Source organism: Centrocercus urophasianus, unplaced genomic scaffold, assembly GCF_019232065.1.
Source record: "Centrocercus urophasianus isolate 14NV4802_14NV808 unplaced genomic scaffold, USGS_Curo_1.0 seq_73, whole genome shotgun sequence".
Lineage (NCBI taxonomy): Eukaryota > Metazoa > Chordata > Aves > Galliformes > Phasianidae > Centrocercus > Centrocercus urophasianus.
Window position 1 is genome coordinate 1479841 of NW_024885344.1, and position 141886 is coordinate 1621726.

The 141886-nt window shown below is 47.0% G+C and overlaps 5 protein-coding genes across 14 annotated transcripts; 4 read left to right on the forward strand and 1 right to left on the reverse strand.

Annotated features, from left to right (window-relative positions):
• Nucleotides 1-21678: 21678 nt before the first annotated feature.
• ELFN2 (extracellular leucine rich repeat and fibronectin type III domain containing 2) lies at nt 21679-24105 on the forward strand. Its single transcript, XM_042837974.1, has one exon. The coding sequence runs from the start codon at nt 21679-21681 to the stop codon at nt 24103-24105; it is 2427 nt and encodes an 808-aa protein (XP_042693908.1).
• Nucleotides 24106-30844: 6739 nt separating this feature from the next.
• CYTH4 (cytohesin 4) lies at nt 30845-90953 on the reverse strand. 8 transcript variants are annotated; one of them, XR_006171808.1, is made up of 17 exons: nt 90838-90953; nt 86026-86108; nt 83747-83847; nt 83438-83504; nt 80297-80415; nt 79842-79922; nt 79072-79184; nt 78361-78509; nt 76812-76923; nt 76221-76297; nt 75808-75879; nt 74843-74997; nt 74099-74538; nt 69554-69616; nt 61873-61907; nt 60237-60383; nt 51388-51966 (listed from the first exon to the last, which is right to left on the reverse strand). XR_006171808.1 is itself a non-coding variant. In XM_042837624.1 (13 exons), the coding sequence occupies exons 1-13, from the start codon at nt 90854-90856 to the stop codon at nt 74466-74468; spliced, it is 1221 nt and encodes a 406-aa protein (XP_042693558.1). In that variant the 5' UTR covers nt 90857-90953; the 3' UTR covers nt 73461-74465. The 8 variants fall into 8 exon arrangements, 4 of the variants coding, with proteins under 4 accessions (XP_042693558.1, XP_042693560.1, XP_042693561.1 ...); XR_006171810.1 differs by lacking the exons at nt 51388-51966; nt 60237-60383 and adding an exon at nt 30845-32076; XR_006171807.1 differs by lacking the exon at nt 51388-51966 and having other exon boundaries at nt 60133-60383.
• A 9863-nt stretch (nt 90954-100816) lies between these two features.
• RAC2 (Rac family small GTPase 2) lies at nt 100817-109943 on the forward strand. Of its 2 annotated transcripts, XM_042837970.1 has the most exons (7): nt 100825-101023; nt 103543-103614; nt 105151-105268; nt 106650-106712; nt 107429-107588; nt 108763-108897; nt 109695-109943. In XM_042837970.1, exons 1-6 carry the CDS (start codon nt 100989-100991, stop codon nt 108891-108893), a joined length of 579 nt encoding a protein of 192 aa, XP_042693904.1. In that variant the 5' UTR covers nt 100825-100988; the 3' UTR covers nt 108894-108897; nt 109695-109943. The 2 variants fall into 2 exon arrangements, with proteins under 2 accessions (XP_042693906.1, XP_042693904.1); XM_042837972.1 differs by lacking the exon at nt 109695-109943 and having other exon boundaries at nt 100817-101023; nt 107429-107592; nt 108763-108823.
• A 6429-nt stretch (nt 109944-116372) lies between these two features.
• Nucleotides 116373-117581, forward strand: SSTR3 (somatostatin receptor 3). Its single transcript, XM_042837904.1, has one exon. It carries the CDS (start codon nt 116373-116375, stop codon nt 117579-117581), a length of 1209 nt encoding a protein of 402 aa, XP_042693838.1.
• Nucleotides 117582-124595: 7014 nt separating this feature from the next.
• Nucleotides 124596-133004, forward strand: C1QTNF6 (C1q and TNF related 6). Of its 2 annotated transcripts, XM_042837792.1 has the most exons (4): nt 124596-124714; nt 127633-127828; nt 128556-128793; nt 129952-133004. In XM_042837792.1, the coding sequence occupies exons 3-4, from the start codon at nt 128562-128564 to the stop codon at nt 130497-130499; spliced, it is 780 nt and encodes a 259-aa protein (XP_042693726.1). In that variant the 5' UTR covers nt 124596-124714; nt 127633-127828; nt 128556-128561; the 3' UTR covers nt 130500-133004. The 2 variants fall into 2 exon arrangements, with proteins under 2 accessions (XP_042693726.1, XP_042693727.1); XM_042837793.1 differs by lacking the exon at nt 127633-127828.
• Nucleotides 133005-141886: the final 8882 nt, after the last annotated feature.

Sequence of the window (141886 nt, forward strand, 5' to 3'; positions counted from 1 at the left end):
GGGCAAGAACTAGAGCTATCTCTGGAATTCCTGGCGTATTCTTTAGTGGGGAAGCAAGTAAGTCTGTTAGCCAGTCCCGGAAGGTACGTGATCTGGCCCTGCCAAGGTTGTGTTTGTCCTGCATCTGAGCTGCTGGGCTTGCAGGCTCCTGCCTTTGGATGGCTACACAGCCTGCTTGGGACACATTTCTGTGCAGCATGCATTGACAGTGACAGAAGCTGTGTGTCTCAGTAAAGGGAGATACTCCAGAAATGACTCTGCAACCAGCACTACAAAACCCTTTTTGTCCTTCCTGCACCTGGGGTAAGAGAGTTTCCATACCATCACTGTCCTTCTTGAGGCACCTCACTTTCTGTCTGCCACCAACACAAGGAGAATGTGAGTGAAGGTGCCTTCACTCCTGGCTGTTGTAACAGGCAGGCAGGATTTGTCCTCCCCCCTCCCTGCCCCATAAACAGCGGGCACTGTATATTCCCAGGCAGAACACTGCTTCTGGAGGACATCTAGCACAACTAACTCATCATGACAACCAGCAGCAACTTGAGGCTGCATTCACAGAGCTGTTTGTAGAATCACGCCAGCCCTTCAGCACAAGATGTACAAGTGCAGTAAGCCCTGCCACCATAGCAAAAGCTACCTGAGGGCTTTCAATTGAATAGACCTCACCTATGGCTCCCATCTTCCTATTGAGACTGACTAGCAGAGATTCAAAGTCCTCTCACTCACATGATTAGCAGTGTTCATAGTTATCTGACTGTCCTGTGCATGGAACTGTATCTTCAGTTGAAGACAGTTGCGTGGAGATTGGAGGCCAAGTGCATCTTTAATGAAAGAGGGGAGATTTAAACTGGTTAAAACGAAGGAATTTTTTATTACAGGAGTGGTGAGGCATCAGAACAGGTCACCCAGAGAGGTGGTGGCTGCTCCATCCTGGAGACATCTAAGGTCAGGCTGGAGGGGCTCTGAGTACCCTAATCTAGCTCTGGGGGCGTGCTGTTTATTGCAAGGAAGTTGGACCAGACATTTTAGGGTCCCTTCCAATTCAAATGATTCTATGATTTTATGGTTATGATGCCTGCAAATCCATGTGGATGCCAGCATAATTTGTATTACCTGCACCATGGTGGCCTTTTATACTCTAATAACACAAGAAAGGATGATCAGGGGCTGATTTTTCATGGGGAGCTGCCTTTGGGCACCACTATTTTTGCTTCGTCTTTGGAGTTGGTGAGCCTGGTTGTGTTGCAGAGTGACATGCATGAGGAAAACAGCCACTGAGCTGGAGGACCCATGAGGCTGTATCATGATGTAGTCAACAAAGTGAGCTGCTTGTTGTTGCTTTGAAGTAATCATATGACAGTTCGATGCTTTATTTAAAGCACTGGGTACAACTTCCTTAGTCTTCTTTCCCAAGCACTTCGAGGCCAACCAATGTATTAATAAATTAGAGGGATTAAAATAAACAGTGCTTTGAAAATCATTAGGCATCCCAAATGCCTGGAAACAAACAGCAGTTGAAATAAAAATATAAAATGCAAATAGGCTAAGAATTGGGCCATAAAATGTTGTAGCCTAGACCTGGGGTAGCTTTGGGAATGAAAAATGTGCTTATTCCCTTGATTCTCTGGGTTGGGACAGAAGTAACACTGTGGTACAGTGAACAGGGAACGGTGCCTGCCCCTGTTCCAACAGTGGTATAGAGCCAGCCCCACCAGTGCCTTTACTGGCTTCAGAATACGGTTGTGGGGAGATGAGACCATGAGCACCAGCCACAGGGCTGGAGCTGAGGCAAGATCTGAAGGCTGCAGACTGGAGACCATCTGGGTGAGCAGCTGTCCTAGGCAGATCCTTCTGCTACTCTTGGTCCTGACCCTCACCCTCCAGGCACTGCATACCCAATTCTCTCCTCCTCACAGCTCACTGCTTTTCCCACTCCAAGTCCTGCTCCTCCTTCCCTCTCTGGAGATCCAGGGGCTGACACAGCCAATTTGCACAGCATCCATTTCATTTTCTCTCAGTGCTACCAAACTGGTCTCCCAAGTGCTCAGTGGCCACATCAGCAAAGATGCTGCCAGGACCATGAGAGAACATGTTCCCTAGTCAACTTTCTTCTTTCTGAATCCTTCATTGCTGTGACCTGCCTTTTGTTGTCAGCCAGTTCAGAGACACACCATAATGGCACTGTCCCAGAGACATCTTGTGGAGTATGATCAGTAGATGAGAGTGTGCTGGTGACCTGATGGTTTGGGTGGTGTTTATAGCAGGGCTACCTGAAGCAGAGACGTTTGGGAACTGCATTAGGGTAACACACACCTTCAGCGTGTTTAAAAACTGGTGAAGTCCTGCTTAAGAAGTGAAAGCAATCAATCTTGATCACGAGGCATTGGCACAGGCTGCCCAGGGAGGTGGTGGAGTCACTGCCCTTGGAGGTGTTCCAGAACTGCATAGATGTGGCACTGAGGGCCGTGGTTACTGGGCAGCATTGGCGGTAGGTGGATGGTCAGACTGGATGATCTTGGTGGTCTTTTCCAACTTTAACAATTCTATGATTCTATGTGGCTGTAGGATGATTTTAGACCAGAGAAGCACAAAAGAATCACAACTGGCCAGTGCTCCCAGCCCAGCAGGGAAGGCGGATATCCTGTTTTCCATGCAGTTGTTAGAGATCCTGTGTTCATGCAGGAGGTATTCACCGCCTGCTGACTGAGCATCCTGTCGGCACTTGGAGAAGATTGTGTACTGCTGAGGAGAAGGAGGAGGGGAGCATCCATGAGAAGCCTGCCTGATTCAGGAATTGCCCGGACCATCTTGAGTTCCTCTTGCGTGACAGACTTATCAAGCATCACTGGCCAGGGAAAAAGCCATCAGACAAAAGGAGAAAGCTGGCTTAGGAAAAGGTAGAGCATGGCTGATAATTGAATATCTTTCCTGCCTGGCCAGCATGCTGTGAGTGGAAGGCATTGTGAGGCCAAGTGCCTGCCACTGCCAAGGGACTTTTCCCCTCTATGCAGCCACTGGGATTTCTAATCCAGGCTGGGTAGGACAATGCTGTCATGTTAGTAATGGTATAACTCTCTTAGCAGTCTACCGGTGTGACAGAGCCACAAAGAGAACAGTGTAGGCTGAATATGCACTCATGCTTGCTAAGCCTGTAATCCCAGCTTTGATTCTCTCTCCCTCCCTTTTGATTTTTTTCTTTTTTTTTTTTTTTTCTCTATGATAATCAGTTCAAACTTATTAAGAGTGATTCACCAGTTGTCTGTTTATCTTTCCTCAGTGTGGCATCCAATTTGGATTGTACAGAGGAGGAAGGTGAGGGAGAAGGAAGAAATGAGAGAGGAAAGGGGAGCCTGGAGGGTGTCCTTGTTTCCGCTCTCCATGGAAACTAAGGCTGCTATATTTCTGTGAACCTGAAAATTCTTGCTGTTATTTCAACCCATGGTCAGAAGAGATTGGTGATCAGCCCCGTCCCCCTGTTTGATTTAGACTTTCTGTGGCTTTCTTACTGAAGGTTCAGCAGTTGTTGGCATCTGATAGGAAGCATTTGGTGGTCTGTGGGATGGAAGGAGGCCAGGCACATGAGTTCCCATGACCTTACTAGATTATGCTGCGACTGATGCATTCACATGAGACAAGGCAGTGATGGGGCTAAGCCCCTCCAAAGCTGTATCTGGTAATTTCACCTGAGACTATGTCTGCACTTCCAGAAAACTGATTCCTTAGCAGATCCCAGCAGACCCCAGGATGTTCTCCAACCCAGGCAGCTGCAAAGACCTGTTCTTGGCCCAATTCCAGTACATCTTTCTCTGCATCCAAACCCTTTCGACTTTGTATGCTTAGAAATCTGAGAATCTCTTCTCAGAAGTCGCTTGGGCAGGGCAGTAGGACTCACAGCTGGGCCACGCAAGGCAAGTAGAGAGAATTGCTGGATATTCACGTGAAGTCTTCTGCTGTCTTTGCCATGGGCATTCGCTGGCCAGAGTCACATCTCTGCCAGCCACAACACAGGTGCTTCTCTGGAGCCTCCTCCCTTCTTGTCTCCAGGGGTTGGCACAGCTCTGCCCTTTTGCTCTGTGCTGCTGGCAGCTGTGCTTTTGGCCGGGTGACACTGAATGCTGTAGACATGGAGCAGGTCACTTGGAATAAGCATTTAAGTGTTGGTTGGTGCATGGGAGGATAGTGAACAGGAGAAGGCAGAAAGGTCAGATAAACTACAGGCCTACAGGACAAACTACAGGACAATTATGGAGGAGCACTGAAGGACTAGCCTTTTCCTTAATCTCATCTAAATATCATGTACCTATGGCTCACTGGGGCAAAACTGTCCTGAGCCCCAGACAGCTGTGTCCAGGTGACACAGCCCCATACGTGCTGAGGCAGCTCAGTATGGAGGAGGCAGCTCCCAATGGATCTGTGGGTCAAGGCAGTATGTGTGTTACTCTCTAAAGGGATGAGTGATGGTCAAAGCATGATGCAATGCAAGACCAATGAAGTACTGCTCATCTTTCAAGCTGTGTTCTTCTGCTGTTCTCTGTGTGCCTCTTCTCAGTTCTTACTCTTTCTCATGTGCTCATATCACCTCTCTTTCCCTCACATTTGTGCTTCATGCACAGTTCAGTGAAAATAATCCATACATAACCCTCCATTCTCTTTTCTCTTTCTCACTCATTCTTTCTTCCCGTCTCTCACCAGCTCTCTGTTGCTCTCTCTGCCAATTTATTCTTCTCTTTCCTCCCACACTCTGTCCTCGTTTAATCAATCTTAGCATAGGCCTGTTTTCCACCAGAGTTGCTGTTTCATGCTTACTCTCATGGAGGGAGGGTGGGCAGGCATGTGGTTAAGGTTCCAGGTAGGGGATGGAGAGCTAGGCCACGACTTCTCGGTGATGGGCATGGCTGAGTCATGTCTCTCAGTCCATGGTTTGTCTCCCTCTTTCCAACACAGCAATATAGAAGCTATAATTGAGTCTACTGTACCTAGATGTTGTAGGACAGAGGTCTGTGAAACTTCTGAAAGTGAGCTAGAGCTCTTTGGATAGAAAGCTGGTTTGCCTTTGGTGTCCAACTAAGCCCAGAGACCTGTGCCCAGACTGACACATTGAAAGCCCATTTTCTGCCCTTCCCATTGTCCTATTTAAAAATTTTGCACCATCCTGCTTGTGATGAGAAGTTACTGCAGGGGAAATGACTGACACGAGTCAGCCATGGTGTGTTCTGTGGTGATCCAGGTCTTTATTCCCTGAGCATCCCCGGAGAATAAAGACAACTCTTGTTCCAATGGATACTACCATTGCCAACCAATGACACCAACTCTATTCCCTTCCAACTCCTTTTTACTCCTTTTCTTGTTCTACCTATGGCTTTCTTTGGGTCTTTGCGGTTTTTTTTTTTTTTTTTTTTTTTTTTTTTTTTTTTTTTTTTTCAGTGTGCTATTCCCCATTCCCTCTGGGAGCACAACACCAGGGCCTGCCTTGCTTGCTGGCTGTGGAGGGCTGGCCTGAAGGTGCCAGATGCTCGCACCTCCTCGGTTCTCCTGGGCAGAAGTTGCCATGGGAGACAGGGAGAAAAGAAAAGTGCCTTCCCCAGCTAGAAGCCTTCTATTGAGTGGAGAACACCCCCTTCTTGTGTTCCTTCCTCCCCCAGCCCCCCTTCAGAGAGTGCTCTGCAGAAAGCTGCCTTTGAAGCCCCTTAATTAGTGTCCTGCGTGTCCTGAACGGAGCCCTTCATTACCACCAGCACGAGGCACAAATTGGCATGTGTTTCAGGTTTGGGCTCAGCGCCAGTATTTTGTTCCACTCCCCTCCCTCCAAACCTCTCCAGCTCCCCTCCTCTTTGACACACACGCATGCACACACTCACACTCTCACAGAAAAAAATACATATACATGCCAAATATGCCAAAAAAGAGACACCCTGCCTTTCCAGCATCCCAGATTTGTTGGGAAAAAGAACAAAAACAAATGGAAAAGGTCACCACTCTCCTGCCTCTTCTTGGCTTGCTTTTGCTCTCCTGGCCCTCCAGCATATGCAACTGCAGGTTGGGGGTCATTATCAGCCCCAGAGTATCTCTCACAGCCTGTGGATGTGCTCCAAGGGTGCTAATTAGTGAGAGAAGGGCTGATTAGGTTAGAAATTAAGTGCTTATTTTTTCTCTCTCGCTCTCCCTTTTTGTTTTCTTTTTTTTTTTTTTTTCTTTTCTTTTTTTTTTTTTTTTTTGGTGTGTGTGTGTGTATGTGTAAAAAATAATGGAAACAGATGGAGCCTCAGGAATGATGGGGGAAAAGGCAGCCAGGAGTCAACTGATGCCCACTTCACCCCTCCACACATGGGCTGTGGGTACCCAGTTGTTTTGCAAGCTCACAGACCTCCTGTAGCACATATAACAACACTACACATGCCCTGTGGCTGTCTGATCCTCTTTGGGACTGAGGAGATCCTCCTTGCTCTCCAAGCTCATCCCTAACCCCTTTGTATTCTTCTGTTGGTTTTTATTTTATTTTATTTTATTTGCATGTTTTGATTTGCTTTTTCACCTCAGTGTATTTCAAGCAGCAGTATTTACGTTGTGGACATCATGATGTTTCACTGCTTCCCCTTGTCTTTGTAATATTTTAGACCCCATGTTCATTGACCCCCCCTAGAGGCATTCTACCTCAGAGGATCTCATATAAAACTCTTCTGCGTCTCCAGCTCTCCAGCAACCAGCTCAGAGGTGGTGAGGGACAACAGATAAATAATTTTCCTCATGATCAGAAGGAGATCTCTAAGGCCAGTGTTTTGGATGCACTGGACACTGAACCATTATCCAAAGGCCACAGGTTTCAGTTGGGAACAGTCAGGTTCCGTCAGGCTGGAGGGAAGAGAATGAAGGAAGCAATACTTAATACTGCTCCACAGCTTCCTTTCTGGGGTAGTAAATGTGCTGTCAGACCCACAAGATGGTGCCATCACAGCGGTTGGTGCTATCTGCAGTAGACCCATGTATGTGACCCAAGGCCTTACTCCAATGCTGGGAGTGGAGTTCATCTCTCCTAGCTAGAGACATCACTGATGAGACAAAGCTGAGTTTGTTTTTGCAGTGAAGCATATTTGCTCAGCAGCCAGTGCTGCTTGTGACCCCCCTTAGCATCACAGCTAACTAAGGTGTGTGGATCAAAAGGTAGAGGAAAGCCTCTTACTGATGCAAGTTGATAGGCCCAAGACTGTTGTGCTTCAGAGCCCTGCTAGAAAGTGTGTGATGCACATGGGCTTTGTAACTACAAAACAAGAAATCTGACTTCTTGGAAGAGCAGCCAGAAGACCCCCATGTATGTGTGGTGGAAGGAGAGCACATGGGTATGTGCTCACATTCCTTGGGCTGTGTGCCATGAGTATGAGTGCAGGAACGACTGTTTTGGTGCTACACAATGGGAGGGCGTTTTCGTCTGAGTACAATTCAGGCCCCATTCTCTTTCCATCTTGATGGTGCTTTTTTGCCATGTGGCTCCAGCAAGCAGCCGAACAAACAAACAAACACATGGGAACCCAAACTCCCTATTACCACCACATTGCAGATGCAGCCTAGTTTGGCCTGTATTTCTCCTGTTGCCACAGCAACGCTAAGCCAGGGAGTAAATCAAAATATCCTCTCCGGTGCTCAACACCCCCATATGGCAAAATAATAGTGACAGTGTAGAAAACCTGTTCTTCCTCCCTTGCCTCTTCTCTCCAACCTCATTTCAGCCAAGCCACTCCAGAGACTCGTCGCAGAGCCCTAAGGAGATGATAAGCCTCCTCTATGGGGAGTGAGTGAACACTACCTTTGCTGTGACCAGTATTCACCCTTACTCCTTTCCTTTGTTGCAGTTTCTCTCACAGGGGTTGTTTAGGTCTGATCAGTGTTTGTGATCTCAGCTCAGCTGGCTTTTAACAAGATGAGTCCCCTCAGTTCCACTAGAGACAGAACAGCATCCAAACTGGGCTTAGCAACCTTCTTGCTTCAGCAAACTCTGCTTACAGCTGGGAGAGACAGATCCTTTAGAGAGGAGCAAAGCAATCAAAGCACATTTAGGACCAGGACTCCTGTCCAGCTGAGCTCAGAAATATGCTCGCTGGGACAACTGCCAAAAGGTCTCCACCAGCTATGCTTTGTGCTGGCCTTGGGCACTTCCAAAGTCAGTGATGTGCTTAGGAGAGAGATCTGTCTGCCTAGAAAGAAGAGTCTTTGGGAAACGAGGAAGGTCTGCTGCCCCTGGAATGGGTGTGGGGCAGCCTCATGGAAGCAGGGAGAAGCCAGATTTGCATTTACTGCAGCAGCACTGCTTATGGACATCCTACATCTGGATGCTATTACAGCCCTGGAGGATGACCTGCATCCCCTTTTCTGGCGATTGTGCTGGATCCATCACTTCTGCCTCCCCCAGCTCTGGCCGCCAGCAGCTTCATTAGGAATCTCAGTGTGTTCTTTGGTTGGATTTCCCCTGAGAATCCGATTTTAAGGCTCCCCAGTGATTGCTAATGTGTAAATACAGTGTGCTTCAGCATGGTGATGTGATTGCCCGAGTGGATTGGAGCTGTTAACTCTTCAGCATCTAAAAGGGCCTCCCTACCTCTCTCTGTTCTGATAACCACTGTCTTGAACAAGGAGGTGGCTAGTGGGAGCTTACAGCCCTGAGTGGATGCATGGAACCAGGAGTCCCCTCCTTTTGCTGCGGAGGGGAGGAGAAGAGTGGCCCTGGAGTAGGCAAAAAGGGACATTTGATGATTAAATGCTGGAGCACAGCAGCAGTGTAAAAATATACATATATCACAAGCTTTAATTAACACAAGCAAAGGGAAAAGCAGGAGAAAAAAAGCCACTTTTTAAAGGTTTCATAGAGACTATAAACTGGCAGCGGAGAAAAAAAAAGTAATACATGCAAATTAATGGCATAAATTTAAGGTTACTTAACTTCACAAATGTTAACAAGCTCATAAAAAAAAAAAAGTTATTCTTTCCCAGTTTCCTGTTGCTGTTTGTTTAATACTCTCCCTTTTTTTTTGTTTCCCCCATTGAGAAGATTATATTTTCAGTATTCCTCCTAAATTAATTCTGGCTCTCTGTCTTCCTTCTCCCTCCCTCCTTCATCTCTGTCTCTCTCACAGTGTCTGCCTCCGTCTGTTTGCCTTCCTTTCCTGCCTATCTGTCATATTCTTAATGTCCCCATCATCATAGTATCTAGCCTTGGATACAATACCCTCTCATTTCTCTTCCTTTCTTCTTCCCTGGCTCTTACACCCCCCTTCTTCTCCCCTGCTCACAATCTTCTCCCCTTTTCTCCTATTTTTTTTTAATTTTTTTCTACAGCAGTCAGTATAACTCCAGCCCGGTAATGCTACACGCAGCACCGCCAATTTCCAAACATGCATTGTTCCCTGCCTCTGGCAGACAAAAGAAGGCAAGGAGCAAATTAAGCGGTCTCTGGCTGAACTGCTCGTTTATCAGCCACCCGAATGGCTGCCTGCCGCTGCGGGCTGGGGAGTTATCGACATAGGTGAGGGTGCGTGGGCAGGCTGTGTCAGAACGCCGCGGTCCCGCTTTGAAACAGCTGTCTCTGTTCCCCCTGCACCGTCCCCATTGTGGATAACAAAGGGCATGGCTGCTCCTTGCTGAGCCCAGGAAGTCACAAGCCCCCGAGGTCATAGTGTCTCTGCGTCCCGCTTTGCTTACAGATAAAACCAAGTTTCAGAAACCCGGGCGATTGCCTGTTTAGCTTTGCCTAAACTCGTTTCTCTGGAAAGAGGACATGTGCCTTTTGTTCTGCGTCTTTTAAAACCACCAAGGACACCCCAAGATGCATTATCCGTGACGTAACTTGTCCTATCCACGATGCTACAGCACTCTGTTCTCAGGCTCTTGTTTTCATTGCTTGAAGGGAGTTGGTTTTTTTCTTTTTTTTCTTTTTTTTTTTTTTTTTTTGCTGGTTAAAAAAAAAAATCTCATTTTGACTTATGGTCCAGACTGAGTCATAGGAAGACATCATTAAAGAAAAAAAAAAAAGAAGAGGGGGTGGATATCATCATTTTTGGCCACAAGCCATCCCTGGAGCTTTCAAAGTAGCCTGTGAACATTGCTGCCGGCTCTGTGTCAGTACCACAGACAGCAGCCCTGGCCAATCGCTGCTCTCCTCAATGGCCCATTCGGCATTTTGAAATACTGGAGAGCAGCTGAGGAAGTCAGCCTTTTATTCGGCACGGCAATCTTGGGGAAAGGGAGATGAAATTACAAGCTGGAGTCCCTGGGCAGCAGGGAAAACAAGAAAATCCAATCAAGGAAAAAAAAGAAAAAGAGAAAAAAAAAAAAAAAAAAAAGGAAAAAAATCTCAGTTTCTTGAAGTGAGAGGAAGGATGTCAGTGGGTGGGTAACAAAGAGGCGAGGGAAAGGAAGAACAGAAGGAGAATCTGTTATGTTTGGAAGATGTGGGAATCATCAACACAGATGTTGCAGAAGAAAGAGATTGAGAAGCTGAATGGGACTTGCAGAGGTTCACTGTTGGGTACATGCTTAAGGACATCACTAGATGGAAATCTGGATGTGGGAGCGAGAAATAACCATGCGGGATCCCCAGGCAGCATCAGTTTCTGTCCAGACTGACATCACAGGCTTTTCCATTGAACAAAATCACTGCTTTTCCTGGGTAGGAAATGAGTCAGGGTAACTTCAGATCTTAGCGTTTGGCCTATGCAGATTAAGAGTAGTAGTAAGGAATAAATAAAACATGGCATACTCAAGGGTGACTAAGGGCTGGAAGAGAAGCAGAGAACAGTGTGAGGGAAGGAAAAAGGACTATGGTGAATGGTGAGGGGGGGCTCCAGATGAATTGCTTACTAGGGATGTCTGATGAAGCCCTTTGAGAGACATTTAGGGGGATACAGCTTCATGCCTGGTCACAGAGCATGCATTTACTGGGATAGAGGACAAGGCATTCCCATGCCCATGGTAACTGAGTGATAGTGCTTTTTTTTTCTTTCTTTCTTTTTCTTTTTCTTCTATCCTTCCAGCTTGTATACAGTCTGGAACAAAGTGTGTTTCTCACTGAGCATACTGACAGCACCTAGCAAACCAGATGCCCAGTACCAATTGCAGACTCCATACACTCTGCTACTACTGATCAGAAGTGAAAGAGGCAGAGCAGTGAATGAGGTGAAAAAAGAAAAAGATTGAAATCTGGACTGAGTAAGAACAAAGGAAAGGGTGGGATGCTTTGAAAATCAAATTGTCCCCTACTTTTGATTGCTTCATACCTTGTTTTAGCTTTGGCCTACATAACTAAAATGAAGAATGACAAGGTGCCAGCAGAGACAGGTATTTTTTGGGTCATTTGCAGGGATCATCCATTTGTTGCATGGCTGCTGTAGGAAATGCAACACCACAAGCCAACATATATAATTGTAGAGGGGGGGGGATGAATAAACGTGTTTCAAAGAACAAGGAGAATTTTAAATGTCAGCAAGGGGGTATATGACTCACTCATTGGGAAAATACTATTATTGGATACATAAGTAGGACTGTACAAAGCACTAAGAGGAGAGATGCTACTAGAAAAAAGGAGAATTAATAAGTATAGGTAGCATTTAGATAAGTGACAGTGAATGAATGAGGAGATGCAACACCAGCCAACACAGGGCCTAGAGTGAAAGCAAAGGGAGAATGCAGGATAAGAGTGGTGAAGGATGAAAAGAAAGCGATCATGGAAGACAAGGAGGAGCCCCGAGCACAAATATTTTTAAGAGTGTTTAATTATAATAATTGGTGCCAATGGTTGAAATGAACAATGAAGGGTAAAGGAATTTTGCATGAGTCCAAGCAAGGTACTGAGAATAATTGACTTATGCCCCTACTACCTTCACTGGCAATGTTGCAGGTTTCTTGAATCCGGAACACATCTAACTTGAAACTTATAGATTGCCTAATGCAGGGCACCATCCCAAAAGGCCTATCCCATAGGTTTAACTAGTCATTCCAGCAGTCTGAAATGCTACCTGCTAGCATGTCCTCCTAAGCAGAGCCCGAGAAGTGCATCCACTTCGTTGGTTGGTTCTATGTGGTTTGCATCAGAGGCAAAGAGAATGGCAGTCCTGGAGGAGGAGGTCTCAAGAGGCTTGGGTCCAGCTGGGAGCAGCGCCAATTGTATTACTGATTGTGAAACCCCAAATTTCCAATGAGCTGCTTTTCTGGCTGGATTGAGTTGATGGAGTCTGTAGAGAGACAGACGTAGGTGGATAATGGTGAGAGGGGGTGGTGAGTAGCATAGCTACTGCCTCAGTGAGAGGGAAAGATGCCATGTAAGTACTGCCAGTTCCCATTCAGTGAGCAAGTGGTGAGTCAGGGGCAGATACTGACTCAGCAAGAAGGCGGCAGGCTGGGTTGGTGGCTAAAGCATCCTGGCCGGCTCAGCACACACCACTTGGCCACACTGCTGCACTCAGCTCCCCATGGGAAAGGTGCTCCCACTTCTTTGTTTGTCCCCTGCCTGTGAAATCCCAGTGGCTGGGGCTTTGGAGAGGGCCTCTTGCCATGATTTCTGGTGGGATGAAGCAAAGAACATTTTTTCCTGGTATGTTTGCTTGGCAATGATGCCTCTCTACAAGGGTTTATAGTAAGAGGGGAAGAATAAAAACAATTGATGGAGGTGGAGAGAGCCCTTCAGCCTGCCTCATCCCAAAGAAATCATTCGTGTAGGCAGGAAGTTGGTGAAAGGTGGGAGGAGGGAGAGAGAAAAGAAAGAAAGGAAAAAAGAAATGAGGTAGAAACGAGTGTGAGAGAGAAAATATTTGAGAGATGAAAAGAAATTACCATACGGCAGGATCCTGTTATTCAACCTAATTTTCAAAGGACCGCAGCTGTCGCACTGAGATAATCTGTTAATTATAACAGTCATTGTGTTTTGGCAATGGAATAAAAAAAATAAAATGATTCTAAACAAGGCAAGGTAGTGGAGAACAGGGAGGGAAGGCGTGGCTGTGTCAAAATGCATGTCAGATGTTAGCTTGAAATATAGGTGGGTGAGCTGGCCAGGAAGAGGGTCTCTCCCAGTGGGGCTGAGGATGGAGGGGAGATGGAAGCAGCCATGTGGAAATGTAACATCCTGCCTAGTGTGGTGCTACTAGCTCTAGGCATGCACTGACCAGAGGAAGAGCTAGAGGTTCTGCATAGTCCATTAGCACGTGCTGCCACAGCTTATCGCTCTTGGGTTATCAGAAAGATTCTCCATGTCCTCCCACACCTTTTCTTCTGCTTCTGCTTCATGTCAGAAGAGAGGAGAGAGGTGTCACTGCTGGTGAGGGAACTTCTATCAGACCCTTGTTCAGGGGGAGGGTGGCCGGATGCTAAAAGCGTATTGAAGGATGCTAGAATGCCTATCACCAGCAAGAATCTGCTGGTGTGGAGGTATTCACTGGATGTCTGGCTGCTAGTGCAACCTGTGAAGTGATTTCAGCCAGCCCAGGACTTTTGTGATACTTATGCTCTGAGCCTCTTCCTAACTTCCAGGTTTGTTGGGGACATATTTAGTATTCAGAAATACCAGGCAGTTGTTTGACTTGAGTGGGGGCATCTCTCAAATTACTTGTGGGCCAACCATTCACAGCCAGCCCAGTGAAAACCAAGAGCTGCTTTTCTGTGATACAGGGCTGAAGAGTCAGCACAGGACAGCCGAGGAGCCATGGTGACCCTGAGGGGGTAGAGGGTCTTCACAAGAACATGACATGCAGCTGTGAATTTCTCCTGGCCTCATGCAGGACATGCTGCCCTCCCCTGCAGCCATGACTGGTACATGCCAATGCTCATAGCCTGCTCCCTACAGCAGGCAGCCTCTCATGTACACAGGCGCAGCACCCTGCTCCCTGCAGGGATTCACATCAGGACACAAATGCAAGATCTGTGCTTCCCTCATTTCCCACAGCACTTCTTGCATCCACACACACTCACAACCACAGCCATCTCCTGTTATCCACACACACCCACAGACATCCCACACTCCTGCCCCACTCCCTGCGGCGTTTCACGCACAGCCAGCACTCCCACCCCATTTTTGATTCAGGCAAACACATGCACATGTACAGGCACTCCTGAGCAGCACTTTCCCCAGATTCCTATCACAATTCTTCCTCCCAGGAGTGACCACTCACTCTGCTTCATAGAGAGATTGCCCCTATCTTCTCCCTCCTGGCTTGCACACCCACCTGAGCACCTGCAGCAATTCCTCCACATGCAGCCCACCTCCACTTGCAGCTTGGCGCCAACACTGCTACCCCATCCTTTGCAGTGACTCATGCACACACACATGGATGCACAAGCACACACACGCAGATGCACACGCAGAGCACACCTTGCTGCTGCCCTCCCCATGGTGGGTCTCCACGGACAGACACATGGAGCCCACGCTCCCTCCCTATAGCCAGAAGGAATTATTCCTCCACCCTTCCACTGCCAATGTCTGAGCTCATTGGGTGACAGCAAGGAAAGTGATGTTTCCCAGGCCCTTCTTTCCCCTGAGGCGAGAGCGATGAAGGCGGCTTTATCACTGCTAATATTTTTATGGGACCTGTAATCTCCTCACACCCTCTTCTTCTTGGAGAATGCTGTTCCCCAAGCCTAACCCCCCTGCACACGCTTTCGCAAGCTGTTGCTGTTGGCTGTCTGGGTGGTGCTGGCTCAATGCAAATACCCCTTAATCTTCAATAATCATATTAATATAAAAGGTAACCATCTCACTTTGGAAAAACAAAAGTGGCTCTCCGGCCTGCCAGGGAAGCCATGGCATATGAAAGACCTTTCTGTCAGTGTTTATTGCTTTAAAATGATTTACGTTTCTAAAGCTCTCTCTTTCCTTTCATGCTTCTGAGCTGCTTCATTTTCCTCCCCTGAGCTTTCTCATTCTCTCTTTCTTGCTGCCTAACAAATTAGGCATCTAATCGCAGTTGGGGAGGCACGATGGGAGGGCGGGGGGGATGGGAGGGGTATCTACAGCACTGTGCTGTTTTGTTCATGGTTAGACTTTGAGCTGTTCAGCCTTGCAAAGATTTGGATTCAGTGTCTGTGGATTTGCTTGAACTTGGGTGCACGAGTATGATGGATGTAGCTCTAGGTCACCTCAACTCTTCTCATGCCCCAGACAGGACAAGGATCAGCAGGGATGGACAGCATGGCCTGGGCAGTCCCGCGCCAATCCTTTGTGATAGGACTAGGGGAAATGGTTTCAAAATAGACAAGGGGAGATTTAGATTGGAAATAAGGAAAAATCTTTTTACAGCAAGGGTGGTGAGGCACTGGCACAGGCTGCCCAGAAAGGTGGTGGTTGCCCCATCCCTGTAGACATCCAAGGTCAGGAAGGAGGGGCTTTGAGAACCCTGATCTAGCTGTAGGTGTCCCTGTTCATTGCAAGGGGGTTGGACTAGATGAAGATTAAAGGTCCCTTCCAACTCAAATGATTCTATGATTCCTTGTGCAAGACACGGTTGGCCCCAGCTGGTGTTTGAGCTCTGCGAGCTCCCTTGCAGCATTTCCCTGTGAGAAACAGCTGAGATGGTGTGTTGGTTTCATAGGCTTCCTCACCACTTTGTCCTTCTGGTGTGCCAGAGCTTTGGGCTTCCTTACATCATGGGGACAGCTGGAGTCTGGGTACTTTCTCTCTGCTCATGACTTCCAGAGCAGCAGAGCTGTGGATTTGTATGGTGAAATGAACCAGTCCAGAGTTGAACCACAGGATTTCTATTGCAGCAGAGCTCTGCCAAAACTCACAGAGCCTCTGGCACTGAGCAGCCAACATTCAGCAGGACTCATTGATAGCAATCCAGACCATGTAAGGGATGAAGGCTTTGACTGCTCAGTGACATGAAAACAGCTTTTACTATATGAGATTCCATGGTGGTTCTGTAGATAGTTGATTGTTGTTTTTTTTTTCTTTGTTCTTTTTACGCTTTTGCCTAAAGCAGCTTGTCTGTCCTCTAGACTTTTTGAGCCTAGAGGGCAAATTTCAAACAAATGTGATGAAGATCTCGGAGATGCTGAGAACTCTTTGTTTTTATGTATTTTTATTTTTTATTCTTTTGCGGAAATAGTGGGATAAAATGGATAAAAGAGAAAGCTTTTCTTCCTTTCTCTTCATAGGTCATGTCAGATTGGGCTTTGGGCAACCTGGTCCACTGGAATGTGCAGTGGGAACTGTATGATCTTTATGGGGCCTCCAACCCATACCATTCTATGATTCTATGATTCTATTAGGTAATAAAGAAACCTTCAAAGACCCCATTAAAAAAAGAGTTCTGCATGAGCTCAACCTTTAGTGGGCATCAGAAAAGCCAGAATGGAGGACATTTTCTCTCTCCCTGTTTTTCTCTTATGCAAGTGGCTTCCACATCACAAATCCTCAGGTATCAGGTTTTCTGTTGTCACTTCTTTTTTGTCTCAATCATCTTGGGGTTTCTTAGATGCCACTGGGCCCAGCCACAGCTTCTTTACTGTGCAACATGATGTTAACATGATGTTAAATGGGAGCATCCCCAGAGGCAGTGGGGTGAGAGAGAAGGGGCTGCTGTTGGGTAGTGGCACACCTATGCTGCGTGTTTCTTCCATGGCACTGTACTTTCACCAAAGCCAAGGGCAAAAGCAAGGACCATCTCTGGCCATCCTGGTGGGAAGATGGAAGCACAGATATCTGAAGCAGCCAGAGATGCCAAAAGAGCATCGTGTATCACAGCAATTATCAAGCAGGCATGGATAGTACTAACCCCCAGTTCCAAGCCCCACTGGGAAAGGCAGCTCCCCTTTTTCTGGAAAGCTGTTAGAGAAATCTTGGAAGGACTTTGAAGCCAAGACAGCTAAGCATTTTAATGGTGGCGTTTGCACCCTGAGGCCTCCTGGCAGCATGCTGAGCTGGGAGGAGTGCAGATTCCCAGCCTCAGCACAAAGTAGAAGAAAGCAGCAGGAGCCTTGGCCTGGTTTCGGGGTGTCCCCAGAGGAGGCAAGAGTGTTTGACGGTTTTTTAATGCATGCATTTCTAATGTAAGGCTCTTAGCACCGTTTAAGGAATGGTAGAACTAAGTGCTGGCTTTTTCAATGCACTGGGCCCCAGGAGGACAAAGCTGACAAGGTCAAGATTGCAGGCCCAAACTGCTGCTGTATGTGGCTTTTCTGGTTGTGTTTTCATGCCTTGCCCCCTAGATCTTGTATCCTCCCTCAGCCATGGTCCATCTACCTCCCAAACCCTCATGTGACCTCCATTCACTACATGGAATTATAGAATTATATAATCATATAATGGCTTAGGTTGGAAGGGACATTAAAGATCAATGAGCCCCAAGCCCCTGCTGTAGGTAGGACTGCCAACTACCAACTCAGGCTGCCCAGGGCCCCATTGAACCTGGCCTTGAGCACCTCCAGGGATGGGGCACCCACAGCTTCTCTGGGCAGCCTGTGCCATGTGAGGTGAGGCACTGGAACAGCCTGCCCAGAGAAGTGGTGGAAGCCCCATTCCTGGAGGCATTCAAGGCCAGGCCCACATCATTCCTGTCCATAATTTCAGTATTTGGGTTTGAACCCATCCTCATACCTAGCTATCTAACTAATGACTGTATTCTTGTGTGACCTGCTGTGCCACTTCGATCTCTGAATCAAAGGGCTGTTCATGGCTGTCAGGATACCTATCTCCTGACTCAAATTCAGGACTTCCCCTACCACATCTTTTCCTAAACCTCCCTGTCCTCTCCTCTTCTGAACAGATGAAACATTCTTCTGGCCTTCATCTGTTCCTGAAACACTCCAGAGCAATGGAACACCAATAACCACTGAGGCATCTATTGATAGAGCATAAACCAGAGATGAATCACTGGGAGTTTTGAGCTGATGGGTTGACTTTATGCCAGCCACGGGAGGGTGCAGCCATTCATGGGCACAATGCAACCTCTATTCCTTGATGCTCCCACATCCATGAGGTTTGACAGAAGCCAAGGCAAGCTGTAGGAGCTATCTAGTGTTACAATGAAAAGTTCTGGAACTTGACAGCCAGGTGAACCCAATAAACAGTGGTGGTATCCTTGCATTTACCTTATAAAACAGGTCCCGTGTCTCACTTTTTCATTTCATCTGTATATACAGCTTCCATCCAAGCAAGGCTCTCCACAACTCATGCCTACTCCTTCTTCAACTGATACCTAAGCTGTAGTTGCTTACCTCTGCTCTCCCTGCCCACCTCCATCCCAGTGATATCTTACTGTGTTGCCTGGGAAGCAAAGGATAGAAATAGCCAACTCTGCTGTCAGCACCTTTTGGGCCAGCAGTAAGGACATAGTGTTGCTTCCTTGTACTGCTGGTCTGTGACACTGTCTGATTGATGTTCATTTGGCTCTGAACAGCTGAGGGAGGGTATGGTGCTGATCTTCTGTCCCTGGTCTTCCCTTTTTTATGTCAGGGAGCACTGAAGTCTTCATGAAAGGCAAAGCAGGGAGGGCTGTGGTGGAGTTGGAGACTGGCACATCTATGGCTTTGCTGAGACAGGGACTGATGGTCCCAATCTGAGATGAAATAGAGTTCTTGGCCACGAGCAGGTGTGGTGAGGTTGCAGTTTGGGCTGCCCCTGGGGCCATTGAGATCAGTGAGACAGTGAGGATACAGGAGTTGTTGAGGAAAGAATGGAAGAGGTTTGCATATTTCTTGAATTACAGCCATCATGGGGACTCAAGGAAACCAATAAATCTGGCTTAAGGAATGATTTGGGCCCTTCTTTGGCCTCCAGCTGAAGCAAGGTTGCAGAGGTTGGAGGTGGACGGAAAGTAGGTCTTCTCTGCATGGCCCCTGTGTTTTCAACACGTACCAGGAATAAATATCTTCATTTCCTTCCACTGCCTAACCCAGCCACCTCTTTCCTTTCCAGGCTGCTAGAACATCTCCCCCTCCAAGCCCTCTTTGTGTTGCCTGAGCGGAATGAGGATGGGTCTCAGCAATTGGTGGGGCTGCTGAAGGGGAATGCATTCATGGTCCCAGTGTTGCTCTCTGTGCACCATGGACAAGCCACAGCAGGCAATGACTACTTTAGCACAGCACTTGGAACAGCCTGTGCTGTTCCAGAAGGCAACAGAGCAAAGGGGCTGAGGGAACAAGACAGGGTACTGGACTGAGGGGAAAGCAGAGGTTTGTGGGTACCAATCTATGGAGAGCCAGATGTGCCTCCTCTCTGATGCATTTGGGGCAGCAGTATCAGGAAATGAATTCTCATTGGATTATAAGGCTGAGAAACAAAGCAACAGACTGCAAAAACCCCTGCCTTCTGCATCAGTGCTGGCTGATGCAAAGCAAAGAACACGAGGCAGGAGCTGGAGGCCATCATATGACAACCACAAATGACTCAAGTTTAGCAGTCTCAGCTGTGGGGTACAAAGATTTTATCTTTTCTTTCAGTCTAGCTGTTCTTCCCCCTCCTGTTCTCCATCTTGGCTTTCCTTTTTGGATTACTGAATATTTAAGTGTTTCTCCGTGACACTATCTCTGATCCCTTAATCCAGCTGGCCTGGTAATTCCACAGACCCAAATCAGCTCAGATTTCTCCACAGACGTAAGCCTTGTTCCTCAAGGGTTCACTCCTCCTCCATTTATCTTCCTTCATTTTTCTTCTGCCCTCTGTGGCTCTATGCTAGAAATTGATTCAGCTTTTGCAACAAAACCTTAAGTATTTTAAGTGAGCAACCTTCCCCCAAAATAAAACAGTTGAGAGGGAATCTTTATTCTTCACTAAGAATCTTTTATTTTCTTTTCTCTATTGTTTTGTTCCTGCTCCCCTCTCCTCCTTAGTTAAAAATAAAGCCCAGTGCCCACATTTTCTCTGCTGTATGAAATGATTTCTTCTGCACTGCCTGAGGGCACTCCTTCCAGGCTCCTTTTTCAGCACAGTGGGAGAAGGGCTGAAACCATGGCTGGAGGGAAGGTTTTACTCAAAGAGCTGGTGGATCCCCTGTCCCTAGAAACATCCAACTCAGGCTGGAGGGGCTCTGAGCACCCTGATCGAGCTGTAGGTGTCCCTGTTCATTGCAGTGGAGTTGGACCGGATGGCCGTTAAGTGCCCCTTCCAGCTCAAATGATTCTTTGATTCCAGGCTGCCCTTCCTAGTCAGGATCAAGAGCTTGCCCAGATCCCACATATACATTAGGACAAATGTCACTTTGTCCTTGATTCCTAGAAGGTGTCTGTTCCTGCAGCATTCATAGATAGGGTGGGCACAGCAGGAGGGTGGAGGCTGTATACCTTTCTTTGGTGGGTGGGGTGGATGAATGATGTCCTTTAACAATACTGCTAGCATTGTTGGTGGGAGACTGGAGGCTAGTATTTGACATGCTGCTTACATCTAGCTCCTCTGCATGCTCCAGCTGGGCTGGCTTACCTCAACAGCCTTGTCCCTGCACCAAAAGACAGGAAAATTTTTTAGAGCACAAGTGGTTACAAGTGCTTTGAATTATTTATCCCTCCTGCAGTAAGGAAGGGAGGAAACAAAAAAGTATTTTTTGTTTGTTTGTTTATTTGTTTTAATTTTGTTCTAGGGGTTGTATTCATTTTTATTGCTTCATGCATTCTGTGTACATGGTTTCCAGGCAGCTGAAAACAGTTGGCTTTAGCTGTGCTTGGGGCTCGCCTTTGTTTACACTAGGAGTTCTAAGCGAATTGCAATAGCAGCCGTATGTTTCCCAGCCTCCCTCCCCTTCCCCTTCTCCCTCCACTCCGCTGCCTTCCCCCACGTCCCTGGCTGTGATTACATTGCATAACAGAGCCTGGGTACCCTTCTGCATACCCTTGATATAAGATTATATGTCGTGAGGGTTCCCTTCTCAAAGGCTTATCAGCAAGGCAGGAGGTCCCATTCCCCCCTTGTGAGCACTCCCTGCAACTCTATCTTTTCCCCATCTCCCTCTTCTCATGAAATCACATCCTCTAAATTCTTATTGCAAAGACCCCCTCCAACTGATGCCTCTTCTTGTCTCCTGTGTGCTTTCTTTTCCAGATTCCAGTGACAGATGGATCTCTCTCATGTGCACTTGCTCTTTCCCTCTCTGTATTTTTGTTTTCAACATGTTTGATCTGAAGCTCTGAAGCTTCTCAGAAGGAACCTGGGAGAAAAGAAAAAGGAGGAGGAACTGAAGGGAGTGTGAGCGACAGAGGAGGCAGCCTTGCCTATTCTTCCAAATCACACCGTGGAGGGGCGGGGGAAGACCCGAGGGGGGAGGGCTTGGGTTTATTTTGGGGTGGGTTCGGTGTGCGGGGCAGGTGGGTGGGAAGACATTGGAAAAGGCGAGAAAGTTGCTCATGAACATCGAAGATTTGTTTTCCTCCATCTGAACTTTTGTTTAGAAAAGAAGCACAAGGTAGTGCTCTCCCGTACTGTTCATCCTTGGTCACAGTTGTTGGGTGTGCTGGAAGTAAATTGCATGTATACTCCCTGCTCCATGCTCCTGGCTTGACCCAGAGGGCAAGAAGAAATGATGATGATGGCACCCAATAGGACTGGGGTGCTCATGCACTTCCATTGCTAAGCCCCTAGTAATTGCCCCTTTCACCTTCCTGTGCCTCTTACTTTCCTTTTGCTGTGGTCCTGAAATTTGAATTTTTTGTTGTCTTTTTTTCTTTCTTTCTTTCTTTTTCTTTTTTTTTTTTCTTTTTTAACCTTTTTTTGGTCTGATGAAGGCACCACTGAAGACCATGATGTGCCTGGGGTTTTGGGCAGCTGCTCTGCTCTGCTTGTTTTCCCCTGGCACCGTGCGGGGTGACTGCTGGCTGATTGAGGGGGACAAAGGCTATGTGTGGTTGGCCATCTGCAGCCAGAACCAGCCCCCATATGAAACCATCCCCCAGCACATCAACAGCACGGTGCATGACCTGCGTTTGAATGAGAATAAGCTCAAAGTGGTGCTGTACTCCTCCCTCAACCGCTTCGGCAACTTGACTGATCTGAACCTGACCAAGAACGAGATCTCTTATATTGAGGATGGGGCTTTCATGGGCCAGACAAACCTCCAGGTCTTACAGCTGGGCTACAACAAACTTACAAACCTGACAGAGGGCATGTTGAGGGGCATGGCCCGGCTCCAGTTTCTATTTGTGCAGCACAACCTGATTGAGCTGGTCACCCCTACTGCCTTCTCTGAGTGTCCCAGCCTGATTAGCATTGACCTGTCCTCAAACCGTCTCAGCCGTCTGGAGGGGAACACCTTCACCAGCTTGAGCAATCTTATGGTGTGTGAGCTGGCAGGTAACCCCTTCAACTGTGACTGTAGCCTTTACAGCTTTCTTAACTGGTTGGCGCTCTTCAACAATGTCACCAAGAACTACGACCGGCTCCAGTGTGAAACTCCACGAGAGTTTGCTGGGTACCCGCTCCTGGTACCTCGGCCTCACCACAACCGCAATGCCATCACCATCTTCCAGTCTATGTGCAGAGGTGGCACCATCCCCTCTCTCTCCAGGGTCAACCCCACTCCTTATACCCCTGACTCCCAGCGAGACCTGGACGAGGGTTCAGCCATCAGTCCTGGAGACTTCCTCTCTGTCAAGCCTCCAGCTTCTTCCACCACTGACTCCTCCTTCAGTCCCAGCATCAAGCTCCATGATGTCACCATCACTTCAGCCATCCTGATGGTAACCATCCCCATGCCCTACAGTAAGATGTATGTGCTGGTTCAATACAACAACAGCTATGTTTCTGACATTGCAACACTGAAGAGCAAGAAGGAATATGTCACTGTCAACAAACTGAAGGCCCACACTGATTACACTTTCTGTGTGGCCTCCATCCGCAACAACAGACGCTATAACCACACTTGCTTGACCTTTGCAACCAGAAGCAAAGGCAGGGAAGACCCTATTTCCAGTACTTCCACCACCACGCACTACATTATGACCACCCTGGGTTGTCTCTTCGGGATGGTCATTGTCCTTGGGGTGGTATACTACTGCCTGCGAAAGCGAAGGATGCAGGAGGAAAAACAGAAGTCCCTCAATGTAAAAAAGACAATCCTAGAAATGCGTTATGGATCAGATATTGATACCAGTACCATGGTCCATCCTTCCCAGAAACTGGGTGAGCCACCAGTCATCCCTGTCTCACGCATGTCCTCTATCCCTTCCATGATTGGGGAGAAGTTGCCCCCACCAAAGTCAATGGAGACTGGGATGGAGACCCCCAAAGTCACCACAAAAGGCAACTACATTGAGGTGCGGACTGGTGGTGGGGATGGGCTGGAACGGACCCCACGGGATGAGGACCTGAGGGAGCTTGACAATGGGCAAGGCTCAGCTGCTGAGATCTCAACTATTGCCAAGGAGGTAGACAAAGTCAACCAGATCATCAACAACTGCATTGATGCCCTCAAGCTGGACACAGCCTCTTTCCTGGGGGGTGGAACTGGCGTTGACTCAGACATGGCCTTTGAGTGCCAGTCCATACCTGCCAGTTCTTCGGGTGGGCTAGAGCGACCCAGCTTTCTTTCCCCACCCTACAAGGAAAGCTCCCACCACCCTTTGCAGCGCCAGCTCAGTGCTGATGCTGCTGTGGCCAGAAAGACCTGCAGTGTTTCCTCTAGTGGCTCCATCAAGAGCGCCAAGGTTTTCAGCTTGGATGTGCCTGACCACCCACCGCTGAGCAAATCTGACTCCAAATACATTGAGAAGGGCAGCCCACTCAACAGCCCTTTGGATCGTCTTCCCTTGGTGTCCCCGGGCGCCATCCACCACTTGGAAGTCAAGCCCTCCTACCACTGCAGTGAGCACCGACACTCCTTCCCGGCCCTGTACTATGAGGAAAGCGCAGACACCTTGAGCCAGCGGGTGTCATTCCTCAAGCCGCTCTCCCGCTCGAAGCGAGACTCCACATACTCCCAGCTCTCCCCCAGACACTACTTCTCGGGTTACTCCTCCAGCCCTGAGTACTCATCGGAGAGCACCCACAAGATCTGGGAGCGATTCCGGCCTTACAAGAAGCATCATAGGGAGGAGGTTTACATGGCAGCTGGACATGCCCTGCGGAAGAAAGTTCAGTTTGCCAAGGATGAGGATCTGCATGACATCCTGGATTACTGGAAGGGAGTCTCTGCTCAGCAGAAGCTGTGACTCTTCCCTACTCTTTCCAAGAAAACAATACAAAACAAGACCCCCTTCCCCAACAACCAGAAAAAAAAAAAAAAAAATGCCACTTGACTGTGAAAAATAAATCAACATCAAAATACTCCGACAAATACAAAACTGACAGAATCTTTTCTTAAAGTTTACAACAACAGAAAACTCTCTCTCTCACACACACACACACACACACACACACACAGACACACACACACAAGCCGAATTGTCTCTACTGTGTTACGGGGACCATTGTTCTGCCTGCAGATGACTGAGAGGAAAGTCCTGCTCTGACACTGTGGTAACAACACTGGAGTGTGTGTAGGTGGGACTGGCCTAGGAGGAGGTGGCAGTGGTGACCAGGGTGAGGCAGGGATGGACACTCACTGGGAATGGAACTGAGCTATGAATTACTGCTCTTTCTGTTTCTCTTTGCTGACTGAAAGCTGATTTTTCTTTTCGGTGGGAGGGGAGGACTTCGGTTTAGAAAGCTGCTCTGCCCACTTGATACATCTACTGTTCCAAATCTTTCATCACACTAGTTTTCCCCCATTTCCTTTGGCAGTGGAAGCGTTTCCTTCTCACCCCTCACGTTCCAAGACAGGTAGGATTTGTTGGAAGAAGCTCTCTCCTTTTCCTTTTCCTCTTCCCTGTCCATCTCTGGTAGGGCTCCTTTGCACTTTTTAAATAAATACTGCATGAACTTCCATCCTCCTTGGAAGAAGGAGAGTGTGAAAGACAGAAGAAGGAAGACCTGACATGCAACAGGCTCTGTCCCTGTGCAGTTCTTCCCACTTCCCTTCTCCTACCATGTTGGTGATGAACACCAGTGATTCTGGAGTGACAGGCCTGCTCAGAGCCAGTTATATGCCTATCACTGAAGGGGTATGGATGTACTCTTTTGCACATCAAGTCAGTTCCTCAAGGAATGGTGGACAAGGAGGTAAGAAGGTCCAGTCTCTTAGAGGTGTAAAGGATTCTCATCTCCCCATGAGCGTCACAGGTCAGAGGTCCTTTCCATCACACAAATCCATGACCTGGTCAGTAGGGTGGCACACTCTTCTGCCCCTCTTACTATGAATAAGGGACCTGGAGAAGAGTTAAATAGAACAACTTCTGCACGAAGCTTCTGCAGCTCTTCCCAAGTGACTTGCATCACACTGGGAGCGGGGTAGAAGAGCATCAGCCATTCTCCTCTCTTGATTAAGGAGGGGTAGAGTAGGGGTATGTGAAGAATAGAATTTCTGATGTTCAGAAGTCTACTCCTCACTGAATTGACAGGAAAGCCACAAAGTTTCTTCCACTTGAATAGCCCATGGGCACTTCAGCATAGGTAGGAGACAGCCTAGAGTGGAGGAAGGAGTACAGAAGAAATGTGAGAACGGGTGTGGGACTAGTCCAGTTAAGGACAGATTCAGGAGGAGCTCCCTTTGTGTTCATCTCATGTGCTGGGATAGGGAAGGTACCAGCCTCTGGATAGCAAAGTTTTTCTGAATACCAAGAGGCCCTCATGAGAGTCAGAGCAACTTATCACCTCCTAAGCCCTTCACCTCCTCACAGTTAGCTGTGACAGACTTCTCATTGGAATTCTTCAATTTCCTGGCAAAAAAATGAGTTTCCTTTACTAGCTCCCAGACTCTGACCTTTGGATAGAAGATCTGCCACAGAGTTAGGAATGAGCCTATTGCCCTGTATACTTCATCCTGTTAATAAGCAGCCCAACAAAGCACAATCTTGGCACTCCTTCCTCTTCATTTTCCTTGTCAGGCAGGTGTAGCTGCCTGCAGAGTGCATCTTTATACAGCACATTGGGCCTCCCCACCACGAGCTGCACATCCCAACTGTTTTTGAGAATTGTTCACTTGTATCAGGATGAGAGTGGGGGCCTGTGTTGTGTTGGTTTTTCCCAAGTGCCTATTTCCTTTCTGAGGCACTCTTCAGAATCCTCAATGTGTTCGGGGGCCCTGGGAGAAGGATGAAGGTTTAGGAGATTCTCTGGGAGCTATTTATGTGCTGCCTGCAGACAACCATCCCATTATCTGTCAGATTGTTGCACAGCCAGCTGTGGCAGCTGATTTCAGGTGATATAGCTTCTTCTTCTGAAAGTGAGGAGCAGCAGTAGACATAGCCTGGTGTGCAAAAATCATTGGAGATCCCCAAGGTCTAAGCCTGTGAAAATCCTTGGGGTCCCTTCCTTGTAGGGATGCTGCTGGCAACAATTCTAAGACAGTTCTGAATCCTGTTGCCTCCGTCTCCTTCACTGTCAGCCATACCTTCCCTTAGTCAGAGCATCATTTTGCCTTGAGCCCGGAAGTATTCATGGAATTGACTCCACTGTGTAAGAGCCAGAGAAACCCCAAAGGGGTTTGTGTGTTTGCATGTGTTCAGAACGATGAAATACATCTCTGCTGCCAAGTGTCCCTCCATGCTGGGACAACACAGCAAACCAAAACAGGTCAATGCTGTGAGAGGTGCACAGGCACAGCAGAGACCTCTCCAGCTATCACACAGAGCAGGCCCAGCAGTCTTCCAGCCTGGCAACGATCCAAGCAGGATAGGCTAATAACTGGGGCACAGAATGGGACAGGAAAAGGAGGATGACAGACACAGGGGGATGGAGTCCTGTTCCTCTCCCCACCTCTTCTCTCCCTGTGCTTCTCCTCTCCTGTATGGTCTTGTAATAAGTTCTGCTCAGTTTATAGTATTAGGGGGAAGACTTAAAAAACTGCAATGCTTTCTGCTCTCTCCCCACATCACCTAAGCAAGGTAGAAAAGAAAGGTCAGGAATACAACTGTCATCAGGCCCTTTTTTTGCCTGTTGTAGGGGTAAGGCTGGGTAGGGGGGGGAAAGCCATTTCTCTCTCCACCGTAGCCCCCATTCCAAGCCAGTGGATGAAGTTTGCACAAGATGGACTGTTCCGTGGGAGGAAGAGGGCAAGAAAGGGGAATGAAGTGTCCTGCCTTCCTTCCTCCTCCCCTCTTCCTTGTCCTGCTCCCTTCCCAGGGATGAGGGCTTGCAAAGTGATGCCAGCCCTTTTGGAGGAAGGCGGATTTAACGTTCTATTTGCATGATGATTTTATTGTATTTTTCTGAGCAAACATCTGTTGTGTATGTGCCAGTTTGTTGGAATTTAACTTCCTCCCCAAAGTCTCTCCCATCCTTATCCCCATTTTTCCTGTTCCTTTCCATCATCTCTGATATAATTTTATGAGAGATTGCTACAAGTTTGAGAGGGAAAGCACCCCAAAGAGAGCCCAACGTAATCAACCCAACAAAAATCTTCCACTCCTCTTTCCAGTATCCACTCCCCTTGCCCCAAATATGGTCTCTTAGCTGCTTTTCAGGGTGTGTGTGAAGGGGAATGTGTTATATGCCAAAGTCCTGCTCTTCCAAGTGCTCATAATTTCTCCTAATTATTTAGAAATAGGAGAGAGGCCCATCGAGATAGGTCTCATAAGAGAAATGGTTACTACCATCCCCCTGCCCTGGTTTCACCTTCCCCAGATCTACAGGCAACGCCATTCTTGGGGGAGCCAGGAGTGCCTCACCTGCAGGGAAACGTGATGCAGGAAGAACTTGATCTGGAGCTGGTTGCAAGCACTGTAAGACCCACTACCACCTTCCTCTCACTGACTGCAGATGGCTTTGCAGTAGGCCTATCCTAACCCTTTCCTGTGGGTGGCCCTAGCAGAGAGCATGGCACGATGACGCCTGTAAGACCTTCCTGGTGGAAAAAGGCCCCAAGAGAATGCCCAGAACTTCTAAGCCCTCTACAGGTTGGTTTTGGTGATAGCTCCTCATCCTTGCCTTCTTCCAGGGCAAAGTAGATTCGTGGGGCAGAACAAGGACTATCCCCCTTCACACATTATTTCTGTGTTGGTGACTACTGGCAGGGAACATGTAGTTTTAGTTCACCTCATTGGAAAGAGTGGAGAATGCAAAATGAGAGGGAGTTCTGATCTGCCCTCTCCTCAAGAATAGACTGAGGGGGAGCTGGGTTGGATTCCTGCATCCAGAAAAGTAAAAACAAGACCCCAGGTGTGATGTTGGTTTCCTGTGGGACAGAGCCTTCCCCTTCCCCACACCTGTAGGTGATGACTGACCCCAGCTCATGCTCCAGTGCCACATTCCCACTCCCCACTCTTCCATGCTGAATAAATCCCTCCTGAGGCAGGTGTGAAATATTCATGACTGACAAATGAAGATTTATGTCGGGCTGAGGAGGTCTCTGTGCGTTTGCAATGCTAATCAGCCTGTCTTCCTGGAGGAGGTTCTGCCAGGCAGGCTTGGGGGAAGGAGGGGGAGATATGCATAAGGGAAGCAGGAAAGGGAACTGAGGAAGGGAGAGGAGGGGTTAGGGATGAGGATGATCTATACTGGAGAGATGGAGGGATGGGGAGGGAGAAAGTAGGAAACAGGCAGAGGGAAATGAAGAGGGACAGGCTGGAAGGAAGAGGGGAAAAGATGGCTGTACAGGAAAGAATGGGATATAAAGGGTGAAAAGGCTGAGTGCAGGTGTGGAGGCTCCCTGAGAAGAAATGGGGAATAGTCAGCAGTGTCTGAAGAGAAAAGCTGGATGGGCTTCATGATGAGTTGTGGTCCCTCTCCGTAGGGCAGAGCTCAGCATAACAGGACGGGCAGCTGCCATGTGGGCAGGAGCTGCTGGAGCCAGGGCCCTGAAAACACATTTGCCATGCTTCTTGCTCATCAGAAAGCTCGACTGAATCTGGAAGCACACAGCCTCTGGGAACCTGGAGAAAAGTCCTCTTCCTCCGCCACCACCTCCTTCGGCTGCACAAAAGAGGAGCCTCATGGAGCCATCTCCTGTCGCTGGAGCCAGCCTGCTGAACGTCCCACCACCTGAGCAGCCTCAGGGTGGCTTTGAGTGGGAAAGACACTGAATGCCACCCTTCGCTGGGCCATGGGGCTCTCCCATAGAGCCGGAGGAGCCTGGTCCACTTCATCTGCCCCCTGAAGGCAGATGTTTCGGGATGTCCCCAAGGGGCAGATGGGGTGTCTGTTGTTCCCCCTTCTCCCCCCCCCCCAGACACGCACCCTGTCCCTCCAGCTGCTTTGGCCTTGTACTATGAGGGGCTCTCTTGGTCTGCCTCCCCTTTTCTTCCCCTGCCTTGAGCCACAGTGAGCTGTCTCTATACCTCTCCCCATGAAGTCAGCTCTCAACCCACCCCTCTTCAACCCTTCCCCCCTTTCCCCATCTCATGGGTCCCCCTCCGTCTGCCCCATCCCCATGCGTTTGGCTTGGCCTTTGCCTCTCTGTTACCACCACCGCCACTGTGAGGCCTTGCTCTTTGGTGGCCCGCTCCCACCGCCCATTGTCCCCTTGTCCCCAGGGAGAAAGGGCTGGCTGGGTCAGGTGAGGTCCACCAGGGCTGGTACCACTGGTCCATCCACAAGCACAGCACTCGGGGTGAGGGGATGGGAAGGGGTGGGCAGATGCCAGGAGAAGAGCTGGGGAGGTTTCCCCTTGAATGTAAAGAAGGGCCTTGGAGGCAGCTGTTGGGACTGGCTCCTTGTGTCCTCTTGGTGTTCCTCTTTCCACAACAGCCCTGTGACCCCCCTGGTTGTGTATGGATACATTTGAGTTGGAGTTATGTTGTTTTTTTCTGTTCTTTCTTTCTTTCTTTCTTTCTTTCTTTCTTTCTTTCTTTCTTTCTTTCTTTTTCCTTAGCTTTCAGATTTCTCTTTCTTTTCTTTTTTTCTTTCTCTCTCTCTCTCTCTTTTTTAATTTTCATGTTTTGAAAATGAATGGCACGAAATTATTTTTCCTCAACTCGGAGATTCCTGTATGGAGAAATTCAATTTCTATATTTGCAATAAATTTCTTATTTAAAAAAAAAAAAAAAAAAAGAAAAAAACAACAACAACAAAAAAAAAAAAACCAAAAAAAACCAACAAACAAAAAAGTGAAAAGCTGCTTCTGAGTCTGTTTGTCTCAGCTTTGTTTTGCACAAGAGGTGATATAGATTGGGAGGGAATGGGGGGAAACCAGAAAAGCTGGGTGGGATGGTGGGAGAAGGATTCCAGATTCTCCCAGGCACTCAGTGCCCATCTGCTCCTCACTAACACACTATTTCTCTGCTCTTAGATGTTGACTTATTCATAGAATCATAGAGTCATTTGAGTTGGAAAGCATCCTTAAAAGTCATCTGGTCTAACTCCCCTGCATTGAACAGGGACACCTATGGATAGATCAGGGTGCTCAGAGCCTTTCCAGCTTGACCTTGTGTGTCTCTAGGGTTGGGGTAACTGGGCAATCTGTGCCAGTACCTCACCCTTTCTGTTAAAAAACACCTTTTTGTCCAATCTAAATCTCCCTTTTAATTTGAGACCATTTCCCCTTGTCCTGTCCTAACAGACCCTGATAAAAGAGTCTGTCCCCTTCTTTCTTATTGCCCCCCTTTCAGTACTGAAAGGCTGCTCCCATGTCTACAGGTCTCCCCGGAGCTATGTCCCATCCCAGGCATGCATAAACCACTGCCTGTGTGTAGGACAGTGCTTCTTCACCCACAGTCTGCACAGCAGATCTTCAGCTGGTGGCAAGAGGCATTCTCCACCCATGTCACGGAGCTGTCAGAAGAAAGGCCCCTGAAATCAGGTAATTTGGCTGTAGGTAGTGACTGAGCAATCTGTGGACTAACCTACAACCACATACACTGATCTCAGCTCTTCCTAAGCATCAATATTTCAAGACAAGAATGCAGCTAGCAAATCTGTGTGTATTGGTGCATTTATACAGATAATTAGGCCAATTTGTGCATGGTGACATAGCAGCCATTCTCATAAATATCTTATCTCTTCCTCATCTCCTGATTTTTTCTCCAAGAGTGGTATTGCTGCTTGGCGCAGAAGTTATCATCTTTTGCCATTGCACATTCTTCTTTGATCAGAAAAGTAACTGTGGCTTCTGGGGTTCCTTCATGGAGGCAGCTGCTGCGACTTTCTGAAACAGCCTCTCTTCCTAGAGCAGAAAGTGGCAGAAATAAGCAGTCTTGGGGGGTGGGGATGAATATGAACGCAGCAGTGACTTTCAGCTCCTGGATATATATGCCACAGTAGCTGGCAACTCTTATTAATGCTTGAATTGATTTTAGAGCAGCCCAGGGCAGCTGCTACTACATGCAGATGCTTCACAGTCTGATATGTTCTTCCTTGGTCCTGAGAAGAATGACTGAGCGTGGGAAGGAATGGCATTGGGCTGTGCATCTCTGGGGGATGGAAAATGGTGCATAACAAAGAGGAGCTCTGATGGGGTTTATCAGAGCTCTGTGTACTTTGTGGAAAGCTGGATCATCAGGTCAAAGTAATATTCTTGGCATCTGCATCTCTGCAGTGCAGGTTTATGTGCTGTTGGAGATAGGGAATCTTAAACCTTGAGAGAAATTAATGCAGAAATTTTAAACAGGTATAATCTCATCAGTAGAGTGCCCCCATGCTGTTTATTTTGTTCCTAAATTCAATTTTGTCTCCACAGTCCTTGCATTTCAACTGGTTGCTCTGCCACAGGGAGGACAAAGGACAAGATGTATTTGCAGATGCTGTCTAGGGGAAAAACAAAGCTTTGGGAAGGAAAGACTGTCAGGGCTGGGGTAGTCACAAATGTCCTGAAGCCAGGTGGAGACTATTGGACTGGGGGCACATTGAAGGACTGTAGAGTCGTAGAATCATAGCATTATAGAACTAGTAAGGTTGGAAAAGATCACTAAGATCATCAAGTTCAACCATCAACCCATCATCATCACACCCACTAAACCACGTCCCTCTGCACCATAAGGAAAGAAGCAAGCAGTTCTGGTATTCAAGCAGCCTTTGGCTGATTCCAGTCATCCCCTCAGATTCTTATCCTCTGTACAGGGCTGTAATTTTTGGTTCATGATAATTTGGTGTCTTGTGCTTCATCCATGCTGTCTTGCTTCTTCATCATCCCCACTTACCAAGAAATTTGGCTGCAGCAAAAGAAAGTCTAATTTAGTGACGGAGACTTTAGCTGGAAATCATATAGGACAGCTAAGATCTCAGCAAAAGATACAGGAGTGAAGGGTTAAGGAGGATAGAAGGAGCACTTGCATACACAAAGCTCACTTACATATTTATGACAGTGCTCCATTCCTTACCTTCCCAACTATCAAACAAAGATCTGTGTCCTCCCAACCCTCACTGAGCTCCTTAGGACAGTCTTCATGGTTACATGATGCATCTTGCAATAGGATTACCATGCTGGCCAGGGCCTGGTATTTAGCACAAGTCTTCAAAGGGAGAAGTCACGTCGCAGAAAGTGAGTCTAAGGAGCTGTACTGGTGACTCTTGCTAAGCAAGGCAGAAGTAAGCAGTGGCCCAGCCAACACTACTGTGGAAAATGGATCAAAAGCCTCATCACTTTTTAAATAAGAAACACTTAAATAAAGAAAAGCGTTCAGCTCCATCTCTCTGTATATGTCACCAGAAAGGGCATCATTAAGAATTCATTGCAACTTCTGCACCCAATTTTCCGGCCTAGTGCCTTGTCCTGCTTGTCTTGCTCCAGCTCCAAAGATGGTGAGCGTGCTGCCATGAGTATCAAGGGACATACCGGATCTGAATAACAAGATGGAGCTTGAAGAAAGGGTGGGGGATTCTGAGGACCTCTGATGTGAAGTGACTGAAAGAGGGAGAAGCATAGTCATGCAAGGACCATGGGGAAGAGCCAGAGTTGCCCACAGACCTGTGAGCAAATAGACAGAGACCAACCCATGCTGATGACTGTCTCCTGCTAACATGAACTGGGACATTTCCTTAGACTTTGTTCTTTCCCTACCCAAATGTCTGGAGTTTATCCAGAGATGACTTTAAGGGTGTGACCGGGGCTTCCCAGCAGCTCGGAATGGTCCGTGCTCTATCTGACCAAGATCTTGAGCTGCAGGGCAGTGATAAAGCTACCCAATGAAAACAGGCAAACCAAGAAAAACAATGCCATGAAGTTAATTCCTCAGGGCAAGGAGCTGCTGAGCCTGTCAGTTTAAAGTTTTAAAGGCTGAAGAGGCTGTACCTGATGTATATGATTACCTTCAGTGAAGTGAAATGTCTGTTTATTCCTATAATATCCTGTCGGAAGAAAAAGGACTTCGTTCAGGGCTCTGCTCAGATCAGATATTTGCTCAGAAGATACATGAGAACCCAGCTCACCATCAGCTCCTGGTAAGGTGGGCCGAGACCTATTGCCCCCATTTCCCTATAGTGCATTTTCACTCTCTGTCTTTTGTCACTGTCATTCACCAAGCTTCCTACCTGTGACACCTGCTTCTCCTCTCTGCTTCTCAAGTGGCAGCCAGGGAGATAATTGGTATTTTTGACACTGTTTGTTGAGTACTTTGTGGCAGGAGCTGCTGGGATGAAGTGGCAAATTAGATAATTAAGGTTAATTATAGGCTTTCCAGGACTATGTTACCATACTGCATGAGGATGGTGCACTCCTTTCAGGGCCACAGCAGTGAATGGTGCCATTGGGGCAGAGGGGAGAAGTAGGGAGCCGCCAGTAGCATTGATGGTGGCAGCCAGGAAAAGAGCAGTCCTGCTTCTTAGTGATCTTGCAGGTATAGGAGTGGAGCAAGCCGTAGGGAACTGAATTGGTGGATATTGACTGGGCAACATCTGTAGAAACTAAGGTTTGAGTGACTTTCACAAGGCTCTGAATAGTACTTGGATACCCACAACTGCCAGGTGATAACTCTACACATTCATGCATGTTCTGCTTCTGTAAGAAGGGGTCATGGGCCCTTCCAGCTCCTCTGAGAAGACCTGGCTCCCTGTGACAGAGGATCACTACATTGCTGCCCAAGTTACCCCTGTTGTGACACTTCTGGTAATGGCCTAGGTTGTACAGTTGGGAAGGTATGGTGTGGGCCACTTCTATCCCTTTGCCATACTATCAGAATCAGAAAAGTGGCAATTTCTCAGACTTCCCTGGGAAGTACTTCTTGGAGGGATCAGGCATTTCTCCCCTCAGAGATTCACCAGGTTTCTCCTAGTTCCTCACTGAATGCTTTCAACTGTAATCAATTTCTTCCATGCTTGGATCCAAAAGACAACTTACTGCAGTATCTGGGCACCACTCACAGGCTAGAATTTCTTTACACTGAGCACAATATGGAGGAAATCCAACAGATTTGGGCAGAGGCATCACCTCAGAAATGACTGAAGCAGAGAAAGTACCATGCTATTCTTGCAACTAGGAGTCAGACTCAGCATCTATTGACTATAGCAAAGGGAAAAGAAGAATTTGACTCAACACATAATAGCTCAGAGAGTAGCTTCAGAGGGCAGAGAAAGAAAATCTCAGCGTCTTCCTCAGACTCTTGAGTAGCAGTGCTCTATTAAACAAACAATATCTCTGCATAGAGCAAGCACAGGCTTAATCCCATGTGATTCTAGTATTTTTAGCAACTTGCTTGTGGATAGGCTAACCAGGACTTTTTCTTGCTTCATTTGCAGGAGCCCTGAAGCCAGACTTCAAGTTTCCAGCAGTGACCACTAAGTAGGATGGCATGAATGTAACTTAATGTACTATTCCAAACGCTGAATTAGGCCAGCACAAAAATGTAACTAGTTCATTATCTTGTCTTGCACAGAGAGAAGGAACAGAGGCTTAGGTTATTAGAGAACAGGGCAAATATATGGTCGCACTTTCTTAATAAGCTGTCCAGTTAGTTACACTCAAGTCAGAGATATCACATATTTGAATGTGCAATGTCTATTTTTTTTTCTTTTCTTTCTGTGAATCTGTCCAGTTGGTGTTGTAAAAGCTGTCTGGGACTCTTTAAACTACTGAAAGACCAGACTGAGGAAAATAAAGAAAGGAAGGCTCATGCATTGTTCTTGCCCAGCCAGCCTGCCCTGGACATCATCAGAGACAATAACATTAGGACAGATGTACCTTCACAGTTATCTTATATATCCATTCTTCTACATTTCTGCATACCTTATTCAACATCAGACAGCCTTGTGCTACCCGTGTTTACTCAGAGAGGCTGCAGCAGCAGTCTGAAATTCCAGATAACTCTTAGCCTGATGTTAAGATCATCTGACAGACCTGATGGGAAAACAGCTGCATCTGAAGCTTTCCAGCATTGCAGCAGTGAGACTCATGGTTTCAGAACAAGGCTTCTGCAGCTGCTGTTGATGGTTCTCCCAGCACACAGAGAGTACCTGAATAAAACTAAGGCTTGCAACTATTTGGCATGGACTGAAAGGGCAAGTGGGATGCTCAGGTAGAAAGCAAACTTAAATATACACAGCAGCAATCAAATGAATGGGAGACAGAACTGCATGCAAGTTGGGCTTCTCAACAAATAAAGTCAGAACAGTCCCAGAGAACTGGTTGTCTTATGCACCAGTCTGAACAATTACCTCTCCCAGCTCCATGCCAGGTGTTGTGACCGAAGCCAGGTATGTCAGAGCAGGTGAAAGAGGGGAAACCACTGCACTGGGGCAACGGAATCCTCCTAGCAGTAAAATTTCCCTTGTGATAGGAATGTTGATGTCAGCAATTGCTGACAATGAGATACTGGCGTGAGATACAAAGAAATCACTGGTGAAAATAGACAAGGAAGAAGCTGAAACATCTGTCTCCATGACTTAAATCACCTTGATTTTAAGCCAAGAAGGTTTCTGTGGAATTGATCCTAGGAGATGAAAATCTACAATAGATGTGCTAATGACCTTATTTGCAGTCAGCTTCACATTCTCCTTCAAGCAGATGGTAGGTATGCTCTGTATTATTTGCACATGGGACACAGATCTGAATTTCTCTGAGTAAGCCTCCAGGTGTGTTCTCCATTACTGTTTGGAACTTTACAAGCAAAATTGTACAAAAGCATTTAAGTGGCAGAAGGAAGACTTGGTATTTTATGGGCCCACTGCTGAATGTGGAAGATGTCCTGGTGATAGAGGACATGGAAAAGGCTAAGGTACTGAATGCCCTCTCCATCTCAGTGTTTACTAGAAAGACTGGCCTTCAAAAATTCCAGGCCCTGGAGTCCAGGGGGAAAAATGGTGCAAGAAAGATATAACTTTAGTGTAGGAGAATCAGGTTAGAGGATATTTAAGAAGCTAAATGTGCGTAAGTCTATGGGCCTTGATAGGAGACAGCCAGGGGTGCTAAATAATATTTAAACAATCACAGTGATTAGAAGTGATTGAGGACTAGAGGAAAGCAAATGTTACTCCATTCTTCAAGAAAGGCAAGGAGGAGAACCCAGGGAACTACAGGTCACTCATCCTCAACTCAATCCCTGTGAAGATGATGGAGCAGCTAGTTCTGGGGAGCATTTCCAGGTACATGAAGGACAAAAATGGACCACAAGGATGATGAAGGAACTGGAACACCTCTCCTATGACTGCTCATCCTACAGGGCAGACTCAGGGCACGTTCTCATTTGTGTGTATGAGTATCTGAAGGGAGGGTGTGAAGAGGATGGAGCCAGGCTCTTTTCAGTGGCGTCCCGAGACAGGTCAAGAGGCAGTGGGTACACACTGGAACACAACATGTTCTGTCTGAACATTGGGAAACAGTGAGAGTGACAGAGCACTGGAACTGTTGCTCAGAGATGTTGGAGATAAAAATGACCTGGACATGGTTCTGGGTAGCCTGCTCTTGGTGACCCTGCTTTAACTGTGGGCTCAGAAACAAAGACCTCCAGAGGGCCCTTCCAACCTCAACTATTATGTGAAAATGCGGGATAATATATACTCAAACGTCATCTGTATCTTCAGTAGTGAAACTATCATAGCATTGTCTGCGTGATACTTTTGATGTTACAGAAATTGTAAGTCTACATGAAGTCATGAGAATGTTTTCATGCCAGCTGGTTTGAACTGAAATTTCTCTGTCTTTTTAGAGATATGTGCCTTTAAAAGGGTTGAAGCTGCTTTGAGGAATCCGTGCATTTCTGATTCCTGTCAAGTTGGAATAATGACTTGTTGGTAGTGTAATGTTTGTAAATGGAGATAAATGTTTGTTGTTTTTCTTGGACAAGCCAAACTAAATGTAAAAACAGTCAAGTTTTTCTATGGGCCTGGTGTATTTATTTCCTCCAGACTTGTTTGTGTTCAAGACCTACTGCCCATGTCTTTCTAACTATACCATAGCTTTTTCTTCTCTACAAACCTTACCAATCTTACAGTCTTCAAACATTACACTCAGAACAGCTCTACTGTTAAAATATAAATTCTTATTTTCACAGAGAGCACTCTGTAAAAACAATAACATATCCTACACTGATTATTGAACTGGAAGGAAAAGGAAGCATTAAGATTAAGGAATTGTTTTGATAATCCATTTGAATATGGGTACTCTTTGCTATAATCAACACCAGGAATGAGGAAGAGGATTCTCCCTTCTAACAGACAGTTGAGCTGCAGTTTCAACAGTCTTTCAGAGTTGATCTTTGCTACGTGCTGTTTGTTTTCACATCAGGTTCACCTGGCATTCAAGCTGAATCATGTGAACCTGCCATATGCTGTGAGCATCACTTTCTGATAGGTAATACAGCCAAATGGACCAGGCTGAAAAGCAAAATCCTTGCGCAAGTGAAGGCATGTCTAGTGAATCCTAAGAACTAGAATATGTTTCTTGCTAAGCTATAAGAGCTCATGTTGCTCTTTGAGGGCAGAGAACTGACTACTAAATGAAGAAACTACTAGTAATAAAATGAAACAAATGATAGGCTGACAGTTGGACTAGATCATCTTAGTGGACTTTTCAAACCTTTATGATTCTATGATTTTATGATTCCATACACATTAGCAGGGAGTGAGATACTGTGAATAGAAGGAACAAGACAAAGCCTTGCTCCCTGAAACTCCCACCAATGCCAGAAGAATGAAGCAGTGGGAAAGACATTTATGCAAGTATGGGTGTGAGGGATAGAGACTGTGTGTGTGAGACACTGTGAGGGAGAAGGATCCCATACAATGTGTGAGAGACATATATCCTGTATCCTTTGTGTTTGTGATAGAGATATATGTGTGGGAGACAGACTGTGTGAGAAAGCCAGTGACAGCAAGCATGAGAGAACAAGAGGCAGACAGAAGGAGAGTGGTGAGCTGAAGTGGAGCCTGTTGAACACCTCTGCCTAGAAGGCCACTCTGGGGGCAAGGAGCTGTTGTGGGAAATCACATTTTAGATGGAAGCAGGGAGTACTAAGAGCCAAATGGCACTGCTGACAAAGATGAGGTTGGGAATTATTGCATGTGGTGCTCAGATTATTGAGGGTTACTCTTCCAGTTCTAAGCCCAGAAATACATCCAACCTGAACTTGTTTATTGTAGTGACTGGCAAAAAGGTGATCCTTACATTCTCTGTCTCATAAGACACCTCAGATTCTTGGGGACAGGCAGAAAGCAGGGGAGAAAGAGGAGATGAAAGGAAGGATCTAACATATATCAATGATCTCTGGAAGTCTTAGAATTGGGCATTTATTTAGCACTATGTTTCTCTCCAGAGGCACTCCTGCATTTAGACACTTGCTCTTGAGCCTCTGACTGTAGCTATCTTCCTTGGACCACTGACCAGTGTGGAGGGAGAAGAATGGCAGCCATTTGATGCAGCCTGTGGAACATGTTAGTGGTGTGCTGGCTGCTGTGTTCACCTTCCAGCCCAGTTCTTCCCCAGTGTATAATGATGCAAAGACAGCAGTTCTCAAGGACTCGGAAGCAAAAGAGAGAGGGAAGATGATGGACAGAGGTCACGCTCAGGGCACAGCTCTGGTCCCTCTTTCTCTTCCAGTGCTGACAGTTCCTGGAAGTTTAAGAATGTGAGCCTGGTGCTCAGGGACTTGTTCGTTTTGGTCAGGGCTCGGTGACAGATCCTTTCCAAACACTGCAAGGGCAAGGGAAACTTCAACATGGTGACTCAACGTGGGCTTCCACAGTGCTTGTGCACTGCAAAATGCAGTTCAAATCCTGTGACAGCTGGAGGAACAGCAGCATGAGCCAGGCAGTGGCAACACCCCTCCAAGCTGGAATGGCTGTCCTCAGAAGAAAGGAAAATCTAGAGTAAAGACATCCCAGCAAAGCTATGTAGATGGCAGACAGCATCTTTGCAGTAAGATGTTAGGGATACAGAGGGTGAGATTATGGTTCCCAGGTCCTTTTCTGGTACCCTGAAATATTTGCTCAGGTCTGGCAAATGCCATACAAGATCTGCAGGAAATATTCAGGAGAACCTAAAGACAGGTAGGTGACTTTGCACTGCGCACCATTTTTTGGGTGTCTGACTCACTCCTTGACTAACATCAATGATGTGAGCCCTCAAAACCAGGCACAAGACAGCATCAGCATTGCAGATTTTCAGAGGTATCACATGACATCATCCAGAAAAGCTGTTTAAAGCCTGGATGATGTCATCACTGCAAAGTCTTGGTGCAGAGCTGATGAGCCTGTTCTTTCCTGGGGACAAAACAAGTCTTCCCAATGCTTTTCAGCTAGTCCTGAAGTCACATTTATCATTGTACAGCAACAACATGAAGTGACAACATGATGTGGCTATCAGGACTGGTTGGATCCAGAACTGGTTGGAAATACGGTTTGTGAGCTGTATCTTTGATTTGAGTCTGTGATGACACATGCAAAGGCCCTGGCCTGTGCCAGGGGCATCTTCTGTGTCGCCCGTGCATGCAGGACTTCTGAATACCATATGTTCCAGGCACAAGAGCACTTGCAGGCCACATCCAGCCTATGGGCTTTAGGTCTCCCAACACTGTTATAGAAAAAACAAAATGAGGTCATGTGTGGCAGGCTATTAGAATAAGCTATCTAAGGAACAGAAAGATATAATGCTTTGAATCTACATAAAGAGATGGCAAGAAGCAACTTTTAATAAAAGGTGATGATATCACCCATGTGAGCCTCCAGAGACACAGAATAATGTCACTGACTTGTGCAGCAGTCAATTGGAAGGTCTGACCCAGAAACTAAAGACTGATGAGCCACTTGAGCACATTGTAATGCCCAGCTGACCACTGCGAATAAGTAGGATGTCCCTACAGGCACTAATGAACACTTGTTATGATTACTGAATCAGAGCTAGCTGGGGAATTTGAGCTCATGCCTTTTCATTGTACTGCAGGGCAAGTGTCTGAATGCAGTTACCAGCAGGAGTGCCTCAGGAGAAACATGGTGTTAGAGAAATGCCTGGTTCTAAGCCTTGCAGAAATCCCTTATTTATGTTGCATTCATGGAGCTGTACCTCACACCAGGAGAGCCAGATGTCCCTGGGTTATACCTCCCTCCCCCATACAAACACGCATGTTGCTGCTGTTCACAGAGAGAGGGAGTCTTTCCTCATCACTGCTCCCATGAGAGAGGAATAGGGTCCCTGTCTGCCAGGTTGAGCCATGGGTTAATTGAGCTGGGCTGAGATTTTGATGAACTTCTAGGGATGTGCAGCTGGGTTCCTGGAGTGAGAGCTGTGCCTGAATGAAATGTATCTGTATTCAATCCTGTGTAGCATGCATATGTGCACAAAGAGGTGAGGTGATGCCCTTCCAGCCCCAGCACTCACCCTGGGGTGTTTGCTGTAGTAGCTGCCCTTTACAGCAGCTCCTCTCCTGAGAGCCAAAACGTGAGTCATGGCCCTGCATGCTGCCGCTATGCACTTGCTTTCTGGTGCTTTGCTCCACTGCTTTGCTCTCAGCCCAATGCCTCCTCCTAGGTCACATTCCCATGCCCGTGACCTCCATCAGTGTTACCTGTCCGTCTCTATCAGTTTCTGAGAACTGACACAACAAACTGACAGGCACAAGCCAGCTCTGGTGGGAGGGAGAAGATAGTCACCACTGCTCTCTCATCAAGAGGCCTCTCTAAAACCATGCTAATGAGATTCTCCTTGGGGCCTCTGTCAGCTCTGCCTTTCTTTGCAGACTCCTTTGACAGACGGATGTCAGTTCAGGGAGAGCTGTTTCATGTTCTTTGTCTTAATGAAACTGATCCTTGGACAGGAGCTGCCTCTTCTGCCTCTAGGCACCTGTGGTCTAGCGGTGTCGGGCTGCTCCGTGCTTTGTCATCCTGGCTCCTAATTAGTGGCTGGCTCCTGCTGCTACTGAAGTCAACAGGGAAAACATCTCTCTGGTTTCAGTGGAGCAGGAGGTGGTGGACGGAGAAGTCTGCATACAGAGAAACAGAAGGGGTCTGATTGAGATCTTACCAATTCCCTCTAAATTGACTCTAAACAGTCCTCTTCTTTTTCTTTCTTTGCTAATCCAAACTGCAGGGATAGATACATGAGCAATTCTATGATCCCATGAACCTGTTGTGCTTACACATGACCATGAGGGAGAGAGAAAGAGCAGAGGTACCCCCACACCACTGACTTGGGGCTAGCTAAGTGCTGGGAAAAGATGAAAGTCTGGGACAGACCAGCAGAATGGGATGGAGTGCTCAAGGAGAACAGAGACAGATGGAGGAGAAAACAAGCATGAAGAAACTCTGTATGCTCCAGGAAGCAGTCATGTCCCTGTCTTTAGAAACCCTTGAGCAAGCTCACACTTTGATAGCTCTCAGTCCCTTCTAGCAGCACATATTTTTATTTGGCAAACAAACACTGACTTTACAGATTCAACTGAAATCTTCGGCTTTTTTTAGCAAATATAGGAAAATATAAATGATCTGAGATATGCAGGAGGCCCGCATAAATCAAGGGCCCAAATTTTATGCTAGGATTGACATGATGAAAAGTACAAAGAGTAGTACACATTCGATGGTTTCAGGTTGGTTATTAAGGAAAAAAATCTTAGAAAAAATTGTGCTGCAGTGGCACAGGCTCCCTGGAGGTGTTCCAGAACCGTGTGGATGTGGCACTGAGGGCATGACCAGTGGGCATGGTGGGGATGGGCTGGCGGTTGGACCAGGTGATCATAGAGGAGGTCTTTTCCAACCTTAATGACTCTGGGATTCCATGATGGCAGGAGTCATCACTGGCACGAGTAGCTCACAACTTTTCACTGAGCACAGACCTTTTGGATGTATCTGGAATCCCACTGGTGGGAAACATGTGGTAAGGTGAGAAGACGTACATTACAGGATCCCTGCCCTAGGCTTATGCCCTGAGACTGTGTTGCATCTTTTACAGGCAAGCTGTTGGCTGAAGTTCAGTCTCCTTTCTGTTGTTTTCCATTAAGGAGACAAATAAATGATGGATCTAGAAAACTCTCTAAAGATAAACTCTCTTTCTAAAGGAAACACAAACAGCTGCTTTGATAAGGCAAAATCTACGTGGCCATTTCTTTGCATAGAGCTCCAAGCCCTTGTTATCCACAGTGATGCCCAAAAGACTTTCTTCAGTGCTTTTTCACTGCGTGCCTTTCATCTCTTCCTTTTATAAGTCTGCATTTCCACTGCTTCATTTAATCCTCTCTCATACTCTTTCACATTCATCTTTGTTTTGGGCAGTGATGTATGCTTGTGCGTAGGTGATGGCCACTATTGCTTCATACAGCAGGTTAATAGTGTCCTGGAGCTATCTGAAAGAATGGCAGCATCTAAATCTACCTAATTATAGGACATTCGATCAACCTGTAGCAGAACTTATTTAAAATCCAGTCAGGTCCTCCATCCCTCACCATAAGCAAATATAGGCTTCGTAGCAATCATTCAACCTACAGCATCCTTTATTCATCCCTGATGGACCGGCATAGCCATGTCCTGGATTCCACTTTGCCTTCCCAGTGAGGATGTCCCTGTGGCTGCACAGTCCAGCATCTCTGCATGGTATAATGATTGGTCCTCAGGTTCACGCAAGTGAGATATGCTTTATCAAAATAAATTTAAAATGCTGATAGGATTACTTGGTGCTTTTTGATCTTTGAGCTTTGTTAATACATGGGCTTCTTAGTATCAAACTCTTCACAGACACAATGTTTCTTTTAATTTAGAGAAACGCATATACTTTTAAATGTATATTGCAAGAGCTCAGCATTGTCCTCTCTTCATCTGACACAAGTAATTTGTTCTTTAAAGGAGAAGAGCCATTGAGAGACCTGGAAGCAAACTGTAAGGCAGTAAAGAAGGGAAGAGCAGAGAAGATTATAGAATGATATCCATAGCTGTTGTTTGGAGGAGGTGGAGCAGAGCAGGAGAAGAGATGGAGAGGAAAATGGTTGTCCCTAAAGCTGAGAGCTCCTGCCCCTCTCTGGAGGGCTCTGCTTGGCTGGGCAGCTTATTAACTGAGATGGAGAGAAAATAAGGAATATTCAGGACAGAGCAGCAGATAGAGGGGCAAAGGAAAGCGTGACTGATGAGGAAAGATTAAACACTAAATATGTTTAGCTCTGCTAAGTGATGACTAACAGGACGTATGATAACTATCTTCCCATCTGAGAGATGCAAATATTCATGTGCAAGTGTGTGTGTGAGGGTACGTTTTACGGCAGCAGCAACGGCAACGTATTGATGAGGATCCAGGCTGCAGTGGTTACTTTGCCCCTGCACAGGTCAAGGTGGGCAGAATAACCTCACAGCTTCAATAAGGAACCAGTAGTGCTGGGAGCAAAAGGAGATAAGTGGTGGGTTTGGATCAGGCAGGGAAAGCAATGGAAAGGGGTTGAGGAAATTTATTTCTTCTGATATAGTGATCTGTCTTACGCTGTTCTGCTTCATTTACTCTCCCCATCTCAGACTCTTCATCCCACTGCCTACCCCTCCCTGTGTGTCCTGTCTTCACTCTTGCTCACGTTGTTCATGATCTCTTCACTCTGATTCACATATCCTTCTTCTCTTTGCTTCTCTTTCCTCTCTCTCTTTCTCAGGAGGTAGATCTGCATCTGTGATTGAAGGTTCATTTTCATTTCATTCTGCGGGTGACAAATTCTGACTTCAATAATCACTTGTGAAAAATCAAAAGAGAAACAAACATCTCCAAAGGCACAGAAACTGGCTGTGATGTGCATGAGAAGCGGAGCCAGCAGGGTGAGGGACGGGAGGGTGTTAGGCAAGCTGGAGAGACATTCTTGTTTCAGTTATCAGGATGGTAGATGGGGTGAGGTACAAGGATGATGATCAGATTTGGGGCAAATGGGAAATAACATCCTTCGGCAATTTTGACCTAAGTGAGCAGAGTAGAATGTGTTCCCTGAGGTCTGGCTTCCCACCAAGGAAACTGTGTTTCGATCTTCAAACTGAGAGACAAGTATGCCATATTTAACATGTATGCCATGTACAAGTCTGATCAGACTGTGAGGTGCATATCCGCACTACCGCCTCTATGTTGACCTAATAAGCACACAAAGTGCTTAGGCAGAACCCCACTCTAGGCGCTGCTGTTGTACCGTGTTAAACATTTAGACAGGTCCCACTCCATTCAAACTGTGTGACCATGAGCTGATTAAGGTGTCAGCATGAAGTTGCCATCCTTTCCACAGAGCTCCAGAAACCTCACAGCCCTCGTGTGAGTGACTCTGATGTGGGCAGTAAATGGTCTTTGCGTTTGTGTTCATAGGGCCTACTTTGGCAAAGTTAACCTCCCACAGAATGCATCTGTACGTAGCAGTACAATCCTTCTTTTCACCTTGCAAGAGCTGAGCCAGTCTTACTCACACAAAATGGGAGAACCTCTGTGTTTGCTGGCATGGTGGTGGTGGTGCTCACAAAAGCAAAGTCATGATGATGACACTCACACTCTCTGATGCTCCCTAGGGCAACTACTGCCAGGTATCAATGTCAGACAGGAGATGTAGGCTTGATGGTATACAACAGTGAGCCTCAGCATGATCAAATGGAAATATTTGCTTCCCTACACACATAGGTAGTATGGATTCACCAGAAAACCAGAAACTTTTCAGTATCTCCGGAGGGTAGATGTTGCACTGAGTGACATGGCCTAGAGCACTCACAGACGTGGGCTGATGGTTGGACTAGATGATCTCAGTGCTCTTTCCAACCTTAATGATTCTACGAGTCTAAGAACATGCTGCAGTAAAGTGCTCCTGTTTCTCTCACAATGGCCTACCTTTGCTTTGAGGCTCAGAGACTTTCAGAGTCAGAGGTTCACCATCTTGTTTGTGAGCATAAGTGGCAGGGGTATTAGGAGACCATGGGAGATCCAGACCAAAAAAGGCTGCTAATTCACCAGTCTGTCTGTTTATTCATCACAGCTGAGTCCTTCGACTCTCCAACTTGCAGATCTCAGTGCTGTGGCAACACCTATGCTCTCATTACCAATATTTCTGCCTGAGAATACATTCCCCAGTGCTCTGAAGGAAGCTTTCATCTTGTGACACAAGGGAATGTGCAGTGGGTAAAGACAGATGGTAAGAAATGGCAGATCTCAGGACTAATTTGCACTGTTCCACATTGATTTTTCTGTCTTCCCTCCAGTCCCATGAAATTCAGTGTCTAGAAAGGTGAGAGAAGAAAGGTGTTAGATAAAGAAGAACTTTGGAGAAGGAGACTGTATGGCTAAGGGAGGCAGATGAGGACAGGTCTGACAGGGGCTAGAAGTTACTCTTGGGCTTGGGTTGGTGGACGTGTGGAGCTGTGTGTGGCCAGGGCACTTGGACAAGCAGAAAACTTTCATTAAATGGAACATAACATGAGCAGGACTCAACAGCAAAAGCCAGGGGAATTACAAACCACACCATCCTTCAAAGGAGAACACAGCACCCTTAAGAAATTATGCCTTTAGATCCCCTACCTTCCTCTCACCTTAACCTTCCTGGTTAAAACTTCTTGACCAGGACTCTCCAGCCCCTCTTGGACCAGAGAGGTGGAAGACATAACTATGTAGTTAAGGAATACCTATGTGCATTAGCACCTGGGGCTATCAGAGCCCCATGTTTGATGGGGTCCTGGAGCCCTATGGAGAAGTGCTAACACACAAAAAACATCCTGTAGGAGACAGAGGCAGGCTGTAGGGGTTGGTGGGCAAAGAAGGGCTACCTGGTTGCCATGAGGAAGAGAGAGATTGGGAGGGGGTAAAAGGCAAGAAGGAAACTGGAAAAAATGGCTGTGTGTCTTTTTCATTTCTCCTTTCTGGTGCATTAGTGACAAATGAATGGCTTAGTGCCCCTTTTCCCCCTCTGCTCTTTGACTGCCTACTCCTCAATTCAACAGCCTCTACTATAGGTTCCTGGGGGTGCCTGGCAAGATATCAGATGGGCTGCCCTGCCTGTATTGCTTTCCTTCACTCCAGCCCCACTTTTTCACTCCCCAGTATGGCATTGATCCGGCTCAGTGAGAATTTCCATTTATATTTCAGCTCTGCCTGCAACACCATCCCCGAGTGCCTGCAGCTCTGACGCGTGCTTGCCTGCTCTCTCCAACACTTGGCATTGCTCAGCCCCTCCTTCTCAGCCTCTTTGCCTTTCCTCTGCACCTCCCGCTCACACAATCCTCCCCTCTCCCCCTGACTGTCTCCCCGTGCCGCCGTCTGCCGTCTGCTCACTCAGTCATTCCATCTTCCCCTGACATGTCTCAGCCTCTCTCCCTCTGCTCCCAATTAGCACAGTCACCAGGTTTGGCTGGGCAGCTGGCTCATCCATGTCTGCACAGTGAAAAAATAGGTAGGGATTGTTACTTCAGAGGAGGGCGGCACGCTGGCTGGCTGGTACCTGGGAATACTCTCTCACAAACACACAGCCTTTGTTCCTCTCTCTCAGTGAACAAGCCATAGTCCAGGAAATGGCAATAGGCAGTGACCTCACTTCTCTGTTCACATTTCCTCCCCAAAGACCTGTCCTACTGAGCCACAAGATGACATGCTGAGTGTCACTCCTAGAGCACAAGCTCTGAAATAACCTGGGAAGGGTTAATAGCATGACCTATGACATCCTGAATGCCCAGAGATTTGCAGCCAGAAGGATGTTTGAGCTTCACAAGCATCTTGCACAATCAGCAGTTTACGCAACATCCTGTTGCAGTGGTTCACCTTCTGTAAACAACATGCAGAAAGGTGAACTGTCCTCCAGTGGTGTCTGCCCCATCCTTCTACTCCCTCTCTGAGCTCCTACTGCACTTGCTGGGGAAGGTTCCTCAGGGATTCAAATGAGCCTGGGAAGCAGGTGTTCCCTCATTAAGAGAGGAAATACAGTACGCAGAGAAAGACAGGAGATGAAAGGAGAAAGGAGTTGGAAGCCAAACGTTCTTGCTGTTGACAGAGAAAATGATCTTGGTTTTGGAAAGGAGTGGGATATTCCCATCCTGTCTCATCAGGATTAGAGCAGTGAATGGAGCAAGCAGGCAGAGCCGTAAGATAAAGAGGAGTGAATCAAGCTGTGCCATCTGAGCACGGGGCTGATTACACATGGCCAAAGGGGAAAGGGAAGCACTGACTTGGAAGGACATGGAAGTACAGCATGCCATGATACATGCAAAGCAAAGGCAGCAGCACCTCAGAGAAGTGCCATCTCTCCTGGCCATCCCTAATAGCATTCCCATACCACTCCACAGCACAAAGAGTTGTCCTGCCCTGTCCTTTACCCACACTGAGGCAGTGCTTGCACCCCCCTCTGCCCCTCAGGTCTTGGGAACCATCTGAGGAGCCCTGGGCAAGGCAGATCATGTGTCAGGAGACTAAAGGAGTCCCTTGATGCTTAAAGAACAGATGGGGCTCTTGGTGTAAGGGAGGGAGACTTTCCAGTGAAAATACGGTAAAATGGATGACACTGTATTCCAAGACCTTAGGAGAACCTCACCACCTGCAGGGACCACGTGTGTCAGTGTCCTCTTTCTGCCTCTGCCTGTTGCCCCATCCTCCAAAGTATTCACCAAAGCAGAAGAGATTGAAAGTTGCAACATTTCTAAGTCTTTCTCTTCCTCCTGTCCCAAACTACGATTCTCCCTCCCTCTTCCATGTGCAAGATCAGTGCAGCAGCCCTCCTCATCACAGAATTACGTAGAATCACAGAATTGTAGGGGTTGGAAGGAACATCTGGAGGTCATCAAGTCCAACCACCTGCTAAAGCAGGATCCCTACAGTAGGTTGCACACAGTCTTCAAGTCCCTCTGTATCTAGCACACCTCCTTGCTCTACTTAGCCTGCCTGCTGGGAGCTCTATGTGTGCCCTATTGCTGTTGTTTCACCGGACTTCCCTTAAAGCATTTGCAGTGCCTGTTAATTCCATTGCTTCCCTCTCTTTCCAGGATACCTTCATGGTTGCATCCCAGGAGCTATGCAGGGTAGTAGTTTGGAGAGCATCATGTTAAAGGTGGTGAGTTCTGATTCCAGTTTGTTCCCAGAGAGCAAAAGAAGGAGGAAGAATGGCCACTCAGAAGTTTCTTCTCAGAAAGAGCGGTGCTGCAGTGGCACAGGCTGCCCAGGGAGGTGATGCAGCCACTGTCTCTGGAGGTGTTCCAGAACTATGTGGATGTGGCACTGAGGACATGGTCAAGGGGAAAGGTGGGGACGGGCTGACGGTTTGACCAGGTGATCTTAGAGGTCTTTTCCAGCCATACTGATTCTATAATTCTATGATTTGGTTTACAGACTACTCTGTGGTCTCTCATTTCCAAAGATTTTTCATGGCAGTAACTCCATGAAAAATTGCAACGATGCCAAAAGTGCCTGCCTGGACTGAGATTTGGACAGAGAAACCATGCTGACCTTATGAGTATTCCCAAAACTTTGTATCTCAAACCACTACAGGCACAGAAGAGAAGGAGAGGGAAGCATACTTAATGCTCTTGGTGCTTAATGAGTCCTGCACCTGCAGAAACAATGATGCAAACAACAGAAGAGATTTCCTTTGAGAATATCAAGTGGAAAAAATGCAGCAGGAGCAAACTGGAAAATACAGCAGAGGAATTCAAGAAGGGTGAAGATGAAGGTGAAGGGGGAAGGCAGCCCTTGAGGAGCAGTGACAGAGGTGGATGGGGTTCTGGGAGTGAAAGAAAAGAATGAGACAAGGGGGAGCGTAAGGGAAAGGGTAAAAATAATAGAGGGACGGAGGCAACTCAGAAGCCTCATGCTTGGTGCTGTGCAGAGAAAATAGGATAGCCTGCATGCCAGAGTGTATGATCCCAGAATGGATGTGAAAATGGATTTACACAGTATTGAGTCATGTTCAGTCATCATTGTGCACTTAGATCACATTGGCATAGGAAATGACACCAAATCAAGCAGACACCTTCAGAAACCCTTTCATCCCCTAAAGCACGGTGGGCTGAGAAGAGCTGAAATCATGGAATCAAGGAAAGGCTCTGAGAAAGTGTGAGCCTGATCCCAGCAACATGACATCCAGAGGTGGCTGGTCCTTTCCCTTCTTCTGTCCTTCTGTTGAAGGCCTGAGCATTGCTGTTTCCAGGTCTCCCTGAAGAGCATCTCTAGATGTTCCAGGCAGTAACACAGAGAGCAGTTACTTTCTGATTAAGAGAAAGGCTCCATTATTGGAGAGAGGAGCAGAATGTGAACGAGAGAGGGAGCCTGCCATCAGCAGAGTCTCCAGTCAGTGCTTTAGGCTGTCCCCATTTTTTGTGCCATTCATCAATATAACCCAATAATATGCCATGGTTTTAAGTGACTCTAGCAGAAGAGACTCTGACAGGCATGAGATTTATGGGGCAATGTGCAACAAATCTGCTTTCACTGCCAAGTCACTCATTGTGTTCTTTTTCTTTCTTTCTTTCTTTCTTTTTTTCCCAGTCTTTGTGGAGATGGAAAGCTGGAGCCTCACTGGCTCCTCAAGCTGGTTTCTAAAACAGGAGAAAAGACAATAATTCCTGCACTGTACTGAAGTAAAGTGGGAGACTGCATAAAAAGAAAAGTATGAGGTATAAGGGGGGCAGAAAGTCTTGAAGCAGACTCGGGATGGTTTTTAGGAGTAATCCAGGACATTAGAATTTCTATGCTTGCTCTCAAGCCATCCTCCCTATTATCTATAGCTATTGACAAGGATGGACCTTATGCTGAGATATCACAGCTCCTTTGGATCTCCTCAGTAGGCTCAGGGCTATTATTATTTCCTCCCTTATTCATAGCGTGAGGCTCATCAGCGCTGTCAGGAGCCTGGTGGGAAGCGGGGACCAAGCAGCTATTTGTGATAGCTGGCGCATTGCCCAGCTCGAGAGCTCCCAGAGAGGCTAGGACAGGAATGCTGAACAAAGTGAGGCAACAGCAGGGGAATCGCTGTAGTCCCCTCTTAGACATCTCTGCCAAATGGTAGCCAAAGGACCAGTCTGAACCACACTGGAGGCTCTAGCTGTGACAGTATCCTGGCTGAGTGCTCAGTGAGGCCATGGGACGTGGAAGAAGACAAGATGGATGTGTCGGAGGTGGGGAGGAAGAATAGGAGCAGTAGAAGATGGAAGAGAAAAGGGATCTTGGGAAAAGAAGCAAGCATGAGAGCAGAGCAGTGTCTATCAGTAGCTCATGCAGTAGGAAATGTGCACTTCTCAAGTGCTTTGCTTTCCCGATGCTCTTCTCCTTAATGCACTCTATGCATGTCCCCTTAGATCCCACTTCTGTTGGATTTAGCAGTGTCCCTCTTAGCCTCATGCTAGGTAACCAGTTTGTGGTGAAAACAAGAAGAGAGAAGCCCTGAGCTTCTTCTGGCAGAGCAGCTGTCACAGTGCATTGGCTTCCAGCCCCTTGCCAGCTGCCCCCAGCACCGGCTGTCTGTGCAAGTTAAGAGCCTTCTCCTGAGCTGCTGAGAACTGCCACAGCTCGCCTGTATCATTCACAGCATCCATGAGCACAGAGCTGCTGTCCGGACATCATATGCCCTGCAGCTTCATGGGCACTCAGCTGGTAAGAAGAAAAGCAGCATATATTTGCACACACATACACAGATAGCTGCACAAGTGTGCAATGGCAGCCTGGCAGGCATAAATCCAGATCGCCACTTAGGCTTCAACAGACTTACACTGAGCAACTGGCTACACAGGGTGGGTAAACACACACACACACGCATGCAGCCTGAACACGTGGACAGTGCAATCTGTATATTCTGATTTGGTCTTCTCACATGAAAACCTCCTACCAGCTGCATGTGCCCACACACGTGGCTCCACCTGCATTTTGTGATCCTCTACTCCTGTCCTCTTGTCAGCCCATGGGTTCCAAGACCTGCAGTGAAATTGTTTGACGTGTGCCCCTTTCCATTCCTTGTCCAATGACTCTGCATCTGTCAGTGCCCCTGCATCTGTTTTCTTTGAAGACATCATTAACATCACAAAGAAGGCTGTCTTTCACACAAACTAAGTAATAAACATCCTCCTGGAAGAGATGTTAAGGATCATTTGAGACAAGGAAGTGATCCAAGACTGCCGGTATGACTTCACCAAGGGCTGATTGTGTCTGACCAATCTGGTGTCCTTCTGTGATGGAATGATGGCATTGGTAGATCAAGGAAGAGCAACTCGTATCACCTACTTGGACATCTTCAAGGCCTTTGACATAGTCCCACACCAGTCTATATCCTTATCTCTAAATTGGAGAAATATGGGCTTGAAAGCTGAACTATTCAGTGAATAAAGAATTGTTTGGATGGTCACAGCCAGAGAGTTGGGGTCAATAACTCTGTGTTCAGGTGGAGTCCGGTGGGGTTGGAACTAGATGATCTTTAAGGTCCCTTCCATCCTAGGCCATTCTATGATTCTATGAAAAAATAAGTCACTGTAATCAGGGATTTAGAAAAAGATGAGAAGATGCAGCCCCCCTAGGGTGATGGAGATACCCTTACCCTTCCTTCTCCTGCCTCTTTTTCCTTCCTTTCTTCTTCTTTCATTTGTTTCTCTACCTTCTGCTCTTCTTCCCAGACTGCCTTTCTGCTGATGTCCTGCCAAGGCATTACCTGCCAATTCTTGACTTCCTTTTCTAGAGAATCCAGCTTCCTTCCGTCACACTTTCTTCCCAGACCAGGGCATATGGCAGGCTGCATATGGAATGAGACAAGAAAGGATCAGGAGCCTTTTCTGGCAGCTCAGACACCCACTATCTTTGTGAGTGATATTCTGTTCCTCCCTGGTCTTTCAGCCTGGAAGCTGGTGGAGATAGGCATCAGCAGCAGGTTGACACTGTGGTTAGTGTCTGGGGACCACAGATGCAAATGAGGCAAGGTCAATACCATTTACTGAGAGAGGATTATCCAGCATGGAGAAACAGCATTATTGGCGCTCTGAGGGAAAGAAGATGAGAAAAAGAGGAAACAGTCCCCTCTTGGAAATATGTAATGTGATGTAATGTAATGGAAAGTAATTAGAATGGAAAAGAACAGAATGGAATAGAACAGCTCAGCTGGAAGGGGCCTACAAAGATCTTCATGTCCTACTGCCTGACCACTTCAAGGCTAACCAAAAGTTAAAGCATATTAAGGGCATTATCCAAATGCATCTTGAACACTGAACTGGAGAGTCAACCATCTCTTTAGGAAGCCTGCTCTATTGTTTAACCATCCTCAAAGTAAAGAAATTTTTCTTAATGTCTAAGTTGAATCTCCCATGGAGCAACTTCATGCCCATCCCACATCTTCTACCATAGTCCTCCAGATCTTAGGACTGGGCAGCCCAAAATCTTAGCATCATAGAATCACAGGACCACAGAATGGCTTGGATTGGAAGGGACTGCAAAGATCATCTATTTTCAACCCTCTGGTAGGCAGGGCTGCCACCCACAAATCAGGTACTAGATGCAAAAATAAAGTGTTAAGTGCCTTCACCTTTTCCTCATCCTCATTAAGTGACTTTCTGCTTCAAGTATCATTTCAGTATTTTCCTTAAACCTTCTCTTGCTATTGACATAGTAAAAAAGCCTTCTTTTTTGTCTGACAATTCACTGGCAGCTGTTATCTCAAGTTGGGCTTTGGCTTTTCTTGCTGTCTACCTGCAGATGTGAACTGTTCTATACTCTCCCTGTGAAGCCAGATCTTACTTGCAGAGATTGTGTATTTTCTTTTTCCTGCCCTAGTTCCAGTATAGTGCAGTATCTCCACCTTGACTACACTGCCTATTCCTCCTGAACAGCTGATAACCCTCTACCCCAGCACTCCATTCACAGGACTTATTCCACCAAGTATCAATTATATCAATGATCTCATAGTTCTGGGAAAGGACCAAAGTTTCCAGTTCCCCCTGTTTGTCTCTCATACTGTATGCATTGGATTACAAGCATTTCAGACGTGTTTCTGAGCCCACAGTTCTTCCCAGTGTAGATCAGATGCCAGGCCTGCTTTATACAGTGCTGTACTATCCTTTAGCATAGCCCCAGGGTTCCTAATGGTATCCTCTTCACCCATGGATCCTAATTTAAAGCTCTCCATCCATCTTTCCGTGTTACAAGCAAAAAAATGGTTTCCCCATCAAGTCAGCTGATCTCTTATCTCAAACTCTTCCATGTTCCCAAAATTCTTGCAGAGGCACCAATCTCACCATAAATAAGCTGATTTATCCTGTTTCTTTCTTTGTCTCTCCCCATTACTAGAAAGACTGAGAAAAATGCTTCTTGTGTTCCTGAATCCTTTGGACATTTTTCCATGGTCCTTCAGTCTCTTTTGATAGACCTCAGGCTCCCTGTTGTAGTACTGTTGGTACCCACATTAATGAGGAGGATTTCGTAATAGCCTGAAGACTGTACTAAACTTGAAAGCTTTCTAATGATGTCCCTTATCATAGCCTTGGGAGGCAGAAAACTTCTCTGTAAAGAAAGCCTGGTCTGTACATGGGAGTCTCTGTTCCCTTGTGGAGAGAGTCACCTATGACTACAACTCAGCATCGCTTCTTTGTAGTGACAGTTTATGTCATAGAATCATAGAATCACTGAGGTTGGGAAAGACCTCTAAGATGATCCAGTCTAACCATTAACCCATCACTGCCATGCCCATTAAACCATGTCACTTGATGCTACATCTCTCCTTTTCTTGAACACCTCCTGGGAATGCTGCACTTGCTTCGAGGAGTTGGTTAACCTAACCTTGTAAGGAGAACTTGCTGTGATGCCTTTTGGATTCCCTCTTTTCAGATCCCTCATCTTCCACACCCCAAGTTTCATATCTAGTAGAGGAAGCTGAGTGGGCAGACAGGAGCTTCTCTTATGAGACTGTGCAGTAGGCATAGCTTTCTTTTGGGTGGTCCCAAGCCTGCCCATAAATCCCCTTAAGACCCTCATCAGAGCTGGAAGTGAGTCATGAAGGGCTCACTGGGCTGTGGTCTTCCCTCCCTACCCTGCCTTCAGCTGCAGACTTCCAAAAGCTGCTGCAGCCCAAAGAGGACGCAGGCAGAGTTATCACAGTGTTTGGGTGCTGGCTGCTTGCTCTGCTCGCAGGAGAGGCAGTGCATAAGGAAGGCTTTCAGCTCTCCTTCTCCTGTCAGTTCTCCTTGCCTGCCCTGTTTCGATGCAGATACATTACAGTATAACGAATCTGTGACCCTTCTGGGATTTCACAGTTGTTGCTGTTCTGCGTAGCACAACTGCTCACACAATTTCACGGTGGTGACAAGGCTGGCACTCATGTCCTCTTCCCTTGGAAGGGCCCCTGGGGACATAGGAAAAGATCTTTTAGGCTGAATTTGAGCATTAGCACTCCAGAGCACTTCTCAGCTCTGGCCACTGTTCTACAATGCAACCTCATCCTCTAGTGTGCTGAGACCACATCATCTGATGCGATGGGACAGGGATGCACAAACTCACAGAGCATGTCTGCAGGCAGAAAGGGTCCACTTACTGCGTTCATACTAAAATTTTATGTCCTGTAAGTTGGATGCGCCATGGATGACTTCATGTAGTGCAAATGGGACTGTAAGTAGGATTCCCTAAGTCTAACAAAGATGGCTTATTTGGAACTGGGCATGTCCTAGCAAAATTATGTGGGAGCACAAATTTCTTTAGAGTTATAGGTCCTACTTTGTGTCCATCACACTGTTTAGCCCTCATTCATTTACCAGAAGGGGTCGTTTCTCTTTTCAAACTTTCCATTACATTCTTACCCAGCTCCCTGTCTCCTTCAACTCTTCCTACCCAAACCACGTTTCTGACATGGAACAAGCTCTGTTCTGGCACCCTGCCCTTCCTGCTGCCGTGGCCTGGACAGCCATTCATTACTGGCTGAGGATACAAGTCTCCAGAGCATGGGAACACTCCCTCCTCATGAAATATTGACACAGCCATTTGCCATTCCACCTCATCCCTCTCCCTCCTCTCCTCATGCTGGCTGTGTTTGTCAATCACCTCTTCATCTAGCCTTCCTTTTCAAAAATTCTTTTTCATCTCTCAGACGCTTTTTATTTTTTCTTAACTTCCCAGGGAAAGGAGTACGGAGGGGTGGCACGTAGAGAGGGCACTACCCCAGCTGCTGCTAGGCTGACAAAGGCAGCTTGTGCACTGCTCAGCTCTTAATTGCCTGCATTCTAGCATTTCTGCTCATCCTTACTGATGAAACAGAAATGTGCAATTCCATCACAGCAGAAAATATTACAAGAGAAGAGATTCTTGCTTAAGGGAGGAGGCAAGGTAGGAGACAACTTGCCTGGAGTGACCCCAGCCAAACCTGTTCCCCCCCTCCTGCTGCACTGGAGACAGCTGTTAGCCTTCCTCAGGCTTTCCTCCTCCCACCCTGTGCATTCAGTGAGCTCTCCCATGAGGCATCATCATTAAATGCCAATGTGGGAATGAAGACAGAGCTGTTAATTGGCTTGCTTGTATAAACAGCTCCATTTGAGCTGGCAAGGCATTTTGGGCTGTAGATCTTGAGCACCCAGCACTGGGTTTTGGGGAAGATGTGGGAGGCAGTGGGTCTGTGAAATCCTATTCCAGATACATCACTAGAGGGAGAAAAAAAACTGCCTTCTGCTGCAGCTCAGCATGTCCCAGAAGCCTCTGGTCATTCACAGAATCATAATATCATTTGAGTTGGGCCTTTACAGGCCATCTAGCCCAACTCCCCGGCAATGAGCAGGGACATCTACAGCTAGATCCAGTGCTCAGAGCCCCTCCAGCCTGACCTTGGATGTCTCCAGGGGTGGGGCACCCACCACCTCTCTGGGCAACCCACTCCAGGATGGATGGTGATAGACAGGTCCACTCGGTTGCAGGCATGGCAGGCATATGGAACTCTTATCTCAGCAACGGGCAGAGAGCTGTGGTGCTAAAGCTCCCCTTCCCTTGCCATAGGTACTGGATGAAGGCAGACCTGTTAGTTAATGTATGTGTTGGGGAACAGATACAGCTCCCACTTGGCTGTAAGGCAAGACATCAAAATATGATGACAGCTTCCTTTCTGCCTGTAAGAGCCAGATACCCCTAACTCATATGGGTCCCATTTTCTATCCCAAATTCCAGTCAGGAGATCACTGTATGGGGTAATATATAATATATAATATATGTAACATATAATATTATATATTACAAATATATGATATATATATATATAAAATATATAATATACTGTAATACTGTATGGGGATTGCAATATCTAAATTTCAGTCTCTAAAGGGGGGCTGTAAGAAAGAAGAGGACAGATTCTTTAGCAGACTGTGTAGGGACAGGACAAGGAGAAATTGTTTCAAACTAAGAGTGGTTTAGACTGGGTATGAGGAAGAAGATTTTTACAGCAAGGATAGAGAGGCACTGGATCAGGTTGCCCTGGAATTTGGTGGATGCCTCATCCCTGGAGACATCCAAGGTCAAGCTGCAGGGGCTCTGAGCACCCTCATGGAGCTGAAAGTGTCCCTAGACATTGCAGGGGAGTCAGACCAGATGAACTTTCAGGGTCCCTTCCAACTCAAATGATTCTATCATTCTACAGTAGGAAACTGCAACTTATTCTCAGTTCCTCAACCCTTTCTTTTAACAGCACGTGACATCTGATGGGTACTGTGTCCATGGCCACAGATCTGGCAGTTGCTGCCAGATGCACCACAAAGCTGCCTCAAATGTTTAGCAAATGCTTTCCAGGCGGGTATCTGCAGCATAAAACAGCGGACAATGTGCTCCTGTGGATCAGATGCAGACCTGAAATCACCATTGCAAAGTGTGGAGAGTGTTTGCCCTCTGGGGGAAAAGAAGAAGATGAGCTGTGAGGCACAGTATCACAGAGAGCATGAAGTTAATCTGTATGCCAAAGGAGAGGGATTTGTGGGGGAAGAAGGGGATGCCTCAGGAAGAATTATTTGGGATCTGTGCAAAAAGCAGGTGGGACTTCACACCTCATAGGATTGAGACTGGGCTGTTTATATCAGCTCGCCTTGCCTGGATTTTATTCTGGCAATGAACGTGTTCTGAAAACAAACAGAACATCGAGGAGGAAACTTGTGGAGTGAGTGACTGTTTTTTTGGTTGCTAAGCCATCTGTTCTGCTCCAGCAGCTCACGGAGGGCTCTGCCATCACTCTGTGTCTGCCTGCCTGTGTTTGTGTGTGGGTGGCTGGCGCTAGCTGGCGTGGCAAAAGAGAGTCTTGGGGCGGAGGGGAGGATGTATATGCGCTGGGGAAGTCAGTTGTTTTCAGCAAATTTGCTCGGGAGGGGAGGAGGAAAGTTGGCTGTGGCAATGTATGCAAACAGAAGTGCCAGAGGGCAATCCAGGGAGGGTGTGTGCAGAGGGGCTGTGCTTTTCTGTGTGGCTGGAAAAGGTGATGTGTGCATCCTGGGGGCTAGGCTTGCAGGCACAGGGTTACATCAATACAGAGGGCCACATCTGCAGCTGTAGGGCTGGTCAGTACATTGCAAAGCTGCCTGCTGGGGGGGGCAGAGATGGATATTTGTTTATGTCAAGGAGCGGCACTGCTAAAACACTGGTGGAGAAAGTATGTGGGTGGATATCACGCACATGCCACCCTCTGGGCTGAGAGGGGCGAGGTGAAGTTGTGAGCTTGTGGGAGGGGGTGTGCGTGGCACACGCTGTGGGTGATGTGAACAAAGCAGTTTCATCCTCTTCGTATTCAGCTGTGCAGCCTCTACAGCTTTAGCTGTGCTGTAATGGTGAAGGATGGTGAAGGCTAATGATCTCTGCATATTTATCTTCAGGTTGAATGTTAGGAAAATCTTCTCAGAAAGAGCGGTGCTGCAGTGGCACAGGCTGCCCAGGGAGGTGGTGCAGTCACCGTCCCTGGAGATGCTGAAGAGCCGTGTGGATGTGGCACTGGCAGACATGGTCAGTGGGCATGGTGGGGATGGGCTGGAGGTTGGTGATCTTAGGGGTCTTTTCCAGCCTTAATGGTTCTGTTATTTTATGATTTCCCCAAACCAGGCTGTGATTTATTCCCACACCTTTCCTGTCCTGATTTCCTCCTGTCCTGCTCCTTGCAAGGCAAGACAGATTGCCACAGCAGCTGTCAGCTTCCCCTGTCCTACCTACCACAGCTAAGAGCACCCAGGTACTGCACTGAGGGAGAGTTGCTGGTGTGCTGGGCACGCATGGTGCTCCTCACCCACATGCAGCACTGCTTAGCTGCCGGATCAGATTTAATGGTGCCTCTTGAAAGCTGAGCACTGCTGTGATAGCATTAAATAATGGATAGGTCTGAGATTTGAGAAGGAGACCCTAGACCGCTCCTAGATGCCATGACAGCCCTGTGGGATTTCAGATATTAGCTTTGCCGTAGGCTTGTGGAGAGTATTGCACCACTTTCATTCAGCTTTAAAATAAAAGCAGCAATGCTACCTCTCCATCCACCACTCTCAGAGTCCTAAGCTCATTGATGGAGTATGATTGCATACACTCAGTTTCTCCCTGCTTCATTTGAATGGGACTCCCTTAGTGCTGCTGGAGAAAAGCAAAAAAAACAAAAAAACAAAACAAAAAAAAGAAATGTATGTAGTGTTTAGTGACAAATCAGTAGTCAACTCTGGGCAACCATTCATTTCAGTGATTGTGAATGACCAGAGACCCAAGAAGGTGAGTGAAAACTTTAAGAGCCAAGGTGTTTGGCCAAGAGGACAAGATGCAATTGTTGGCCATGCAGGACAACATGCAATTGGGCTTGATCAAAAGCAGCCAGGCTACGAACTGCAGCTGGAAGTCCTACCACTCCTTTTTACAGCTGTCCTAGAAGTAAATACTCCCCCAGCTATGAATGACCACATAAGTTCTGCTTTCAGGTGGGGATGCCTTTGGACAGTTGCATCACAAACTCAGAATCACTGGATGCTCCGAGTTGGAAGGGACCCATAAGGACCATTGAGTCCAGCTTGTGGATCCACACAGGACAACCCAAAAATCAGACCATATGTTTGAGGACATTGTCCAGATGTCCCTTGAACTCCAGCAGGCCCGATGCTGTAAACACTGCCTTGGGGAGCCCATTTCATGCCTGACACTCTCTGGTGAAGAACCTCTTCCTGATATCCAACCTGACCTTCCCCTGAGCAGCCTGTGTTGCAAACAGTGCATGTGGTAGTACACTCTCACTAGAAGGTTAGCAGAGTTTTTCGTTTCCATGTGTCAGGACAGCGAAAGGGGGCCCTGGATAGAGCATTTGCACTAGATGTGAGCTGTGTCACTCTTGGGAATGCAGGCAGAATAATAGGAGACTGCACAAATCAATACTGTTAATGGGGAGTCTTATTGACTTCACCACCTGAGATAGCCACATAAAAATAGATTTAGGAGAAAGCAGCGGGGAAAGAAAATAAGCGGGTTCTGCTGAGAAAGAGAGAGGAAGGAGAAGTGAAAGAGGAAGAACCCAGTAGAAGGAAAGTCATGAGAAATGGAGGGAGGTAAAGCACTGTGTGTGATATGTACTCTGTTTAATGGAAGGTGTGTAATCTCCCCGTGTCTAGGAGGTGTTTGAGAGAACCTGTTAGGGATTTATTAGAAAATAAAAATGCTCTAATTGAAAGCGAGTAGAGACAATTTGTATTAATAACAGGAGAAGTCATCAAATAATAGAATTGTTTAAAATCTATTAGTTTGCTCCACACAGTGAAAAGAAAATGTTGATTATCTTGATATAGAACGTATTAAAATGAGAGCTCAGGCTGCTGGTCCCCTATGCAGATTAAAGACATAATTTATTGAAGCAATTTATTTTCTGGTGGGAAGAAGAGGGAAAAAATGGAAAAGAAGTATGATAAGAGCTGCAATCAAGTCTTGGATTCTTAATCTGAAGACCTGCCTCTTATCTGTCTTCTTTCAGTCATTAGAAAATAATATTCATCCCTCGGTTGGGCTTAAAGAAGCAGGAAGAGACAGGATGGCTGGGAAAAAGGAAGATACCTTAAGGAGGCCTGCCATTCACCTCTTGAGGTTTAAGTTCTTGACAACAGTTGCTTCAAATCCAAGGCAAATCAGCCACGAGTTGCCAGGAGTAGCAGTACCTGGAGCTTGCTGGTCAGCATGGAAGTGCAGACTGTCTAATCCTCCCTGATGATAAAAGGAATATGTTGCTAAACTGCAGATTAATTTGGTGCTGAATAATTCATTCATTCATTGTTTGTCTGTATGTTAATAAAGCACAGTGAGGGGAAATAAAAACAGCGACTCCAACGTTCACGCTTGAAGCCCCTTACAGTCAATGGGCATTTAGATGAGTAAATAGAAATCTGGCAATTAGAAATTTGATATGTTTGGATCTGGAGATCAGCCTTGGAACGTGATTTCCCTGGCATGCTCACCGAAAAGATCCTGCAGGCTGGCGTGTATTGCTGTTCCACATCTTTTTCTCAGATAAAGGCCTAGATCCCACCTTGCATTATTTTCTCGTGACTTCATTGTGAACCACCTGAACTCATCCAGTGTAATTGCAGGAATTTGACAGCACAGCACTTCCCGCCTACCCCATCCTTGTGTCATCTGCTTGCACTCTTCGCATTTTTATAACCAGACATCTCTCACCCCACAGACAAAACCCCGATCTCAAAACCGAACCAGAAATAAGAAACAGAGCTAAGGTTTCAGAAGAGACACGGGCAAGAGGTGTTGTTGCGGGGCTGACATTGAGCATCCAAAGAGAAGCAAGGGCAGCCAAGAGACTTGCGCTGAGAGCACTTCTGTGGTCTTGCTCACAGTAGGTGTTCTTTTTCTCAGCCCATTTTCTAAAGTCACTGTATTTTTGATCGCGGGAGAGAAGCTGGATGTGCCATTGAATTGGTTCTGTAATGGGCCTATCAAAGCGCTGTGTGTGCGCAATTGGGATGTCTTTGTGAGATAATGACTTTTCTTACACTTCCTCTGGATATGTACTTACACAGTAACACCTTCCGAAAGGGCTTTTTCTGTTTATGTACTGTAATGAATCCTGATGTTTATAATTCAAGCTTTCGGTCAATTCTTCCCTTTTCCGCAGCAGTGCTGTTTTCATTGCTCTTGGCATACTTTTTTCATTAACACTTGTTGATTTCTGTCCTTCCTTTCAGCTTCCTTCTTTTACCTTTGCTCAGCATAAGGTACAATGTGATAATATCACTTTGCAGGGAGAAAACTTATTTTTCCTTTTATGCCACTTCAAGTAACACTTTCCTTACTATATCCTATTGCTATCGGACCCAGCAGGAAGTGTCTCCCCACCTTCTAAGTAACTCAAGCAGTTTTTTTCCCCTGATTTCTAGCATATCTCCAGACTCTTGAACAATCTTTGAAGCATCTTTCAGATAGGGGTTTTTCAAGCATACCCATGTGGATCCTAGAGCTGATTCACCACCTTTATTTAACTGAGATTGCTAATGGGTCTTACTGCTGTCATGAGCCCAGCTTGTGTGATACTGTATTGTACCCCAGCCTGTGAGGTTGCTGCTCTGCCCATGCTTGAGTCATCTTCAGCTCCTGAATCATCCTTGTTTGTGGAGCAAAAAGCTCCCTAACAATTAACACGCCCCTCTTTCCAGCCATAATAAGTACATATTTGCACTCTTACCTGTCCAGTGAGGATAATATCCCCTGAAACTGAGACTGTAAAAAAGTAGAGAAATCTGTCAGTATTTCTAGGTAATCAGAAACACGCCCATACTTGATTTACTGCAAATAGGTGGGTATTTATGTGTTAGAAACACAGTCATGTATAAGTACACAATATTGTACTCCCACCAAATCCTCCTTCTGCTATCAAACCCTGTGGGAATAAACACTCCCTCATTCTCAAATGCCCTCACCAATTAGTGTGACAGACCAGACTCGGGTTGCATCACTGCCTCCCTTTCTTATTATTCCCCACTGCCTCGAAAAAGGTCCTGAAGCAGATCCCATTACAGGAGCAGACACTCTCCTTCTGCATACCCAAACATTTTTCTTTTCTCCAAAGCACTGCAATTGATAGGGAAAAAGAAGATGAATTCTGATATGAGAACTAGGAGATAGATGGATCAAAAATGCTGTGGGTGAAGGCACACAGGTCTGCAGCATCTCAGCTCCCAGCCTTTGCAATTTCTTGTTTATACACCTACACTGATGCTCACAACCACCAAGATAAAATCCAGACATAATTTTCCTTCTGTCACTGATATTTGACATCATCACCCCAGGAGAAAGAAAAAAAACCTGCTCTGCTCCCCAAATCACTCCCTTTCTTTGCTTGAGTCACTTAAAATCATTTCCAAACAGACATTTTCGCTTGTTTGGAGAGTTGGGGCATATCTCTTCCCTTCCCTTCTCTCCCCTTCCCTTTTCCCCCAAACTCCTGAAGGCCCATGGACAGAGCCATACGTCTGTCCTGAACATAGTTAGGACAGTCTGAGCATCGTTCTCAGATTGTCTGCACCACAGCTGTCAGCCCACTCTCATTCATGGCTGTGGATTGTGCAGATCCACAATCTTCTGGATGACGTTCATGCCTGGTTTGATGCATGAATGCCGAGGGTCATTTATAAGACCCATCTGCTCTAGTAGAGGGGAGGAGAATTTAACCGTCCGAGCATAAGCTCTTTCAGGTCGCTTAGGTTTGGTAACGAGCACAGTGAGTCCATGAGAGCTTGGCCCACATCTAGTGAATCAGCTCCATATTCTAACGTGAGCACAGACATCCAGAGCAAACCCTACTTGCATTCCTCACCTCTATTCACCCCCTGCAGAGAAGATGCACCCATCCTGCTTTTGGATTGCTTGGTAGCCCAAACTTGTGGAGGGATGGCAGGAATGGCTTTGATAAGAAATTTGTACTGTGTCACAAAATCAGATCTTGGCAGCAAATTCCACTGACCCCTGCATCCAAGAAAGAATACGAGAGTCTGTGTTTCTAACTTTATCCTTTGCTATCTCTGCTTCATATATGCTTCCAGGAGGCAGAACAAGGTAAGACTTCCCATTTGTCCTTTACTAGATATGCATCTGAATGTGGGTTTGTGTGCTTGGTGTAGAGAAATACCTTCTTCAAGAGACAGAAATCCTTAGGAAGGAGCTAGTGAAAGATGTCAATGACATGTTTTCTGAAGGAGGAGTTGGAGAAAACCTGAGGTAATTGATAATGTTAGTACTGGGAACAGTAACCAGGCTGGGCTGGGGAGACAAGAAGGGACAGGAGGGACTGGGGCTAGGAATCAGGGAGGAAGCAGTCCCTGTATCTCCACTAATGCTCTCTGGCAGGATAGCAATGCTAATGGTTATTTAATGTGTCAGCTTCAAGATTTAGCAAAATGGTACCTCTCCTGATGCATCTCATCCTGGCACACAGAGCCCAAAGCAGGGGAGAAATTAGGGCCTGCTGTCTGTACATGCTGAGTATGGGGCTGCTCCTTCCTCTTGTCAGAGAGCTTATTCCCATGATTCTGCACTTCACCATGACAATCCCGTGCTGTGCATTTTGCTAACGGAATGCCTGTTTCTAGGTGAGAAGACATTCACCATCACCTAGACCTGCTTTCCTCTCAAGGACAAGGGAATGGTGCCTTGCCCTTGAGAGGGAAAAAGGGAAATAGGCCCACTCCTCAAAGGAAAAGGGGAAGCTTGGGTATGGAGTCACCTCTCCATGTCCTATGGAGTGAGGTAGAGATGTGGCAGAAATGACTGGTTGCTGGCTCAAACACTGTGGGTTTGGACTTTCTAGCTCATCCTGATGGTGGAAGACCATCCGTGGTCAGGTTTGACTCACCACTTTGCTGCTGTGCCACACAGACTCTAGGTGAAGAGCTGGTGGAAAGAAGAGTCATAGAATAGAAGAGACTGGTCTGCCTCTACTTACAGTACAGATGGGAAACCACAGTATATAGAGTACCAGAAAGAAAATGGGAAAGAAATGTGCTTTTAGGGAGAGGTGGAGCAACATGCCTTTTGAAACTTCTGTTCATGATCTTCAGTCTGCCCTGCCCTCCCTTTACACTTGTGGTGGTGTCTATTTGGCACAGCAATGGTGTCTGTTTGGTTGCTGGAAAGGAAGTCTAATGGAGGAGTAACTATGGCAACCTAACTCTCTCATAGTGACCGTGGAATCCACTGCCATCTATCCATACCCAGACCTTGCACTACAGAATTCCAAATTAAAACCCAACTAAGTTTTCTCCTTCTACTGTTAAGCAGCCGCAGCCTGGCCTGACAGAGTTGGACTCTGTCTCCCTCCCAGGCTTTTCTTGGCTGTGTTACGATTTGATCCATCTTTCTGCCAAGTGGCTGAGTGCCACACTACCAACACTCGAAATGGATGCACTTGTTACCCAGCCAGCCAGAGAGTACCATCCCTGGGGCTCTGGCCACACAAGTTGTCAGTGACCCAAGCAATGTGGTTTCCTTTGCAAACTCACTCACAGCTGAAGAGCAAACCTCCAAGTACCTTCCTGGCTTTCTCTGGGCTGGAAAGGAGCAGTAAGCACAGAAATGCCTCGCACCTTCCTTGTGCAAATGCCCAGTGTGCCAGAGGTGACCACTCTAAATTAAGCTCCAAATTACTACTTAACTGACAAATATTGCCTTACTTTAATCCAAATCTCTCCCACTTCCACTCAGGCTTAAATTTTGGGTTGAGAGTGTTGGAGAAGCAGGGAGGCTACCACTGGCTCTGTGTTAGGGTGAGGTTATATGGGCTCTTGGGGCATGCATCTTGATGGCAGGTTACCCAAGCCAGTATGGCAGAGAGGTTCCCAAGCGGCACCTGAATGGTGTCTTTCCTCCTTACTCTTCCTGCCTTCTTCCTCGTGGTGGTGAGGGGAAGGGATTGGGAGACAGTCAACCATACTCATAGAATCACAGAAACACATAATGGCTTGGGTTGCTGGGGACCTCAGAGCCCACCAAGCCCCAGCCTCTGCCCTGCGCAGAGCTGCCACTCACCAGCTCAGGCTGCCCAGGGCCCCATCCAACCTGGTCTTGAGCACCTCCAGGGATGGGGCACCCACAGCTTCTCTGGGCAGCCTGTGTAAAGAATCTCTGAGTAAAGAATATCCTCCTAACATCTAAACCTAAATCTCCCCTCTTTTAGCCATTTCCCCTTGTCCTATCATTATCAGACATGTAAAAACTTAGTCCCTGTCCTGCTTATAAGCTCCTTTCATGTACTGTAAGGGTAAAATTCCACCGAAGAACTCGGGAAGGAGGTAAAGAGTAGCCAAACCTTGAGAGGGTTTGAAATGAAAAGGTGAAATAGAAAGGAAAGTACACATAGACAGGAGGTTCTCCAGACAGTGATTCAAATTGTAGTTGTGTTCATGATTAAGAAGGAGTCTGCAGCCCAGCCTGACAGGGAGTGTCTTGGGGATGGGGGTTCTTTTACACCTTCTTCATAGCGGAAAAGGGGGAGGTTGCTGCCCTTCACATCCCTCCTAGGAGCAGACTGGTTGCACACTCCTCTCTGGGATGTGGGCAGTTCCATGGCTGTCCTGACCACAGAATGCAAACCCATCTCTGACCCAGTGCTTGCCTTTTCACAGCTCTGTTGCCACTATTTTGGACCCTTCACTATAAAAAAGTAATTGAGGCCCTTGAATGTGTCCAGAGAAGGACAGCAAACCTGTGAAAGGATTGCAGCACAAGTCTTAAGGGAAGCAGCTGAGGGAACTGAAATTGTTCAGTCTGGAGAAGAGAAGCTCAGGGGAGACCTCATCACTCTCTATAATGACCTGTTCCAGAACCGTGTGGATGTGGCTCTGAGGGACATAGCTAGTGGGAATGGTGGGGATGGGCTGACAGTTGGACTCAGTGATCCACATCCTCCTTCTTCTGTTTTCCCTCCCCCAGATCATTCCTAAATCTTTCCCTGGAGCATCCCTCCTTCTGGTTTTCCTTCACTACTTTCCATCATGTTCCACTTGTCACTTGGGTTGCTTCTTCCCAAGCCTTCTTATCCATATTTTTCTGATCCAGCTCCTTAGAAATTCACTTTCTTGCTCCTTTTTTTTTCTTAGGGAGCATTTCTGCCCTTTCCCCTTCACCACTAACACATCCCCACCTATATATGCTGCTTGTCATGTTCCTAAAAGGAATAGAGTAGAAAGAGGAAAGCCCCCCCCCACCCCCCTTCATCCTGTGCAGATGGCATTCTTTCAAAGCCTTAGGACTGGGACAAGCACTACAGGTAGGAAGGGAGTTATAGAGCAGGAAGGGTGTACTGGAAGCAAGTCTGATAAAGCAGGATGCTGAGCTGGTTTGTGCATTCTGATCGCAGCAGCATGCAAAATCCTATTATGGCTTTACTACGGCAAGTTTAATACACTGAACCCTTCATTGCTCCAGCTGCCCCTGCCAGGCATCTCTGAAATTCACACCAACAGGTTTTCAATTTCTTAGCAATCCTCAGCTCACAGGAGCAGCTCTCGGAGGGAAGGGAGGGAGGGAGAGAGGGAAGGAAGGGAGGGTGGAATTATGCAACAGCTCCAAACCTGACTGCAGGACAGTTTCCCTCTTCTTCCTCTCCCACTGCAAAGCCCCATGGGTTTGCTAAGGTTTACCCCAACAGAATGGATGATTTTAAGGATCATCTTGCAGCATGCCGAACAATTTCTGACACATTCTGAGTTTTTGATTTTCTGAAGAAAAGAGGGTGTACTGCTGAATTTGGGAAACGGAGATGAGGAGCTACCACAGGTGAGTCTGTAACAAAGCAGGGAATCATGGAGAAGTCTGTGGCAAAGCTGGGAAGGAATGTTGTACGTTACCCTATGGAGCCATACGTCAAACATGGGTATTTTCTAAAATAAAAGTTAGAAAAACTAAAGAATAAAAGGATTCTTCTGTGTGTGATTACAAAGGACTGAGCAGAGCTGCAGGTGGTACAGGGGTGTTTTGATCAGATGCTGGGGAACAGAGGAGGGTAAGCATTTGGGAGAAGAAAGGAATCTAAGAACACACTTTACAGCAGGAGTTGAGTTATCTGATGAAAGAACTGCATGGAAATGATGCAAATCTCACTGCTTTGTCCTAAACATCATGATATTTAACATCTTCCTTAAAGCCTCAGCACCTAGAGCTGGGGGAATCAAATGACAATTTCAATTCTCATATCAAATACAAGAAAGGAAAGAGAGAAGTGAGGTACTTTCTCTTCTCCAGAGAGAGAAAATAACCTCAAAATATAACCAAACAAAGGCCCCCTGGATATTCAAATAAAACAGTGTATTTTAGATACGGTTTTACATTTGGGTAAGTTGGGGATATTTAGGTCTAGCTTGGCACAGAGATGTGGTGAAATTGTGAATGGGCAGAAGAAGGTACTGTACTGGAAAAGAAACACGTGCGTGCACACCTGTGTTACCCACCATTACATCAGTTTTCACTGCAGCAGAGTAAAGATGCTGCTGCATGGACATCAGCCATTGTGAGGTGAATCTGTGTATGACAGGGGTGTAAGGTCAGCTGGAATTTCTGGGAATTTCTGAGGTTTCATGGACCTGAACTGCCAGCTCCCCCATCCCTTCCCGTTGCCTCTCCTGAGGTCCTTCTCCCATCTCTGTGTGCAAAGCATGGTTCCCTGTTGAATGCCCTGTGGAGAGGAGGTCAAGCAGCACATTAAGTCCTGGGTATTGAAATCACAGCTCTGAAGCAAGTGGCTGCAGCAAGGAAAACAATTGCCAGACACTTGCAGAACAGAGCCCTTTCACACTATGATAATGGCTTTGGGCTTGCCAGCCCTCTCTTCTGCCCTCTTCTGATACCTTGATGTTTATTCTGAGTCTATTACTGGCTCCCGTTTTGTATATTCCAGTCTTGTATAGGCTGAAGCACAACCGCATTAGAGGAAGGGGATAGCTGTGGTGCAAATTTAGAGGCTCTTCTCTCACCCCTCTGCAGAAATAATGGAATCTTATCCATGCAGAAAGTGCAAATGTAGCCCTCACTGTTCTCTCTCTCCACCAAGAGCTGGTCCTGGAAGCCCTGCTGGAATATGGGGCTTTTTTCTCAGCCATAAGGCAGCAGGCAGCAGACAAATCACTGTTATCTGTGTCTCTTCCTTCTCCAGGAGGGCCATGTATCTTTTTCATTTAGGTAATAACGGGCTTTTGGCAGAGCCTTCAGCACAAACCCAAGCTGCAGGTGAGCTGAGGAGTTTGGCTCTGGTTTTAGAAAGTCTTTGCATCGGTAATAGGGGGGTTTCCCTAGAGCTCTGCCAGGGCAGACTTGGAGTTCCCAAGGCACAGCTTGGCTGAGGTGCAGGGAGAGATGGAAAAGCAGCATTGCTGGTAGGGAAAAGAGGGAAGAGGCAGATTTACAATCAATCAATCACAGAGTCATTGAGGCTGGAAAAGACCTCTATGATCACCTGGTCAAACCATCAGCCCATCCCCACCATGCCCACTGACCACGTCCCTCAGTGCCACATCCACACAGCTCTGGAACACCTCCAGGGACGGTGACTGCACCACCTCCCTGGGATTTGCTGGAGATGGGATGGTAATGGAACCCTTATGGAGAGGATCAAGCTGAAGGAGACACCATAGGAAGGAAGAGACGGAGAAAAGAATGAGATGGAAGAATCAGGGCAAGGAGAGAAAAGGAAATTCTGGAAAGGAGCACAGATATCACAGAATCATAGAATAACTCAAGCTGGAAAGGACCATAAGGATCATCAAGCCCAACTGCTGGGTGAGCATCAGAACTCTGATGATGGCAGAAAGTCCTTGAACGCGGTATTTCTTGAGGAAGCAAAACAGTACCTTTCTGTAGACTTCATGCCATTTTGGGGGAGGGTCAATGACAAGCACCAAGAAGCTCCTGACTGTTAGGTGACTTTTCACACAGGTGCAGGAATTGATATTTCTCTCCCTTTTATTTTCTCTCCCACGTTGCAATGGAAAATAAATTAGCACGCACGCACACACACAAAGAACAAGCTCAAATTCAGTCATGGGTTAAGTTTGTTAATATATCAGAGTATTTCAAGGCGTCTCTCCCCAGCCAGTTGATTTTTAAAAGTCAATTTTTTTCTCCTCCATAAAAGATTGGAGTAGAATTTTCTAGCAGTTTCTATGTCTCCCATGAGCAATGGCATGGTTATACACTTTCATATCTGCGCAGCCCACAGGAGTCTCTGGTTTAGCTGTGAATGTGATTCTGGTCAGATGGGGCTTTGCTGTCATTCAGGAGCTTGCTGATGAGCAATAAATATTCATAGAACTGATTAGACATTAATTGCACAAATCACCACCTCTTTAGCCATCCCCAGGAACCTTGCTTCCACTCACCATGGTTAAAGGAGCAGAAGAAAACATCTCTTCCACGTAGGTGCATTAGGGTGAGCCTAGTACCTTAAAAGAAAAAAGGAACTGTTAAAAGTCTCACCTTGCAATGTCCCTTAGCATCATAATCCTTTCCTAAGTTCTGGCCATGATACACGTGCATGCACAGATACGCTTGAGTATGTGTGACTGTGAGCATGCAGAACACAACTGTGTTTGGACACAACCAGAAGGGGACCTCTAACCCAATTTTTCCAGCAAGATAAGGAGTGAAGATGTGCTGTACTAGCAGGGCATATGCTCCTCTCCCTGCACTTCTGCCCAGATGTGATATATTACTTGGTCTAGATATTTGTGTCATCTCAGCTCCAGAGCTGTGTGTTATTGCAGCCCAGAATGCCAACAGTATCCTGGGCTGGATCAAAAGAGGGGTGGTAAGCAGGGAGAGGGAGGGGATTGTCCCCCTCTGCTCTGCCCTTATGAGGCCACACCTGGATACTGCATCCAGGCCTGAGGCCTCAGCACAGGAGTAATGTGGAGAGGGTCCAGAAGAGGGCCGTGAAGAGGGTCAGAGGACTGGAGCACCTCTCCTATGAGGAAAGGCTGAGGAATTTGGACTTGTTCATTCTGGAGAAGAGAGGGCTCTGGGGAGACCTCATTCAGCCTTCCAGTACTTGAGTACAGGAGGGGGAATGACTTTTTACATGGTCTGATAATGATAGGATGAGAGGGAATGGCTTTGAACTAAAAGAAGGGAGGTTTAGGTTATACGTTAAGAAGAAATTTTCAACTCAGAGGGCGATGAGGCACTGGCACAGGCAGCCCAGAGAGCTGTGGGTGCCCCATCCCTGGAGGTTCAAGGCCAGGTAGGATGGGGCCCTGGGCCCCCTGAGCTGGTGAGTAGCAGCCCTGCCCATGGCAGTGGATTGGAACTGGGTGGGCTTTGAGGTCCTTTCCAACCCAAGCCATTCTGTGATATGATATGAAAGACATGTTCTTGTCACTATTCATCACTGAGTCTCCTCCTTGCTCCCTGTAATCCCCTTCAGGTCAATACACACAGCCTTGTCACAGTTAGATGCCACCAGCATCAACCTCCAGGTGCAAACTGATGACTATACACAGGCTTATACATAGGAATATGATAACCCAGGACAGGTCACATTCATCTTCATCTCAGGGAGGCAGCAGCATTTGAAATGGCACAATGAGATAAGACTGCTGCACACCCCTGTTGCAGGCACTTTAGAGCAGAGCCACTGCATATGTGACAGCAGTGACAGTTCAAGACAGCCTGGTCAAGTGTGGACCCTGATCTGCCTGGGCTTCCTCCAGCCCCCACCTCCAGGCAAGAAGGGATGGGAGGCAGGATGGAAGCTCCTGCTGCCCCCCACAGATCTGACTGCTTCATTCAAACCATCTTAGATATGGCAAGGCTGTGCTTCTTTCCATTAAAATGACCGATTCCAGAGGTTCTTGTCCCCCTGAGGGCCTTGGAAGAGCCTTTTCTTTCTCCAGGCTTATGGTATGAGCTGGCAAACCTGTCAACCTCTCTTGGCTGCAACCCCTGCATTGCTGCGGATGGCTTATCACAGAGACAGGGAGAGATGAAAGGCTGCAGTCCTGCTCCAAAACCTCTGTTCAGCTGGCAGAAAAGGGTTGTTTGAATTTCCTTTTGTGTTAAAGGATGCATGACATAGAACTGAGCAGATTCAGGCCAACCAGGAATGGATGGTGTCAGATGGGCACTCCATTTACTGATGATCTCCCATTGCCAAAGGCAGTACACCTCTGGGAAAAGACACGTTCTACCTTTTGATGGGCTCTGAATCCAAAATTCTGCTCAGTCTACCACCTACACTGCCCTTCCCCTCCAAATCCCAAAGGTTTTTTTCTACTCTTTGCTTAGATAACTAAGCGGTACTGAATGAGGTTGCTGGCTCTGCTGCTCCATCTGTGTCACTTGCAAGCAATTTCTAGAAAGGCTTTTTAAAATGTATTAGCCTTCCAAAAAGGAGCTGATAAACAGGAACAGGAGGAAGGAAAGAAGGGGGAGGAGGCAAGATGCATTGATGTGCTCTATCCTACACTTCGGTGATATTCTCCTCCCAACCCTTTTATGGAAACAGACAGACATTTATTATGAAAATGAATTATTGGGTGCGCACTGGAATCCTTGGGCTGGCAGAGAGTAAGTGTCAGTTTTCTGCATGTGTGTCTGTGTGACCCACATATGCTGCCTACGAGCAGAAAAATGAACATGTCTACCAGAGAGCAGCCTGTCAGATTTAGAACCTGAAGGGCTCTCTGTGTGTAGGTGTGCATTTGTGCAGCACCCTCAGAAAAGGGAACGTATGATGGTAGCCAGAAAATCATTGCCTGGTAGTGCTGTTCCTCTTACACAAGTCGTTCCCATCACAAGTTTGTGACAGCTCCGAGCGTGGCTGCCAAAGCACACCTAATACAAGTGGATTGTCAAGTTTTATAGATGAAGCCAGAACATTCTGGCCAATTTTTTTCATTTTTTTCCCTCCTTGCACAAATATATTGGTATTCAGCAGGCATGGGGGCAGGCATAGCACTTGAAGAGCTCCTGAGTTGCGATGCTGGTGGACAATGTTTGGTACTACTGTGTTCATAGCACTGAGGAGATTGAGCAAGGGGTCTGGGAATTAATTGTGTCTGGAAACATACTGTGTCTCTGCCTACCTCAACCTCTAAGGGAAATCTGGTCTATCTTTACCTCAATCTTGTGATCAGTTTGATCACAGAATCATATAATGGCTTAGGTCAGAAGAGACCTTAAAGATCATCGATTTCCCAGTCCCTGATGTGGGCAGGGCTGTCACCTACCAGCTCAGGCTGCCCAGGGCCCCATCCAACTCGGCCTTGAACCTCCAGGGATGGGGCATACACAGCTCTCTGGGCAGCCATTACACACCTTCCTTGATGGGAAAGAGCTTGGACAGACTGCTGTCATAGAAAGAATCCAGGTAAGCTCAGGCAGAGCTCAGCATGAATTATCAGACTGTGGATAGAAGAGCTGCATTTTGATGGCTTTTGGCAAACAGAGCAAGAGCCTGAGAGGCAGTAGAATAGAAATTCCTTACCCAAATACTAGGCTCTGGGGCATCTTCTACTAGCCAAGTGCTTGTCTGTATTTCTCTTATATACACTGGAGATGTCTCTGGGATGAGGGACCAGATTCTGACTTCTCCTCCCACCTCTGGCCATGACCTTGCCTCCCTGCATTGCACCCACAGCAAGAGTGGATGCGTGCGCAAGCACGTGCTGCAGAGCAGCGGGCAGAAAACTCACTCTGTATCACATCAGCAACACAGAGATTCAATGCAGGAGACGTTCACAAGCACAAGCAGAAGAAAACCTTCACGTTCCTTCTCCAGGGTGTGTGCGTGCTTCAACTCTGAGATACACTCCCTGCCTCCTGAAATTAATTCAACATTCCTGTGGCTCGGGCAAAAATAACCAAAATGAATAATCGGTGGTGCAGGCCCTGCTGCAGATTTCCTGGTGGATAGAGCCCTCTGCAGGAAGCAAAAAGGCAGAAGCAGAGCACCATTATTTACAGGAAGAGCCCTGAAAGGTAAAGGGACGAGATAGCAATAGCTTATCAAGTTCTTTCATCTTGCAGGTGTAATTTTCTGTAGCAATTCTCTGGTATTTATATCCATTCCCTTCCCTGCTTGCAGACAGTGTCACTAGTCCCTGCTCCTTTTCTCCTGTCTCATTTTCTCCTCCTCCACTGCTGGTGCCACTGCTCAGCCTGCATCTTGGGTGCACTGCAGAGCTGTGCTGGAGCTCAGGCTGCTTTGCTATGCTCAAGAACACAACACTCTTATCTCACATCCTCTGCTTTTATCACCACAATAATCATGCTGCCCTGAGGTTTCCGTTTGTTTCAGATACTTTTATTTCTTCACACAAGAGCCAAAAACAGCAAGTTCCAAGTGAAACCGATCTGTGAAGATGGGAATGCCTCTGTGTGCTCATGCTCGTGTGTGTATGTAAATGCACCTCTGATTTATCATGCCTTCTGGCTGCAGACCTTTCAGATACACATCTTGGGCAAGCAATGCTTGCTGGGTAGCCATCAGCCGGAAGGAGAGATAGCATTTGGGGTTCTTCCCTGGGGAGACCTATGGCCAGTCCCAAAGTAGCAAGAGAAGCCAGTCCCAGAGACAGAGACCCAGAGCTGCTTTCCTTGCTCAGGAGCCTCTCTACATAGAGTGTGCACCCTATCTCCTATCTAACATAAATTACTTCCTAAAACCTGTGACTCAGCTGCAGAGCAGGGACTTCCCAGAATTACAGCCCTCATGGCTATAGGAAGAGGCAAAGAAGAGATCTGCACAGAGGTACTCTTACCATCCTCTGTGCTCTGGTTTCACCCTGGAGTCCTGAAACATTAGTGCCACCTTGACACAACCACAACACATCTGTTCATGGAAGAAAAACCAATGGATCTTATCTACTCCACAACTGACTGGACTATGCTTTGCTGTCTCGATAGCATTCACACAGAAAAATGACCTTCACTTGATGGTTGTAGAGATCAGCTACAGGCTGGAAGGTGTTCTGGAGGCATTCTTGTCTCTCCTCAAATCCTGCCCTTCATAGCTGGAGCAATATGGAGAAAGCCAAAAGCCAGTTGACGTTTAGCCTCTGAGCAATGACACGGGAAGTGCTGTGCCCACAGCTCTGACAGTCCTCAGTGGATTGCTCCTCTGCCTTTGGGTTGGAAGGAGAAGAAGCAAATCTGGTAAGTTGTCCTGTCAGTCATCTTCATGCCAAGTGGGAAGGTGCCAATCCTCCCAAATTTCTTCCCTGAAAGTGCCCAGCATGTGAGAGATGCTGTTCAACAACTACATCTTCCTGCTGCCAGCGACCAGGTCAGGGATCAGTTTTTGTTGGCAATCTTCTTCTTTCGGGCAGAGACGAGATCATAGAAAGGATTCTGTGTGATGCTAGTCCTGAATATAGGCAGAAATGAGAGAAAGAGCAAGAATTTTAATGCCAGAGAACAACACAGGCAGCCTACTAAATCTGCACAGAGAAACAGCTCACCAAAAAGTAGGAGTGGAGAAGTGCAAATAGGAGAGATCAAAGCTGTGTCTAGAGGTTCTCCAGAAGGGACCTTGAAACTCTTTGGCATCAAGTGGTTGTTAGGCTACAAACAGTTATTTTCATTCCCCTTTTCGCGCTGTATTCCCCAGCAGCCAGATAAACTGTGTGAACATTTTGGCAGGCTCAGGCTTCCAGTTAAGGTCTCCTCACCTTATTGCCTCAATCCACTCATCACGTTCTGCTGGTGTAGCTGCAGAGATCTTATAGGACTGGTGCTTGCCTTCAACCACCTTCCCATCCCCATCTGTTTTGCAGGCTTTGATCTTCTGCCCTTTGCAGTTGGGATTGAAGAGCTCAAAGCAATTCTGTCAGAAAGGGAACAAAATGGAATTGCAGCAGATGACAGGAGGGATCAAGGAAGCTATGTTGCTTTCAGCCATAGATGACAGGCTCAGAAAGATTTCAAAAGGGACAAGAGCATTCTGTCTTTGCAATGCTACGGGGTCTCATCTTCCCTGCCCCAAGAATCGCCCCATGAGTTAGATCTTCAAGCTATCCCTCTTAGGTAAGCACATGCCTCCTGTGAGGGGTTGGACATAAAAACAGGTGTTATGGAGAGGTGAAGTAGCAATAGTTATGCATTATGGCATCTGTCATCCTGCTCCACACATGAGAATATCTTCCACTTTTGGGTAGACACAGCATTCTCTCTTCTGTCTGCTACCACAAGACAAATGGCACTTCTCCCAAACTCAAAGTGGTTTTCCATGGAAGATGCACAGAGGAAAAGTGTCACTTCCTGAAAGTTTCTTAACCCCACAGCACTGCCTGGAGTACACATCATGTAACTCATTATGGAGAGTTTTGGTGCAGTATATATAGAAGCCAGCTCTGTGTACTCATCTCTTCCAACATACAGATGTGTACATACAATTAAGCCAGTAAAAGGATGGTTCTCAGACCAATGGTTGTCTGTTAAAGTACAACTGTGTTTAGAGTGGGTTCCAACCCAGTTTGGCACCTCCCCTTTGAGAAGTATAGTACACACAGGCTTGGGAAATTGCTGTTCCCCACTACATCCTTTTCCCAAAGCCACCTCAGCCTTCACCAGCTTGTGAGAACCTTCTCTTCCCACCAACCTCCTATTGGCAGAATATCAAGCAAACGAGACTTACTGGCTTTTTGGGGTCATCCACCTTCTGGACTGATAGGTTCTCCAGGGGAATTATACCCAGAGGCTCCTTGTCCTGCAGTCAAAGAAACAGGAATTAACACCAAACATCATCCCTACACTTTTGCCACAGCCCCTCTGATTTCCCCAACATGTGCACCTTTGTAGAACAAAAGCAGTGTGTGCCTGGGGAGATCCCTACATTTACATTATGGGAACCTTAGATAACAAGAGATCCCAGCAACAGCTTCGGTGCACAGACTATCTCCAGACCACAGCCAAGGAAATGGTATATGAAAGGAAGGAGGTCTGAACTCAGTCTGTCAGTGTGAGGCAGTCTTAGCCCCTATCCTCCCCGGCCCCTCAGAGGCTTGTAACCACCCAGTACAAGTTCACAACCTAGAGTTCATCCTTTACCGTGGTATATTCAAAGTAGTACAGGCAGTTATCGGTCAGAATGAACCAACGACGTTTCCAGGTTTTCACACGTCCTCCTAAAGGTTCAAAATCCATTAGTTTCACTCCTAGCTGTCCTTCCCCCAACCCTACTCTGCACACACACATGCACGCTCTCCCTGTAGCCATCAGTCCCCAGAAGAAAACCATGGTCGTTACCACCAGTGTACCAGTGGTACTCACCACCATATGATGGATGCTGAGGGATTTTGCTGTGATGAGGCTAGGGATGGGGAGAGGGGATGTATATGTATGTATATATAGAAACAGGGTTTTTTTGTTGGTGGTGGTTGTTTTTTGTTTTGCTTTGTTTTTGTTTTTTGAGCAGAGAGAACCTGTAGGAGCAGGGCCAGAAGAGGAGAGAGCAGGCGGCTGGTTTCAACAGCAGGTGTCAGCCTCAGCTCACCACACCAGACGGGAGGGAGGGACAATGGAGATGCTGGTGCCAGGGTGAGTTTTGGATGCCTGAGTGGGTTTCTGGGGGAAATTTGTGATGTGAGAGAGGCATGAAGGTGAGGAATCCCGAGGAGTTAGACGAAGGCTCCCACTGACCTAGTTTCAGGAGCCAGCCCTCACGGTTAGGGTTGAAGAAAGTGTGCGTGAGATCATTTCCATCATCTTCTGGTATAGAGAATGGCTCGTTTTTTATGCTGTCAAACAGATTCTGCACCAGAGCGTTGGATCAAGGAGAGAAAGAGAAAATAAACAGAAAGAAAGACAAATTTCTGACAAAAATTGTACACAATCATTTCAGGTCCATCTGGTACATCACTCTACCCAGGGGCAGGTGAGTGAATCGGAAAGGAGGTAACAGTGAGCACTAGCTCTCAACAGCCCTCAATATACACCTCAAACTGTTTCAAGAGTGTCTGCAAGCTTTCTTCTGCACCCTGAGTTAAAAATAAAGGAAATCCATTTCGGAAACCATGTAATTCATCAGGACTGGCAGCAGTGATTGACCACAGCGTGTCCTATGGCGACTGCTGAGGGTATAACAAGGTAGCACTAAGGAAGTTAAAGGGTGGGAGGGGGGTGACAGTGACTGCAGCCCCATTTAGGCCCTGGTTGGTGGTGTACCATCCAATAACCAAACATTCTGCTGAGAACTTGAATGCAAAGACCAACACATGCATCTGCATAACCATAAAGAGATGTATTTCACAGAACCCAGGCATTTGGAGCTGATGATCTTGAAGGTGTTTTCCAAACTAGATGATTCTACGATTCTATGGCCCTGTGCCTGCTGAGCCCCTGGGAAGCTGATAGCTCCAGCTTTGATAAGGGCTGTGTCTCCTGCCTCCATCCCCCTTCTGCCCCTTCATCCTCTGGGATCAGAGATGGTATGGACTGCTGAGAGCTTTAAAGGTGCTGGAAAAGGTGTTCTAAAAGCCTCAGGCATTCATTTTGGGCTTGATGGTGCTACTTGCACAGATATATTCTTGTGCAAAAGAGGTCAGGCTCTGTTGTCCTGACCAATGAAATACTCTAGGCCCCCCATCATCTTGGTGGCCCTCCCCTGGTCTCTCTCTAGAAGTTCTCTGCCTTTCTTGAGCCAGGGTGCCCAGAACTGGACACAACACTCCAGATGTGGCCTCAGCAGGGCCGAGGAGAGGGGGACGATCACTTCCCTCTACCTGCTGGCCATGCTTTTTGTAATGCACCATTGGCCTTCTGGGCCACAAGGGCACACTGCTCGCTCATGGCCAACCTGCTGTTCACTAGGATGCACTGGTCCTTCTCCTTGAGCTCCTTTTCAGCAGGTCAGCCCCTGATCTGCACTAATGCATGTGGTTATTCCTTCCCAGGTGCAGGATTCTACAGTTGCCCCTATGTAGAAGGCTACCACTGTTCACTGCTATTCTCTGAATATCTCTCTTGCTACATGTCCTCACCAACAAGCATGTCTGCAGTCACTCTCCAAAGCATTTTTCATGTTTTCCAGCTTCCATTTTATACCTTTTTCCTTGAGCAGCTCTCCCCTTACAGGGCAGAAGGTCAGTAGTCTTATATTACACTGAGACCAATGGACCTTATGTTCAGGGTGAAGCTTGACCCAGAGAGAAAATAGGGACTGATGATAAAATGGGAAAGCCTTTTTTACCTTTAAGAGCTCTTGTGGCAGGTCTGCTCCATCATTGATGCCTCGGTTGATGGACACAAACCTTTCAAAGGGGGGTTTGTCTTTCACATTAGGGTTGTGCAGGCTGGTGTTAAGCATGATAATGGAGAAGGAGAGTATATAACATGTATCTGTCAATGAGAAAGAAAACCAGGACTGATGGCGTTTTTCTTAGAGAGCAGATAATCCACATGCTAACAGGTGACTAGTCTTCCAGTTGCTAGTGAACAGCTTCAACCTCCCAGATTTAGGAGGAGATCTCCCCTCTCCCTGGTGTAAGAGAGGCAGACAGGACTTGAGGAGAGTTGATCTCCTGTGGTGGATATGATTCCCTAGTAGGCAATTTGGGCAGACCTGGTCAGGTAAAAGCTTTGCTAGCAAGTTTCTACAGACCCATGCTTGTAAGTGGTACCCATGATGCAAGGAGGTATGTTTCACGTGGGGCTGGGAGCAATTCTCAAGCCTGCTCCCTGTTGGGACGGGCTGGAGTACACTAGAAGAAAGAGGACAGAAGACCATCAGCCTGTCAAAAAGTTCTGGTCTGCCTTCTTTAGCTTCAAGTAAGAGAACATGAAAGACAGCATCCTCACTTTCACAGGATGCTTTCTATGCCCTGTGATTGGGGAAAGAAGGTTCCTCTCTCTAACACAAAGTGGTTCTTTGCTTTATAGGCCTTCTTCTCCCTATAAATACCTGTGGACTGGAATACTCCTGGGTTACACTTGCAGTACCAGTTGGCAAAGGCCTCCATCATGCGATCAATTTTCTGTGCTTCCCCAGGCAGCCGGAAGCTCCATAGGAACTGTCTAGCAGGAGTAGCATGCCAGAGAGTTAGTCAGATTGTGTACAAGGAATATTTATCCTTTCCCTCAGCCCATGGGACACCATGGAAATAAAGGAAGTTGTCTCATCACAGCAGGAAAACAATGCAGCACATCAAGCAGGAGATCTGCTCCTTTCTCTAAAAATTTCCTAGGCTCACCCTTAAACATTCTAAAAAGAAGTAGAGCTAAGCATCCTGTAAATCATGACTCTTCTTCCCTACTGAGCATTCTGCAAGATATCAGGGACCTGAAGAGAGAGCCCTGCCAGAAGGCCTGCCTAAAGAGAACAAGATGCTCCAGGACAGAATCACTTTGTCACAGACATAATGGGCACCGTGAGCTAATGTATTTCCTAGTACAAAAAATAACCTACCCTGTCCCTACCCTCCACCTCACAACAACCCACCTTGCTATCCCCATCATCCCTGCATGAGGCTAATCCATTCAGAATACCATGAAAAAAGTCCACCAAAGAAAGGTGTGTTTACAATTCACAGAAAAACAGCGTAGAGCCAACACACATAGCATAGCCTTGGGAAACCCAATCTCATCTCACTGGGGCTTTCATGACCTCTTTGTGTGGTAAGACCCAGTGGCTGAACAGGCTCCTGCTCCATTTCTTACTTCTTGAACACTCACCTTAGTGCTTGCACCAGGTTGAGGTTGGCAAACTGGTGACATGCCACAAAGGCTTGGAGAATCTGAATGTTTTTGGAGTCTCTGGGAGAGGAGAAAGGGAAAAGGTCAGTAGAGAGCTGTGTCCCTGCTCTATTTGGATGCTCCTTGGTGTGATCACACGCATCTTGCTCCCTCCCAGACTCCCTTTCCCCTCAACCAGCAAGAAACCAAGATGCATGGGCACCACTCTTGTCTGAGACTGACTCCAGTATAGATGGAAAGACAGATAACCCATGGAGCCACCCTCAGCCACACTCTAAAGGACATCTCCCAGTGTCCACTGCTCACCCAGCCTACTGTAGTGTGAGGTCATGTTCAGTCTCAGCATCTGCCAAGGGTCATCTAAAATGGTGGCTGAGAGAGATTATGCAGAACAGGGCATCCAAAGGACCTCTTTATCACAGCTGGTTTCTTACCTCCTACCCAAGTAATCGCCAATGGCTGTCTTGTTCAAGCCTTCACCCTTGTGGAGGAATTTGGCAATCTCCTGCAGGTCTGAGGACAATAGTTGCTGCTCGATCAGGTACTGGATCCCCTGGAGGACAAGCAAGACAGCAAAGTAAGACAGATCTTTATGTTGTTGTGAAATTAGAACTTAAATATTCTAATGTCAGACTTAACTGGCTTTGTTAGCATTGTCTCCTGTTATTCCTCAACCCCTCCATGGGAGATCATAGTCATGTTCTCCTTCTTATTCCCACCATTTTTATCTACTGTGATGGACTGGTATCATGCTCATTTCATCCCTAAACTTGGACAAATGTTTCACTGAACTGGAAATTCAAGCAAACAGAAAAGGGCAGTGTAGCTCAAAAGTTCAAACAGCCATGTATATTTAAAGTAAAGTCAAAAGGGCTCTTTTTAACATTCTTGGTCAAAATATTGTAGAGTTCTGCTCCTGAAAGTCAGGTTTAACCAAAGAAACTTAAAGAAAAAAAACTGTTTGAAAATAAATAAGCAGACGTTATTGAAAAAAGTATTCAGGCAAAAACGTAGGCCTGAGACTGTGTTGTTTTCCTGAAGTTTTTTGCAGGCCACAGAACAGAAAAGTCAGCAATCTGGTAAACTCCATTCTCCCAAGCCAACAAGGATGGAGTGTGTTCTTTAAGGAAGATAGAGAGTCAGAATCAGGTTGTGCAAACAGCCAATATTTTATTTTTAGAGAGAATTCCATCATTTCCAAAGTCATTGAAATTTGAGCTGTTGTTCAGCTTAAGAGCACTATCTAGAAACACTGCAATTCTTCAGACCACACTGCAATTCTCCTCACAAAATACAGTAAAGGAATGAATATTGTTTTAGAAATATCAAAATGTTCTGCTTCAACAGAATCAGTTCACTTTGTCTTGCAATATATAAGAAAATATTTCTAAAATGCCCCAAAGAAAAATCAGTTCCAAAGGAAGAAATTGAAATGTTTGAGAGATTTCTCCACGCTATTTTCCTTCCTTTTTCCCCAGATGAAATTTCAGTTAGATCAATTTAATTTTGCAAATTATTGCAGTGATGGTGGAGCTCCATTTCTCAGACTAGAATGTTTCTCCCAGAAGATTTTGTTCAGCTGTATTTCTAGTGTTTACCTCCCGTAGCCTCAGGAATTTACCCTGAGCGCTTGGAGATGGGAACTCATTTCATCAACATTGCCTAGATGAAACATAACCTCAGCAGGGACAAAGAAAGTTCCCTGCATTGCAAGACCTACAAGACTCCAGTTTATACCAAAAGGGAAGCAATAAACAAAGATCTGTGTGTGCCTGTTCTAAACTAAAATCAATACAGGAACATAGTACAGCAGTTTGACCAGGCTGATCAGCATTGAACTAATAATGCTAAAACGGTTTGGGGTCAGGATTAGTTCAGGCATTTCTGCATGTCATGGCAAAGTGCCATAGCAAGAGATGCCTCTGGGGCCTCAAACCAAGGTCAGACAGAAAGACAAAAAGAGAATCCGCTCTCACATGATCTGTGTGTACTGTTATCAGTGCTCAAAGACAGCTCCCACTGGCAGAGGGATGTCCAGAGGCTGGCATGCACATCAGATGCAGTGTAGACACTGGGGAAGACGTCTTCATGGTCTCAGCAGGGAGGCATTTAAAGCTGTCACTCAGACCAGCAGCAATCCAAGATGATAGCTGCAGTTAGCCTACAATGAACAATTGTTCAATGCAGACTGTGGTTTTTCCTTAAAAGCAGCTGGCAGCCTGTGGCTTGGACAGGTGTAATCTTCACTGGGTAAAAACCCGAATGGATGGCTGAGCCCAGAAAGTGGTGGTGAATGGAGTTGAATCCAGCTGGTGATTGGTCAGTAGTGGTGTTCCCCAAAGGTCGGTACTGGGGCCTGTCCTATTTAATATCTTAACTGACAATCTGGATGAGAGGATTGAGTAAATTTGCAGATGACACTGAGTTGGGCAGAAGTGTTGATCTGCCCGAGGGTAGGATGGCCCTTCAGAGGGATCTCAATAGTCCAGATTGATGAGCTGAGACCAACTGTAGGAGCTTCCACAAGACCAAGCTGAGTGGTGGAAAAGGATCTGAGGGTATTAATCAACAGATGGTCAAACATGAGCCAGCAGTGTGCCCAGGTGGCCAAGAAGGCCAACAGCATCCTGGCTTGTATCAGAAGTAGTGCAGCCAGCAGGAGCAGGAAGGTGACCGTCCCTCTGTACTCAGCTCTGGTGAGGCTGCACCTTGAGTTCTGTGCTCAGTTCTGGGCCCCTGACTAAAGAAAGACATGGAGACCCTGGAGTGTGCCCAGAGAAGGGCAGCAGAGCTGTGAGGAGTCTGGAGCACAAGTCTGATGGGGAGTGGCTTGAGGAACTGGGGATGTTCAGTCTGGAGAAGAGGAGGCTCAAGGGAAATCTTATAACTCTCTACAATGACCTGGAAGGAGGTTGTGGCAAGGTGGAGATCAGCGTTTTCTTCCTCATAATAGGGATACAATGAGAAGTAATGGCCTCAGTTTGTGCCAGGGGAGATTCAGGTTGGATATTAAGAGGAATTTCTTCTCAAGAGTGGTTCTGCAGCTGGAATAGGCTGCCCAGGGAGGGAGGTGGTGGAGTCACTGTCCCTAGGGTTGTTTAGGAAAAGAGTAGATATGGTACTTAAGGACATGGTTTAGTGGGTAATATTAGTGATAGGGGGATGGCTGGACTAGACCATCTTAGAGGTCTTTTCCAGCCTTAATGATGCTATGATTCTATGAATTCTGACCGTCACACAAGCAAGAAGAGGTGGACTGAAGAAAGCTTAGCTCTCTTGACACACTGACAGTGTTAAGCTGTCCGCCTTTTATTTCTCTTAGTTTTGGTTTGTACCTAATGAAATTCTCTATAGGCCCCTATGGACACATGATGTGGGGAGGCAATACAGATTGATCTTATCAGAATATTTCAGAAATAGGTAAGAAGGTCTAGTCTTCTGACTAGAGCCTTAGTAAGGTAGGAAACTAGCCTCACAGTCCATGGAAATAGCTCCCTTGGCACGGATGGGACCAGTACTCAACAGAAACACTTCCTCACAGCTTTATCCTCAAATTTGGAATGATCAGATCCTACCTTTTCAGGATCCATGTTGAATTTCTTCCGACCCACGGACAGAAGTTTATCCCTCTGTGATAGTTTGCTACAAACAAAAAGAAGAAAAGCCAAACTTAGAATACAGGGCCATGCTTCACTTAGAACGCTCACAAGGCAACTCAGATATCAAGGGAGGGCGTCTGTTCAGGGAGAAATCTCAGGAGACAGAAGGACATTCCAGGCCTCATTTTCCTGCCTTTGTTGTGATACAAATTCCATTAGTGCTCCTGTTTTCCCAACACTAAGGGAGGCTTTGGAAACAAAGGAATACTTACTAGCCTCACTTACCTGGTCCTCTCACCAGGGTTCTGGTCTGCCTCTTGCCTCTCCTCTGCGTTTTGGAAGCCCTCGATCTCTGCAAACACTTGCGCAATCTCTTCTTTCAGCTTCTGCAAAAGAAATATCAAGAGGGTGAAGGCAGAGAAGGGAAAAACAGCAGATGTACAAATCCTGTCTTCTTTCATCCCTCCATCATAGGAAAAGGCCAGCTGTTCAGAACTAGTCGAGGATTTCTGTGAAATATGCATCGCTCTAAGGTGACCTTGCCCATCCAAGCTGGAATTCAGCTGAAAGAAATGGGAGAGAAGGGCAGAGGATATTCTTGTGTCTGTTGTCATTGAGGGCTGGAAAATCAAGCTCAGTCAGCTTGAAAGAGTCAGAGAACTCATCCCAGTATTGATTTTAGTTCTTCAAACAATGTCAGATATGACACTCCCTCCACTGCACATATTTTCTTCTAGATTTTGCTTTGCACAGCCCGGCTACACATCCAGGACAGAGGAAATGGAACCAGTAACTGGGAGGTCAATGTGGATCTGAAGTGGCCAAGTTGAGAAATATACTTTCTAATGCTCCTGTCACTCAATACCAGTGAGTGGATATTTGTCTTTAGATGGAGAAAGAAGAGAGAAGGACAAAAAAATATTTAAGATCCAAATGTTTCCTTTAGATCCATAAGAAATGGTAGCCTTCTTGGCTGGATGTTCTGTGTTTCCAAGGAAACCAAGATCTGTGCATCTCCTTGTTTTCCTTCTGCATTTTGGGTTCCCTTCAGAGCAAGAGTGCTTCTTTACATGCCTCTTCCTGGAATCTCTTGATTTATTTCTTTAACAAACTGAATAGGCATGGAAAGAAGGGCTATGTGACTAATCTAGCCTCAGCTAGGAGTGAGGATGCAGCTATGATATGAATCTTGGTACAGAAACTGTGAAGTTCTCCAACATCCCACAACTTCAAAGTTCTGCTTTTACTTTCATTCCATTTTGTTTCATCAGTCTGCCAGAGTTGAAAGCGTTCCTTAATAAGCTTCAGGTATTGCACAAATGTCACAAAGCTGTGATCGTATCTCCTGAATTTCAAATGATTGTGTTTTTTTGTTGTGTTTCTCTCTATAACAGTAAGATGAAATTCACCCTCATTCCTTCTCTCTCTCCCAGACAGCACCACCCTTCAAGTCTGTTTGATAAAGAGTATTGCTAAATAGTTAATGAAGAAATCCACCTGGTAAAAAAAAGTTCTATTTCTAGCTGCACTTTCACCTTAATTCATTCTGCTCCACTGGACAACCCTATTAGTTAATGGCTGTGGGTTTTAGATGAGTGTCAATGTAGTCTAGTACCTCTTCTTGTGCCGAGAGTAGGTTAAAAAAAATGTAGGATTTGTGTTCAAATATCCTGTGTCCCACAGTGCCCATTGCCCATCCTGAAAACTAAAATGATGAAAACTGCACAAGCAAACGACATGCACGTGCATCCATAGACTCTTGAAGAAGATACATGATGCCTTTCTGTTTTTGCAGCAGGGATGCTAAGTCTGCAAGTGTGAGAAGTCACAGATAATTTGGTTTAATTCTTTATATGAAGAAAAACTTCAGTCATTCCCTAGGAGTCTGGATCTCCTCATGTTGTGGAAAAATCAGTGCAAGATGATAGTGTAGAAGAGAAAAAGCTGTCCACCACCATGCATGACGTGGATATGATGTGGTATTACTAACTGATTTTCAGTTTGTCATTTTCAGGCTCTTCAGGAGTCAATGAAGTAGTGTTTGAGTCCGCTAAAGGAAAAGAAGAAAAGCAAATTCAGCTATGGAGGTTTGTGTTGAAGGCCCTTCCATCACACCTTTCAAAAGTGACTTGGCAAGGTCCACACAAAGAACAAAAAATTTAAAAATCACAGAGGGATGCATCAGAGAACTGGTAAGGTGACTGATAATTCAAAATAGCCGTAAATGCTGAGTCAAATCCTTGACTGTATGACTTAGTAAAGTCATATTTCTTTCCTTTACCCTAAATATGCAATCCCTGTTAATGAACTGCCAACCCTTTCTCAAATATCCCATTATGTTGCTTGATGAATCCCGCAGCAGAGAGTATCACAGGTTGGATGAGTGCTGGTGACAAGTATGTCAGGGCAGACTGAAGCTTAGAATTCAAGTTGGATCATGACAGAGCAAATATGCCCTGTGCAGAAGCACTTCTGCATGGCCAGGACTGTTATGTGCAGAGATTCCTTGGTGAAGACAGCTCTGAGAAGGCTAGGCACGATGGAAGGAACAGGATAGTTCTTACCTTAATGTCCTCCAAGAGCTCCTCTCTGTGCTGCCTTATTGTCTCTATTTCAGCCTCTTCAGCCTCACTCAGGTCAGATGACCCTGGAAGAGCAAACAGGTGCCTATGAGAATAGTTGATGCCAACATATCACAGGAAAAGCTGCCTCAATCTCTCAGTGCCTCAGCAGCTTTGATATCTGTGCTCCTGCATCTATGCTCCCTGCTGTTGTAACCACTGAACCCGAGCTCTGTCTTGCAAATGATTCTCAGTCCAGAGCCAGCAGCAGCCCCCTATACCCTGCCTCACAGCCAGCTTCTCTGCTAGCAGCCTTCTGATCTAACCTTGTAGCAACCCACCTGCCTACACAACCCGGTTTACTCACTGCAAGCGCAACAAAGAGCCTTTACCAAATGTTCTTTGGTGGTTTTTGTGTCAGTCACCTCAATGTACAAGACCTCTTGCACAAGAAAGCTGTGACCTAAATAGTCCATCTACATCCAAACCTCCCATGAAGAAACACTAGCTTCATTGATTGACCCACCACAGTTAGAGTCAAAAACGGCTCAAGAAAGAGAATCAAGGACTTTCAAGTCTGAGGACAGGTTCTAGGGGATGAAAGCCTTGCTGAAGAAGAAGCATCTGTGGGAGGCTGTTATTCTGCCCTCCTCCCCCCTGTGGATTACAGACAATATAGAAATGCGAACAGGCTTCCTTGTAATGCACAGGAAGTCAAACAGATAACAGAGCCTAAGAGACCACAACATGATTCATAAAAGGCCTAGAAGAATTGGGGTGACAGCACTGCTGCTAAATATAATCGTGATGAAACAGAGCCTCTTCAGCAAAGAGAACGAGGAGGCTGAAGCCACAGAGAGGCACAGCAGATGGTAAGCCCCAGGAAAATATAGGGGACACACACAGACTGAGGGCAGTGATGCTGCTGGGAGCTCAGTGCACAACTTGCAGTGAGGATCCTACACACAGAGAAATAAAGCTTTCCCAGGAAGTCACATTAGGTTATTGGAACACCCTGCCCTGCTGCTTCATAAGCCAAAATCCCCTGGGCCTCTCATCTTCCTGGAAAAAGAGGAAGTGGCACCAAGTGTCTTGGAAATTGTCATAATGTGGCACTCACATGAAAAACAAATGCTATAAATATGAGTGGGGAAAAAGGGGAAGGAACAAGACAAGACAGAGAAAAGGAAAAGAGGACAAAGTCATCTTGGAGTCCGTATGGTTCTTTCCTGCCATGTCCACAATGGCTCAGATAAACCTGCCTTCCCCAAGCATGGACATCCTCCCATCCCTTTGTCTGTCTGGGTTTCCATGTGCTGTCACACAAGGCTCTGCCCCATCTGTCCTGCAGCCATGGGGAGAGGCCACTGCACCTCTGAGGGGAAAGCACTGGGCCAGCAGCCAGCACGAAGACAGGAATGGGAACTGCCTATTTCCCCTCCCAGATCTGCAAAGAGCCCTCATGAGGAGCTGAAAGAAGTTGACTATCGCTGAGGCCAGTCAAGAGGGCAGGAAAACCTGTGGAACCCAGCAGCTTGAGACAAACAAACCTGAATGTGAGAGGGTAAAAAACCTAATCCCCCATCCAGTGGCTTTGCTGCTTGTTAGGCAGGCTGCTGACTTCCCCTTGAATGTCAGCCCTGCCTGCGAGCAGAGCTTGGGCTTTCAGCTGCCTCCCACAGCTCTTGAGCCTGCAGGAGATGATGCCAGATTCAGCCTCTCCAGCTTTATCTCCTTCACCTCTGCAGGGCCTGATAATTATGGAATCACTGGGGTGATTATTTGGCAAATTCTCATTCAGACCCTTTGTGCTGTATTACTGCAGCAGGACTTACCTGAGGAACCTCCCTTTCCCCCACCCCACGCGCAAAGACTGCGGTGTCTGGTTGCTTTGCTTCAGTTGTTCCACATCTACTGAAGCAGCCTAACGCATCTCAAAGAGACCTGAGGCTCCCAGAGGGCATCATCTCACCCACACGACCCCCACAGACACTGTAAATAACTCTATGTCCCTTCCTCCTGAACATCTGAAAATCTCATGTCCCAAGTGATTCACCTGCCCGGTGTGTTAGAGTGAGAAACATGTGGGAAAGACTACGTCGGGGGAGAAAATGCATGTGAGTCATGGAGAAGGGGAGGGAATCAAGTCATGGATAAACAGGAAAGGGCAAAATAGAAAGGAAAATAACACATGGAGAAAAATTTCAAGGCAATTTAGACTAAAGTGCAGAAAAGGTCCTTGTAAGGTTTTCTAAGTTTCCTAAACTAAGTCTAATTTCTTCAGAAAATAATTCTGAGGCCAGTTCCTGTATGCTACTCTGCTCCCTAACAGGAGGCCTAACACCGCTCAAGGTTATTTTGAGGCTCTTCATCAAGATTACTGCATGCGTCGGGGTCTATAATTAGGGGAAGTGAATGCAAAAAGCTCGTTTGGGGAACTGTCCACAGCAAGGCACAGAAAACTGCAGAGGCAGCTGGGCGAGAAGCAGAGAACAGGAGCAGACTGCTTTGCCTCTCCTTCCTTCTCCACTTTCAAAATGAGCCACACCAAGTGGAGAGGGAGGTTCTGAGCAAAACAGTTTGCTCACTCCCAAACTGTGCAAAGCAGAGGGAATTCAGCCCTGCACCAGAACACTGAGGAATGGCTTCAGTGTCATCCTAAAGTCCTTAGTACCAGTAAGATCCACTTCTTTCTAGGACTAGATCAGGCACAGATGAAGCGTAGCCCTTTTCAGGGTTCTCTGCACAAGGGAAATTTCACACTGATGAAGAGTACCCACAGGTGCGAATAAAAACACCCACAGCTTTCAGGAGAATGTTATCACCCAAACCAAACTCTGCTGGCCCATGCACAGCTCACTATGTCGATATCAGCTGGCATCCTCTACAGAAAGGACTTGAAGTTGCTGCTTGGAATTTATTTTCAGAGAGCAGATGTTGAAAGGATAGCACATGAGCATAGCACACGCGGGACTCTCACCTGCTCTTTAGGTTGCTTTTCCAGTCTCAGAGCATTCTCAGATACAAAGACCTGACCATTCCTCAATTGCCCAGCCTTGTATTTTTAGTGCTGCCTCTCAAAACAAAACACAGACTTCAATTTCAGCTGTAGTGACTGATGCCCTCAGCATCCCCAGCTGGAGGGCAGGACGGAGTTACCCCAAAGTCTGAGTGCTCATGTAGCCAGCAAAGAGTACTGTGGTGCTGAGTTCCTTTCGCATTGACACAAGCTGTCCAGAACTGCCCACATGCTAAGTGAGACCTTCAATCCCAGGTGAAAATATATGCATGAGCATATAGCATGTGGAGTGGAATGTGAGTACATAGAAGAGCTGAAGGATGGGCTGCAGAAATAGCAGAGGAAGATTGTCACGGATGGCAGTGTCTGTAGAATGGATACCGACCAATCTACATGCTACCCACACATGGTATGACAGCACAGGCCCATTTGCAAGGCAATGCAGGGCTCTGAATCATAGAATCATAGAATTGCTCAAGTTGGAAAAGACCTTCAAGATCATCAGGTCCAACCGCAACCTAACCCTGGATGTGGAGTTTCTGCTGTTCATTAGCCAAAGCTGAGCAAATTCACATCGTTCCTCAGCAAGATCCCATTGCACTACCACAGTGTGTAAATTTTAAATAGCTTGTTAATGCATAGCTTGAGTGAAAGACCATCTGTATGAAGTATTCTGCCTCCTCCTGCCCAGTTGGTCCTGCAGTAACTTGGTCCATCATTTCTTTCAGGTAGTGAGGGCCAGCTGCTCTCAAGAGAACCGCCTCCACCAATGCGCATAGCCAGATGCCCACAAAAGCTCTGCTCCCACAGGTCCTAGCAATTTCCTTGGCAAGCAAGCCTGGTATGCTGTTTTTTCATGCTCTTTCCTTGTTTACCCATCTAGGAGCTCTCTCTTTTCTACATCGTATACACAAGAGCTGGCCAGGACAGATGAGTCACAGCACAGTCATTGCGAGATCATCCCTTTTCTCCCTGGTGCTTATTGAGCCCAAATTCTATCCTCTTCCTCTGTCCTCTGCATTTGCTCAGACTTAAAGACACATCAAGCTTCCCCAGCCAGGATGCTGAAAAAGTTCTGTCCAGAAGCCTCCATTTCTCTGCAGGAGACCAACCACTTTATCCACCATCTGCCAAACTAGGAAAATAAAACCCAAGATCTCTCTCAGTTCTTCAGATGTGACTTATCTTCCCCATCTGCAGCTGCCCTAAAGATTATTTTGGGACCCTGCAGGCCCACCTGGAGGTGGTGGAACCCTAGTATAATCACCTATAATCACCTTCAACAAGTGTATATGCAAGAGAGGCTTCTAATGCCAAAAGCTTAGCAAGCTGCTTGCACTGGGACACCCAACTGCATGAAAAGTTCTGCAAACTGTCTCCTGCAGGCCACAGGGAACCACCACTGAGGAGCTTGTGAGCTGTGCCAGGGCTGCATGAAGGGAAGACAAAAATTATAGGTACTCAACCAAGTGCCACATGTAACTCTTAATATCCCTGTGCCGTTTCTGCAGCTCAGGTCATGATCACAAGGGCACAAGGGACCACAGCAATAGACATTCTCCGTACAAAGACCATTTTCAGTGGGAGAATTTCTCCTGATGTGAATGGAGTTGGCTTATAGGAGAGCAAGTAAAATTATACAGGTCAAGGCTGACAAGCAATTAGCTGTATACCACCAGGGATCTTCCACCATCTCCTTCCTCCTGACACTAGCTGCAGCATCCACTCCAACTACTGGGATTTCAGGCTGTGCACAGCCCCCACAGAAAACAAAACAAAAGATGGTGAAGTCTTACCAGCAGGACAAAAGTCCATCCTGAAAGTCCTAATGTATTTTCCACAGGGGCTGTGTTTCTCCTTGCCTTCTGCTTGTTCAGATGCTTCACAGAACTGAAACAAATTGGAGCTAGAGACCAAAATCGCAGCAGCATGAGGGGGACGGGCTGCCTTGTTGCTCCGCCTCATCCCTCCGACCACATTGCATGAGCTTGCATCAGTGAGGGAAACTGTGTGCAAACTGATCTGGCCTTACAGAAGCTCCCTGACTACTTCTGAAATGCAAATCCATGAATGTACTTCCATCCCAGCAGGTTTGGAGGGAATGTGTGAGCCCACATTTGTGTCTGGGGGGACTGACATTCACAGAGACAGTACTGCAGCATTTTGTCTGAGATGTTCCTATGTGAATGGAGAAAAAAAGGAAGATCCTGATTCAGAAAACCCCTCTGATTCAGGAAATGGTTTTATTTGAAAGGAAAGATTCTTTCTGTGTTAATTCTGCAGCAGAGTATGTATGAATGAACATTCTAGAGGTTGGTTGAAGGAGAAGGGCTTTTTTTTCTTTTTTTCCCTCCCTCACTACCCACTGTAAGTCTTACTCCTTTCTTCCACCAAAAAGCTGTGAACTGAGGAGAAAAGAAGTCCTGTCTGAAGCTCAGCAGTACTTCTGCCGTTGGAAGAGCTGTCACTAGAGGCAAAGAGATGCTCTTTCTTTCCCCATCAATTCCACATATTCTCAGAAGGCTGTGTTCCTCTCACTTCCCCCTGAGTTAGTTGTATTTGGTTACCATGTACACCGACATTCTTGCTGTATGTAGTAGATTTCTGACAAAAGTAATGTGTGGGGGAAAAGAAAAAAAAAAAAGAGAAGGCTACGGGAGAGCACCACATCAGAGCCAAAAGAACTGGTGAATACATGGATCAAGGTAAAAATCTAATCAGATATGGCTTGATGTGTCTTGCCTCCTGTATCAGGACTGAAGCTATTGAGGAACACCCTTCTGTGCACTCTATGTCCTTAGCACTCCTAGCTCTTGCTGTACTCACCGCAGACTTCGAGCAGGAAAGAGAAATGGCCCAGACTTCTACATATCATCTTTCCATGAGACAGCAGGGTACAGTTTTCAAGAGCCTCTTATGTGTAGAAAAATAAGAGATAACCTTCAGATGCGTTACACGCTGCCAGCTGACATCTATGTGCACTTGCCACCACTTAGAATGGATTTATGTGAGATCAAAAATCTATGACTCATTAGAAAAGGAAGGCTACAACCTTCCCATGTTCCTGTTAATTCATTCTTGTCTGAGATCTTCTGTAAATAAAGGCCCTGTGGAAAGCTTGGCTGAGGTCCATTCAACCTCATAGAGAAAAACACAACTTGCCCTCCCTTCCTCTCAGTCTTTTGTATTCGTTGTTTGTTACCCATGGTTGTGCTATAGGTTCATTGCGGCTACTGGAGAGGACAAGTGTTTTAACACACCTTCAGTAACAAATGGGAGATATCCCAACACTGAAGGCATTGTGTCAAGAGGCAAAATAAATTCCAAGTGGCTTCACATAGGCAGCTGTAAACAAGGTCACAAATAATTTTTATTTGTTAGGAAGAGTTAGTCAAAAAGATTCACCACTCACTTGCTGTGGTCAGGGTCAGTATTTCAAGAGGAGAAGCTAGCAGCTTATTTGGAAGAGAAAAAAGGCAGGAGAAGAAAGAAAGCCTTATTATGCAAACTGTTTCTGAATTATCGTACCCATGTCTGCCTTAACTGTCAGCATGCACAGCTTCTTAGAGTTAATGAGAAGCCTGCCTTTGGACCATACCTTGCCAAGAGCCCAGTCTTAAGAGTTTTAACCTGTCTTGGGATTTCAAGCTGCATCGCAAAAGAATTCACTGCCTCACAGCTGATGTCCTAATTCCTCTACTGGGTTTGGATCCAGCATTTTGCCTCCAGTATTGACATCATTCTTTTTTTCCATTAAAAAAAGAAAAGAAGTTTCAACAGTGTTTCAGCTGACATCAATAAGACATGCCAACCTATGCCACTGTCTTGAAAGAGCTAATTTAATTGCCTCAAGCACATTTGACATAAATAGGCAACTTGGTCAGATCTGTTCATATGCATGTGTTTGTGGTAGGTCAAACCACAAGCAGCTTGCAAACACCAAAATGGATGCCTCTGTACACTGCAAAAACACTCAGCCTCTCCAGCAGAGACCAGTGTAAAGCCTGTACCTGTGTCTCTAGTTCACTTATGTTTCATATCTTAACTCCTTGATGTTTTGTTCTTCCCAGAGCTTTGCCTATCTTCTGCTTGCAATCACTGACTACTCTATTTTGAGACCTTACTTACTCATTCTGGGCTACACAATATAGAAAGGATATTAAGGTATCTGGAAGGGTAAAAGGTCCTGGTAAAAGGGCTGAAAGGCACGTCCTGTGAGGAGAGGCTGAGGATATTTTGTTCTCTATTTTGGAAAAAATTAGGCTAAGATGCAACCTCACTGATCTCCACAGATTCTTGAGGAGGTGAAATGGAGAAGTGCTGGACTCCCTGGTCATCAGTGATAAAACACAAGAGAATGGGACAAAGCTGCACCAGGGGAGGTTCAGACTGGATCTTAGGAAATATTTCTGTGCCATGAAGGTGGTCAAACAATGGAATAGGCTTCTCTGGGAGGTGGTTTATGCTTTATACCTGCCAGCATTCCAGAGGCATTTGGATAATGCCCTCAGTAATATACTTCAACGTTTGATTAGCCCCGAAGTGTCAAAGCAGTTGGACTAGATGATCTTCTAAGATTGTTTCCAACAATCCTATTTGTCCCTTCCCTTCCCTTCCCTTCCCTTCCCTTCCCTTCCCTTCCCTTCCCTTCTAAATTTATTTCAATGGATTTTAACAGTGGTTGGCATTGAAACAGTTTAAATGCTTCTAACTTATATCAGCTAAAGGAGTTGGAATGAGGCACACACCATTAGCAAACTGCATAATTTGATTTCATGCAATAATGAAATACCTGCAAGGGATGTTTTCATAAAGGGGCACAAGAAGCAAGACAGCACTGTGCTACTGAACTAAGCCTAGAGCATCTCTTTCAAAAGTGCAAGTAATTATGTCTCCATCTCCATAAATTTATTCCCCTGCTCATTCACATCATACACAAAACACTTTGGTTCTAGATTTACCTTAAAGCACACAACCAGTTTCTATCTTGGGAAACAGACCCAGATGATAGGTTAATATACTTGAGTATACCAGATGGACAACAGAGATTTATGGTGAAGTCAGGAGGACAGCAATATTATCCCAGTCAGCAATGTATCTGGAAATGCCCTTAATGTACATAACATAGCTCCTGTGATCATGGCCTGAAAATATCATGAAAGGTCTACAACACATCTCTGTCATTATTTCAAGTAAAAAAAAAAAAAAAAAGAGGGAGCAGGGAGCAGATAAAGTAGGATAAAAAAACAAAGGCAGAAGGAACAGGAGAGATGCAGGTTGAACGAAGGAAGCAGATAAACAAACAAGAAAGAAAAAAAAAACACGGAAAAAACAATTATACCTCAAAGTCATAGAAATACCACATCTACCCTAGAGAACATGAGAGTGAGATGTTTTACAGTGTGGTGAGAGCTAGCTCAGATTGATAGGCTCAGAGCACCTGGGTTCTTCCACTGGTGTCGACAAGGTCAACATAGATACAGCCTAGCTCAAACACAGACTAAGCAAGGAAAATCTGACAAGCAGCAGCAAAAATCAGCCTGTGCTGAAAGATACCTATGTTCAAGATGTGGGCTTTCTGAACACTGATTCTTCAGTGTTTCTCCTTCTAGAGAAACCTGTGGACTATACATTAAAAGAAAAAAACAGCAACATCTGGGAAAAGAATAACCCGGATCAGATCAAGGGCATGCCTCAAAAAGGAATGCATTTCTTGGAGAAACAGAAGCCTGGAGGAAGAACCAGAGAATATTTTCCAGGTGACAGGTGTTATTTTAACAAGACAAAGAATTGAGATGTGAATAGAGACTCCTGGCCCAGAGTTGCAAACAAAGTTCACTCAACTGCGAGAGAAGTGGTGTCAATAAAAGAAGACTGGAAGGGAATGGGGACATCGTGGAGCCTGCACAATATCAAGGGAACAGAAGGAGACTAGGACAGGCCAGGTATGTCTTGGATTGGATTGAGGCCAGATTTGGCCCTTTTTGGCCCCACTCTCCTTCACGCTTACCAGCCCACATGTAAAGCAGTTCTTCTCCTGTGCCTCCAGAGCCACTGGGAACAGGGAGAGGAAGAGACATATCCTTGGAAAGTAGTACTTTTGATAGTGGACTGAGGTTAGATCCAGTAATTGGTGCTGACACTGCACATCTTTCCCAGCTGTGGTTATATATAAATATATAAAGCTGGACTGTGCAAGCAAGAAGTGGAAGAGTTTGAAACTTGGACATCCAAGCTGTGCCAGCAGTTCTCATCTCAACAAGCATGGCACATTAGGCAGACTAGTAATATAGACTTAAAATAATTATGTAAATAGAAAGGAAATACAAATATTTCCTATTACTTTCAAGGCAGTAAAAACAGTGACGAAGCTAATGCTGAATATGACTGGGTTCTGACCACATTGATTGTATTGCAACAACTGCACACAAAAAGGCACAGTACAGGTTTGTACAGCTTCAATAGCCCCATCAGGGGGTTTAGGCTGCAATTCCATTTGGGCTGAGGGAGTGCAGCATGTCAGGATAGAGTATAACAGTTATTATTTATAACGCTTATTACTGTGGGGATTATGATCTGCACATGCATAATTTTGATGCATGGCAAAACAGCACTATAGAGAAGACAATGACACGTTTTATTTTTTGTCTAACAATTGGAACAAATTAATCCTTGTCCAGTGTGAGAAGCAACATAGACTGCGATAGGCAGAGCAATAGTTCAGCGTGGGAATGTGCAGGTAGTAGGTAAGGATACAAGTGCAAAGTATCTGACATTGCCTGTTCTCAAAAGCTTTTACTAATTCAGTGAACTTGAATAAATTCTAAAGGTAGAGATACAGTAATTAAAGAGGCCATAGGGGTAAAAGAACAACAGACTGTTACAAAGACTGCAGAAGGATTGCATTTTCTCTGATAAACTCAAATGAAGAGCTTAAAGTAGTTTTTTTCTTGGACTCAGAACTGTGGCAAGCTTAAAGCTTTATGACGTCTACGTTTTCAAGAAAGGCAAGAAAGATTTTATTTTGGTGTTGTAAAAGAGTAGCTGTAGACCTCCTTAGTACACTAAACAGCTCTTTTCACTTCCACCTTCCTAGAAGATCCCATAGCTTACCATGGAAAGACATGCATTAGATCTGGCTTTACAAAGCGCAGTGAAGACTGCTACGATGCACAGAAGTCAAGTCAAGCACTTTACACTAAATTAGAATTTTCACATGCCATCTTCAGACCCAGTTACCTCTCCACTAAAACAGATACATGAAAAAATGCTATTGAACCGCTTCAGCACCCAGGGAGAAAGGATGCACAGTCAGATATTGATCTATATTTATCAGCATTAAGTAAGAGAGTGGTATCTGTGAAGTGGGAGATATCACTGGCTGAAAACAAAATAACTGTAAGAATGGAAACTGATATCTGAATCACCAGGGACTTGCAGAAATAGAGAAGCAGATAAGAGCAAGCCATTAAAAAAAAAATAATTAAAAAAAATCAGTATGATTTAGGAATCTGCCAACAACTTCTCAAGTGAGGGAAATACAGGTGTAAATCAGCCCTCACAAGGACCTCAGTGCTCAGAGGACCACACCATGATCTTCTGCTTATCCAGGCACGTCATGGAGAAGAGATGAAGGAGATGAAACTACTACTCTCAGTGCCCCAGACAGAGGATGGCAGTGGAGCAGTTATTTCGCCCCAAACAAAAAAGCTGAGAGCAGCCTCAGTTGGAAGGCAGACCAGTCCCCAGCTGCCCCATGGCTGTAGTAGGGCTAGATCCCAGGAAAGTCTAGAAGCAATATGTGTCCAAAACTAAGGGTTGGAAACTTTTTTTTTTTATTTTTTAATTAATTAATTTATTTTTAAATTTATTAGCTTTTGCTTGACAGATTAAATTTAGGGTAGAGATCGCCCTGTATAGTTATACTAGAAAGAGCATTGTGGCCTGAGGTGCCTCACCCCTTCCAGTTATGATCTCAGCTCTGAGTTGATTGCTTCCAACTAAGTATGGCAGACACTGAGAAACCACAGCAGCGAAGGGTGAGGGTTGGCAGCAAAATGGAGGGGTGGACGCTTCGTAGAATAATAGAAGCAAAGAAAGAACTAAAGGTAGCAAGCAAACAGATGGTATGAAGCTGTGTGAAAGGGGAAGTATGAAGAAGCAAAAGGGAAATACATCACGTTTGCTGGGACAGTTTGCAGAGAACAAATGTCTTCTCTGGTGGAGGCCCAGCACACACAGAAAACATCTCACGGCCACACAGGACTGCCTGAGCAATAGCTCAGATAACATAAATTATATCGGGATCCAGATCCCTCTCATCCTTGTCTTATCCTATGGCAGAATACCATAGAAAAAGAGGGAGAGATGGTGTGAGTCAAACTTCCCACTCATTTTTTAGAGGAAAAAATGGTAATGCCATGCATACTGTCCCTTGCCTACTGTCCTACATGAGTGCTATGCAAACCCAGTGCAGATGGGTCCTTCAGAATGGGCAATTCTTCCCTATTAGTGTCTTCCTCAAACTCAGCAAAGGGAACAAGAAAACCCAGATGACTGCCTTTCCTCGACCCTGCTACCCATGAAGAAGGAAACTAATGTCAAGAGCACCTCTTGGTGGTGTGAGAGCACATCAAAGCAGCAAAAGCTGTATTGGCTCACTTAGTGGTTTAGGAGGCAATTTCCTTCAGTTTCCTTCCCTTTCAGCCTTCAGTTTTCATCCCTTCAGCATGCACAGTAGAGATACTTCAGTGTAGCAGGCACCAGTTGTTCTCAGAGCTATTATAATGTGTATTATTTCAATTTAATATCCTGTTTTTAATAATTTAAATATGATAGAAATAAAACTGTTAAAATTCTGCATGTAGAGCTCTGCTATTCCTCTGCAGAGCGACTGGCAGAGGAGGGGTGTTTATAAATTCACAACACAGATCTCTGACTTGGAGGAAAAGCCAGCTGGTCTGGCTATCCACACCAGTAGCAGGCAATTATCTTCCAAAAGCAATTTGCCCAGAATGAGGATGGAGAAATTCCACCTTGCCAGGACTTCTACAGCTCAGTTTTGGCCATACAAAGCTGGAGTGTCTTTGAAATGGAGCTCATCTGGGCATGGTTCTCTACAGTCCCTTCTGCCTAACTGCTTTGATCTCGACAGCAGGTGAGTGGTCCTTGTTCATCTCTGCCAGCAGGTCCCACTGTATCCCTGGGCAGGTTTTCACCCAGTATGCCTTAGCCTGGATCCCATACTAAGTGTCTTCATGTGACCATCACTCTGTCCCAACTCACACTCAATATGTTCTCCATCTCTTTCCATCTCTTTAACCCCCAGCCTTTCCACCCCAGGTGACCACTCTCTGTTCCTGCCATCCTGCATCTTGCCATGCACTCCGGGGTATTTGAAAACTTCAGACAGAAGATCTGATAGAAATAGAAATGTTCTTCTGGATATGATGATTCCAAATGCAATTTCAGAAATGTCCAGGAAGGGGTTTCCTGATTGCCCATCCCAGACTGCCTGCCCCTGAATCCTTAGGGACCCTCAGTTGTCACTCAGAAATCTGCCACAGAGAGTTCCCAATGTATCCACTTGTGAGCAAACTCCAATCAGGTCGTAGAATCATAGAATCATAGAATCATAGAATCACATAATGGCTTGGGCTGTAAGGAACCTTAAAGCCCACCCAGTTCCAATCACATGCCATGGGCAGAGCTGCCACCCACCAGCTCAGGCTGCCCAGGGCCCCATCCAACCTGGCCTTGAACCTCCAGGGATGGGGCATCACAGCTTCTCTGGGCAGCTGTGCCTGTGCCTCTCTGCTCCCTCAGTGAAAAACATCTCTTAGACATTTCATATAAATATCCTCTGCTTTAGTTTAAAAACATTCCCCATTTTCCTATCACTATCTATCCATGTAAACAGTTGTTTTCCCTCCTGTTTATAATTTCCCTTTAAATACTGGATTGCCCAGTGTTCCAAAACCTTCCAAGCACAGATGTGATACAGTTTTTCAAACTTTTTTGATAAATGGACTGATGTCAAGCTTGAGCCATCTTCTAAGATGGCAAATAGCATCTTCTATTTCTACTGAGTCTCTACCTCCTGCTCGATCATATTTCTGCAGCTGCCTGCCCTTTCCAGTTCCTAATGCTGCTGTCCCTATAGCAGCCTTTGTGACTCTCTCTTCTGTCCTTCTCTGACCTGTATTCCCTGCATTTCTACAGCTCATTCCTGCTCTTGCAGAGCAGCCAGTGGGTCTCCTCCCCCACTCCCTACCACCCGCAGAGGGAACACCTAGTACAGCTGCTAGTTTTGTGCTTCTGACACAGCCGCAAGGCTTGGAAACGTTCCATGGTTGAATGTTTTTGGGTTGCAGCCAACACTGAGTGACGGATAGGAAAGTGCTACACACCTGAATGGGTCGACTGCAAAAACCTCCCGTGGCTGCAGCAGCACAAAGGTCACCAACCTTTGGAAAAGCAGTTTCCCTCAGCATTCCTTCTTTCAAGAACATGCCGGCTTAACACCCACTGTTCTCGGCCTAACAGGCCTCCTGACAAACCTGGAAATTCTAATTAATTCTGTGCCACCACATCCCTTCCTCTCTCAAGTGTGCCTCTATCTATCTACCCACCAATTCAGGCTGAAGACATGAACACGTCCACTCTTTTCCAGGCATAGCATTGCAAGCTAGGGGAAGGAGGAGCTTCAGACTCATTTTGAGGAGTGAAAAGAAGGAGTAGAGCTCCACTTCTCTTATTTCTGAAGGTGATTGTGTCCCTTTCTTTGTTGCTTAGCTCTAAAACTCTTCAAAATTCTGAGGACAAGATGAGGAAATCTATCAGCAGCTCTCATGGGCTGCTTTAGCACAGAGTGGTCAGGGAGCAAATGGTTTGCGGGGACTCTCTTGCACAAGACTTAGCTCTTCTAGTAGCAGCAAGAGAAAGAAAATTCATTACATCCTCTGATGTGTTTACTCCTCTTCATGACAAACACATAGATACACTCAATGCTTTTTCCTACTAGTAATTCAGGAACAGATGAGGAAGAGGGACAGGACTTTATTGCTCCAGGAGTGGTGGGACAAGCAGCCACGGGGTAGATGCTGCTTCCAAGGGGCTTAAGTTCCTTGTTCAGTCTTTGCAGAAAACACTATTTCTCTCAATATTTCACCACTGACACCGAGGGATAGACCCATTAAAGCTGGAAAGACCAAGATCATCCAATCCAATCTCCAGCCCATTCCCACCATGCCCACTGACCATGTCCCTCAGTGCCACATCCACATGGTTCTGGAACACCTCGAGGGACGATGACTCCATCACCTCCCTGGGCAGCCTCTGCCACTGCAGCATCACTCTTTCAGAGAAGAAATTCTTCCTAATATTAAATCTAAACCTCCCCCAGAGCAATGTGAAGCCATTACCTCTTGTCCTTTTGATACAGGGAAGACATGAGAAATCTCCACTGCCTCATGTCCTTTGCTACTCTCTCTGCAGATCCCCAGGCCTGTTTACACCTCCTTCAAACTCTGGATGCTAAAGATGAGAGGGGAAAGCCCACTCTTCCAGTTTCTCACCCTTCTCTAACATTGCCTCAGCTCTCATGCAAAAGCAGTTTGGTGCCCCCAGCTGTTGGCTTGAATGGGGCAGGAAGGCAGTGGGTTGAAACATGTGGTGTGAAAAAAAATTACAGCAATAATCTCCCAAACCACAGCCGTACATGCTCCGCCTTCAGCTAACGGCCTCACTGCAGAGTTGCGGTGGGAGGGGAGGAGGGACCAGAGGGCGATTGAGTGAAGTTCCTTCTTCCACTTCCTCCCTCTCTGCAACCTGACCCCTTGCTTCAGCTCAAGGTCTGATACCCAAATTTGCCCGTGTCTGCCGGCTGTTTGCCTTGACCTGACTTTCCTTTGCCCCAGGCACTGTCCTCCACAACAGGTCTAAGGACATGCAAGCCATCAAGTGTGTCGTGGTGGGAGATGGGTATGTATCCCCTTCTTTTTCTCTGGGAGAGAGCGGTGGTGATGAGGGGTGAGGAAGAAGGTCGCTGCTTGCTGAGACCTCCCAAGTTTCATGTCCTATCTCTTGCAGCTCTGCATTGCATTTTTTGCTACTCTTTCTTCAGCATGGCAAAGAATATGGCTCTGAAGAGCCTGGGGAGGGAGGAGAGGGTGCTTTGAAGGGCATTTGCAAAAGTGGAACTGTCACTCACAGGCCTGGCAGATCTGGCTCACATGCAGGAGGCAGTGGCATGGCATCACTGACAGATTCAACCTATGGGCAGGAGTCAGATTGAAAACCCAAGAGGTGCAAGTGCCCTGCTGCAGGGGAATGGCTCCTTGAAGGCCATCTGCTCACTGGGGCTGGCCAAAGGAGGATGCAGAGCTATGGTCCTGATGATATATCCTCCAGTGTCTGCATGTTCAGCCTTTCTCAACATGTTGTCCCTTCTTCAGTGTGTAGGCAGAGTGTTTGGTGATGGGTTTCTTTGGGCACAAGGAGAAGGGGATCACAATGAGTTGGGCATAGGTTTATACCCCTTAGAGGCATGCACTGTCCATGTCCCATGATCTTTGGAAATCAATCTAAGCTGACGAAAAGTGAGGCAGTGCTGCTGGGGACCTGGGGGACAAGGTTTGCGGTCCACTGTCCTATGGGAGCAGTGGATGAAGGGAGCAGAGTCCAGCAGTGAGCAGGTCATCTGGCATGGAGTTGGTTAATTCATTTCCCAGCTGGGAGCTGGCCAGAATGTTATCTGGGGCAGCTATCAGGCAACAGACGAAGAGACATTTGCAGCAGCCTTGCTCCCCACAGTCACTTCCTCCTTCAGATCTACCCCAGGGAGGAAGAAGTCTGCAAACAACAATAGATGTCAGACATGTTCTCAGGGGCTGGGGCAACAGAGTGGGAGGAAGAGACAGGGACTGAGAGAGTTTTGTGTAAGCATTGTTACATCTTGGAAATGTCCCCTGAAGGGTGCAGGCTAGAGCTGGAAGAACAACAACACGGGGCATTGATATGTTGCCCTGTTAACCCGTAGTTTCCCTTCACATATTACACCGACTCTTGTAAACAAGGCAGCATTCCTCTTATAACATGGCTAACTCCACTACATGTTCTTCTGACCTCAAATCCTGCAAAATCTTTTGTCCGCCCCACAATTCTGTTTCCCTTTATACTTCCTCACCCTCCACCTAATTGTCTAGTCACCACCCAAAGCTCTATGGTTTTATTTCACACTCTTCACCTCCCTCCCACTCATACCAGTCTTGTCGTTCTCCACCAGCTCAACCCTACTGACCACGGGACCTTCTGCCATCACTCAGCTAAGCCCCTCATGTTCCCCCATAGCTGTTCTGGCCTTATAGCCATCCCCATCACATATCCCCTGCCTCTTAGCTCTCCCTGAGTTCAATCACAGGACCTGCTTTGCCATAACCTTCGCCTCTTTGGTGACCCTTGATGCTCCTCTTAATTCAACCACACTAATTCAGAACCATCCCTCCCTTCCATGCCTAATTCACCCCTTTGGCACCACAGGTCTTTTGAGCCATTCTGCATAGAGTGAGCCTCTGTGGTCATCTGCAACAAGAGCTAAGAGGGAAGCTAGGGAAAAAGAGGGGACTCAGTGAAGCAGATATAAGAATGGAAGGTGGCAGAGAGAAAAAAAGCATCAGAGCATGCTAAAGTGCTGCTTCATCTTCAGCTGCTTCAGAGTGTGATGACTGAGGTAGATGTCTTACCACTAGAGCAAAGATGCCAACTGTGCATGTCAAGGGCACACCAATACATACAGCCATAGCTCTGCAAGAGAAGACTTTGCAGGTACAGATGAAAAGCTTGGAGGTTGGTTCATGGCCAGACGGAGTGTCTCCACCAGTGTTCTTGCCCATTCTGTCTTGTGCTGCTACTCTGACTTATTTCTCTCCATCCTCATGCAGTGTGTGGGTGGGGGAGGCTGAGGAAGGAGGAAGCACCAGCTACATGTGCAAAAAAGTGTGAGCAGCTTCAGTCAGCCACAAGGAGAGGCATCTTGCTGGTGGCTTGCAGCTCTTGGTAAGGGTGATAGTGCAGCTTGCAGTAGTTCATAGATGGTGCAAATTGTCAAGGCTGTAGACAGCTGGAAAGCTTAGTTCTGACATTTCTGCACAAAGACACCGTGTGGCTATTCTGGCTGTGAGTGTGCAGCACTGTGCACACTGGGAAAATGGGCTCTTATCCTCACCTGGATGCAGTCTGACTGAGGGATCTCCGTACCAGATCTTAAAAACAAGCATTTGTGCTCAAAGGCAACCAACTGTTCTGGGTAAACACCGTGTCTTCCTTCCATCTGGTAGTCAAACCTATGGCTATGTTATGTCTAGTCTTGTGAATGTGTTAATCCTTCCAGGGTTCTCCTAACAAACTCTAGCTTTGAGTCATGGGAGGGTTTCTCCATCTCACCACTGGAAGACTGCCTGGACTACCACTGTTCTCAGCTATGTTTCTTCTTTCTCTTCCAGAGCTGTGGGGAAAACCTGTCTCCTTATCAGCTACACCACCAATGCCTTTCCAGGAGAATACATCCCCACTGTGTGAGTGACACATCTACAGTCTGGGGGTGGGTGGGAGACAAGGAAAGCAGGTTATAAAGGAATGTAAAGAGTCCCTGTCGCAAACCACCATACCAGTGGAGGAAGAGATGCCAAACCAACATGACTTCAGGTTGTCATTCACCTTTCACTAGAAGCACAAGTGGCTTTATAAAACCAAAGTATAAATGGAATATTTGGAAAACATAAACTAACCCAAGGCTCTAAATGCCTGCTAAGTTTACGAGTAGTAGATGAAGTCTTGCTGCCAGACTACAAAAAATGGACCAGACCCAGAGAAAGTGGTTTTCTGCGTGAGGGACCACACAGGCTTCCTTGCTCAAGGTACTTGCTGTCACTGAAGCAGGAACTGATAACCCTGGTGGTAAGAGCACAGGATTCAGGTAAATGTCAGAGCAGAAGGTCTATGCAATAGATCGTAAGCAAACTTACGGTTGCCTTACTACAAAAAAAAGACATAGAAGCCATGGAGTGTGTCCAGAGAAGAGCAACAGAGCTCTTGAAGGGTCTGGAGCACAAGTCTGATGGGGAGCGGCTGAGAGATCTGGGGTTGTTCAGTCTGGAGACTCAGAGAGTCTCAGGGGAGATCTTATCACTCTCTACCACAACCTGAAAGGAGGTTATGGTGAGGTGGGGGGGTCGGCCTCTTCTGCCATGTAACAGTGATAGGATTAGACATAATGGCCTCAAGCTGCACAAGGGGATGTTCAGGTTGGATATTAGGCTATTTTCTTCTCAGAAAGAGTGATGTTGCAGTGGCTCAGGCTGCCCAGGGAGGTGGTGGAGTCTGGATGTGTTCCAGAGCCATGTGGATGTGGCACTGAGGACATGGTCAGTGGGCATGGCAGGGATGGGCTGACATTTGGTCTAGATGATCTTAGAGATCTTTTCCAGCCTTAATGGTTCTATGATTCTTAGTCAGAGTAGCTGGATGCATTTTTCTCCCCACATTGTGTGAGGTATGTTTGGAGATGCATACCGTGCATCCTCATACAGCACCACTGAGATACAACTACATGCACCCTAAAGTGGGAAAGTGAATGTGTCAGATTGTCATCTCAGGTACAAGAAAACCTGAACGCCCTAGTTTTTACTCTGGACCAATTTGCAACAGAGGCAGAAATAGTGATTGTGGCAGCAAGAACCTCTCTCTTCTTGGAAGCCAGTTTGTGTAAGAACAGCGTACCTTCCTGGGAGTGGCTGTGAAATGGCCATGTATTTGTGGGCTGCATATCGTTTTTCCTCATGCCCGGGACTTGTGGTTGGAGATGATGAAAGGAGGCCATTTTGTGTTCCTTGCAGTAAGACTTATCTCACAGTGGCAGCGTGTGTCATGAGCTCGTTCAAAAAGTCTTTTCATTGCTTCCTTCCTGTCACTGGTTTCACTTATGAAACATGAAAAATATACTAGAAACAACAGAGAAGAATCTACCTTTTGCCCTGAGAGGCACAGAGTAAAATTTTTTGCCCCATCCCTCTTCTACTTTTTGAGCCTCAATGTATGTCTCTGCATTTCAGGTTTGATAACTATTCTGCCAATGTGATGGTTGACAGCAAGCCTGTAAATCTGGGGCTATGGGATACTGCTGGACAAGAGGATTATGACAGGCTGAGGCCACTCTCTTACCCTCAGACGGTGTGTCACACTCCATGCTCCTCCTACTCTGGTTCTTCAGATGTATTTTCTTTCCCTGCTGCAAAATCAACATTTGTCAGACAGCAATGATAGTATTGTTCCCTCCTCTCTTTGTCCTCTTCTGAGAATCCCTATGTTGATATACAATACCTGGAAATCCTAAAGGTAAAAGATATCAAAGGGTGTTTTGGAGTCCTCATCTACTCTTCATTACTGAGAAGCAAGGAAACTGAGATCCTCAAAACACTTATGAGTCCAGCTGACACTGGTTTTAATGTGGGATAGCTGCTTTATAGAGCCCTGAGAAACAAAAGCCCTTCTTAAGAAGTTAAAGTGGGTGAGGGAATTTAGGAGCAGGGGCAGGAGATTTCCACATTCCTGTGAACTCCTATTTTGGCTTCTTTAAAAGAGTGAGGTTTAAAAGAGTGATCTTTAAAGAGTGGAGGTTTATAAACATGTATTTGATCTGCTGATGCCACTGCTAAGTCCACTATTCTAGCAGAATAAATGGGTGATCCTCCCCACCTTCCCTGAAGGATATTTTTCCTAGAAGTCTCTTGGAAAGCACAGAAAGAATCTGCTGTCTCAAGAATTGGTTTGAAGGTTGCCATTGCAATCAAAAGGGCTGGAATTGAGGCACTGTTTGTTCCAGCTATGTTTGGCCGCATGTGAGTTAGATGCTTTATGTATACTGGCTGCCTAGGCTCCTTCTGCAGACAGTGAAAGCATGCCTATTTCTCAACAACATACTTGTAGCTACCATAGGACATGTGCCAAGCATAGGTGGGTAAAACTTTTCTGAGGTGCTTGTCTCTGGTGGCTGTAGAAATATGGCAGAGGGCAGGTTGGGCCTGGCACTCTTGATTGAGATAGCTGAAGTTGGATGAAATAAATATAACTCTGAAGAGTTGCTTTGGCTTTGTTTTGTTTTAAATTGAAGCCCAAATTGTGCTATGCCCAGAAGTGCTTATCCATACTCTGTCTCATTTGCCTCCTACATGCTCACTTTTGGGGTTGAATGTCACTTTGTCTCAACAGCAGGCAATGACAGCTATCTGGTGTTCTCTGAGAAATGATCTGAACACTCTCAGACCGTTTCCCATACAAATGAATATTCTTACCACAAAAACCCCATCCTCATAGCTAAATGCTTGTCTCTTCTGATAGTGGTGGCTATGGTTACCATGAGTCAGGAGACTAAATATTCTTCCCTCCCCTAGAGGCAATCAACAGCAGTCTGGACAGTGTCAGATGGTGAGAGACAGCTTTCCCCAGCATGACCCATTTTGGTGCCCACCCAGTTCTGCAGTCCCCTCCCTGCCTCCTGTACTGCAATCCCATACACTCATTCTAACTCTGTACCATGGTTGCGTGCCTACAGGATGTCTTCCTGATCTGCTTCTCCCTTGTCAGCCCAGCATCTTATGAAAACGTCCGTGCTAAGGTGAGACAGAGCATCTTTGTCCATCAGTGGGTGAGAGAGTGAGTGTGGCGTTGGTCTTCTGAAGAGTTGACTGTGGATGGAGACTACTAAGGGGATGTCTAGAGCTAGGAGGGTAATATTGTTTTCTGCATACGTTAGAAGGAATTGAATGTCAGCCTGATTTCTGAGTCTTTTATGCATCAGCTAAAGAAGGTGGTCAACCCCACTGAAGAATTATGATTTTTCTTGATGAGCTACTCTGTGTGAGACCACAGGCTTACGTTCTCATGGCACCTTTTATCCAAGACTGTCCATAGAATATGAAAAGCTGGTACCCACATCCTTTGTATAGGAAGTGAGGGAGGAAGGAGAGATGGAGAAAAATGTAGTGTTTCCTTCCTGCAACTCTCAAGTTCCTCCTTGGTTTTCAGAAAGCTGTGAGGGATAGAGAACAGCTTATGCTTTCATTAGTAGATTGTATTTAGCACTGTCTCTCCTTTCACTTCTCACTATTCCCCTGCACTGGTGTCTGAGTTCCTGAGGGATTCAACTCATGCTTTGAGCTCCATGTCTGTAGACCCAGCAACAGGGGCTGGTCTGGGCCAGGCTGTAGTGCCCAACACTCAATGGAAGGGCATCTTGGAAGGACAGGGTGTCCTGCTAACATTTTTGAGGGTGCCCTTTTATTTCACTCATGCATGTCCTTTCTTGTCTCTGCAATTTTGCTCCCTCATTAGTGGTTCCCCGAGGTGCGACACCATTGCCCCAGCACTCCCATCATCCTGGTGGGCACAAAGCTGGATCTTCGTGATGACAAAGACACCATTGAGAAGCTGAAGGAGAAGAAGCTTTCTCCTATTACATATCCTCAGGGTCTTGCCTTGGCCAAGGAAATCGGTATGTGCTTTGCAGGCAACACTGAAAAAAGAGAGGCAGAAGATAAGGGCTTCCTCTCAACCTTTTGAGGCTTCCTTAGAAGTATATCTGAAGAACAGGGGTCATGGGACAAAACGCACTTCAGGAGACTTAGGAGGGAGATGTGCTTCTTGAGGAAACATAAACAACTCAAGCCTCTGTCTTCTGCCTCTCTCTAGACGCCATCCTCAATACACACATAAATATGCACTCGCACAGTCTGCTCCCCTTTTACTCTGCTATTTCTATCTGGGCCAATATTTTCCTGTGAAAGCCGCAGCTGCTGTGTGGGCAGAGGCCTTCCGGAAATAGGCAGAAGACTGAGTTTTCTAACATCTCTCAGGAAGAGATGCAACAACAATTTCCTCAGATATCTGTGTTTCACCCCCCAATCTGGGCATCAGCTTCCCCCTGTATTTTGGGACATTGCACAAGTGTTTGCACCAGGTAACCCCTTCCACCAGCTGTGGAAGAGAGGGTGAGGAACACAAGTTGAAGGACAAGTTTTCAACTGACTGTTCAGAAGTGAATGTGGGAAGCCAGGACAGCATAGCCAGCATCACACAGCCTCAGATCTGACAATGGGAGTGGGAAATAAGCAAGTCCTGGTCTTGTACAGCTGAAAAAGCTTTGCCCTGAGGTCAGGATTGCCTGAGTCAGAGAAGCATGCCCTGATTTTGCTGTATGGATTTGGTCACATGAGTTGTGTTTCTTCAGTTTGGGCAAGAGCCAAGTGCCTTGCTCTGCAGCACAAGATTTCTGAGAATTGGGACTGCAGAGCTCCAAAAGTGAGGTGCCGTGTGATTTAAGATGCCACCAAAGGTTCTTGTGATCAGTCTGAATGACACTTGAAGCATAAGGAAACTAAAACCTCATCTCAAGAGGAGATTCAGGTGATGTTTAGGTATACACATCAGGACATATCTGCAAAACAGGCACTGAGGGAGGAGGGCGTTGTGGCTATGAGGTGATTGAGCCAGAGTTGTGCCGCTGACACAGATACATTCCTCCCTCTCATCTTGACAGCAATCTGTGGTATTCCTCCTCCTCTTGCATGGTTCTGAGTCAGCAGCATTCACAGCAAGCTCCTGCATACCCAACCTGCTTACCCCCATTTCCTCCCTCCCCATTACAGCACCTGCTTTCTTCCCAACAGACTCTGTGAAATACCTCGAATGCTCAGCGTTGACGCAGCGTGGCCTGAAGACGGTGTTTGATGAGGCCATCCGAGCAGTCCTCTGCCCACAGCCCACCCGAACAAAGAAACGAGCATGCAGCCTTCTCTAGGACAGTAAGTGTGAAAGGGATCCCTGGGAAAGACACCAGTGGCCATGTCCCTGGAGGCTCAAGGTGAAGTTAGAGAGTGCCCTGGGCAGCCTGAGCTGGTGAGTGGTAGCTCTGCCCAAGGCAGTGGGTTGGAACTAGATGATCTTCAAGGTCCACTCTAACCTAAGCCATTCTATGATTGCTGCTCCTGAACCCAGGTGGTTAGGATCTGTTGCATCTGGTGGAATGGGCCATCCTCCTTAGGGACAGGACAGAATGTGGTAGGATGAAGACTGTGGGCACCTTGTCCATTGCCTGCCCTTGTGCAGGTTTGCACCCATCTCTTGATGCAGGGAGGCCCAGAATTTCTTGTCTCTGCCCTCACAGAAACTGTCACCTTCTGCCATAGAAGGAGCAGCATCCACACTGCCCTGAGGATGACCTGCTGTGAGCTATGTAAAGCCACAGCCTTTATCTACAAAGAGTGGTAAAAAAGCTGTTCCTTATTTATGGGAAATTGCCCAAATAGCTCTTCCTCTTCTAAGTCCCTGCTCAGCTCAGGGGATGTTTTGTACTGCTGTGCATTGGCAGACTGCAGCTGGGCCCCCAGGACCCCTTTGCTCCTCACATTGTCCTTTCTTGCCCGTCTCATCAACTCAAGGATGCAAGGCAAAGATGGACAGAGTCTGAGGACAGAGAGGAGCGATATCTTTCCAAGCAGGACCTGGCCCTTTCCTTCTCCCCCACTACCAGGGCAAAAGGAGGGAGGGCAGGAGTATGACTGGGCTGGTTTCATGAGGCCTGTTTTTGTTTTGGCTGCAGGTTCTGGCCCCATCCTGATGCCAGGTTCAGCCTCACATACAGGAGAGCGATGCCTCCACCATCCCGGAGCTCAGTACCTTCTGGCGGTCACTGTGCTTTTTACTTCTGCTAGCTTGAAAGACTGTTGTGGGTCTTCGGCACTGGTTTGTCCATTTACACAAGTGCCCCATGCCCCGGCTGCCCCATCCTCACCACCTTTCAGATCACAATGAGACCCAATAAACAGACCAGTCCATATGTCCTTGCCAAGCCCGTGGTGCAAATGTTGTGTTTGCCAAGACAGCACGGTGGTCACAGGAAAAAGTTTCCTCATCCCCTAGCAAGGCTTTCCCTCCTCTGCAGACTTTGGGAGGGGCCACCCAGCCCCAGACTGCTCTCAGTTTGCAGGGTGCTGGGGACACCCTTTTACCACAACACATCTGCACAAACACTGCTGGTTGGCTGTCATAGGTGGTCATATTGGTATTCACACTTGGTCACACTGCCAGGCACAGGCAGAACGAGAACAGGAAGGGGGAGGGCAGAAAAAAATAAAAAATACAACAGAGGAATGAGTCACCAGCCCAGACAAATCGCCTCCAAGTCACTAAAATTAAGCTGGAGAGAGTGGTCCCAGCGGTACAATGGATCTGGCAGCTGTGAGCACCTGCCTTGCTGATGCATTGCAGGGACTTGAGAAGCAGAAGTGCTATGGGGTGACTGCCACCACCTCCGCTCGTGGGTGGGAGGAGGGCTCCGGGTGAGATGATTGGCAATACAAAATCCTGCAGTCCTGGGAGGGCACAGGGAGCTGTAGAGTCAAGCCAGCTCACCTCTCCTGGATGCAGATCTGCTGCTGAATTCCAAAGGCTGTGTCCTGCACAAGTGGGTGGCATGAGTTGTGTCAGCAGTAACACAACATGGCAAAGCCCTTGGGGTACCCTTCTGTCAGGGAAACTTCTCTGAATTCAATGCATGGCTGTCTGGGTACAGCAGCTCAATGCAGTAATATGGTTTAGACAATGCTTTCAGTTATATGGTCTGATTTTTGAATGGTTCTGTGTGGAGCCATGAGCTGGACTCAGTGATCCTTATGGGGCCTTTCCAACTGGGGAATTCTATGATTCTGTGGTTCTGTGGAACTCTAGCCACTGATATCTGCATAGCAATCCTGGAGGATGTCCTGCAGCAGCAAGTTCCATAGATCGCACATGAGCTGTCAAATGAATTGTCCAAGCTCGGTTTAAGATAACATAAATTGTGTCTACACCAATCCAGAGAAGCAGAAAAAATGTCTGGGCATGCACCTGTGGAAGGGCAAGGGACAGATCCCTTTGAGATTGGGATCCAGCCTCCTTTAAACAGTGTAAACATTACTCAAATCACTGAATTCCCACTCGCTCTCTGGTTTCCAAGCTTTTACCATCATACTGCATTGAATGCTCTGTCCCCTACTGCATGCAGTGATGCAGAGGGGAGAGGCTTGCTACATGCATGAAACAAAACGGGTGTATCTGCCTGCCACTGGAGAGGCACAAGGTGAGCTCTCCTTCCAAGACAGCCCAAGCAGCTTGCACAGCCCCTGTTGGAGCTGCTGAGAATGGGACAAGGCTCCAGGCTTGTAATCAGGTGGACATTGGCCTCTTCTCCCTGGTAACTGCGATAGGATGAGAGAGAGCCACCTCAAGTTGTGCCAGGGGAGGTTCAGATTGGATATTAGGATATTCTTCTCTGAAAAAAGTGGTGCTGCAGTGGCACAAGCTGCCCATGGAGGTGGTGCAGTCACCATCCCTGCAGGTGTTCCAGAGCCGTGTGGATGTGGCACTGAGGACATGATCAGTGGGCATGGTGGGGATGGACTGGAGGTTGGACCAGGTAATCTTAGAGATCTTTTCCAGCCTTAATGATTCTGTAATTCCATGCTGACAAGCCCTAATGAGTGGACCTCTGCCATTATGCTTTTTATTCTTCTAAGGCAAAATTTACGTGGACTGCCTGTGCAGTGCTGCAGCCACCTGCCTTGCCATGACAAAGACAACCACTGGGTGCTGCCCATGCCATTCCTTCCCCATTGAGGTCCCACATCCTCTGTGTCTCCAGACAGTGTTGTTGCCAAGACTTCAGTTACCTGACAACTTTGTAACTTGCCTTCACCTGCTCACCTTTGAGGACCACTGGCTGGACATAAAACTGTTGAAACAGATTCAGAAGCCCAGTTTTTAGGCCACAGCTAAGTTCTGATCACAGGGATGTGATTGTGATTGTGTTAAGGCTTGAACCATCCCAAATGCCCATAACTCCTATGCCAAATGTCAAGAGCTAGATGACTACATAGCACAAGGAGTCACAGCTGCTAGATGCAGCATAGAGAAGTGGTGAGAAGTATAGGGAAGCACTCAGAGCAGGGAATGAGATCGGGAAATCCTAATTTCCTTCCTGGAGAAGTGCTGTCACAAAATAACTTGATTTTTTATCCTGCCTCTTTTATTCTGGATCTGCCCCTTGCAGCACAGGTGAAAACTAGTGGGAGAGTTTGGGGCTGTCATTTTTTTTTTTTCCCCCAATGAAGGTGTAAAATACATGACATACTGCAAGGAGCTAAGGGAGAGAGAGCTAAGACAAACAGCCCCCTCTTTGCCCATCTACCTCCCCGCCCATGGGGTACAGCAGAAGCAATAAGCATTTGCATGCTCAACAACATCCCTCTTCCTGAGCATCTCACTAGCCAGAAGGGTTTGCTGTGTCCCTGCAGCAATCAGCAGTGGTCCTGCCTGCAAGATGCTGCCAGCAGGTTGCTCCTCCGGGGGGAGAGTGGGGAGGGAATAGCAGAGTGCTTTGCACTGCCACCCCCATCTCACAGAACAGAACCTGGCAGAGCCGAGCCACCCTCTCCCCCCCCCCCCCCCCCCCCCAGCTACACCATTTCGCACCACACAGATGCTCTCTGCATCCCTCTCATCTCCCCTCCACCCCCTCCTTCCACCCTGCTCCTCCGTCACCAAACCCGCTCTCTGCAGATTGACGGTGGGCCCTGTGTTCCTCTCTTCTCACTCCCCTCCTGTATTTCTACCCTTTTCTCTCTCCATTTCACTCCTTTCTCCCTTTCATCCCTTCTCCCATCGCTCAGCCCCTCATTCTCATTCTCTGCCGCCTCTCCTGCGCCGGGTGCCCATTGGTTGTCAGGATCCGTCCCCCACCAGCTGCCACCCCTCTCCATCTGCCGCCCCTGGCCGCCAAGCCCCCCTCTCTGCAGATTGACGGTGGACCAGGGGATTTGTTGGGTCCTCAGAGCCACTGATGTGGGGCTGAGGGTCCTGGCACCCCTGGATGGCCACGGCCACGAGTGGGCCCTGGGGGTGAGGAGGAGACGTCCCGCAGCAGTCAGGGATGGAGCGATGGGCAGGTCCAAGGAAGAAGGACTTGTGGCTCTGCTGATAGGATATTTTAGACTCCCTCCCTTCTGGGACTGCTTTCCTTTAAAAAGGGGAAGGGGAAAACTATGACACGGATTCTCACGGTGAAGCAGAGGAAAATGTGCATTCCAACGACACGTAAGTACCAGGCAGCTCTGTCTGCTCTTCCCAGCTGTCTCCCGCGGGCATGAGTCCATGCAGAAGTTAACTCTGCCACCCCACAGAGGAAACATTCTGACTCCCAGTTCTGCCAGCACCCTGCCACCTTGCTCAACCTGCAGTGAGGCAGGGGCTGTCCTGAGCTGGAACAGGACCTTGGCAAACAAGGTGGGGAGGGTAGCAAGGAGGCAGCAAGTTACCGGGCTCAATGGTCTCTCCTGGCTTTTAGCCCTGCTTTGTAGACAGGCTTTAGCATCCTCCTCCTCCCAGTCAATGCAGAAATGTAGAAAAATGTCTATATAGATATATAGAAACTTAAATTGGTTGCACCAACTCCCAGCTTCCTCCTATCTCTCTGCCCACACCTGCTCTCCAGCTGTATGGGCCAGATGTATTCTGGCAGCACCTGTTGGAAGATCCCAAGTCTCCTTCAACAGATTCTGTCCACATCATTAGGAACAAACCCCAAGCAGATGCCAACACACTTCAGTCCGAAGCCAGTTTTCCTTGCCACTTTCCATCTATGCAGGTGCTGCCAGAGCAGTGTGGATCCAGCCCAAATTAGGTACTGATGTTCTGTGGTTGTTCTGTCAAACTAGCCAGGGCATTTGATGTGGAGTTTGAGCTGGTAGATGGTGCCTGACAAAGTTAGTGGGGCACAGATTGACTACCCCTGCTTAAAGACAGAGTTTGCCCACCAGGATTGTACGAGCAGGAGAATTCATCTTCTGCTCCTTATAGTGAATCAGTGTTTCATATTGCATGCTTTAGCATTTTTATAGGGTTTTTGGACCTCTGAAGCTGGCTTTAATGTATTGCTAAAAAACAATCTGAACAACAAGCTTTGAAGTCTGGACCCCAGATATTTCCCCATATGCTTTTCATACCATCACAGGTGTCCTCATATGTATTTATCATTTGTGGGGCTTTATCTCCAAATGCCCTTTTGGAAATTCCTGTGCATGTAGAAGGAACATCCTAAAGGGATTTCTAACAATGTCCCCACATTTTAGAGGATCATCTTTTTATGTACACATTGTTCTGTTCTCTGTTAATGTTCACAAGGATCTTTTTCCTCAGAGTAGACATTTCCTTCTCCTTCCTCCAACAAAGGCTAATGGGCACATATGTCACTGGAACAGCAGTGGAAAAAGATCTTAGAGCTTGGAAACAAGTGTCAAATTGCATCCTACTCTGTCCATTCATTGCAGATAATCATCATGCATGGAACAGCCCAGTACTGCAGAACCTCAAGAAGTAGGCTTCCATCAAGACAGTGTGTCATGTCACAGCCCAAGGCACCTTCACATAAAGAAATGCAAACAATTCCAGTCCTTCAAAGCTCATTTAAGTATAGCAGGAAACATTTATGCAATAACCAATTGCATAATTAAGAAGTTGTGGATGCCCCACCCCTGACGGCATTCAAGGCCAGGCTGGATGTGACTCTGGGCAGCCTGGTCTGGTGTCCCTGGCAGGGGGGTTGAAACTGGGTGATCCTTGAGGTCCTTCTCAACCCAGGCCGTTCTATAATTCTATGACTGGGCTTACGACATAGTTGTCTAGTTGCCTCTTCCTGCGGTCTGTCAGATGAGGTTCTTTCAACATAAGATATGGCACACCACACTGAAGTCTGCTGGGTTTTGCCTATCTGATACATAAGAACCATCCAAAACTGAGCTCTGCCCTGAGGTTTCCAAAAGCTGCAATGACATCAACAAAAAAGACAGAAAGTTGTACATCAAGACATACGTGAACAATATTGAGATCCTCTGTAGACTCCAACTGGGAGAAAATTTTCTGGAGAGCTTCTGGCCTCCTGAACATAGTTAATGTTTGGAGTTCTTTCCTTTGAGATCTCCAGGTTTCATTTCAAGAGTAAAAGAGCTTCAGAACCCTGAGAGATCTGTATAAAGGGGAACCTCAGGTCCCTGGCATTTCCACCAAGCCATCACAATTTCCAAGGAGCTGGTTCTCCAGAAAATTTTGCTAGAGCTGGAGTGACTCTGAAAACATCACACATCTGCCCTGCATAAGTTATGCCAACAAGTCTCTAGTTTGGACTCCACTATATTTCTAGAGCCCTGACTGAGGACAAAAGGCATTCTCTCCCCTTCTCTCTCTCTCTTTTCCCTGCAGCTCTGCGCCCAGTGTCAGCACAGAGCTGGTAGAGGACAGAGAGTTTGTTTGTTCAAAGCTCTCTCTGAGTGAGCTGAGAGTGCGGTTTCCATGCCAAAGCCTGATGTAATGGGCAATTGGGCAACTCAGATTAGGAAGCCTGGGACACTGCTTTGGTGTTGTGAACAGCTGGGGCAGGCAGAGCCACCTCAATTAACAGGGAGCAAGAGGAGAGAGAGAAAACAAGCCAAAGACACAAGGGAGAGCTCTGTGCTTATCCCTCCTGAAGTACCCAAAATAATGTAGCTCTTATTTTACTTTCAAACCAGCATAACACAAAACAGCAACTCTTCAGCTCAGGTGATGATCTTAGCTTCCAGGCTTGAAGTAAGTGTGGAGATGCTTTAATTTCTGCTGGTGAGGCTAACAACCCCATGGTGACCTCCCAAGTCCAAAATGAGCTTCAGGAAGAGAATATTCGGTGAATGGAGGATCCAAAGATTCCATAGGCACTTTGTCCCTGGATATCTCCCCCTCTTTTGTTCATAAGGCACCTGCTCCTCATAAATGAGAATTAGGTCTCTCATATCTGCTCCTCCAGTGCTGTAGCCATCAACAGAAAACAAGGAATTTCCCCGTACCTAACCTACTCTTCCCGGATGATCTTTTCCTAGAAGAGAATATCTTATCCCACACTGAGTCACGTCCCTGTTTATCCTGCTGTGCCTTCTGCACCTCTCAAGTCTGGATGGGATCAATACTGTTCTGCATGTTCCAGTGGCTGCCTGTACCCACTCACCCATCTCAACTTCCCACGCCTGTTAACCCGTAGACGTGAAGATGTAGACCCGTAGATGTAGACCTGTAGATGTAGACCCGTAGATGTGAAGGTTCTATTCATGGCTTGTTCAGCTGTCAAATTGCTGCTGTAAATTTCTTCTCTTCTCACCTCCAGATTGCTAATTGATCCTGCAGGGAGACTTTCCTCACCTTCTTTTCTGCTTCTGCTATGGACACTTCTGCTTTCAGCCTCCCCACGCCAACAGTGTCAGAGGAGGGGAATGCCTCTGATAGCTGGGCAGGCTTCATCAGCCCCAACAACTCCACGACCACCACCAGCCCTGGTGTGGTTGTCAGCGGTGTCCTCATCCCTGTGGTTTACCTCATCGTCTGTGTGGTGGGGCTAATCGGAAATTCTCTGGTCATTTACGTGGTTTTGCGACACTCTGTGAGTGAATCAGTGACCAATGTCTACATCTTGAACCTGGCCCTAGCTGATGAACTCTTCATGCTGGGTCTGCCATTTCTGGCAGCACAAAATGCCCTATCCTACTGGCCATTTGGGTCCTTCATGTGCCGCTTAGTGATGGCCGTGGATGCCATCAACCAGTTCACCAGCATCTTCTGCCTGACAGTGATGAGTGTTGATCGCTACCTGGCTGTGGTCCATCCTGGGAAGTCCTCCAAATGGCGAACAGCACGAGTGGCCAAGGCTGTGAGTGCCACTGTGTGGATGCTGTCGTCCATAGTGGTGCTGCCCGTGGTGGTCTTCTCAGATGTTCCTTTAGGTATGAGCACATGCCACATCCAATGGCCAGAACCTGCCTCAGTTTGGCGAGCTGGATTCATCATTTACACTGCCACTTTGGGCTTCTTCGGGCCACTGCTGGTGATTTGTCTCTGCTATCTTCTCATTGTTGTGAAGGTCCGTTCTTCCAGCAGAAGGGTGAGGGCTCTGTCCTCTAAACATAAGCTTTCAGAGCGCAGGGTGACTCGCATGGTGGTGACTGTTGTGGCTGTCTTTGTCCTCTGCTGGCTCCCCTTCTACGTCCTCAACATAATCAATGTTGTTTGTCCACTGCCAGAGGAGCCGTCCCTCTTCGGTGTCTATTTCCTTGTGGTGGTGCTGCCATACGCCAATAGCTGTGCCAACCCTATCATCTATGGCTTCCTCTCCTATCGCTTCAAGCAAGGCTTCCGAAGGGCCATCTTCAGGCAGTCCCGCCGTGTCCAGAGCCAGGAAGTGCCAGAATGTCCCCCAGAAAAGTCTGATGATGAAGGAGAAGAAAAGGAGATCAGCAAGATCACCCAGAATGGCAATGACAGACAGGAGCGCCCTCTAAGCAGCAGGGCAGGAGAAAGCAATGGGCAAAAACCACTCCCTGAGGAGACTGTGGGCTGTGAGAAGAGCAGCAAGCTACATGTCAGCTATTTATGATGGAAGGGATGGTGCAGGGGAAAGAGACTGGGACATGGGATCCCTCTGTGCTATCCCATCTCAGAGACAATGTGAGAAGTTGATACAAGGCAATATTACAGATTATGCTTCAAGATGAAGAGGGCTCCATCAGCTTGTGGAAAAAAATCCAAAGCATTGTACTTGGCTTTGGAAGGGACACCTAAGTATTGTGTGGCAAGAAGTAAAGGAAGGGCTGAATCTAGGGAGAGCAGAACAGGATATGGGAACAGGCAGTATGGAGAGAGCAAGGTCTGTTCTATGCTGCATGATTCACCTTTGATCACCCACCTATGAAGAGCATCAGCTACCATGTGACTGGCACTTCAAGGGAATGCTCAAAAAGGTGTAAGTGATGTGTGCCTCTGAAGATCTACAACAGGCATCCCAGTGTCTTGGTTGTCTTCCTGTGGACATGAGAAGCGGTTTATCCTGGAGTAAGAACAAGAAGGACAAATCTCTGCAGCTAAGACCCACCAGCAGCCTGTTGCATGAATGGCTGACATCTTTTTAGCTCTTCAGAAAGTCTTAGGGACAACTTACCCCCTCACTGGTCCTGGCTGGAGACCACTCGATAATGAGAATTACACAGCAGTGCAAATGGGACATTTCTTTCCCAAACTCTACAAACTTCAAGCTTTTCTGGTGACTGCACCCTGATAGAAGACATAACGAGTAGAAAATAAGCCAGTGAGGCATGGGTTAGAGGCATGTTTCTTATAAACTGAACTGCCTTTTCTCTTTTTTCTCTCCCTCAGCCTGGCTGTAAATAAACAAAATGCCTTTGGACTTAAAAGCCAACTGAGCAGAACAATTCTGTGTGTTTAGGAGAAGAGAGATGCTATAGATTTGGCTCTCCTGAGAATACACAATCTCTCTGATCTCTGTATAAAGGAATGTTTGGCTGGTACAGGAGATCAAAGTATGTATCAGCAGAGAATGGTGGCAGGAAGGAGAGGAGGCCAGAGGGATCTCCAATGTGTGTTGGAGGAGTCTGGGAAATACTAGCAGCTGATTGTTCTTGTGGGAAACTGTGGAGTGTTTGGCTCTGGATGGAGAGGAAATGATGTGCCTGCAAATGTTTGAAAGTGGTTGTATGTAAAAATTTGATCAGTGGACTGTATGTGTGTGAGAATGGCTGAACAGGGTCAAGGACTGAGGAGTCAGCGTTGGAGGGGAATGCATGGGTGTTTGGCACTGTGGGATGGATACAGATAAGTACAGATAAAGATTTGTGTGTGCATAAGTGCATAAAAATGCAGGTGAGGAAGAATGTTTATGCAACTGTGGGATGTTTAAGTGTAGGCATGCAAGTATATATAGCAGTGTGCATGTGACAAGTTGTGTCAGAGTGCGAGAGGGTGTGTGCTGCTGTGAGTGTTGGATGAGTGTGCATCAGCTGCTGGAAGGAAGCTGTAAGTGAGCCTGTGGAACAGCAGCAATGCACAAGGGTGGGTGGGATGAAGGTCACTTTTCCGATCACTTTGGCTTCATTCCTACAGGCTCTGTCTGTCCTCACACCTCGAGCTTCTCCATGAATGCTGTTGCTAAGCTACAGCCACCAAGAAGATTCTCATACCAGAGCCCCTGGTAGTATATGGGCACTTTCGTCCACAGACAATTTAAAGTTCCCTTAGTATGGAGATGCTGGAGGATAGACTCCAGGTAGGGTCAATGACAAGAGCTGGCTGAGTGATAAAGAGATGTCTCACAGGACACTTGAAAGAAGGCATGTGATGTGAAGGATGGCATGGGGGAAGTGCGCTAGGACAGGAGGCTCAGCCTCTGAACTCCCAGTAACAGTACCAACCTTTTGCTTAGCTCCTCTTATAAAACACACTTACTCCCCTGAACAAGAGCAGTCATATGCTGAGGAGTGTAGGCTTAACTCATGGAGAAAAGAAAACGGTTGGTAGCCATTTTCTATCTTCTGCTACCTTTTCACATCCCCCCCTCCTTCCATACATGCACCAGCTCCCCACTCTGTAGGCTGTAGTGAGGCTGTAGTGAGAAAAGCTGCCAAACTATTCATGGCTGTGGGATTCACAATCTGTTGCACTAAAAAGGCTCCTTTTTTTTTTCTTTTTTTTTTTTTTTCCTTGGGAAGCTCCCACAGCACCCAATGGAGCACAGTGAAAAAATCTTAGCAGAATGAAGATGAACTGCTGAAGCCCCTGCCTGCCTAAAGGGTTAAAATGAGTAGAAAAGGAAAAAGATATGGCTACCAAGTAGCCAGACGTGTAGACAACACAGCTCTTTAAATGGCAGCCTGTTCTGTGCTTCTTGCATCAATGAGTAGAGCAAAGTGAATGTGGAGCACAGCCAGCACAGCAATCCCTGTAGAACAGAGGAAAAATGATATCAACTATGGTGATGGCTGATAGCCGGGGACTGAAAAAGGCATGGGATGAAGAATGGGGACCTTGCTGAAATCATAGAATCATTAAGGCTGGAAAAGATCTCTAAGATCACGTGGTCCAACCTCCAGCCCATCCCCACCATGCCCATTGACCACATCCTCAGTGCCACATCCACACGGCTCTGGAACACCTTCAGGGATGGTGACTGCACCACCTCCCTGGGCAGCCTGTGCCACTGCAGCATCCCTCTTTCTGAGAAGAAATTTTTCCTAATATCCAACCTGAAAGCATCTGAGAGGAGTGAGAGAAGGCATAGTAAGCCACTGCTTTCCCTACCAAACTGAGCTGAAGCTTCACTTCACACGCCTTTGTAATTCCATCTGCTTTAAGTCACCATTCGAGAAACTCCACCAACTGGTTGACTTCTTAAAATACCTACATCTCTGAAGAGCCCAAGCACTGCAATGCCAGCACTGAGTGGGTATGCCAAAGAGACATCATTTTGGTACACCAAATGTGAGCCCAGTAAGAAGGCATCTCTGCAGGGGATTCAGCTGTGGAAAGCAACTCTGGGGTTTTAGTTTAAATAGGAGTTTAAAGAAAAAGGTTCACAAGTATCATAAAGGCAGGGAAGGTCTGGAACAGGTTGTCCAGAGAGGTGGTGGATGCCCTGCCCATGGAGACATCCAAGGTCAGGCTAGAGGGGCTCTGAGCACCCTAGCCTGCCTGCAGGCGTCCCTGTTCATTGCAGGGGAGTTGGACTAAATAGCCTTTATGGGTCCCTTCCAACTCAATTGATTCCATGGTTGTATTTTTCTGCTTTTGTTTTCTTCTCGTTATGCCACATCCTGCAGTTCAGTGACAAATTGAGGAGGGGGGGGGGGAATAATGAGATAAACCAAGAATAAAACTGGAGGAGGGGGGGAAAAAAGTATTTTTGCCTACAGTTCATGATGATAAAACAAACGTTACACAATTCTGCAAAGTATTCTCATCGATTAAAGGCTGTTGGGAATGACGAAGGTTAGCCCTCTGCCTCCCACCACCAGCCTCTCAGCTCAGCTCGTCCTCCCTCCTGGTGAATTCTCAGCTTTCTCTGTGACAACAGTGATAATCCAGTTACCCTTCTGATCCTCCTAAGGACAGCGAGGTTGTTTCTGGGCACCCCAGGGGCCACAGGGACTGTGCACAGTGAAATGATGGCCGAGTTCAGGAGGATTTGTTCCAGTCAGATGTGGAAATGGATTTTTCTATTCTGGGTGCAGAGGCACGGAGATAAGGGCTCCAACAAGCACTGTGCCGCACAAAGGTTTTTATTCTCATCACGTAGAGATTGGAGCTGCAGGACTAGAAAGGGCCGCAGTGATTTCAGCAGTGTTGTGCAATGCCTCTCCCAGCAAATGTTTGATCACAGAGAAGGGTGTACGAGCTGCAGGGAGCCCACCCTGCTGAGAGCTCGTGTGCACACGTCAGAGAGCAGATACTGAGAGGCATATGCATGCGATGTGTTTGCGTGCATGCAAACGAGTATTAACGTGGCTGCACGTGTGGGTATGTGTGAATGCGTGCATATATATTCACGTCTGTGGGTGCTTTAATCCATGCATTATCTGTGAGTGTATGAGACAAAATTTGGATGAATGCATGCCCAAGCACAATTTTGCAATCCTAACTGAGGCACAGGGCAGCTTTGGACCCATTAACAGAAAAGGCAGGGTGCTAAGGGGAAGAAGTCCTGCAGCAAGGCAAGGGGGTGAGTTTCCAGTTTGTTACCAGTGCAGCCCACACTTTAACGTAATTGGAAGCTGTTGTTAGGGAGCCAGTGTATTTATAATCAGCAGGGTAATGCAGTGGCTCGGCTCAGCTCAGGCAAGCACAGTAGTGTCCACTTTCTGCTTCAGCTGCTACACAGGACTCTGGAACAAGGGAGTGTGGAGAGGGGTCAGGAAGCAGTTAACCAGTTGTTATAGGGGAAATAGGGGAGCCAGGGAGATCAAGAAATGAAATACCCGTGAAAAGAAGACGCTTCTGCATCTCTTGAGGATGCAACAGAGAACCAAAATGCTTTATCTGCTTGAACGAGTGGAAAATATGCAAATATTTGCTCATGAAAACTTGGTGTGCTTTGCCTTCCCAAGCATAAAATATGCAAACGTCACGCAGCACACAGCCAGCTCACTCAGATCTCTCACTCAGTGTGTCATGCACAAACACACACACTGGGATGTCAGCGCAGCCAGCTGTGGCATGTCCCTCTCTAACATGACAAAAGAGGACATGCAGAGATGAAATATATATGCCTTGACTCATGTGTAGTGTGTGCACAACACAGACATTTCATCTGTGCCCTCTCATGGCTCTTCCAGCTGGCCGAGGAGAGACCAGCACCCAAACCTGCTGCCACTCACTGGGATGTTATCCCCAGACACTTTCCGTGTGTCTTTTGGGGACACACAGTCCTGGGTCCCCAAGCTGAGCCCCCCAGAGACCTGTTACTGAAAAAACATGGTGCTTTGCTGCATTGCTGTGTTAAGAAGCCTGTGCCCTTGCCCTCTGCCTGGAGGCTGAAGTAATCACAGAATCACAGAATGGTAGGGTTGGAAGGAACCTCTGGAGATCATCTGCCCAGGGAGTTGGTGGAGTTCCCTGGAGGTGTTCCAGAACCATGTGGATGTGGCACTGAGGGACATTGTCAGTGGGCATGGTGGGCATGGGCTGACAGGTTGGCTAGGTGATCATAAAGGTCTTTTCCAGCCTTAATGGTTCTGTGATTCTATGATCTAGTCCAATCCCCCTGCTAAAGCAGGTTCCCTACAGCAGGTTACCCAGGAAAACATCCAGGCAGGTCCTGAATATCTCCAGAGAAGCAGACTCCCACCATTAGATATTTATAAGCATTGATATGACTCCCTCTCAGCTTCGTCTTCCCACGGCTCTCAGCCTTTCCCAGGCCCTTCATCACCTTGGTGGCCCTCCATTGGGCTCTCTCTAGAAGTTCCCTGTCTTTCTTCATGTGGGGAGCCCAGAACTGGACACAACACTCCAGATTTGGCCTCAGCAGGGCAGAGAAGCAGGAGAGGATCCCCTTCATTTATGCTCTTTCTAAATGTACCCCACGATAGAATTGGCTTTCTTGGCCATAAGGGAACACTGTTGACTCACAGTCTTGTGATGGACCAAATTACCAGAGAACATGGCAGGACTCTGCTGACCAGGTTTAGGACCAGTACAGGACATGGCCACTAAGCAATGGTGGAAACAGCTTCAGACCTCTGGCATCAGGCTGGTTCCACACCCATCTTAGGCAGGAGGGCTCCTAAGGAGGAGTGACAGAAGAAAACAAGTTGCAAGTGAACAGCTCTCCTAGCTGCTCCTCAGCCACGTGGCATTTAAACAGCACACACACACACACAAAAAAAAAAAAGACAGTGCAGCAGCTTTGGCAGGCCTTGATGTCTGTGTGAGGAAGCCCAGGCCGCCACGCTGACAGAGCAGCCCCAGCAGGAATCGCTGCTGGCAGAAGTGCCCTCACACGCTGCGGCTGCCTGCGTAAGGCCAAGGAACGTGTCATTGCTTTCTGAGCCAGGCCCTGCTTGAGCAGCAGCTATGAGTGAAATGCAGCCACGCAGATAGCTTCTAGCAAGCCTGCACATCCTCAGCCATCCCTGCCAAAGGGTTTCACGCAGAGGCAGTGCTCCTGGTGAGCAGGGATTGGCTGATGCACAAGCCCGCAGGCTGGGCAAGGTTTGTTTTCCCATCCCGCTCTGCAGTTAGGCCTGCGATGATCAGGGATCCAGAGAACACAGAGGGCACGCTGGTGTTGTGGGGTGACTCGAGAGCACCCCAAAGCACTGCAGCATGGAAACTCACTGTTACCTCTGTTACCAGTGATAGGACAAGGGGGAATAGTTTTAAAGCAAGACAGGGGAGGTTTAGGTTAGATTTCAGGAGGAAGTTTTTCACACAGAGGGTGGTGACGCACTGGAACAGGTTGCCCAAGGAGGTTGTGGATGCCCCATCCCTGGAGGTATTCAAGGCCAGGCTGGATGTGGCTCTGGGCAGCCTGGTCTGCTGGTTGGCGACCCTGCACACAGCAGAGGGTTGAAACTAGATGATCATTGTGGTCCTTTTCAACCCAGGCCGTTCCATGATTCTATGATTATCCCTCTGTACTGCAAGTTTCTCCTCCCCATCTGAACATCCCACCTCTGTCTGTGCCTCACTCTCCACTTTTGGAAAATGAGACGGATAATGGAGGAAGAGTCAGCACAACGTTTCTTTCTGGGATCAATACGAGGGCCACCACCGGAGTTGAGCAGTGGTGGAGAGGAGCTGAGCACAGAGCCACGCTGCTCACTGGTCCCGTGCTCTTGGAGCATGTGCTCTCCCTTCCTAAGGGCAGCAGAGGCAGTAGCCAGGAGCAGGAACTTTGCTTCCAGAAAGGATCAGCTGTTTTGCTGAGCAAAGCGTGAGGCGGGTGGAAGGAAGGAGGGAGGGAGCGCGAGCCAAGCCTGACACGGGGCAGCGTGGGGGGGAGGCACTCACCAAGGCCTCCGAGGCAGGATGGAAAGGACGATAATTACATAAGAGCACTTGGCGAGCATCTGGCTGGAGTCAGCTGGGCCCCGCCAGCTCTCCCTCCCTCCCTCCTTCCATCCTTCCCTCCCTCGCTCCCTTCCTCCCTGCACTGCTAACCAGGAGCAGCTGAGGATACACCAAACCCAACGCGGGACTCCTCTGCGGAAGGGCACAGAGGTAAGAGCTGTTCTGCTTCCCCTTCCTGCTTGTGCTGCTCTAGGGGAGCAGGGAAGAGAGATGGGGAAGGGGAAAACTGCCCTTCTCCAGGGGAAGCAGCCTAGAAGGAGAATAGAAGGGGCTGCTCCTCTGCCTCTTGATGCTGACAATGCCTTTTCTCCAGAGGGTTGACAGATGGAAGAGATGCACGGTAGTGTTTGTGGGTAGATGTGTGCGTGGGCAGCAGGGCAGGGGGTCCATGTGCAGGAGGAGCTGAGCTGTACACAGGGGGTGGGAAGGGGAGTAAACAGCAAGGAGCTTCCTTCCTTCGGTGCTTGTGGCAGATAGGGTTAATAGGATGTGGGGAGTGGCTGAGGGAGGGCCAGGCTTACCCCCTGCCCTGTCCTTTGTGGAGAAGGTTGCAGGAGAAGGGAGGAAATGCAGGAGGAGGAAGCAGCTGCTTTTGAGCAAGGGTTGCTGTTGTCCAATCTGGCCAGAGCTTCCCTGGGCTGCCTCCAAGGCAGTGTGTGAGGAGAGAGCTGGAGGACAGCTGAGCACACACACATGGTGCCTGCAGGTTGGGCTACGCTCAGCAGTGTGCCTGGCATGTGGACAGAGGAGAGTGCTCTCAAAACCCATACACTGGAGCACTTAGCCACACGAGCCAGAACCTCTTGGAAAAGTGTCTGCACCAGCAAAACAGTGGTGGTGCAGCCCACTGCTTTCAGAGAGAAGTGCAATATTGCCCTGACAAAGGTGTTTTTATTGGCATTAACTGCTGCCTAGTAGGGTGATACTACCAGAGCAAGTCTTGGAATCAGAATTGAGTTCTAAGGGATCCTTAAAGGTCATCTAGTCCAATTCCCCTGCAATGAATAGGAACACCCACAGCTTGATCAGGGTGTTCAGAGCCCCTCCAGCCTGACCTCGGATGTCTTCAAGGATGGGACATCCATCACCTCTCTGGCCAACCTGTCCCAGTGCTTCACTACCCCTTACTGTAAACAACTTCTTCCTTACACACAATCTAAATGTTCCCTCTTTTAGTACAAAACCATTTCCCCTTGTCTTTGTTTGCTGGCTCCTTGAGTGTCTCAGTTCAGTTTTGAAAAGACATTAGGTAGAAAGTCCTGCTCACAGACAAGAACATGGCAGGGGCCTTTCCAACAGGGTGCTCAGGTAGGAACTAGATGATCTTTAAGGTCCCTTCCAACCCAAGCCATTCTATAATTCTGTGATTCTCCATGAAGAACATTTGCTAGTTTGAGAGCAAATCAATGTGCAGATGGAGAGGTGGGAGGGAAATGGGGGCAAACACCTTCCTTCTGCCTGCTCTGTTGGAAAGGCAGAGATAAGGCAGAGGTGAAGCAGGGAGCTGCAAAAAGGGGGAGTGTCATTTCCAAGTCATGCTTGGAAACGAGGCAGGCGGGGAAATCTGAGAGAGAGGGGAGTGACTCCATCCTGGGAGCTCATGAACAGGGCAGTGAGTGCCGTGGGGCTCCTCTGGTCATGGATGGACGTTTGTTTGCTCTGTGCTCATTAAGTTGCAGGCTGACAGACAGCCCAAGAGTATCTCCAGCCCTCCCAGCCCCCTCCTTCCCATCCCCCCAGTTCACAGCACATATTTTCCCAGACTTTTCCGTTTGCTCCTCCAATGGTGCTGGGGTCCTGCCAAGCGCCAGCCACTCTCTGGGAAGCGAGGGCCTCCCATTCCCAAACCGCATAACTGGGAGAAGTAAAACAAAACCAAAAACAAATATCCAAGAACACGTAGACACGCACAAAACCCTTTTCCCTGCAGAAATGTGGGAGTTTTCTCCAGATTCCCTTGGCAAATGTACAGCGCTGACTTGCCACTTTGGGCCCCTGCAGAAAGGATTACTGCCCATCCTTCCTCCTGCCACATATATGCACTCTTATAGGGTATAAAATCTTAAATCCACCTTTGCCACAGCATAGGAACCCTAAAGTCTTCCTCCCTCCAAACTTCCAGTGCAGCCACACAGCTCTCACCCAAAGGGCACAGGGAGATCACTTGGCACCAGGCTGGGGCAGAGACCACTACCACGATCTGCTGCAGAGCCTCAGCTTTGGCAAGCGGCAACAGAGCTGAGCTTGGCGCCGGCACACCCCTGCCACGCAAACCTCTCTGCCCAGGATGTGACCTTTCTGTGACACGTGCCCAAGTGTGAGACTTGGGGCTCTGCCTGGGGAAGGATGACCAGAGAGGAAAAAAGACGGTGCCTCTCCCAGTTGGCAAATGAGCCTGCTAGAAAAAGCATGACTGGGGTGAGAAACTGCGGTGATGCGCAAAGAGGAACCATGCAGAAGAGAATGAAAGATGAAGTTTGGGAGAAAGCGTGGGCTGTCAGGTAAAGGGCTGAGGAGGGCTAACATAGAGGTTTGGCAGACAGGGAAGAATCCTGCACCATCGCACCCCAAGATGCTTGGTGTGAGATGCTCCCCTTCTGCCTTACCCACCCTTTTCAGGGAGTGCAATCCATTCCAGAAGACAAAAGGCAGGGGAGGAAAAAAAGGGAAACGAACCACCTAGGAAAGGGTTAAGAGGCACTGCTACCCAAGTCAGTCTGCAATGTGCCCAAAGCCAGGGAGGGAAAAGGAGGGGGAGGAGAGGGGAGGGAGCAGGTCCAATCCCAGACCATGCACCCTGCCAGCACTCAAAAGCCACTGCCAAGCGCAGGCTCTTAAAGCCATGGGTCCCGAGGCTGGCTTTACAGGCAGAGGACAGCCAGCAAGCAGGGGGGCTGGAGAGCACAGCAGGAAGGCTTCGGCACCCAGAGTGAGCTGCACTGGGGTGTGGGCAGAAGCAGGGTGGGCAGCAGCAGAGTGGGGAGTGTCTGAGCATGCTTGCATGTCTGTCTTTTGCATACACACTTGTCTGAAAGCTGCTTGCTCTGCTCTGCTTGCTCTCTCTCCAGTGCAGCAACTCTACTCCAGACCTTTTGCAAGAGTCAGTCATCCCTTCAGGTGAGGTGCTGGGGTTTTGCTCTCCTCCTGTGACAGAAGGGAAGCGAGGAGCTGAGACGCTACTGAGCACTGGGACAGGAATTGGAAGATCTCAGGAAAGCACTTCCCAGAGAGGTGGTGGATGTCCTGTCCCTGTAGGCATTCAAGGTCAGTCTGGAGAGACTCTGAGCACCTTTATCTGCCTGTGGGTGTCCCTATTCACTGCAGGGGAGTTGGATCAGATGACTTTTAAGAGTTTCTTCCAACTCAAATAATTCTATGATTCTGTGGTGGGGGGCCAAGGAACACAGTGGAATGAGATATGGTGTTAGAGAAAAGAGAGTCTGGAGTGAAGTCTCTCTGCAGGGAAACGTGGGTCTGACTCCTGCTGGGATATTGAGTTAACTTTGTGAATAGCTGACAGCTACTGACTGGAGGTCTGGACAAGTTTTTCACAGCTGTCCTCACAGATTCAGCATCCTATTGGAGTGTGCTTTTGCTGAAGGAGCTGTGTGGTTTTCTGCACCTTCTTTCTCTATCCCAGCCTGGCAGCTTTGAGTGGCTCCAGTGGTTTGCCAGCTGGGATGACTGGCTCCAGTGGTTTGCCTAGTGACAGGCTTTGAGGCTCAAGCCTTCCATCAGGGCTAGCAGCCAATCTCTGTTGGTCTAGGCTGAAGGGTGTGGGGCATCCTCCTGGGGCCATGTGCTTGCTACACAGATTACAGCCTTGAGTCTCTAGAGACACCAAGCATGTATCTCCCTCACAGGACAGTGCCATTCTGTCCCATCACTGGCTCCAGCCACCAAGATTTATTGTTTCTTGGTGATCTCTGCTCTATCCCCCATGTCCTTCCCTTCTTATGCTTAACTCTGGCACTTTTTCATATCTTCCCAGGTCACCATGGACATAATTTACCTACGCACACCCCTGGCCTTCCTCCTTCTTCCTCTTGTTGTGCTTGGGGCACCCACTGATGAACTCCAGCTCACAGAACCTGCCCCTGGTGCTTGCAGGCGCTGCTGTGACCCACCAGACTCTTCTGCAGATGCCCCACCACCGACTTCAAGCCACCACCATCTGCCCTACCCAATGCCAGAGATCCGTCCCTATATCAATATCACTATACTGAAGGGTGAGTGCTCATCTTGGCCCCAAAGTGCCAAGACCAGTTAACCTAGCACACATGGGGAAACAAAGCTTAAATCTGGGAGGCTAGAAATTCTGCTGGATGCTGCTCTGACCTTCACTTTCTCTATACACAAAAAGTGAGTTCTGGTGCTCTTCTCGATGTTTTTATGTCTGCCCAAACCTGTGACAAGCAACACACCAACACCACTTTGGAAGGAGGAACACTTTACCAACAGGGTAAAGCTACAGTATTAATTACAGAGGATGCCCAAATTATATTGATATTGTCAAAGTACCAGCCCTCTAACCTACACTGCATCACTCATAAAATTCAGCTTGGATCTTTTCCCACTGACCAGTTGAGTTTGGACACTGTCTCTTCAACCTCACTCCTTCTTCCTCTCTAGTCATATTCTCTTACATATGCTAGCACTTCTCCACAGTCATCTTGTATGCAGTCATCTTGTATGCCCAAACCAGTGACAGCAGCATCGTGAGCCAGATGCTGCAGAGCCAGAGCCTCATGCTGGATCTTCAGGAAAATGATGAGGTCTGGGTGAGGCTCTACAAGCGGGAGCAGGAGAATGCCATTTATAGTGATGATGTTGATGTGTACATCACCTTCAGCAGGTATCTGGTCAAGCCAAGCCTTGACTAATTGTCTCTCCTCCCTTCCAAAGCCTCTCTGGCCTTCTTTCTCTCTCTCTCTCTCTCTCTCTTTTTATTGACCATAACTACTTTTCCAGCCTGTAGCAAGAGCAGTATGTGGATAACTGGGTCCTGGAAGATGTCTGTAGGAGGGCAGAGACAACAGTGCGGGTAAGGGAGTGTGGAGAATGAAGAAGAGGCCAAGAGCAGTACTTTGCACTGTTGTTCTCCATCTTGCTCTGGAGTCTCCTAGAAGTAGACCCTAGTGCTTCCAGCAAAGCCATACCAGGCAATGAACAGAAGGTTAGAAAGAAAAAAGACCCCAGTCACATCCATAGCTCTGTTGGCTCCTTTTCCATAAAGCTCAATATTGTGAGCATCAAAGAGTGTTCCTTCTTCTGTGATTCCTCAGTCCTGTAGCAATCCTCTGTCTCCTCACTGGGTTTTCTCACCACTTCTTACATCTCTCCCTCTGATATCACACAGGGATTGTGTTCTCTGCTTCATCTTGTAGGAGAGAAAGGAGATCGAGGAGAGCCTGGGATGCCAGGGAAGTGGGGCAAAGAAGGGCCACGTGGAGAGCGGGGTGCCCAGGGCCAGAAAGGGAGCAAAGGACAGATGGGCACAGCAGGTGATCCCTGCAAGCACCAGTATGCTGCATTCTCTGTTGGCCGCAGGAAAGCACTGCACAGCAGCGAGGGCTTCCAGGTCTTGATCTTTGACACCGTCTTTGTCAACCTCTACAGTCACTTTGACATGTTCAATGGCAAGTTCTACTGCTCTGTAGCTGGCCTTTACTATTTCAGCCTGAACGTCCACACCTGGAACTTCAAGGAGACCTACATGCACATCATGCGCAACGAAGAAGAGACAGTCATCTTGTATGCCCAGCCGAGTGACCGCAGCATCATGCAGAGCCAGAGCCTCATGCTGGATCTTCAGGAAAATGATGAGATCTGGGTGAGGCTTTACAAGCGGGAGCGAGAGAATGCCATTTACAGTGATGATGTTGATGTGTACATCACCTTCAGTGGGTATCTGGTCAAGCCAAGCCTTGATTAACTGTCTCTTCTCCCTTCCAAAGCCTCTCTGGCCTTCTTCCTCTCTCTCTCCCTCTCTTTTATTGCCCGTAACCACTGCAAATCTCTTAGAAATGGGCCTGTGAAGTCTCAGGCATTGAGTGTGAAACTTGCTGCTCTTACTCCCATCTCACGCTCTCTAGCAGCCAGGCCTATAGCTGTGCATTTACAGCATGACACTATCATCTCTCATACCTCACCTCATGACCTAGCTTAAGTGATTGGCTTGTTCTAAATCCATGAGCAGGATGTGGCTGTCTTGTAGGGTCCTAAAGTGGGAGGAAAACTAAGATGTTGTTCCTGGAGATGTGTCCTTCCTTGAGATTTCTTACACAAAGGACTCCCATAGAAAGGTCTGGAAATTCCTTGTTGCCCAGGTGCATGCTGGCTTCTTTCTGTCCCTGCAACGTGGCCCTAATGCCAGCACTCACACCTGTATCTTTGAGAGTGGACTGGGTTCTACTGGCCTTCTTTAGAGCAGAGAAAGAGGTAGGAGTGGTGGGAGATGATACTGTCTTTCCAAAAAAAGGTCTGTTGGCCTTTCTGTTACATCATTGGCTTTCCATAAACACCATTGTGATGTCTATGGATCCTGTGGTCCTTCCCCAAGCTGGCTGTAAAATTGTGGCATAGGGGGACAGTCCTTCACTGTGCCAGCTCTAGCTCTTCTGGGAGGTACCAGGCTGGACATTCAGCCAAATAATTCAGAGATATCTGCTGTTGAATGAGTAGAACCCACCACTCTGTTCCCATTAAACCACAAGCACAGGACGAGAGACAACCCTACAAACCATTCTCCCAAACCTGCTGGGGTGCCACTTGGTCTCGGTTCCCCAGCTGTGGGAAGCCAGCCCAGTCCAGAAAGGGCTTTCCCTTTCCCAAGTGCATTTTGGTGAACTTGATTCTGCTCACCTCTGTGACAGAGATGCACCTTGGTACCAATGGCATGGCCCTGGCTCCTGCATGCTATTATGTCATTCTTCCTGAAGGTGGTTCTCTCACATTGGTGTTGAGAGACTGCTGTTTCACAACATGAGCTCTAGGGAGCTGTAGGTTGCAAGGCCAATTGCAGTTAAACCACAGTTTCCAGCCCTGGATGAGTTGGCATCTCTTTGCTCGTGTGATGGAAAAAAACTAGAGGCAAAACAGCAGTGTGACAGGAAGCAAGACTTAAGCAACTCGACCCATATTAAAAGCATGTGTTGTGTGCCTTTTTCTGGCAATCTCATTAGAGCAACTGAGAAAAACGTATGACTAAAACAAATCCTTGCTCTCCTTGTCAGGTCAGAGATGTTGCAGTGGGAAACGATGCCAGTGGTAGGATATTAGGGTACCATTTATACTGGCTTCACACTGGCCTCATTCACATCCCTCTGGGGATGTGAGGTTGACTCAGCACTTTGGGAAAATCACTTCCATGTGTTGTGATGCTGCCACAAACAGCAGAGCCAAGAATTGTCTCTTTTTTGAGTCTCAGGACAAGCAGGAAAAACTGTATTTCTCTGCTGCCCATCATTGATAATGAAGTCTTCTGACTTATGTTTCCACAGTCTCATGGTTAGCCATGTCTATAGTACTGGGACTATGAGAGAGCTCCATTGGAGATGCAAATCAAATTATTATATTAGGACTTGATCAGGTACACTCAGCCCAGGATGGCAAAGGTGCAGGAACACAGGTTAACTATTGAAAATGCTTGAGAGAATTGCAGGACATTTTCTCTCTTGCCCTGCTTACTTACCCTCCCTGTTCTCCTAAGGAAGCTGTGCAGACTGGAATGAATTTCAGGTACTTTCTGGCCCCTGATCCTCTTCGCCGTTGTCACTGATGCAAGGTGTATAAAAAAAAGGTTTCGCCGAGGTGAAGCTTTTCCAGGGAACCACATGATGACAAGATCATGGGAATGGAAGGAAACTGAGCTTCTTCCTCTCCCTTAGTAGGAGAAGTGTATGGAACTGCTCAGAGACAGGATTACAGGCAGTAGAAAGGAAGAAGCATGCTGTAAGTGATGCTCAGGTCTGAATCCCTTTCCGTCTTCCTAAGCCACAGGCTGCAAACCCAGGTATTGTGTATTTACAGTGTATAGTGCCCCATGTCTTCCTGAAGAGAAGCAAGCACTGAATAACACTGAATATCTCCAAAAACAAGCTTCTATTTTCCTCCTTTTCTGATTGTTTGTTTTTTTTAATTCCAGTGGTAGATCTCATGTGTTACTCAAGAGCATCCAGATGGTGCTTGATGCAGGTGGTAGAGGAAGACAGGTGGGCCAAAGGATATGTTTAACAGGCTTCTTGGTGCTAAACAAGATGGCAATCCCTTGGTGCTAAATAAGTTTTCAGTTTTGGTTGCTTTCTGGAAGGTATAATAGGCTGAGTTGTAAAGTACTGTGGAATTAATGGTGCTTTATGTTACAGAAACAAACTCTGAGAACCTTTGTGTGTGTATATATATATATAATTTCATTGATATTAAACTTTTTTTCCTTGGTTGTTTTGCACTTAGATCTGTTTTTTTCTTCCCTGTCTATCCATTCTACCTCCAATTATAGCTAAACAGTGCAATAAAAAAGATGTTGTTCTGAAAGAAACAGGTACAAAGTCTAATTCAGCTGTGATTAGGAAATCCTTGGCAATCCCTTTCTGTTTCCTTAAAGACAGTTGCTTTCACAGACACTTTCAGTTATGACAGCTCTCTTCTCTCTCCTGGGATAGGTTTAAGCAAATTCAGGGCAGAATGCTTTGAAAATAACCCAAGAAAAGGATTAGAAAAGAATTAGGATTAATCTTCAAGCACTTAACTAATTCTACTGAGAAAGGCTGGACCAAGGCTGGACTTTTCCAGAGGGGATCAGCTTCTTTGTCTTGTTTCAATTTTGGTACATCCTTCCATCAGGCGTATAGTAAGCATAAGAGTGTGTTCTCTCTGTGGTGTCTGTTTTCTCTGCCAAGAGATAAAAGCCAGGATGTGCAGGCAATGGGGACATTAAACTTTTGACTAGACATCTGTACGTTTAACAGTGAGGCTCCAGATTCAATCTGGACACCTATTTTGGAAGACCTGAGCGTAACACAAAGATTCAGATCAGAGGTGAAAAGACAAGTGACAATTGCACGTAAGCTTGGGGAAAACGTTGAAATTGAGGGTTAATGGGTGGGAAGATTTGGAGTCTTGAATGGAAGATCTAGGAGGGATAGAGTCCCAGGGAGGGAGATGACTCTTATGGGAGGTCTCAGTACAGGTAGAAGAGGTAAAATAGTCCTTGGGGTTTGAACTGGTTGGACAAACACTCCTGATTAGGTAGAGAAATAGGCAAGAAAACAAGAGCAGATGCCCATATAGGAGCTTCTGTTTTGAGATTCATTCATCTTCAAATAGCTTCTGCTGTGGTTTGACATGTACCAGATGCTCCATTTGGCAAGGGGTGGAAAACATAACCATATGCCTTGCAGGTCTCTTTGGTCCTGTGTCAGGCCCAGAGTTTGGGCTGTGTGTATGCTAGTGAACGTGACACTTTGTCAGACCTGAGACAGACTTTTTTTCATCGTTTCTTATTTACTTCTGAGAAATGTATCCTCAGGAAATGCCAGGGTTGTGCTTGTGCATGCTCCTGGCCCCTTGAGGTAAGATGCTGGTAGATTGGAGGTGCTTCTGTCGCACTTGAAAATACGTGGATCAAGGGAGGAGGGGAAATGTGCAGTCAAACCTTTTAGAAAAGCTTTCTGCGATTCAGTCCTTCAGCCTGTCCACTTGGAGAGAAGAATGCTGTCTGAACAATCTGTTCAGCTCAGTTCTTCAAGGCTATGATAGGTGCACCATTGGCAGAGTCTGAGGCCCATGCCACCCATCATACCATGGTTTGACTGGGGAGCTGACATAGGTGAGACTTCAGCTCAAGCAATCTGGACCCTGCAGTACTGTAGGGAGAACAGTTCTAAAGTTGGAGACATCTCTGTATCAGTGGATACAGCCATGCCCTGAAGGGTAGAAGACCTCCAGTCGTGCCATTCACCCCCAGTGCTGTGTTCTCCATGCAGGGTAGCTGCTTTGCAACATGTGAGCCATGTGATGGCCAGCACCTCTCTCTTAGGTGAAGCAAGAAGCATGTTATGGGGTGGGAACCTCTCTTCTCCCCTGAAGGAGAGAATTCCAAGCCCTGTTGCAAAGAGCTCCATTGCTTTGTTTCTTGTTTCTGCAAAGTATATAATTGAATTGTACAATCACAGAATGGCTTGGTTTGGAGGGAACCTTTAAAGATCGTGTAGTTCCAACTCTCGTGCCATGGGCACAGGCATCTTCCCAGATGACGTTTGATCAAGTTTCTAAACTTCCCAACCCACCTGTTCCCTTGGGAAGGAGCATCCACGACTTCTCTGGGCAACCTGTCCCACTATCTAACCACACTCATATTGAAAAATCTCTTCTGTATGTCAGGCTTGAGATGTGAGCCCATGAAAATCTTATGAAGGTATCTTCCACGAAGTTGGCCCTTTAAACTGGTTTCCTGTGGGTTTGTGGTCTTGAAGGTATGAAGGGGGAGGACAGAGGAGAGAGGAGGTAAAGGGCAGGAGATGGTTCTGTCACGGAGAGAGGAAGTGCATGTCAGAGCTAGCTCAGGAGAACGCAATCATTTCTTGTTCTGTGGTAACTGTGGAAAAAGGTAAGAGAGGACCAGGGCAAGAAAAGGGGAATGAAAGGCCAAAAGGATGGAATAGAGTTAGTACTTGAGTGGCAGGCCCAGAAGGAGTCCATCAGCTCTGCAGCAGGAGCCCACATGGACACAAGTGTGAGTGCTTGCACCCCAAGCACCATGGGTGAGTCATGGGGAAAGTCTCAAGCATCCCCTTGAGCCTCAGCTTAGCTTCCAGCCGCAGCGCAGGATCTGCCGCATACTGGGGATTTCTGTACCACTTTGGAGGCTCTCTAACATAGCTCCAGCCTGCTCTCATTCCCAAACCAGCTTCATTCACACCTCAGTCTTGTGGGCGAGTTTTCCACAATGGTTAAACGGGCGTTCGCTGGGCCAAGCGAGGCTTCAGAGGCCATCTCAGAGCTGTGCTCTGTTGTCACACCCACACATGTGTACACACACACATACCAACCCCATATGGACATCTCTTGCCTTCCTGCCAACGGAAACCATTGCCCTTTGCAAGCCCAGCTCACTTTGAAGATGCTATCAGAAGGTGGGTAGAGAGGGGCTGAGGAACCAGGCTCTTCTGTACAAGTACCGCTCCCATTGATGCATGTCTCCTCCACTCCCACAAGACTCTGTGATCTCTCTCTTCAGTTATACATACCACTGTGAGGAACAGGCAGAAGGTCCCACTATAAGGCTTCTGACCATTTCTTAACCCACAGACCAGTTCAACCTCTTGAGTTTGTGTCATCCAATTCACAAATGACCAGGGAACTACTGCAGAATCTCATGCCTTTTCATATGCGTTTTCACAGCGGCTAAGATGGGAGGGAGCAGGATGGAGAGCAGATAGGTCCAAAAATTTAAGGGGCAGTGGGCTGCCCATCTGCATGCAAGGCTGGAAACCCAGCACTGGATGAGCGGTGTTGGCTTTTGATTCATGCTAACCTACTTGCAGCCATGCCTACAAGAAGCAAGGCTTGTCTGCATCAACCTCAAAGCTGTTAATATGCCTCAACGACCACAGAACCCATAAAACATAAGCAGCCGCTTACCTCTGAGGAGTGAGAATGGTCTAAACCTCACAGGTTGCCACTGAGGACTGTTGCAATTCTTCAAAGAAGCCAGGGGTGGGAAACACCCATCAAAATAGAAGGAGGGCAGCAGGTCTCTTGCCTCACTGAAGCTCATCACACAGGCACAATTTTCACTAACCTGGTTCCCTGCTCTAAAGCCCTGAACACACTCTGGGTGCTTCACAGAATAATGTCCTAGGGCAAGACTTGGGCCAAGCACCTTTAAAGGATGGGGTCTCTCTGTTCTTCTGCCCTTTTCCAGCCTTCTTTACACATGGTCCAACGTGGTGATGTGAGGGAAAAGAGAATCATTGAGTCATAATATCATTAAGTTTGGAAAGACCACTAAGATCATCTTGTGCAACTGTCAGCCCATCCCTACCATGCCCACTAGCCACGTGCCTCAGTGTCACATCCACATGGTTTTTGAAAGAAGGAGCAAAGGAATCTTTGGGTGTAACTATAAAAATGAGTAAACGTTTCATGGGATGCCTGAGGCTCACACATGCTTTTGTTGGCTCATGGCACCCTCCCGTTCACTTCCCACCCTGGCACACACACACTTTTTTTTTCCATGTGTCCTTGATTCTTCTTGTGAAGCAGTGGAATGGAGCAGATCACTAGAAAGGATGGAAGCCCAGCCCTGCCTGTGCAGCCACAGGTAGTAACAAGCATATCATTTGGGTTATGGACCCACACACCACTCCACACATGGTCCAAAACACTCCCCAAATCCTCTCCACATGCTGACTCCTGCTTCTTTTCATTTGGGGTTGGAACTAAATGACCTGCTCTGAAAGTCCCTTTCAACCAAAGCCATTCTATGATTCTGTGATCTACTCTGTTGGTGGCACTGTTTGAGTTTCTAGAATACTTTATGTAGACTTTTGCAGTTGCACCACATTTTCAAGGTTATTCCCCCCCCGGCTTTTTTTTTTATATTTCCATTTGTTCATGTACTTCAGTCTGAAGCACTCCCCTGACCCCAGGACAGCTTGCTTCTCCTCCCCCATCCATAATGCTGCCAACAGGGGCAGAACCACTGTGCTTACACTGCAATGGTCTGCAGCAGGCAGCGACTGCGGTGTGCTGGGTCAGTGGTGGGATGGGCGATGTGAACTCGAAGGAAATGAAGAGATGATCACTGCAATGCCCTCTTTTTGCTTTAGGGTGGTTTTTTTTTTTTTCCACTTTCCTCCCCCTCTCTAAGCTCCCGTGCCTGCTTTAATCACCATTGCGGAGCGCTGTGCAGAGAGATGGCTGAGTACAAAGTGCAGGGGAAGCAGTGGGAGGGTCAGGTGGGGACTGAGAAGGGCTAGAGGAAAAGGTCAGTGACGCAAACCCAGCGCAATGGCTCTCCTTCAGCTGAGCTGCTCTGCCTTTTGTCCGCGGTGCGCTATTTCTTCTCAGCAACAATTCACACATCTGGGGACCACAGCTCCTTCCACCACCCACGCTCTTCCTCCCCCCTCATGGGGGCTGAGGCAAGGGAGGGGGAAGGAGGAGAGCTGCTGCATGGGGCTGCCAGCATCGTTTCCAAGACGGAAGGGGAATAAAAGCCTCAGAGCAGTCCTTCTCCACAGCCAGCTTCCCTCCAGGCACTGAGAACCTGCTTCTTGCAAAGAAAGAAAGGGGGGTACTTGCTGATGGTTGGTCAGATAACTACATTGGCATTCCTGTCCTTGAAACATAGAAGCTATGGTGCACATTTCCTTTAGAATTCAGGTCTCACCTGTGGCTGAGGGATGGGATCCTGGTGACTGTGGACACATGCTGTCCTTGGGCTGTTTCCAGGGTAAGCATTCGAGTGGAGCCAAGCACTCGATCCCCTCTGTGTTTCTCCTGTTGGCGGTAGCTGTGTACGTGCATTTGTCGGTGTGACTGTGTGCACAGGTGCAGGTAATGGGCATTCCCCTCAAGGCCTTTTCCCCAGCCTGTTCCCAGCCATGCAGCACAGCACCCTACCCAAAGCAGCCCTCCCAGCCCAGTGATGGCTGCAACAGCCGTCACTGCTCTTTTCAGCCGAAGAGAGCAGGAGAGTGAAACTATTAACTGCTTCAGTGTTCTGTGTACTTTTCTGCTTCTTTTGCATGACGTGTTGGAACAAAATTCTAAAGAGCCTTTCCCTTGTGTCCGTGCATACCATTCTCAGCAACCAGAATTGGAGGGAAGAGGCATCCTGCTCTTAACCTCCTCTCAAGGAACCAATCTCCATTTTCTCTGAGATCTTCACATCCCATTTACAAATATAGGCACAAATATAGTCAATGGGGTAACAAATCCTTGGATTAGATGACCTTTGTGGTCTTTTCAACCTTAATGATTCTATAATTCTGTGATTCTACAATACTATCTCACATGCAAAACCTTCAGGCTTCTCAGAGGCCACAGTGGGAAAAAATAGCCATTTTCACACTGCTTCTTTTTTTTGTTTCTCCAAGTGATGATCTTGAAATGTTCACCAAGATTAGGTGAGTTGTCTCAGCATCAAGAAGAAAGCATCAACTTTTTACATGGTGTGATAGTGGTAGGACAAGGGGTCATTGCTTTGAACTAAAAGAAGGGAGATTTAGGTTAGGTGTTAGGAAGAAATTCTCTACTCAGAGGGCAGTGAGGCACAGGCAGAGGCTGCCCAGAGAAGCTGTGGTGCCCCATCCCTGGAGGCTCAAGGCCAGGTTGGATGGGGCCCTGGGCAGCCTGAGCTGGTGGGGGCAGCCCTGCCCATGGCAAAGAGTTGGAACTGGACAGTCTTCATGGGCTCTCCCAACCCAAGCCATTCTATGATTCCGTGAAGACCTTTCTAAGCCAGCATCCCCAGCTAGAAAATAATAGATTCTTAGTTCACCTTGTGAACTAAGTGTCACCTTACTGTCACCTTGTCTTGTCAAGCTGCAGAGGTGCTCTGCTAGAGATGGTTTACGTCAGCCTCTCTGGGAGGAAAAGTCTGGATAAGCATGGCATCATCAAACTTATTTGAAAATAAAATAAACAATATAATTAATCCCCTTCTAACCACTTTGCAAGAGAGAGATGAAGAAAACAGAAATTCCATAGAGAAGGAAGGGAAATGAGAGAAAGCCCTGCTTATCTGAGCACCTGAGAGTTTATTCCCAAGAATCTCCTTGCAGCATCATATATTGCCCTCAAGCAATTTTGAATGTAAAATAAATCTCTGAATTTGTCTCAATTTATTATGTCTGGAAGCCATTATTTCTTCCTATTAGGCTTGCACACAAAGCCTTCCAACTTTAAATAGAGAGAGACGTAACACCTTGACAAGCTACTAAACAAAACAGGGCTTTGCATTTCCAAGCCTGTTCATCTAACAAGGTAATAATCTACCTCAAGACCAATAGCAGTCTTTGGTGCTGGATAGTAAATTGGCCAATGGAACACTTGCTAATTGTGCTTAGGTACAGATTTGGTATAACTCTGGTCTCTAAATCCAGCATTACACACCTCTAGATCATATAACTTGAGCAGATATCCTGGATATCCTTCAGTACAGGTCTATAAGCAAGTTCACAAGGTGCTTCAGCCTTGCATCTTCAGCTTTTAATGCCAGGATGACTTTCAGGAACTATAAGTATATAGTGTTGCTTCAGACCTGGTCAACGAACACCTGTTTGTTGTGCAGGATCTAGCCTCTGTCCTGAGAATCTCAGTTCTTGAAGAAGTTGGGAAACATCCTTCAGACCCCTTTTTATGCTAAGGAAACAGAGAGAGGATGTGAGAGCTGTATAAATATGTCAGGAGTCCCATAAGTATGTCACCTTCCTTCCGCTTCACACTGATAAGCTTTCCATCGCAGGTGTCCCAGGCTAAGAACATCCACAGATGTAGATACTAGTTTAGCAGCCATTTGTCACATTGCCTCAAACACATGCTCTCCTCCCCACAGTATGTCCATGTGCTCAGAGAAGGGCATAGGTACTGGCATTCTTTCAGGTCACTGAGCCCACGGGTGTTCTGTAAAATCACAGAATCACAGAAGATTGGAAAAGACCTCTAAGATCATCTAGTCTAGCCATTCACCTACTTCCAATATTGACCACTAAACCATGTCCCCAAGAGCCATGAGACAGAGCATCTCATGACTGCTCCATGTTCATGTTCATGCAGATGAGTTTATGACCAACCAGGCTAAGAGTGAAACTGCTTGAAAGTAGTATGCTTCTCCTCCCATTCTTGTTTCTCTTCTCTGGGCCTGTGACCATCACCAGCAGGGAGGGAAAGTGAACACTTCCTCCCACCTACAGCCTCAGACTTGCTGCACGTGAGAGCATCTGCAAATAACTCAGCTTTCTACTACTTTTATGCATGTTCTTCCACAGCCTGCAGGACTAGAGAATTTCTGTTCTTGAACACTGTGTATTTCTTTCTATATCTGATGTCTTCTGCTATTATCAGGCAGATCTATCAGGTTGCTCTCTGTGGGACAAAAGCTGGACAAAAGTACGTGATCCCAGAACTTAAATTCCATCACTTAAGTGCTACTCCTCTTAAACACGGTTATGCCAATTAACCTGGGGGCAGTGTCTAGTCTATAACAAAAGTGTCACTAGGGATGTTAGACTGGGGGAACAAAACCAGTTTGATGCTTTAATGCCACACCAAGGTTGCCATTTTGGTACAAAGCAGAGCCTCTTGCATCCTGGTAATGTTAACAAATTTGATAAAAAGATCACTGGTACAATAAACAGTGGCTCCCTGCAGAGCCATTTTAACAGTCGTTTTTCGGAGTAGAACCAAAGTTTAAGGGGAAGATAACAGCAGATACAGAGCAATGTTGTAGTTTTGAGAAGCGCTTGTATGTGCAGGGCAGGAAATTCAAAGTAAAGGTTAAGAGAGCATTATTTGGAAAGTACCAGAAATAACTTGAAGAGCGTCTAGAGATCTTCACAATATATCCCAGCCGAAAGCGAGATTTGGTGGCCATCAGGGCCATCTCTGTCCACATCTCCATGCGTCCTGCTGAGTCTACAACCTTCCCTCCACTCAAGTTAAGAAGATCACAGGGACATGACATTGAGATGGATCTACAGAGCCCTCCACCGAGCTTGTCCCTGGTAAGCTGGATGATTTCTAAACCACAAGCAAGGCATCCCAATGAGCTTGGGACCTCAGCTCCAGCTGAGAGCCAGCAAAGGGAAGTGATGTGTCTAGCCTAACGAGCTAACGAGACAATAAATAATGCCATACTTTTGCACTTCACACTTCTTCACTCTCTCTCTATTTAGTGAGAGTATTCCCCTGTCCACCCTGAAGAGTCACTCAGCAGACGTGCAACTGAAAATGAGAAGTTTCAGCAGCACTGCATTTCTCTTATGAAAGCAGAAGGGAGGCAAAAGATCAACCTGTCCCAGCCTTGAGAGCTGGAAAAAACTGACATTGCTTCTGACACACTGATCTGGCCCAAACAACACCTTTAACCAAACCCTCAACTGTGCACTTTCACCTGCTGCTTTAACTCTGCACAGCTGAGCTTATGGGTGAGCTTGCATGCCTCAGTCACCGTTACAAGGACAGGAAGGCAATCACTAGAACACCTCGCACTTATCGTTGACGGTGTGGTTTCTTTGGCTTTTTTAAATTGCAAATGGCACCATTCCTAAGAACACCAATGTAAAGGAGTTTAAAAGTGCCCAAGTCTCAGTA

Coding starts and splice junctions, on each gene's coding strand:
- ELFN2 (XM_042837974.1), top strand. CDS start 21,679: ATGAAGGCACCACTGAAGACCATGATGTGCCTGGGGTTTTGGGCAGCT.
- C1QTNF6 (XM_042837792.1), top strand. CDS start 128,562: ATGGACATAATTTACCTACGCACACCCCTGGCCTTCCTCCTTCTTCCT. Junction 128,794..129,951: donor CAATATCACTATACTGAAGG/GTGAGTGCTCAT, acceptor TTCATCTTGTAG/GAGAGAAAGGAGATCGAGGA.
- RAC2 (XM_042837970.1), top strand. CDS start 100,989: ATGCAAGCCATCAAGTGTGTCGTGGTGGGAGATGG. Junction 103,615..105,150: donor GGAGAATACATCCCCACTGT/GTGAGTGACACA, acceptor TCTGCATTTCAG/GTTTGATAACTATTCTGCCA. Junction 105,269..106,649: donor CACTCTCTTACCCTCAGACG/GTGTGTCACACT, acceptor GCGTGCCTACAG/GATGTCTTCCTGATCTGCTT.
- SSTR3 (XM_042837904.1), top strand. CDS start 116,373: ATGGACACTTCTGCTTTCAGCCTCCCCACGCCAACAGTGTCAGAGGAG.
- CYTH4 (XM_042837624.1), bottom strand. Junction 79,185..79,841: donor AACCTGGTGCAAGCACTAAG/GTGAGTGTTCAA, acceptor TACTCCTGCTAG/ACAGTTCCTATGGAGCTTCC. Junction 78,510..79,071: donor AGGAGTATTCCAGTCCACAG/GTATTTATAGGG, acceptor TCTCATTGACAG/ATACATGTTATATACTCTCC.